Here is a 115,375-nt window from a genome sequence, read left to right as displayed (position 1 = left end):
ACAGGTTCTCTCCCTCTGCCTCTGGGATTGCTCTGCCTTGAATTGTTATCGAAACATGAGCATTCTGCTTGCTGATATTTTTCCTTCCCCCCACCCCGCAATATATTTTGGTTTATGCTAAGAGATAGAAGTCACATCCACATTGCACATTTAAAGCATTCAAAAGATGCTGGGAATTGTATTTCTGTGAGGGGACCTACCAAACAACTCTCAATACTCTGGCAATTTATTTGTGCCAAAGATAGCATACTGTGACATAGCCCACTTTAAAAATAATATTTAAAGGAGGGGTGGGGAACTTGTGGCTCTGCAGATGTTGCTAGACGAACATGGTTCCTAACTCCTGATTTACTGCTAGCAACGGCAGCAAATAAAACTTTCTCTTCCATCACCCTAGATGTTAAGTGACAGAGGGCAAAAGGTCTTGTTCATAGTATTGTCTCTCCCTGATAAGTTCCGTAGACCGAGCTGCAGGCAACTAACATCTCATGTTAAGCTAAAGAACTCAGGGTAAGGGAAGCTCTCTCATGTCCAGTTTATATCGATATAGTGGTGCCTCGCAAGACGAATGCCCTGCAAGATGAATTTTTCGCAAGACGAATGCGTCTTGCGATCTGATGGTGACTCGCAAGACGAATTCGTTTTGCGAAAAATTCGTCTTGTGAATCGCGGTTTCTCATAGGAATGCATTGAAATTTAATTAATGCGTTCCTATGGGCAAAAAAAGAAATTTCAATGCATTCCTATGGGAAACCGTGATTCGCAATACGAATTTTTCGCAAAACGAATTGACTCGCGGAACGAATTAAATTTGTCTTGCGAGGCACCACTGTAGTTGCCTACTGATCCATATATTTACTGATTTGGGGAAATTGGAGCATCTTAGAGTTGGATCAGTGCTTAAAATAACTGGTAAAAACCAGTAAGGACTGGTTGTGGCTGGAGTCAGTAATACATTCCTTCAGAGAGACATCGCTCCTGAGGATCTTGATATGTATTGCCTGATGCTGGGTCCTGTTGATGCTAGCAACTACATAAGAAGAGCATGCAGGATCAGGCCAAAGGTCAGTCAAGTCTAGCACTCTGTTCTCACAGTGGCTGACCAAATTTCAAGCAGTATTTGGTCATAACACTCTTCCCACCTGTGATTCTCAGCAATGAGTATTCATAGGCATACTGCTTCTGACCGTGGAGCCGGATTTGAGCATAGTCATTGTGATATGAGCAAGCAATTGGTAACTTTATCCTCCGTTAATGGGTCTGATGCACTTTTAAAATTGGAGGCAATCACTCCCATTTGTGGGAGAGAATTCCATAGTTTAACTAAGTTTGTGTGTGGAAAGGGCATTTTCTTTTGTCTGTCCTGAATCTTAACTACCAATCATCCATTTGGGGAGAGGGGTAGTAGAACATGTTGGTCATTTCACAGCTCACTTAGACCACATCAGTTTCCATGCTGAAATAGATGATCTGGTATACTGTACTTTGAGGTTCCTGCTCTCCTGCCCGCAATTGCCATAATAATTGAGAATATGCATGCGTGCTTGTATATGCTCCCATTTTCTTTTGTGGGGCGTCTTCTGCGTAAAGTATGCATGCAATTTTTCTTCATGTGACATCCTGGGTTGCCCCAGGTGATGCAGGTGGTGTATGCGTTGCCATGGGGACCAAAGCCTGTATCACTAGGTGTCATCATCGTTGTGGGTATTTTCCATCCACGTCCCAGTGGAGGCTCTTGTGTATGTGCTGCAATCGCATGGCTTTGCTGTGGGTGCTTTTAGTGGTGTCGCTGGTGAGGCCTAATCTAATTCAATCTGGGGATTTTGCAACTCCCCTGCAAATTAAGTCAAACAGAAAATGAAGGGGAAATATTGCTCTAGTGGCTTCTGATATACAGGTTATTTCTCTTCTCTATCTGACATATAAGTAGCATGTCAATGGTTTGAATTTCACTACAAGTAAGATAATTAGTTGTTAATTATGCCCCCCCCCAATAATAAAATTTTTCAAACTAGATTTGGCTTGATTTTTTAAAAAAATATTGTATCGTATTTTTTAAAGCATTCCTAATTATATTTCCAACCTTACTATTTTCATAAGCATTATTTCCTATGTTAAGTGACAGCTGAAGTTCCTACAGATTTGACTTCTGAGCTGTTGTTGTTGTTTAGTCGTTTAGTCGTGTCCGACTCTTCGTGACCCCATGGACCATAACACGCCAGGCGCTCCTGTCTTCCACTGCCTCCCGCAGTTTGGTCAAACTCATGAACTATATTCCTTTTAGTATAAAATCTATTCATAATACTTATTGCAGTGAACCCCAAGAAATCAGAAGAGCAGAGCGAGGTTTATCATGCTAGATATTGTACACAGCAAAGCACAGCAACAGGGAACAACGGTTCACTCTTTTATTCTTTATTTTTTAAATAAAAAGATATATGAACAAAAGCCAATGCTTTTTTACATATCACCCAGCCACGTAATGCTCTGCAGCTGGAAGCAGTTGTGGCAAATCAGAGACCTGTATTCAAAAAATAAGTACAGTAAGGAGTTTCAATGAAATTCTGCATAACAATGCATAAACAGTTTGTTGGGAGACCAGGAATGGAGGTAAGTTCTACCTGTTCAAGTAAGTGCAGTAAGTTAATATGATATAAAATTATACTTCTGCAGCAATTTAATTTTGTAAGTTTAATTATATAATTTTGCCAGCTTAGTATGTCTAATACTTCAGCCTTGATTAGTGAAGACATTGGGAAAATATCATTTGTGATTGTTCTTAGACTCAGCTTTAGATCAGGGTGATATTTTTCAGGATCTTCAGATCAACTTTTTTTTTTTTTACTGCAACCTCAAGATCTAGCAACCAGAGCCAGGTGCAAAAAGCTACACAATTAGAATTAAAGGGCAATGCTCCTCTGAGGAGGACATTCTGAGTGTGTGCACACTTACCCGTAGTGCAAAGAATAGTTTTCCTCAAAACGGAATAATGCTTGTTTTGTCCTCAGCATTCCACTTTCAGTCTAGATTGATTCTGGATCCTGTTATTTGGTTAATTGGTATGCATTTGAAACCTCTCCACTTGATTAGGTTATCTATCCCTCCCCCCCCCCCCCGCCTCCACATGCCCAGAGCTAATTAAGAAGGGGGTGGTGATTGTGATCCTCATGTCTTGTTTGCAGACTTCCCAGAGGCATATTGGTTGGCCACTGTGAGAACAGGATGTTAGACTAGGTGGGCCATTGGCCTGATCTAGCAGACTTTTTTAATGTTCCTGGTACAATGGATAATAAAACAACTGGGTGAGGGATTACTATTCTGATCACCTGATTGGTGGCTGGAGGCATGGAGGACAGCCATCATGTCCTAGCTGCACTTGTAGCATCTGCTTGATGCTCACATCTTGATTGCAGAGATTGGTCCATGAGGGTGAACTGCCAGCCTTCCTACTTGCAACCAGTCCAGCAAGTGGAACCTTCCTTCTCTGTAATAGTTGCCCAGTAGAACTCAGCAGGGAAGAGGATGGAGATGACGCATCCCCAAAAGTTTCCATGGCATATATAGTAGTCCAAAATACGCTACTCGCAAAGTCTGAAATATTGGACATTTTTAGGTCTAATAGTTGAAGTACACACTTCATAACAGGAAACCAGTATTCTGGCACACAGCCAATCAAAACACACCTACTTATGAACATTAGTTTACAGTATTAGGATAGTGTGTTAAGATTGTGGGTTGGACCCCCAGCCGGGGGTGATGTAAGCGAGGAGTCTATGTATGAAAGGTCAGCTGGAAAGGAAGTGTCAGAGAGCTGAGTTTTAGAACTCTGGAAAAGACTTAACAACATCTTGAGGTGAAGATATGATGGGGGCACAGCAGATTTTTGGGTGCTTGTTGGCGTGCTATACTGTGAGTTTCCACCAGTGCTTAATCTGTATATGTTCTTTCAAAACACTATCCTCTCGTGATTCCAGCAACAAATATTAAGAAGTACACTGACTCTGACAGCAGAGATGGAACATAGCCTTATCCCCCATAAATCTGTCTAATTCTCTTGGAAAGCCATCTAAGTTAGCGGCAACCACTGTCTTGTGCAACTGAATTCCATAGTTTAATTATGCACTGTGCAAATCACTGCTTTTACCCTGCAGATTTGTCTGTTGTTTTATGTTGGGTTTCTTCCTTGCACTTTTATTACTTTGTTTTTACTGTAAACTAGCCTGGGGGATCTTTGTTTGAAGGGGCTCTGCGGAAATCAATGAAGCAAACTTACAAACAAAATGAAAGGTTCCTAAGTGGTCCCTGAAACTAAGGACAAAACTAGAGATTACATCTTTGTAGTTAAGAGTCCAGGCACTAGAAAAATGCAAATAGCATGGGCGAGGGGGGTGGGGCATGATAACAACCAGGATCACAGCAGTTGTGGAGGGAGAATTAACCCTTTTCTTCCACACTGGGGTCCTGAGAAAAATCCCTCTTCCAAAGCTTGCATTTGCTTTTGGAGGGGGAAATCCCCTATTTGGTGCCAATGGGGGATTTCCTCTCCTTGTAAATTGCAACCATTATTAGATTTCCCAAGTTGCTGCAGTCCTGAGGAAAAAGAATGAAATTGCTCTTCTATGCCTGCTGTGAATCTGATAATTACCACCCACTCCCCAGCTGATGCTATTTGCTTGTTAAAAATTCTGCATGTTAAAAGCAAAGAGACATTATTAATGTCAAGTAGAGATTCACTCTTACCTCGTCAGAGCTGGGCTCAGGCAGTCCTACTTGGGCAAAGTATTGCTGTGAGTTTGGGGAGTGGGGAGGACGTAGGTTGTATGCAATATCCTTCTAACCTCTGGATCCAGCAAGCCTTAAAATATAAGCCAGACTAGCTTCCTGTGTTGAGGTGATGAGCCTTTAAGTGACAAATAAAAGGGTCTTCGTGTGAAATGGCAACTGGGTTCTTCCCCCCCCCCCAAGCTCATGGCTAGTTAGAAGGATGAAGCCAAAGTCTGGAGTTGAAAATGCAGTAATGTGACCTGGAAGTAAAGCAGCAAGCTGGAGTGAATGTCAGAGAAATGTTTGATTTGTGTTTGCTGTGGTTATGGGAGAAACGAGACCCTTTGGAAACACCAAGCCAGGGTAAGTGCTTGGAGCCCCTGGAATCTTACCGCTCAGAGGCTGGGGTGGCAGGTAACATTATTCCAAAAAAATGGCTCTGTGATTGAACTGGACAGAAGTGATAAGCTGTCTCTTTTAATGGCTATAGCCTGTGCTGCTCCTCGTGATCTCCTCCCTCAATGAAGCTTTTAAAATATGTGTTTTCGTCACAAAACAAAACAAAACGAAAATGACTTTTTTCGACTAAAAATGACTAATAATATCCTTTGTTAAAAAAGCAGAAATGTATTAGGCATCTTACATAACTATATACCCAGTGAAAAAGTGAATATTTTTATGTATGCATCAACAGCCGCAAGATTGTCAATTGCGAGCAAATGGAAAAGTACAAATATTCCAACAAAGGGAGAATGGATCGATAAACTATGCGAATATTTAGAACTAGCAAAATTGACAGATATAATTCATCACAAATCCAAATTCAAAATTAAAAAACAATGGGAGTGTCTAAATGAATATTTAGGAAAACAAGGCCTGGGAGCAAAAATCTGGTTGTGCTAACCTTGCTGGAAATGGAAAATGGGAGAATTTAAAGGTTTACGATGGGAAACAATTTAAGATGATGACAATATTAGAAAGACAGATAAGACCAATGTATGTTAAATTAACTACTGTACGGAGAAGCGGTGGAAGTCAGGAACGCTGTATAAGGTCCTTTTGCAATGTTCTCTATTTTCTTATTGTTTTCCTTTTTCATTATCTGCTTTTTTCCCTCTATCTGATTAAATAAATTCCTTTTATTTCTTTTCTTTTTTTCTTACTTTTATAATTCTCTTTTTCTTCTTTTTTTCTTGTTAAATTTCTTCTTTATGACATGTATTTACTTTTTTATATGAATATGTATGTTCAAATTGTGCATATGTATTTTTTATTTGAAACAATTAATAAAGATTTTTAAATATTTTTTAAAAAGTGTTTTCATTTTTAAGGTAAACTTTCACAGCCAGTCTCTTTGGATGCTTCCTGATGGGTTGCTTCTGACAAAACCCATTTATTGCTTTCCCATTGTAACCTTCAATCAGAATTTCAGCTGAATCTCTACACCAGGTGTGTGTGGGGGGGGACGACCTGTAGCCCTTCAGATGTTGCTGAGCTGCCATTCCCATCATTCCTGGCCATTGGCCATTCTTCCTAGGACCGATGGGAGTTGAAGTTGAGCAACTACAACTGGAGGGCCAAAGGTTCCCCACTCCTGCTCTACACTAGCTTGAGTAGTACTGTACTACTTCTTTGTGTAAATCCAGCTAAGTTCCTTCCAGGTACAAGCTGTGCAAATTCAACAGTATGGGCAGTATCCAATGTAGTTTGTCCATTAGTGCATGGGTTACTAAATAAAAGAATTCCTTCCAGTAGCACCTTGGAGACCAACTAAGCTTGCCATTGGTATGAGCTTTCGTGCGCATGCACACTTCTTCAGATACACTGAAACAGAAGTCACCAGACCCTTATATATTGTGAGAGGGTGGGGGGTTATTACTCAGAAGGGTGGTGGGAATGGGTGATTGGCTTGATAGGTGTGGTAAACCTGTTGACGACTGTTAACGACAGCAATTGGTCTTACAGGAAAAAGCAAGGGTTGAGATGGCTAAAAATAGCTTTATCATGTATAATGAGATAAGAACCCAATGTTTCTATTCAGACCAGGTATTTCCATGGTTTTAAGTTTGGTAATAAGTTTGCAATTCAGCAACTTCTCTTTCCCAGTCTATTTCTGAAATAATTACCAAACTTAAAACCATGGAGAGACCTGGCCTGAATAGGGACTTTGGATTCTTATCTCATTATACATGATAAAGCTATTTTTAGCCATCTCACCCCTTGCTTTTTCCTGTAAGACCAATTGCTGTTGGTTGTCAACAAATTTACTACACCTATCAGCCAATCACCCATTCCCACCACCTTTCTGAGTAATATCCCTCCCCTCCCTTTCACTATACAGTATATAAGGATCTGGTGGCTTCTGTTTCAGTGTATCTGAAGAAGTGTGCATGCACACAAAAGCTCATACCAATGGCAAACTTAGTTGGTCTCTAAGGTGCTACTGGAATGATTTATTTATTTTTTGACTATGGCAGACCAACACGGCTACTAGGGTTGCCAGTCTCAATAGAGGACAGGACTTCTGTGCCTTTAATTGCCCTGCTCTCTTTTGAGTCTGGAAACCTTAAAGAGAAACCAGCAGACCCTTTGTTTAATTTCCAAGCAAAGGGTCTGCTGGTTTCTCTTTAAGGTTTCCAAACTCAAAAGAGAGCAGGGCAATTAAAGGCACAGAAGTCCTGTCCTCTATTGAGTCTGGCAACCCTAGCTGGAAGTCCTTGCACTTAAGTTAGGTACAGTCATACCTTGGTTTTCAAACAGCTTAGTTCTCAAACGTTTTGGCTCCTGAACGCCGCAAACCCAGAAGTGACTGTTCCAGTTTGTGATCTATTTTTGGAAGCCGACCGTCCGATGGGGCTTCCATGGCTTCCGATTGGCTACAGGAGCTTCCTGCAGCCAATCAGAAGCCGCACTTTGGTTTCCGAACATTTTGGAAGTTGAACAGACTTCCGGAACGAATTTTGTTTGACTTCAAAGGTACAACTGTACATCATTGGATACCACCCCATGGGGTTTTGGGGGGGCAGAATGTGTGCACTAAATACCCAAGCCTTAAATTGTGAGGAGGAAGTACAGTATGTGGATCGCTCTCCTCTGGCACATTCATTACATATCTTTAGGATCCTGGTAAAAATGTTTCTCTTCAACTAGGCCTTTGGCTGATTACAAAATTGATGGCTTTTAAAATGTGTGTGTGGGGGGGTTACTTTTTTGCTGCCATGTTATATATTTTGTTTGTTGGTTTTGCCTTTTGAAGGTTGTAAACTCCCCTGTGATATTTGGGCGAGGGGTGGAATACAGATTTAATAATAGTGTGAGAATGGGAACGGCATAAGGATTTGTACTGTAAAAGTGACACTGATGCAGACAAAAGAGAAAGAAATTTAATACAATAGGAGGGCTGTTTTTACAGTATCACAAATTTCTCTTTCTGTTGCTACAGAAAGCTACCCTCTAGAATCTGGATACTGTGCATTGCATTTTTCAAAAAGGGATAAACTTGGCAGGTGAGAGTAAAAACAAAGGAATGGGTTGGAGTGCATGCGTACACGTGGTGCATTAACCATTTTCTTTTCAAAAGAGGATCCTGAATGGCAGTGGTGTGTAATTATAATTACAGTTTTAAAGGGGCAGTGGATAATGGCAGGCATTTTAAGGACGATAATTATTGTGTTAGGCTTCCTAGTGAGACAGCGTGTTTCAAGAGCAGCTTCTCAGTGCCAAGGCAAACCTGAATTAAGGTTTGACCCCCAATCAGACATTGCAGGGATGCACCATGTGTTAGTATTCTGGTGATGAGAGTTTCCATATAGCAATTGCCAGGGCTTTTTTCAGCCAGAACTCAGTTCCGGCACCTCTCAGGTAGGCGCCATTGCCATAGTAAGAGAACAAGGGAGGTGTTCGCGGTGAGTTCTGGCACTTCTTTTTTTATAGAAAAATAGCACTGGCAATTGTAGCCACTCTCTCACTGTTTTAAAGTTGTGCATCACCATGCTGGCACATAAGAGCAGAAATCTCAAAGTAATATCAAAAGTTGCATTTGGTATTATGATTTCAGGCCATGAGGATAATAACCACTCACTCAGCCAACGCTGACATTGCAGGTCCAGAATCACTACACAGAAACGATTGGTATACCATTACCAAGTGTCTTTGATTAGGAAGCAAAGTCTTTATTTTCTGAGGAAGGGGATGCATTTATTGGCCATGAAACTGTAGCAGCTATTCCATCCTCTTAATTTCAAATAAGCTGATGATACAGAGTCAAAAAACCCATATTCCAAACCAGTTTAGTAATCCACAGAAGGATGCAGCATAAAATCATTTTTGTTTTTATTATGCATTTGCTGTTTTTTTATATTGTGATTTTATGTTGTGAACCACTCTGAGATCTATGGGTATAAGGCAGTACAACAACAACAACAACAACAACAACAACAACAACAACAACAACAACAACAACAACAACAACAATGTATAGCTGGGTTATATAGCTTTCAGGCTTGCCGAGGTCTACATTTTGTTAAAGTGTAGTGAAAATGTGCTTTAGAATTAACTGAGATCACAACTCTTTCTGACCAAAATCCCCTCTTGGTTGCCCCCCCCCCCCCGACCTTTCTTTATTTCAGCTGCCTGATTTAGAAGAGGGAAGGAAGCTTTTTTGTTAATTGGGTGCCAGAAACCCTTGCTGATTGGCTGCAAATTGGTAATAAAAACAAGTAATAGCTATGGATCTATCTTCTGCCCACCCACTCCCCTTGAAGCATGGTACAGTATAGCAAAAATTCCCAGTTTGCAATGCAAGAGATTATTTTTTCAACTTCTAGCAGTGGTTTCTTCTCATCTCATTTTCTCTCGTTAGCTATTGACTTACGGCACTGTGTGGTTGTCAGTCAGCCATTAGCACAGGCCCAGTTCAATAATGTGAGATTAAATCACAACGTATACAGACTGATCCTAAACATATTTACTTAGAAGCAAGCCGCACTCAGTTCAAAAGGACATGAAGGGCAATCCTAGGCATGTTTACTTAGAAGTAAGTCTCGCTGGGCACAGTAGGGCTTGCTCCCAAGTAAGTGTTTATATAGAATTGCAGCAGAGATTCCTTGTAAGTATACTTAGGACTGCTGATAGAATCAGTTAAAAAACCAAACCAAAGATACCTGGGGTGGGCTTTACTTCTACGAGACCACTGAAATTAACGAGGATACCCAAATAAATATTTTAAGTGTCTGTGTTGAAGGATCATGAATTTAGTTTTCCAGCTAATCCCCACCTCCACCCTGCCATGCATTCTCAAGACTCTACAACAGGCACCCCCAAACTTTGGCCCTCCAGATGTTTTGGACTACACTGGTCCAGGACCACTGGTCCTGCTAGCTAGGGATCATGGGAGTTGTAGGCCAAAACATCTGGAGGGCCGCAGTTTGGGGGTGCCTGCTCTACAAGAAATTTTGCAGAATGATGCTTCCTTTCATGCAGGCCTTGCCTTTGCTTATAGACAGTCCATCCATGCTAGTTATAAGTCACCACTAAACAAAGATTCTCAAACAAAGACTGACCCCTAGATAGGGATGCTGTAGAAATGGGAGTGTAAATTGCCACAAACTGCATGCTCATAGGAAGTCTGGAATAGAAATCATGCAAGCAAATAGCAGTGGTATTGGCTATGGTGTTTTTCCTTGAAGTCTGCAAACGTTATGTAAGTAATGGTCATTTCCTGATGTTTCCCTTCCATTAGAATTAGTTACTTGATGAATTACATTAGTTCTGGCCACTGACATAGGTTTTAGAAGAAGCAAAATTGTAGCAGAATGGCAACACTGCTGATTGTGATGAACGCAGGGCGGTAATCACTGTCTCCTTATGTCCCAACCCTTAGAACACATTCCCATACCAACTCTGCCTCCATACCTGTGCAGGGCATACTGTAGGAGTGATTAATATCAGTAAGTATTATTAAGGACTTCTCTGCTATTGTGAATATTCAGTTTTGGGCTGGTTTGTTGTACTTTGGCCCTGTATACCTGAAGGATCGTCTCCACCCCCATCGTTCACTGAGATCCAGCTCCAAGGGCCTTCTGGCGGTTCCCTCATTGCGAAAAGTGAAGCTGCAGGGAACCAGGCAGAGGACCTTCTCTCTTTTTTAAAAATCATTTTTATTAGGTTTTGTGTATATTTTCCAAACAAAACTTCACATCACATCATCCTCATTTTGGCTGTTATAGCCTGAGACTTCCATCAATCCTGTCTAGTGATTTTCAAATTTGTTATCTGATCTTGAATTTTATTATTATAATTAATGCTTTTAAACTTTTTTTCCTAATTATTTCCTTCCTAAATCATTTTACAATGATTTATATAGTCCTCCTTACAAAACTTCTTGTAAACCTACAAGCAATGTTGTTGTTGTTTAGTCGTTTAGTCGTGTCTGACTCTTCGTGACCCCATGGACCATAGCACGCCAGGCACTCCTGTCTTGCACTGCCTCCTGCAGTTTGGTCAAACTCATGTTCGTAGCTTCGAGAACACTGTCCAACCATCTTTTCCTCTGTCGTCCCCTTCTCCTAGTGCCCTCAATCTTTCCCAACATCAGGGTCTTTTCCAAAGATTCCTCTCTTCTCATGAGGTGGCCAAAGTATTGGAGCCTCAGCTTCACGATCTGTCCTTCCAGGGAGCACTCAGGGCTGATTTCCTGCAGAATGGATAGGTTTGATCTTCTTGCAGTCCATGGGACTCTCAAGAGTCTCCTCCAGCACCATAATTCAAAAGCATCAATTCTTTGGCGATCAGCCTTCTTTATGGTCCAGCTCTCACTTCCATACATCACTACTGGGAAAACCATAGCTTTAACTATACGGACCTTTGTCGGCAAGGTGATGTCTCTGCTTTTTAAGATGCTGTCTAGGTTTGTCATCGCTTTTCTCCCAAGAAACAGGCGTCTTTTAATTTCGTGACTGCTGTCACCATCTGCAGTGATCAAGGAGCCCAAGAAAGTAAAATCTCTCACTGCCTCCATTTCTTCCCCTTCTATTTGCCAGGAGGTGATGGGACCAGTGGCCATGATCTTGGTTTTTTTGATGTTGAGCTTCAGACCATATTTTGCGCTCTCCTCTTTCACCCTCATTAAAAGGTTCTTTAATTCCTCCTCGCTTTCTGCCATCAAGGTTGTGTCATCTGCATATCTGAGGTTGTTGATATTTCTTCCGGCAATCTTAATTCCGGCTTGGGTTTCATCTAGTCCAGCCTTTCGCATGATGAATTCTGCATATAAGTTAAATAAGCAGGGAGTCAATATACAACCTTGTCGTACTCCTTTCCAAATTTTGAACCAATCAGTTGTTCCATATCCAGTTCTAACTGTAGCTTCTTGTCCCACATAGAGATTTCTCAGGAGACAGATGAGGTGATCAGGCACTCCCATTTCTTTAAGAACTTGCCATAGTTTGCTGTGGTCGACACAGTCAAAGGCTTTTGCATAGTCAATGAAGCAGAAGTAGACGTTTTTCTGGAACTCTCTAGCTTTCTCCATAATCCAGCGCATGTTTGCTATTTGGTCTCTGGTTCCTCTGCCCTTTCGAAATCCAGCTTGCACTTCTGGGAGTTCTCGGTCCACATACTGCCTAAGCCTGCCTTGTAGAATTTTAAGCATAACCTTGCTAGCGTGTGAAATGAGCGCAATTGTGCGGTAGTTGGAGCATTCTTTGGCACTGCCCTTCTTTGGAATTGGGATGTAGACTGATCTTCTCCAATCCTCTGGCCATTGCTGAGTTTTCCAAACTTGCTGGCATATTGGGTGTAGCACCTTAACAGCATCATCTTTTAAAATTTTAAATAGTTCAGCTGGAATATCATCACTTCCACTGGCCTTGTTATTAGCAATGCTTTCTAAGGCCCATTTGACTTCACTCTCCAAGATGTCTGGCTCAAGGTCAGCAACCACACTACCTGGGGTGTACGAGACCTCCATATCTTTCTGGTATAATTCCTCTGTGTATTCTTGCCACCTCTTCTTGATGTCTTCTGCTTCTGTTAGGTCCTTACCACTTTTGTCCTTGATTATGGTAATCTTTGTACGAAATGTTCCTTTCATATCTCCAATTTTCTTGAACAGATCTCTGGTTTTCCCCATTCTGTTGTTTTCCTCTATTTCTTTGCATTGCTCATTTAAGAAGACCCTCTTGTCTCTCCTTGCTGTTTTTTGGAAATCTGCATTCAGTTTCCTGTATCGTTCCCTATCTCCCTTGCATTTTGCTTGCCTCCTCTCCTCCGCTATTTGTAACGCCTCGTTGGACAGCCATTTTGCTTTCTTGCATTTCCTTTTCCTTGGGATGGTTTTCGTTGCTGCCTCCTGTATAATGTTACGAGCCTCCATCCATAGTTCTTCAGGCACTCTGTCCACCAAATCTAAATCCTTAAACCTGTTCCTCACTTCCACTGTGTATTCATAAGGGATTTGATTTAGATTGTATTTTACTGGCCCAGTGGTTTTTCCTACTTTCTTCAGTTTAAGCTGGAATTTTGCTATAAGAAGCTGATGATCTGAGTTACAGTCAGCTCCAGGTCTTGTTTTTGCTGACTGTACAGAGCTTCTCCATCTTTGGCTGCAGAGAATATAATCAATCTGATTTCGATGCTGCCCATTTGGTGATATCCATGTGTAGAGTCGTCTCTTGTGTTGTTGGAAGAGAGTGTTTGTGATGACCAGCTTGTTCTCTTGACAGAACTCTATTAGCCTTTGCCCTGCTTCATTTTGAACTCCAAGGCCAAACTTGCCAGTTGTTCCTTTTATCTCTTGATTCCCTACTTTAGCATTCCAATCCCCTGTAATGAGAAGAACATCCTTCTTTGGTGTCATTTCTAGAAGGTGTTGTAGGTCTTCATAGAATTGGCCAATTTCACTTTCTTCAGCACCGGTAGTTGGTGCATAAACTTGGATTACCGTGATGTTAAAAGGTCTGCCTTGGATTCGTATCGAGATCATTCTGTCATTTTTGAGATTGCATCCCATTACAGCTTTTGCCACTCTTTTGTTGACTATGAGGGCCACTCCATTTCTGCTAAAGGATTCTTGCCCACAGTAGTAGATATGATAGTCATCCGAACTGAATTCGCCCATTCCCTTCCATTTTAGTTCACTGATGCCCAGGATGTCGATATTTATTCTTGTCATCTCATTTTTGACCACATCCAGCTTACCTCCATTCATGGTTCTTACATTCCAGGTTCCTATGCAATATTTTTCTTTACAGCATCGGACTTTCCTTTCGCTTCCAGGCATATCCGCAACTGAGCGTCCTTTCGGCTTTGGCCCAGCCGCTTCATCAGCTCTGAATCTACTTGTACTTGTCCTCCGCTCTTCCTCAGTAGCATGTTGGACGCCTTCCGACCTGAGGGGCTCATCTTCCAGCGTCATAACTTTTATATGCCTGTTGTCTTTGTCCATGGAGTTTTCTTGGCAGGGATACTGGAGTGGCTTGCCAGTTCCTTCTCCAGGTGGATCACGTTTAGTCAAAACTCTCCACTATGACCTGTCCATCTTGGGTGGCCCTGCATGGCATAGCTCATAGCTTCTCTGAGTTATTCAAGCCCCTTCGCCACGACAAGGCATTGATCCATGAAGGGGACAAGCAATGTTACAAGCAATGTTACATCAATGCAATTGTCTTTCAGATACTGTAAATCATATATTTCTTCCAATCCTTAAGGAAGTCCTGGTCTTTCTGGTTGCGAATTCTCCCAGTCATCTTTGCCAGTTCTGCATGCTCCATCAGTTTTATTTGCCACTCCTCCTTCGTTCAGGCAGAAGACCTTCTCCGTAGTCGCACCTACCCTGTGGAACGCCCTCCTGTCAGATGTCTAGGAAATAAAGTGACTTGTAGGAGACATCTGAAGGCAGTCCTGTATAGGGGAGTTTTTAATGTTTGATGTTCTACTCCTACAGTGGAGGTAAAACATACCTGTATGGTTAGTATCTGTTGACAGCCTTATCCAAGCTTCTGAGGATGCAGCAAAAACCAAGAGGGCACCCTCCACCCATCTTAGCACCAGAGAAGGTCTGTAGGGAAGGTGGTGGTTTTGGGCTAGACACTGCCAGTACAGACCCCATGAGTGTATATGCAAAATTAAGATCTTTTTTTTTGTCCCAATGTGCCTTACTTTACACTTGCTTGCATTAGCTTGCTGTTGCAATTTTACATTTATTCACTCAGTCTTGGAGAAGTCCTTTTGGACGTCTTTACAATCCCTTGTATCATCAGCAAACTTGGCTACTTTGCTGCTCACCCGTTAATCTAAATCAGAGCTTGCCAAACTTTTCATGTTGGTGACACACTTTTTAGACATGCATCATTTCGCGACACAGTAATTCAGTTTTACTAGCAAATCAGATGTTAAATTAACCCCTTTCCAGCCATTGGAAAAGCACAAGGAGTGTTCACGTGACACACCTACAGTGTAGCCAACACACTGTGTCGCAATACACAGTTTTAAAAGCTCTGGTCTAGATCATTTATCAACAAGCTGAAAAGGACTCCATTTTCTACATCTCTCTGGTTGGAGAAATATCCATTTTTTCCTACTCTCTTCCTGTTTCTTAAACAGTTACTGATCCATAAGAGGAGAGTTCATTTTCTCCCATGACTGCTAAGCTTACTCAGGCGTCTATGGTACGGAGTTGATTACAGGACATCAACTTTTAAAAGCTTGAATCGGATCCCTTTCAAAACAAGAGACAATAATTGGGACCTGTTTATATTGGCAAACACAAAGCCATTATATCCACAAGAATTTTTAATGACACAAGAGTCAGGAAAACCACTTAGATGATGAAACCAATATTCTTAAATGGCTGAAGATGAAGTTGAAATTTTCTTTTTAAATTTTTAGTTAGTTTTTTATTGGACAGTATGCTGAAAAGTTTGAATAAAACTTTTTTAAAAGGAAGAAAATACCCAGCAGTGAGGGATAGGTTCTTGGCTATTAAACGAACTGCGGTTTTGGGGCAGGAAGTAATGCAAAATCGGAAAGCACATTTGAAGAATAAAAATTGGAATAGTGTAAACGCAGCAAACATGTTTGCAAACACTTTTAAGTACCAGAAACTTCTCCAAAAGTTAATCATTTCTGTATCCTGGAATGGCACAAAAGGGGAGGATAATGGGTATAAATTTTACACACTCAACATGGTTGGCTGTTAGTAACGCAAGGCCCTCAAAAAGGTGAGATTTAATATGGAATTGGGAGCCAAGGTGGTTAACTTTAGACTATCCTATTCTGTTTTTGATTGGGCATTGTTTAAATGACTTTTAAGAGCAAAAAGTTGAACTATTTATCTGAGACCCTTCTTTGTGTGCCTTCATGAGAGGTCCGGAAGATGGCAACACAAGAATGGACCTTTTCTGCAATGGCTCCGTTTGTGAGATGCTCACCTGGCGCCTTCATTACATATCTTTAGGCACCAGGGGGAAATGTTTCTCTTCAACCAGGTATTGATTTAACACCCCATGGCTTTTTAAATGTGTTGGGGGGTATTGGTTTTTATTATGTACAGTATATTGTTTTCTCCTTTTGTATTTTTCTGTTGTGAACTGCCCTGGGATCTTCAGATAAAGGGCAGTATACAAATTTAAATAAGTAAATAAAAATTGACATGTTGAGGGCAGTGAGTCAAAATATGAGAACTCAGGTTTTTTAGGCATGTGTATTTGGTGCAAGAACCAAATTTGGCATTGGATAATGACAGCTGGTAGTATCAGCAGCAATCTAGGCTATGGGCTGGATTCAGCTATTTGGTCCTGTTAGTGGAAGCCAGCAAGACTCCAGTAGGGCTTTTCCCACCCTTTCCTCCCATGTACCCCACAAATCTGCTCCGGGTGTGTGTGTGTGTGTCCAGAAACCGCAGAACAGTTTGTAGGGAGAGGAGAGGAGATGGTTCTATCATGCAACAAAAAATGCTTATGCTGACTGAACAACCTCCTTTAGTGCCATGCTGATTTCCACCCAGAGTGTTTATCTACAGATCAAGTACAAGTTTGATTCATTATAACTGTGGTCACAAAGTGTTTGCAGTGACTTAAAGAACTGTGTAACTTGGCACTCTACATATCTTCAAGACAGCTGGAAGCAGCAGCAACCAAAACCTTACAAAAACTGTTATTCAGAAACAGGCTGCTGTAGAAAAGTAGCAGCTGTGTTGAGATGTCCACCACTAGGCTCAATGGTTTGGGACTATGATGCAATGCTTTCTCCTAGACTCTCTTTCAAACAGACTAAATGGCACAGTTGTAATAAAGTTACATGGAAGCAACATGGGGTCAATACAGTTTTACTTGATTTGTTATATTAATATCCAGTAGCTCTTTCCTCCCAAGTATTGCATGGCAAGCGGAATGTGATGTCTATGAAACCTGCAACATTCAGTATGCGGTGTCTACGTTGCAATTCAATTCACATTTCCCCCCCATGCTGCAACTCAAACTTGTCACCAACATTCATGTGAACCTACACAAAAACCTGAACATTTTCACTCCAATGGAAATGGAATGGAAAATTCACCCATAAATAGAACTTGAAAGCTGGAGTCAAATTTCAAATCTGGATTTGGAATTCCAGAATTAGAATTTTGCATTTTAAATGGTCACATGCATATTTGAACAAACTCTTTGAAATTCATTTCAGCACTACTATTGCTTTAAAAATCCTTCATTCATCCCTGCCCTTGCCCAAGTTCTGTCCCTTGAAACAATAAAACTACTTTTTTTTTTTAAAAAAAAGGAAATATATTAATTGAACTCAGGAAACACTTCTTATGAATCAAAGGACTTGAGCAGTCCCATTTTCCCCTAAGGAATATTCCTTAACCAAACATACAAGCTTTGAATATGAACATAAACAGTCTTCATTTATTTATTGCTCATACCATGTGCTTCCTCTAAAGACCTCAAATCAACTTGCAGATGGTTCCCAGGTGGTCTCCCATCCAAGACAGCTTTCAGAGCCAGATTATAGCATTTAAATCTATCCAATGTTAGGGAAGGAAAGCAGCTTTACTTAAAAAAAAATCAACAGCCTTCTCAAGGTTTTCAGAGAGTGTAGTGAGAACTTACGATGACACAATCCCCCCTCCCCTTAAATTCAGTAACTGCAGAATTGAATTGTAATTCAGGAGGTACTTTCTGCATTGCCTGCTCCAATGTCTTCTTTAAAGGGCTTTTCTGGACAATAGCACCTTCAGGCAAATGTACTGGAAGTTATTGGGCTTATGCTGAAAAATAGGCAAGGCAAAGTTGAATGCACTTTTTGAGACTTTAAAAGAACTAGGCAACAAGGCCTGAGGTTGTAGAATGCATAAACTGGTCTTTAGAACGTTTTTTTTCCCCCAGAACCAGCTCAACCACATGAAGAAACAGGCTTTTTGTGCCTCCATTGCTCTTGGAATCTTCTGTATACAGAGATGATTCAGGCAAGATGTCTGCAATGAAGCATCTTGTGATTCCTTAAAAAAACTAACACACCAATATTGTGCATAAGATATTCTAGCCTAGAGTTCTCTTCTACAGACGCGTGAAGTGTTGTTCTCAGATGGCTGATAACTGCCAACTGAGGATAACATTTCATGCATCTAATGAAGTGGGATCTAAAAGCTTATGTCAAAATACCTGATTTGCACATAAGGAAATTTAGCACAAAGGCTGAACCTATATTATTATGATTAACCACCCTTCACCCTAAGATCCTAGGGCACGTCACAGGATAAAAAACCATTTTAAACAACTATAGTTTGGGGTGCCATTATCTGTGATGGCTGTATTATGCATACAAACCACCCATTTTATTATGGTCATCAGGTGATGTATGCAGAAACGCCCCTTTGGACAACAGGCAGACAAAGCATGTTGAAAGTCAACTTTTTATTTTGCTGTAAAGATATCTGCATTGCAAGTATAAAGGTTAGAAATTATGGTGAACATATTTGAAACTACCATCTCCCCCAGTACGGTCTACTGTTAAACAGCTGTGGTTCTGCTGCGTCTCATCTCCTAGCCTTGCTGCCCAAGATCTATTTAGGCGGTGGCACAGGTGCTCTACATCTCAAAACTCAATTCCTCCTCTAAATGGCTAGCAGATCATCAGCTATTTACTCAAAAAAAGTATTGGTGTGGTTAACTATTAAAATCAAAAACCACAGGCTAAAGCAAAAACAAACAAACAAAAAACACCACAAATACAAAACATATAGCTTTAAAATATATTTCATCACAATAAGAACCAATTAAAGATCAACCCACAGGTTAAAGGGCAATATTGAGTTCACCTCAGACCAAACTCAAAATTCTTGTATGTGAGGCAATTCATGTGTTATTTTCACCGTCATCATGCTTGGCTGCGGAAATTTCTGGAGCAAGAAGATATACCTGTCAGTAAGGCCGTACACACTTTAACTGCTTGTAGCACAAAAATGTAGTGTTTCTCAATCCAGAATCAGTCATGCTTGTATTCAACATGCTGCTTTCCATTTAGATTGATTCTAGATCCTGCTATCCTTAAGGTGGATGTGGCTACTTGAAACATGTTCTAAAGCCCCACCCTTTGATTAGGTTTTCCATGCCTTTTGCTCTTTCACATGACTCAGGCAAATGAAGTGGTTATTGTGGCTTTTGTACATGCCCACCTACAATGTAACTGGGGCAGGTGTGGGTATGCTGACAGGGCCCTCTACATCTGCTTTCAAATGGATACATTTGGGGGTAGGGCAGACTCAATCTGCAATGAGCTTTTATTTTTAGAATGAATCCGGTTTATCTAAAAGTGCTGGGAGGGGGATAGGGAGAAGATCTGGATTTTGTGTGTATACTACACAGGGAAAAATGTACTCAAGTCTCTATTGATTCTATAATAAAATGTGTGCATGCAGCCGAAAAATGTCATGTGTACGCAACCTAGAAAGTTGTCTAGGCTTGCAAGGTTATAAAAGACACAAAACACTAGCACAAAATGCCCGTGTAAGGAAGCCACAAAAACAGCCCACAATTCAATTCGGCATGGAACAAGTTTAACTCTGCTCATTTTTACAGGGGTTAAGCAAACTTTAATGTTAAGATTATGGATAGTGTGTAAATTGGCACTTTGATGTTCTCACACTTCGCAAAAAAAAATATTAGACCTAGAGATTCCACCCAATTATGGATCAATGAAGATGCTGCCTTGGATTTGAAAATAAGTTGTGGAAAAGCCAACTCCTTGAAAAATCCTGATACTATGACCTAATGTAAGGGAATTCATAGGGAAGTCAAAAAATCGAAACTGAAAAGAACTAAATTAAGGCCTTTTATTTTCACATTTCTGTCAGCTTGCAAATGAAATGAGGTTCTAAAACTTTGGCCTGTATCACTTCGTGCTTCATGTTGGGGATTGCATATTTTAAAAGAATTATTTCCCCATATATAACTTTCCCTGCATATACCATTGTATCAGAGATATCCTTTGATGTGCTACATACAGGAGTCTTGTGTGAAAAAAGCATTTAATAACAGCTATGACTCTCCCTACACCTACACTCTGAAATTCAACAGTCCAAAATTCTACCCTCTTTATTTTGCATGAGGATATAAACTTTCCCCACTTATACTGAGAGTATGGGAACAAATACAGCAGGCTCCACAAACTGAATGCCCGCCAGATGTCTAAAGAAAATTCCCATGAGCCTCAGCCAGCACAGGGGGCAGCAGGTTGGTGAAGGCTGCACTACAGCATGGCTCCTTCGTGTGAAGCTGGTACTGTGTAGTGCAGCATGTACTGACCTATATGGGAGAAGCTCAGGGCGTAAAGTGGTGGTTGAGCAAGCTATGTGGCAGCAATGCACTACCAACATTAACAGAAATAGCGGGCCTCAGAAGCCATGTTGCCCACCACTCTTTAAAATACTGCAAATTAAATATTTATCTTACTGGATTATCCTTAATTTGCAAAAAAAAGTTTAAAGTAATTTTATGCTGCAGCAAGATTATTTCAACTCAGCATATTCTTCTTTGCAAATACACAGGAAAACCAGATTTGTTAACACATTTACTGTATTTACATTCTTAGGTAAAACATCTTATGTGAACATCTGCACATATGAAGTAGCCCATAAACCTTGAATTGAGTATTATTTAGAACAGCCTACTTGTACTTTTAGGAAACTGCCTCAGACTAAGCCAGGGATAGGCTGACTGTGGTTATATATGGTCTACCTAGAGGGGGGAGAGAATATATTTATTAGGGTAGCAAACAAAACAATTAATTAAAAAGCCCCTCTAAAAACAATAATATATACTCATAGTTAATATTTGTAAGGTTGCTGGGCTCAACATATTTCAGCCAGGATTACTATATTGTTTTTAAATTCCTCCCAAATGTTAAAGGGGGGCAGATATATCTCACCAATGTGGGCATTCAGTAAATATGGAATTGCAACGAAGGCGGCCCTTTCATGTGTGAACACGTTTCACAGCCCTCGGGAGGAGTACCACTAACAGGGCCTCACCTGCAGATTCTAGGGCCCAAAATAGTTGAGGATGAGGGAGATACTCCTTTAGGAACTTGGACCCCAAGCGGTTTAGGGCTTTGTACACAAATGCTTTTTTTTTTTTTAAAAAAAAATATTTTTATTAATTTTCCAATTAAAACCAATTATATCACATTCAATATTTCAAATTATACACATATATATATCAATCAAACCGAATGTTATGCCAAATCATCTAAATAATTTATTTTTGGGTTCCCATGCTTCAAGAAATTGGGAATTCCTCGCAACTGTCCACTGCCGTCTTATTTCTAAAGTTCAAATCGTCCTCCAAGCTCATAATATTCCAAATCTTCCCCTTACAGTCACCTAGATGTTTTCCACTTTCATCCGATTGTTCCAGCTGCTGAGATAAATGTCAAACGAAGTTTCACAGATGTTCTTTCTCCTGTGTGAGTTAATCAGTCCAGCCTCCCCATAAATCTTCTTAGTGGAGCTCCCTGTTGCGACGGAGTAGCAGCGCCATCTTAAAAGGCTCAAATCACTTTCATTTTCTCTCATAGCCATGAAGATTTACGATTTATTTATCTTTATAGAATTTACAGCTTTTTCAGGCAGGAGACCCAAACATCCAACCATGAACTCTTGGTAAATTAATGGATCTCCTTGCCCTATAGCTGAACTTAGCTTCAGGTCGCTGCTCCAATTTAAAGTGCGTCACAGCTCATAAATCCTCCGAACGCGTCCAGAACTCCTTCCGTCTGACTAGGGGGGGGCTTTTCTCATCGGCAACTTCACATCTTTAAGAAATATGCTCAGTAACAACAGCTATAAAGTTCAACTCACACAGTCTTTTGCTTCTCTTTCACTCCAAACAAGCCAGGACATCGCGTCCGGGAAGATACGAGGCAACAATATGAAGAAAAAATAAAAACTTGCTTCCCTTATCGCTCCGTCCCCATCAATCCTTCTTCCAGATGCCGTACATTCTTTGACTCCTCTCGCTCAGCAGCATAAAATTCTCAGCAGTAAACAGCGCTTCTTCCCCTCCTTCTGAAGTATGTCCATAGATTTAAGCCTAATTATCTTCTTTAACCATGGAAATCCCCGCCATGCAGATTAGCGTCCGGGAGTCCTGGCCGTCGTAAGTGCTCAGCCCAAGCTCCCCCCACTCCAAAAACAGTCGGAGTGGGTCTGGGGGCATCGCGGGCCAGCGGCCCCTCTCCGTAACCCCCGGAGAGGGTAGGGGGTTGCCATTTACTCCCCTAGCAACCGCCAAATTCCTTACGAAGGTCAGAGAGATGGAAAACAGGTCCGCCATTCCTGCAGGCGGAAACCGGAACCTCTGTACACAAATGCTAACATTGAATTGAGCCTCGTAGCTCACTTGCAGCTAGTGCAGTGCTTTCAGGACCAGTTACACATGGTTCCACTGGGCTGTAAATGTAGCAGCATTGTATTTTGCTAGCAGCAGCTTCTGGACTGTTTTCAAGGGCAGCCCTATGTAGAGAAAATTGAAGTAGTCCAGATGGGCAGTCAACAGAGCATGGACAACTGAGTCGAAGCCATCCGAGTCCAGGAACGACCATGACTAGCAAACCAACCCAAGCTATCTTTCCCAGTCAGGCAGGCCTGGACAGTTTTGGTGGTAAAAACAGACTGGAAACCAGTTTGAGTCTAGATAATCTGCTTCTTCCAGGCACAACCGATTCCAGATGGCCACCTTACCCAGGAAGGGAATATTAGAAACTGGTAGTTTCCTCAAAAAACTGTATGTCAGGAAGATCTTTTCAGGAGGGGAAGGGGCATTCTTCCCATTCATTTAACCACCTCATACTATATTTTGCTTGTCAAATGAGTTGGGATCAAGAGGACTTTAGTCAGTCTCACTGCTGCAAGTGTTCCCTACACTTCTTCAGGCTATACAACAATGGAAATAGACCCCACAAGCTGCAACAAGATGATGTCTAGTAGTTAGAACCTCCAATGCAACTGCACCAATTGGGGCATCAAGTTCGGCACAGATTTGAGGAATTGTGATCTCATAGTGCTTCACATACCTCTCACAGCTGGCTGAGTGGTTGGTTGTTAATTATGAGATACTGATCTGAGCCAGCCAACTTACTGTTTGACAAAGTAAGAGCACACTTAAGAAGTACCTTGCAGCATGTTATTAAGGTCCACCTAGTCCAGGCTTCCTCAAACTCGGCCTCCAGATGTTTTGAGACTACAATTCTCATCATCTCTAACCACTGGTCTTACTAGCTAGGGATCATGGGAGTTATAGGCCAAAAACATCTGGAGGGCCGAGTTTGTGGAAGCCTGGACTAGTCCATCAAGAATCCCAGGAACGAGCAGGCACTAAGCAGTGTTATCTGATATTGGCTAGCGATCCACTGACAAGACCATATTCTACCTTGTTTCCATCTCTGGACTAAGCCACACTGGAAGTGGCTTGCACTCTTGGACAGCAGTTCTAAGCATACACACTGGCAAGTACCTGTACAGTAAAAGCCACTTAAATCAATGGTACTGCTTTGTAAGCATGCTATGATTGGTCTGTTTGTAAAGTAGTTTGCATCACATAAACAGTGCATTTTTCCTCCTTGAGGAATGGTTTAAGATTTTGGTGCAAACTATTCTACTTGCTGCACAGATCATAGAAGTGGCAAGGTTCCCCCCCCCCTCCCTCAGAGGTGATTAGGCTCACTAGTAATTTTGCTGCGAGAGATAGACAGGGCAAAGGTAAAAGGAAGCAGAAGCACGACATAATAGGCGAGAATGACTAACAACTTGTAACTATTGCTTCCTGACAACCTGGACTTTGGTAAGTAACATGTCACCCCTTATTGCCATTGCTTTCTTACAGGCGTTGGGTGTGATTGATTTAAAATATTAAGTCTTTTCTGCTTTGTAAGCTGCTTTAAGATCATTTTTTGAAAAAGAAAAGGCAAGGTATGTTGTACATTTCTGCCCTGGCTAAGGCTCTTTCCATTTCTTTTACTAAACAAAAAACCTCTACTACCTGTTGTGAAGGCAGCAATTACCAAGCAGGATGTGTAGCTATCCAAAAGACAGGCAGGATTTAGGGTAGGGTAGGGTAAAATGGTCAGATTAAAAGGACAAAGGGACAATAATATGACAGACATGAAGTTAATTCATATTAAGAGATTTGTTTCCAAACTTGGGAAAACTGGGTGTCTGAAATGTGTAAAGGAAGCTGATATGTCTCAGACACCCTCTCTTGTAGTGGTGATCAGAAACAAGGGCATGGCATGTGTTCCCTCTCTCAAGAGAAAGCAAAGCATGAAGCAGATTTATTTACATTCTTTTTTCCTAGCCTATGTGAGTTTACAGCTTTTCCTGAGACGTGAGGGGTTAATATTACTTACAGTAGTTATGATGCTCTCAAGCCATCCTTTCCCCCTGGCTTTTGCTGCTGAACTTTAAAGGGCAGTCTGAATAGCTACTAATCATCCCCCCCCTTTTCTTTTTCTCCCAAGGCTTTAATATAAAAAACGCTTTCTCTGTGTATTTACATAGCTTGGATAAAGAATGGGGCTATCAGTTTGCAAAGTTTTCTAAATTCAAAATCAAGAATTTCTACAAAAAAGACAATGTAGTACTAAGGTCAGCAGCTTCCATGTATGCTACCCATTTTCAGTACTTCCTCAGCTAATCCTTAACTGGGAACAAAACCAGTTACCTGCTGCAAGGAGTGCAGACCCCCCTCCAGTTGCCCAGAGAGGCACCTGAAATACCTGCCGTGCACCGACACTGACTGCTAATAGGAAAGCTTAGCCTTCTTAACTCTTTAAAACCAAGATGAAATATGTTGTAAAGCAAAACATAACCCCTCTGTCTTAAAAATGGGAGTTGTTCAAGAGCCTGACGCCTGGTATTAAAATTCTTGGTAATGGTGGATTCTTTTAATTGTCAGGTTTAAGTAGATGTAGTTGTTTCCATCCCCTCTAATTTTCACCATTCTAAAAGTCTCATTAGAAGTATAAATTATAGAATAAAGTACTGCCACCCATCCTGAACCCTCAGGATGGGGTGGGCTAAGCACAGAAATAATTAATAAAGGGCAACAGCAACATAAGGTATCTCGGCAAGGGAGACAGGGACTAGCACAGCCTGATAGTAGATGATTTTCCAGATTAAATTGGTTAAAGAAGGCAGGGAGAGGAACACAAAGAGAATTCCGAATGATTCAATTTACAACTGACTGGTGATAAATTGTGTTACATGGCGGCACACATAGCCTGCACCTCCTCTGCCAATCTGAGGAAGGAAAGCACAGAGATCTTCTCAGGCAGCTTTACACTGCAGGCAAACCACACTACGACAAAAGTGGCACTAACAAATGTGACTTTGCAATGCAAAAGGATCACTATAGGAAGCTTCGGCAAGTGGTTTTGACCAAAAACCCCCACCAAAAACTGATTACAATTGACTAAGCCATGTGTAGGGGGGGAGGGAGATGTAAACAACATTAAGGATACAATTGTGGCGGGTTGGACTAGATGACCCTCGGGGTCCCTTCCAGCTCTACATTCCTTCAGTCTCTGCACTTTAAAGCCTATCTGCTACCCTTCTCCTTTCAGCTTACTTTAGAAACACGAGTTGTCTCCTTCAGATAAATCCTTTACATGCAAAGTGGAGATCTCTCCTCCCTCTCTCAAATAGCAACTTAAAAACTGGAAGGTATGACGACATGGCTGCGATGTGAGCAGCCAGCTGCTCTCAGGACAAAATGAAATAAGGAAAAAATAGTGTGCGAGGATCAATTATACGAGAGAACCTCCTAAATGGAAAGGCGGAGGCTTGACGTGGTGGCGTGGGGGGGGGGGGAGAGATTCCTTTGCCGGCTTCGCAGTGTTAAGGAAGCGATTTGAAAAATAAAGGCGGGAGAGAAGGAGGGCACTGATTTTGACACCGAAGAGGACTCTAAAAAAATATTTTTAAAAATAGGGAGGGAGGGAGGGGGCGCAGTTCAACTGGGGCGGGGAAGCCTGTGCCTGCAAAACGGGGAGCCCCATGACAAGGATTTGGGGGTGTCGAGAGGATGAAAAGGCGCCGGGGGGGGAAGGGTCGTCTCCCCGTGTTACCATGTGAGAGATCTCAAACTCTCTTAGAAACCAAGGCTGAGGGGAGGGAAAGAGGCGGCAGCCGGCATGGCCAGGAAGCGAGCGCGGGCCCTTCTTCTTCCAAGGCCGAGGCGAGCGGGCGAGACCTCCCGTCTCCTCAGCTAAGAGGCGAGGCGAACGAGCTTCCCCGGCGGTACCAGGCCCTTCTCACCCACAGGCAGGCGGTCCGCCGCCGCCACCGGGTCGAGCCCGGCCCTCTTCCTCTCCCCTCACCGCCGCCCCTTCCCGCGAGTGTATCGGTTACAGCAGCTGGCACAGGTGCGGCGGGGTTGCCCTTCAGACCCGCTCCGCCGAGGGAAACCTCAGGCAGGGAGGGAGGGAGAAGAGCGGGAGCCGCCGCCGCCGCGGAACATGCAGCCATTTTGGGCTTCGCCAGACAAAGAACTGCGACGGCGGCTGCTCGCTTCTGAGGCGGCGGCGGCGGCTGTCAACAGTGCCGCCTCCGCCACGCTCGCAAACCCCTCTCCGCCAACCGCGCGCGCACCCGGCGCTCCTCCCTCCCTCTGCTCCCCCCAACCCTTTCGCTAGGCCGCCGCCGGGCCCGCCGCCGCCCGTCCCCTCACTAAGCACTCGCAGCCATTTGCCCGAGCTTTTATAGCGACCGGCCGTCCAATCCGGAGCCGGCGGAATCCCTCTCCGGCCGCTGATGAGATGCCTCGGCGGCCGGCCCGCCCCTCCCCTCTTTCCCCCCTCCCTCGCGCGCATGCCCAGTGCGGGAAGGCTGGGGCGGGAGGGGAGCTCGGTGTATGTGTAAAATGAGTGAGTGAGGGCGAGAGGGGAGGGGTGGCGAGCGCGAGGAGGGCGGGGGGAGGGAGGAGTGAGAGAGGAGGAGGGAGGAGGAGGGGGGCCGGCAGGCGGTCGGTCGGGCGGGAGCCTCTCACAGGAACCCTCCAAAAAAAAAGATGGCGGCGGGCTCGGATCTGCTGGATGAGGTTTTCCTGAACCCTGATGTGGACGAGAAGGTGGTGAGCGACCTGGTGGGCTCCCTGGAGTCTCAGCTGGCGGCCTCGGGCCACCACCACCAGCACCACAGGGCGCAGGAGCCCCTCAGGGCCGCTGGGGGGCTGCTGGGGAACCATGTTGTGAGCAGCAGCAGCAGTAGCAGCAGCCCGAGCCCGAGCCCTGGAGGAGTAGGAGGAGGTGGCGGCGGAGGAGGAGGCGGAGGAGGCGGCGGCGGCAGCAGTGCTCATGTCCACACCGAGAGCCCCGGCAGCGGCACCGGCACCACCACCGGCGGAGGCAGCGGCAGCAGCGCCGCCGCCGCCACCAGCGCCGCCAAGATGGGACTCAGTGGCCCCGAGATCACCAAGCCAGGTAACCTGGCGAGGCGACGGGGGTGGGTGGGAGGGGGCTGCCCCCTTTCCTCAGGGGGCAGAGGGGGCTCCCCTTCTCCCCTCCCCCTGCCGCCCCCTTCCCCCTCCTGCTTCTCTCCCCCCCCCTAAACCGGGACTGCTGGCTCCCCTTCTTGGTCTTTTCTCTTTCCTTTTCCTCTTTCCCATTCTCTCTCTTCTCCATCTCTCTCCCCCCCCCCAGTTGTTGTTATGTTAGGAATTGGAGTGTTCAAGGGGGTGGCTGGGTGGAGAGGGTCGGGGGCGAGGGAGGCCTTCCTAGAATGCCAACCTCTCACCCTCCAACCCCCCCTCCCCTCCCAGCAACATACTATTTTTGGCTGGGACTGGCCTCCCCTCCCCCCCTTCCTACTACATCTAGAGTGGAAATGGATTATTAAGGGGTTTTGTTGTGGTTGTATATGTGTGTATGTATGGCAGTTCTCCTCTTTAACACTGTCTCCACCCCCCTCCTTTTTAATTATGTCATCCCTTCCCCCCCACTTCAATCTCCTGGTAGCTGGGGTATTTGGGGTGCTCCTGATGGAACGGAAGCGGAGACACCTTGGTGTTTGACTTCTGCGCCTCCTCCCCTCCCCCCTACCCACTGCCTTGTCAAAGAAATAAGAAATTGTGTTGTTTACAGGGGAGATTCTCCCGCCCTCTCCCTCTGTATATATACTGTACAATGCTCTTCTGGAGCTGTCTGAATTCTTCCTTGCCCTCCCCACTCTCTGTAACCGAAGTGCAAGGGTTTTTGTGTTGGGGGGGGCATTGTTATTAATCATGACACCAGCTTCCCTTGAGAAGAGGAAGTGATGGGGGGACGTCAGGGTCAGGAACCCTTTTTAAATATACCTCTTTGCAAAGGCCGGTCTGTTTGGCTGCTTCTCCTTCCGTTGTCGTTGGGGGTTATACATCAACCTTTTGAGTCTCTTCTTTCTCCTTAAACAATATGCCAAGCTGTGTGGTTTGCTTCAAATCTGAGTACAAGCCCCTCTTGCCTGTGGGGTTGGGAGAGATGACAGCCCATCTGTGAATGTTTTCCCCTTAATAGCAAGACAGTGGACTGTGAGGGGTATCATAACATTTGGTCCTGTCTTTCATTGCATGGCTAGAGGAGCATTGTAAGGGAAAGAAAACAGTGCTTCTCTCCCCTTCCACCACCATGATTTACACTCCCCTCCCCCTCTATATATTTTTCCCTCGCTTTTGTGTGACTGAAATATTACAGGGATGCTGTTGCACGTAGGACTCCAGGTTAGTAAAGGGGGATCTTGGAGGAAGAACCCTCCGGTAGCCCTGATTTGTGTGACATTATCTATCTGATTACAGTCCTCCTACTTGTGTCTTCTAAATATGGGGCCTGTAAAGTCAGGGATGGTGTAACACATAATGCCAGACTTTGCTAGGGACAGTGGGTTTTCTGGGTGCAAAAGAAGCATCTTTGCTAGTATTTGTTTTTCTTTGTAGGAGCAGCAATCAAAGCAGCAGGGTTTAATGTGTGTATGTTTAAGAGGGAGGGTGAAATCCTCTAACACTGCCTTGCAACCTCTTGCCTTCTATCATCTCTCTGACAGCTGCTGTTCAGTCCCACTTTTCCACGTTGTTCCATTCAACAGGAAACATTTAGCCACTAGGTTTTCCTATAGCAGACAAGGGGATTGTACGGAGGGGGTTGAAGCTTCTGGGCTGCCCCCTATTTACTTTTCTCTTTTTTTCTCCCTGCAACTGCTAGAGCAGGCTTGCATAGAGTATTATCAAACACAGTGCTATAGTGAAAGGAGGAAAAGGAAACACATAATCAATCCCCTTAGGAGCTGATTTCTTATTGTGTGTGTCATATATATATATGGCTTTGGTTAATTATTAAGTGTACTGTTTGTGGGGGGATGGGAACAGTGAGATGATTTTTTTTATTTTCCACTCTGGAAATATTTTCACCTTTTTCATGTCATTCAATATAGACAGTTTAAGACAAAGGAGAAGAGTCCCACTGTTTTAGCAGAGTTTGGCAGATGTTTTCTACTTGGCTTCTCTAGTCAAAAGACTTCTTGGCTTCTCTCTTATTTTTGTGCGTTCTTGTCATTTAATCGCCTTTGTTTTATTTGCAGGAGCTGTTGGAGTGCAAGGGAGTGTTATCAATCATAACGCCAGGTCCCAGGGTTCTACTTTGGACGGGGCCACCACAACCAGCACCAGCACCACTGCACCTGTGCAAGGTGGATCTGAAGCTGCTGTCACCCCAGGAACCCTTAGCCAGGGTAAATCAGTGGTAATCAGCACCATGGCAACAGCTTTATCTACCCGGAATGGTAAAATTGGGACCACGACAGTGCAGACCTTGAATGGGAGTAACGTAGTGATGAATTCTCACGCTGCTTTCTCGGCCACGCCTGTAACGGCAAACCCTACCGTAATCCCTGCTGTCACCCCTCTTGTTAACAATGGACCTGGAAATGTGGGGAAAGTCAGTACCGTTAACGCCGTCTTGCCATCCGCTTCAAATACCGTCATCCAGACTTCTTTTCTTGGCACTGGGGTGTCCTCCGCCTCTTCGCCCTCCCCAACGGTGATCTCCTCACAGCAGCCCCCAAGTATTGGAGCTGGGGGACCAACTGTAGCATTGGTGAGGCCACCCATTCACACAGCAGGACCCTCCGTGGCTGCAGCCACCCAGAATGGGAGCAATACTGTGATCAATTCGACCATCAACGTGGGGAGTTTTCCTCCTGCGGCTGTCGCTGCAGCCACCGTGGGGTCTGGTGTTTCCCTCCAGACCACCCTCGTGAACAGCCAGCCAGGTTCTGGGGTACCGGCTGCACCCGCCACACAGGTCATCAAATCGGAGTCTCCTAAAACTATTGTGCAGACGGTAACTCAACAGCAGACTCTGGCTGCTGGTGGCCAGCCCAGTACTACAGGGGGTAATATGATTATCGGGCAAACTATGCAAGCTGGCCTGCCCAACGTGGCCCCTAATCCTGGTGGGGTACCTCCTGCGCCTCCAGGCACCCCCACAGGCCTGGCTAAGGGTGCTACCAATACAGTAGCGCAGAGCTTACCAAGGACTCCGACGGCAACTACAAGTGGAATCAGAGCAACTTTGACTCCCACTGTTTTAGCACCTCGTCTGCCTCAGCCTCCTCAGAATCCAACAAATATTCAGAACTTTCAGTTGCCACCAGGTAAGGAAAGGCTTGAAGGAGTTTCCCCTCTCTCTTTTTCTGCGCTATTGGTGCCTATTGCTTAAAATGAAGCAAATGTTCTGGATTTTACTGTAAATGCAGGGTTGGACAGCTTGTTCTGTGAAGGTCTCTTTGGACATTGAGTTTACATGTGTTCTGTTCTGCATATTTCAATTAGTTGTAATTGGCATTATGCAGGTAGCTGTTCAGGAACCAGTTGATGGACATTTTGCAGCATCTGTAAATTTGAAATTGTTCTGGGTAGATTGCTCTGCTCTGATTGTATCTAGTCTGTTAGCAGCTTTTCCTTCAGGCATTCCTCTGCAACCATGAGGGCTAGAAACACAACTTTGCTAAAAGAAGCAAAATCTGAGATTCTTTGGATTCCAGTAGAAGCCTTATGAGTTGCACAGCTTTAAATCATATTGATGTTTTCCCCAGAGTAGTACATTGCATCCACATGGAGTGTGGTGTTTCAACTGACCAGAGCATGCTGGTATTGAACCCTAGGAGAGAATGCAGTGCTAGGTAAATTTTTACTTGAGTGTTAAGTGAGCAAAGCAGTAAACCTGCAGTACAGCAAAGTGCTTTACTACTGTGCTAAGCAAAGGAGATATGTCCTAGCATCTTCCTACTTCTCCTCTGTTTCAGCCTGCCACTGTTGTCACAGAAGCAGCAAAAAGCAAGTACAATTTAGGAGCAGATCTTTCTTTTTTCTCTTGATTAAAATGAAACAAAAAATGCTGCACTTATGGCCCTTGATGGTTTTTAAAACTGGCATGTCTGGAATAGCATTCCAGCCTCATTCTGTCCTCACATCACCCTGTTGTGGGTAGTGCTGAGGCACATGTAGTAGCTAAGATCATGTTTTAGTACTAAGAGGCAACGTGGGATGGAGCTTCTCTAGTCCAAGACCTAATACAAGGCTGGATTAATTTGATTCTGCTTTTCCTTCCTTATGATCCCAAAGTAGTATATCCTAAGGCTTCAATACCTTCAGTTTGTGACTTTAATTGAGATGTTTTAAATAATTACCCGTAGTAAAAATGGTGTGTCTAGCTTTCTCTTCTTACTGAGTATTTCATGGGCAACATTCTCTTCCAGATGTTGCCAGCCTTTCACAGTGATGCACCTTCCCCCTGACATTCTTTTGTGGTGTAGAAATATGACAGCAGTAATCTGAACTGGCTGTTTCAGACCTTTACACCTGCCAATTCCACCTGAATTCTACATGCCTATGAGGATATGCAGCTCTAATTGACACTTATAGTTGAATATTAGTATTCCCCCCACCCAAGTATTTCTTATTGCAAGGTGGCATTGCTACTGCACAAAGCACATCTAATTATTATTTTTCTTATTGCTACCTAATGAAATCAATGTGGCGCATGTGTTCTGTGTGCTTCATTTCAGTGGATCTCTGAGTAGCAAAGCCAGTATGTTGGTTGAAACATACTTGGCGATCTGCTCAGATTGATATGTTTATTGCATAAGAGAGACCAGCGGCCCTATTATATTGCTGTACTGTACTTTTCTTCTACAGTAGCATTTTGTATGCAGCAGCTGATGCTCTTGCTCAGTTCACTGATGGCTGCCTGTTAGATCCTCTATAGAGGCTGGCTAGATATTCAGAAAACTTAGGGTATTTGCATTGGACAGAAAGATACTGCATAGTAAGCTTAATTATGTCCACGGTTCAAGGCAGTCTTGAACTGTGCAAGAAAGCTTTCCACACCATGTAATTGCTGTTCTTCATTGCATTCTTAATTTGAAAGGGGGTGGGGTAGTATTCACCCTGCCTCTCCAAAAGTTCTGTCTTCATTTTCTTTCACATTATAAATGGCTTGTATAGAACAAGGGTGCTCAGCTGCTAAAAGAAGCAAAGTTCCATTCTGATAACAGAATTGCCGGGGTACAGTTTAGAAGGTAGGGAACATAGGAAGCTGCCTTGTACAAAGTCAGACCATTGGTCCATCTAGCTGAGTACACTGACTGGCAGCAGCTCCAGGATTTCAGACAGGTGACGCTTGCAGCCCTACCTAGAGATTCAGGGGATCAATCCTGGGATATTCTGTGTGTGAATGAGACACTGTAGCATGGTGCTATGGCCTGTCCCTGTTCCAGGCCTCCCAGTCAATGTGTTCCAGACCAAATATATCCCTATATTTCTGGCCCAACACAAAACCAAATAAACCTGGGCCTTTGTATTGGAGATGAACAATGCATCATGAATGTATTGATTTTACTGCCACAAGATGTGGAGAGGGCCACTAGCTTTCATAAGGCATAGATATACACAGGTTTTAACCATGTGGTTCTGAATCCATATTCATTTTCATTTGTTTTACCTAGCCACTTTGATTAGTGCCTTTCAGAGGGGAAAAGCGAGATTTTTTTGGTACTGTGTAAATTTAAAAAAATGGTGACAAGAAACGGGGGGGGGGGGACTGCTATCTTCATGCCCAGCTCTGGGGGTGGGATCTAACTGACCACTGTTGGAAACAGATTGCTAGACTAAGTGGACCTTGGTGTGATCCACCTGTGCTACTATTATGTTCTCATGCATGCCAAAGGCACAAACCCATTTTTCCTAAAAAGAGAGTGACTCTTTGAACATCATTTCATTTGACGTCATTTTCCTAGTTAGTAGGAGTTACAAACATATTGCAACAAATGCCCTCAAAACACAACAGCTTTTTCTGCACCGAAATCTTCAAGGGCAGGCCTTTGAAGCTTTGCTGAGGACTTTGCTGCCACTCTTTTCAGTTGCCTATTGAAATGTGAAAAGCTGCCCCTGTGGGGCTAGTAGTGCTGCAGAAAGAAGATCTTATCTAAAAACAACTTGTGAATGACCACGTGTACCTTTTCGATACATTCGTTTTGCGATTTTTAAAAGGCTGTCCATTTGCAAAAAATACACGTGCTCCAGATCATGACAAGTGTGGCTTGCTCTCTAGAAGATTTGGACTTGAGGGATGGCATTCAATTTCATTGTACTATGTACAATGACAATAAAGTATCTATCTATCTATCTACAGCAAAATCCAAAATCCACGCCTGTCTTGTGGGAGGAAAATTATGACTTCAGTTCTATGCACCTTTACTTGGATGTAAGCACCAGTGTACTCATTGGGTTTACTGCTGTATAAACACCCACAGGATCAGGGTGCAAATCACTCAGATGCAATTCTTATACTGTACTCATAATTTTTATAGTGTAAAAAAAAATACTTTGTACGCATACCGTACAAAGACGCAGTCAGTTTTATTGCTTAAATTATTTACAATATTTAATCATCACTTTTTAATGAAAATGCCCAAAGTGACATATAACCAAAGATTAGTATACAATACACAAGCACTTAAAAAGATAGAACCATTAAAAAGTTGCAATAAAACACAATTGCTGCTAAAAGTCAGATGGAATTAAGACACCAAAATGTTTTTCAGCAACTGCCAGGAAGCATATTACGCCCCCCCCACTCTGCTAAGCAAGAAGACCCTGAAGTTTGGGGGCTTGCCCATAGCTCAGTGTCAGAGGGCATATGCTTTTCATGCCCAAGGTCCCAGGTTAAATTCTTTGTACTAACAGTTAAAAGATCTCAGGTGGAAGGGCTTTGAGTTTAGAACAAGGTTACCAGATGTCCCCATTTCCCGGGGACAGTCCCCATACAAAATCTATTGAAGTTGAAAAGTGTCCCCTGATTTATTGAAAAAAAATCTGCTAACCTTAGTTTAGAAACTAATGTCTGAATTGGGTAATGGTGTTTATTCTTCTTTTGTGCTTGTGCATGTGCAATCATGAAGGGGAATCCTGTTGTTCTTTAGGACCATAAGAGCTGATTTATTGAGAGAGAGGGGGGTATGTAATGCAAGTTGCATTATCAAGAGGCTATAGCAAGTTTGTTCTCAGGTAGAGGAATATTCAGTATTTTATATATTTATTTGTTGCATTTAAATCCCGCCTTTTCTCCAAGGAGCTCAAGGTGGTGTACTCTGTCCTTGTTTAATCGCCATAACAGCCCTGTGAGGTAGGTGAGGCTGAGAGGCAATAACTGGCCCAAGGCCAATCAGCAAGCAGTGTTAGAAACTCAGATATATCAGCTAGGCTCCAAATAACCCTTAAACCAAGGTTACGGTTTCCTAAGATGGCTCTAAAGTCGTATTTTTCAAATGATGGACTGACTGTGATTGATTAATTATCTGTTAAACATCTAGCTAGTTCAGATGACAACCTTGAGGTAGGTTAAGTGCTTTGATCCAGGGACAGTCCACGTATATATTGGCCTATTCCTGCCTCTTTTTTCTTAATAGTGATAGCTGCTGCTCAGGCTGCACAGAAAAAAGCATTTTGGTTTCTGAAATTCCAAAAAGGAAGGGAAAAAGTCGGTGCGTCCTATGGAGTGAATGTGTGAGCGAGAGCCGCGCGCAGCGGGAAACCAGCTCTCGGGCTGATTCCGTGACAGCGAGAGAGGAGAGACGGAAGGGAGCCCCTTCCGCCTCTCCTCCCAGCTTCCATCCTTCCTTCCATCCTTCCTCCCCCCCCCACCCCTTCCTTCCCTCCCTCCCTCATTCAACTTGAATAAAATATGGGGGGGGGCAGGTAAGCCTCACCTCACATACCGTATCAGCCTTTCTCAACCTGTGGGTCCCCAGATGTTGTTGAACCACAACTCCCATTGCCCCTAGCTAGCAAGGCCAGAGCTCTGGGATGATGGGAGTTGTAGTCCAACAACATCTGGGGACCCACAGGTTGAGAACTGCTGCAATTGATCTCAAGACAAAATGCATGCACACTATATGAATGACAATGCCCATCAGCATGGGGCGGGGGACACACAACTTCCTCAAATATTTAATGGGGGGGGGCAAAGGCACCTAGGCCTCTAGGAGTTGGCTGCTATGCCTAGGACAATTCAAGAAAGCATTTTTTTCTTGTTTTCCTCTAAAAACTAGGTGCGTCCTATGGTCAGGTGCGTCTTATGAAGCGAAAAATACGGTACAGTGGTACCTCGGTTTATGAACACAATTGGTTCCGGAAGTCTGTTCATAAACTGAAGCGAACTTTCCCATTGAAAGTAATGGAAAGTGGATTAATCCGTTCCAGACGGGTCCGCGGAGTACTCAACCTGAAGCGTACTTAACCCGAAGCGTGGGTGTAATTGATTCCGGAAGTCTGTTCATAAACTGAAGCGAACTTTCCCATTGAAAGTAATGGAAAGTGAATTAATCCGTTCCAGATGGGTCCGCGGTGTTCGTAAACCGAAAATTCGTAAACCGAAGTGTTCATAAACCGAGGTTCCACTATATTTGTGTGTGAAAACACTCCTGATCCAATGATCCCAAGGCATGCACCTCCAGATGGTGGAGATGTCAGGCACCATCCTGGCACATGGGCATTTTCACTTGGTTGCAAGTGGTTGATAGCCAGGTGCAGAACACGCCTGGCTAATTTGGAACACTGCAAGTGAGAATTTGAACCCAGGTCTCGCATGTCCTAGTCTGATGCTCTGCTACTATTATAACATACTGGCTCTGACACATCCTCTGACATTGCAGTTTAGTGTGCTGAAAACAGGATTCCTCAGCCAGGTGCTCCTTTGATGTTTTGGACTACAATTCCCATCAGCCCCAGCCAGCATGGTGAGTGGAGTTGTGGTCCAAATCCTTGGGAGGGGTACCAGGTTGAGGATGGCTAGCTTGAAATCATAAATGGCATTTTTGATATGTGCATATTACCAGGCAGAGAGGCCCCCTTTAATGAGAACATGAATTATTACTAAGTTCCATATTGTGAAGCACCTGCTCCCAAAGAAGGCACTGAAAATCTAGCTGGAGTGGGATTCAGAAAAGGGAAAAATGTAGCTGTTTTGCCTACTTGCCTACTACAACGTGCTTGCTAAGTGTAGCAGTGCTCATTGATGTGGGAGATGTGGGCCCAGAGCTACTTGGAGCTGAGCATTGCAGGGTAGGTAGCACACTTCTTTGTCCCAAATGGAACAGGTACTTAAACACCCTGAAGAAATGATAGACTAGGAAAACAACAGTGCTGAGAACTTTTTTCACTAGTTGTCCAGAAAAGCTGCACACTTAGGGTTCATTCATCCCCCCCCCAAAAAAAATGGAGTGAAATTTGAGGGGGAGTAAAAAGCTTGAGATTGGGCAGTGGGAACGTCAAGCTAAGGAATACTAGCTACTAAGCATCAATAAATCTAAAATGCAAATTGGAAGCTATTTCTGGAGGCTAGAAATTTTAAACTCCTGGAATACTATCCCTAGAATAGATCCAGGTAGACAGAGATAAATCATACATATATAGAATAGCTCGTTTGTTTTCAAATGGCACCTCCCCTTTTGCTTGGAAAGATTCCCTCCCCACCCCCCCAAAAAACACCTTAAAGTATTTTTATCTTTGCTACATCTTGAACTGTTGGATAGAATAGGCTTGTAGCTCAGATATTGTTTTCTTGGCGAGGTTGGGAGGTTTCATTTTGCTTTATATGGTACCTAACTGGTCATGAGATCAGAGCTGTCAGTTAGTGTGTGGTTTGTTTGAAGTCTCTCCTGGACCAGATAATTTAGCTGATTGGCTCATGTTATTTGCGTTTTGATTTATCAGAGCCTGGTGTGAAGTCTTGTTTCTTGTATATTGTGCGGTACACAATGTGGGTTCTGGGTTAATATTTGGAGTGGGAGGGATGGCTCTGTTTTGCAGATGAATTTTTATTTAATTTTGACTCTTGTAGGGGGTTGGACTTTCATTCTTTGCTGAGTTTTTGTGAAGTGCAAAACTGCAAGATACTTGGGGTGGCACATGATACTGTAAATCTCTGGAGCTTCTGCATAATGCCTCACTTATGCATGATATAGCCATAAATCTGCACAAAGCAGCGTTAAGGTTTTCTTTCTGAAAAAGCTGCCACTCACTTCTAGGGCTGTCTTTTGAGCGTCCTCTAGTCTCTTCTGAGAGTACAATAAATTTAGGGACTTAAGTTCATTATTAACATAACAACTAACATTGCACATATTCCACTGAAGAAAGTGTTTCTTGAACTTCTTGAAGTAGCAAGAAATTCTGAAGGATTGGACCCTGAAATATTTTAACATGGGTCAATGAAGTTAGCAGAATGTTTATTTGCTCATTTTTATCGGGAGCGCTCATCTTTTACAGTAGTTGCTCCATGCAATTATATTTTCGTACAAAAGTAGGCCCTAAAAATACCCCATTTTCTGTCCCCATTTATCACCATGCCCTTGCCTCCTCCAATACTTATCAGACCTAGGCCTCATTTAAAAGTGATGTCCAAAGTAATAATGCAATCAGGGCACCAGCTGCTATGTGTGCAGATTTGGCCTACAGGTGTGATTCCTGTCCGGATTGTGGATTCCTCTTGTGCTAGCACAGTGCATGTGTAGGCAAGGATGTGAAGATCAAACCCCACATTTCTTCCACGAAGCCTTTGACTCTTAGCCCATATTTAACCCCCAGTTGAAATAATACCTAAGTACATCTAATCGAATTTGTAGGTATTAATTTCTGTTTATTTCCTCTCTGTACTTCCCTTTTCTCTGTAGTCTTCATCACTGCCAACACTGTAAGCTATATAGTTTCAAATTTGCCGTTTCCTCCTATTTATTCTGTAAAACATTGTTTGTGACTGTATATTATTATTAGCAGTCATGCTCTTCCCCGCCCCCATAACGAATTAACAATCTTTAGCTCTTTTCTCCAAAAGAATTGGGGTTAGTTTTTAATATCAAATGTACAGAGAGATTAAGTGCCTGGTCTCTTGGGCTGCAAGAGGTTTCATGCTATGGTCTAGCAGTTGTTAATATTTTAATCAACTCAGTGAAGCGTTGGCTCCTAAAATTTTTAGAGTGGCTGCTAGGTATTTGTGAGGGACAGGGGATACCGGGAGCTCCCTCCCATCTTAAGTTCCAGCCCATCCCCAAGCGCTGGGGAAAGCAGGGAGAGTTCCGCCTCCAGCGGAGAATCAGGAAGTGGTGTCCGAGGCTCAGGCAAGGTAGCGGAGCCATTGACCAAGGTGGGACAGGAAGGGGGGAGCAAGGGGGGAAGGCCAGTCCCGCCGACCCCGGAATTGCGCAAGAAACGTCGGGGGAAGAGGCTGGGTCTCCCCAAGCTTCTTTGCTGGAGGAAAACGCGCCAACCTCCATTCGGAGGTACTGACACCTGACAGACAACATGTATATAGATCACTCTGAGCACTGTAAATAATCAGCACTTAATAAAAGCCTGAAAGGACTATGCTGTGAGGAGTCGTTACTCTAGAGTAGCCGCATAAGCATCTCTGACAGTATTGAAAATATGTTTTCGGCCCCGAACAAAGAATGATTGTGAATATAATGTCTTTGGGGAGTTAGAGAAGAAAAGATTGTTAAAAGATTTGTCAGGTTACACCAAGTAGAAACCCATTGTCTCATTTAGATGGCTTAAGTTGCATGGTGGAGTTCTAATGCACAAAAGGTATCGTGTTAAACAATGGTCCCAAACTGGAACATGCAAGACAAAGTTCAGACTTTTTGTGGGAGAGGATTCTATGTAAACTGGACACTTTCTATGGCTTCCTCAGCAGCAGCCCCCCCCCCACCCAGCCAGGTCTTCCAACTGTCCTTGCCTCAACTGAATCACCAAACTGCTTCCACAGATGTAAAGAGCAATTTGTGTGTGCTTGGTATGTCGAGGGAAGCTATGAATATGGGCAGGGTAGTTATACAGTATTTTGTTTCTAGCAAAATGTAAGCAGCATCTCACTTGGTAAACCTTTTTAGTGGTTTCTCTTACACTCATTGTTCCCCACTCCCCAAGTCTTGGCACTTCCCTGAGAAATTAGATGATTGCTCCAGTACTGCATGTTATTTCTTGGATGCTGTACTTAACATGTGCTTATGGTTGACGCTGCCCCGATTGCTGTTCATGCTATTCCTGGGTCACATGGAGGCTTCTGACCACATGGTTCTTTCTAATGGCATGTTAAGCAATACACAGGTGAGAATCTTTGCACACACTGGACTCTGCATGGGAGCAACCATTGAAGAGATGCTGATCATGGTGGTACCGTGCAGGAATGCATAAAGGGAGACTAAGGTACCCCTGCTGCATTTGTCTCTTGTTAGTAGGAAGTCTACGACATACTAGTGGTTGAATTAAATGAGAACATGCAGGCCGACAGCTGCCTGCCTCTAGCCCAGGCATCCCCAAACTTCGGCCCTCCAGATGTTTTGGACTACAATTCCCATCTTCCTCAACCACTGGTCCTGTTAGCGAGGGATCATGGGAGTTGTAGGCCAAAACATCTGGAGGGCCGCAGTTTAGGGATGCCTGCTCTAGCCTAAAGAGGGATCTGCAAGAAACACTTTGAGGTCGAATGTGAAAGGTGTGGATCAAACAAGAGTGTGTGTGTGTGTGGGGGGGATAGCAGCAATTTTCTTGACTCTATACCGAAGGGTTTAATTTTATACCATAGCTCATTGATTTCTGAAATGATGAGGCATGGTAATGTTTAAAGTGTAGCATGTTGGGTTTTGAAATTATTCCTATGATGCATGTTATTGGATCAGTTGTCTTGGATGGAATGAGTGATGAGTTGTCAAGTTGCATAGAACTCTTGCTTTTCTGATGCACAGGAATAAGTTGCTGTTCAGCTTCAAAAAAAGTGTGTCCCAGACAAGCAGTATAAAAGCTATTACCATAGAACCTCTTTGAATCCTATTCGCTTTTCTGTGGGTACATGCAGCAGTCATGCTTATAATTGCCATGTTTGGTTTGGTTGGTTAGCAAGCTGATACTCTAATCCCACATTTTCCTCAAAAGAGTTCAGAGTGGCATAGGTGATCTTCCCAAATCTGGCGAACCAGAGCAGCGCACGGAAACGGCCTGTACCTTTCCGCCGGAGCAGTCCCTATTTATCTACTTGCACTTTGATGTGCTTTCGAACTGCTAGGTGGGCAGGAGCTGGGACCGAGCAACGGGAGCTCACCCCGTTGCAGGGATTTGAACCGCCGACATTCTGATCAGCAAGCCCTAGACTCTGTGGTTTAACCCACAGCGCCAACTGGGTCCTTGCCAAACATTAGACTTTGCAAATCATTTGTATGATTGGATGTGTCAAGTTTTAGACATATTGCCCATATCATAAGCTGTATTTGTTTAAGTGGGGCATAAATGGGAGGGCAGGAGAGAACCCTACCTGAGTAAAAATAAAATAAAATAGTGAGGTGTGGAAGGATTCAGAATGGCTTTGATGTGGCATAGGTGATCTTCCCTTTTAATCTTCACAACAGCCCTGTGAGGTAGTTCAGGTGCAGAGAGTGACTGACCCTATGCCATTCAGAGTTTGGTGGTTGAGTAGGGATTTGAGATTTGGTACCTTCCCAGTCTGAGTCTGACGCTCTAACCACTGTGTGACACTGGCTCCCATCTGTGAGAAAGCAGCTTTCTTATGTATTGGTGTGTAGTAGTAAGGAAGCTTGTGAGCTTCTTTGAAACATCTGAGGCATAACTAGAGTGTCTAAGAAATTTTTCCCAAAAATACAGTTGCCCCATAGCACCTATAGAAGCTTGTAAGAAGAGAGGAGATAGATATGAATGAGGAAAGTGGGCTGAAATCACTTGTTGACATGTGATGTTAGGCCTGAGTTTTGCCACCTTCTATGCACACACTTGGCTTCACTATTTGGAGTTTGTATCCTCCACTTAAAAAAGCAAAGCAAAGCAAAGCAAATTGAGGTATTACATTGTTGTTTCTAGAGGCCTGGACATGCAAATACACAAATTTACAAGCCAATCATTACCTCAACAATATCGGGACTAGCATCCTTGTTGTGAGTTTCCCACCTGCTGGTTATATCCTGAGGCAAAACTCAGTTGTGAGTTTGAGACCATTATGCAAGGAATTTTCCCAGTTCTGATCCACACTAGGAGTGACCATCAATAGGGGCAGGGAAAAATCAAAAGGTGTGAAATCCGCTTAATGAAGATTCATCTTGTATCAGGTCCCCCGTCCCCCCAATTTCTACGGTAGGTTCTAAGTAACCCTTAGCTCTTCTGGAATCATAGCTGCCAAGTTATCCCTTTTTTTAAGGGATTTTCCCTTATGCTGAATAGGCTTCCTCGCGAGAAAAGGGAAAACTTGGCAGCTATGTCTGGAATTTATATACCAAGGGGGAACAACTTTTTTAGCATTCAGGCATCTCAGAATTGTGCCTTAAGATGATTGCAATTTGAGTATTTGCCAAACATTAAAGGTAAAGGGGCCCCTGACCATCAGGTCCAGTTGTGTCCAACTCTGGGGTTGCGGTGCTCATCTCGCTCAATAGGCCGAGAGAGCCAGCGTTTGTCTGCAGACAGCTTCCGGGTCATGTGGCCAGCATGACAAAGCTGCTTCTGGCGAACCAGAGCAGCGCACAGAAACGCCCTTTACCTTCCCACCGGAGCAGTCCCTATTTATCTAATTGCACTTTGATGTGCTTTTGAACTGCTAAGTGGGCAGGAGCTGGGACCGAGCAACGGGAGCTCACTCCGTTGCAGGGATTCGAACCGCCGACATTCTGATCAGCAAGCCCTAGACTCTGTGGTTTAACCCACAGCGCCACCTGGGTCCTTGCCAAACATTAGACTTTGCAAATCATTTGTATAATTGGATGTGTCAAGTTTTAGACATATTGCCCATATCATAAGCTGTATTTGTTTAAGTGGGGCATAAATGGGAGGGCAGGAGAGAACCCTACCTGAGTAAAAATAAAATAAAATAGTGAGGTGTGGAAGGATTCAGAATGGCTTTGACGTGGCAGCTGTTATGTGAATTGCCTTTAAAACACTGTTGTGGTAGAAATCACAAGGTGTGAGAAAGGCAGCTTGTTTGTCTTGCCTGTCTGATCCTTGGTACTTAACTCATGATACTAAATAGTGCAGGGACATGCAGGGACACTTTGGGTAAAGTGGCAACTGGGCATACTTCTTGGAGGCAGGAGATTCTGCAGCACCTTGATGAGCATGCCTTGAAGAGTGTACAGGAAACCACCCATGCAATACCCCTGACAGATGCTCCAGATCAGGCATCCCCAAACTGCGGCCCTCCAGATGTTTTGGCCTACAATTCACATGATCCCTAGCTAACAGGACCAGTGGTTGGGGAAGATGGGAATTGTAGTCCAAAACATCTGGAGGGCCGAAGTTTGGGGATGCCTGCTCCAGATCATCACCTGCCTGCAAGGAGCTATCCAGCTGGTGGGGTGGAAAGACCACCAGCATTCCTAAGAGAGTGGCCACCTTTGGATGATCAAATCTCTGCTTATAAGCATGAACATTATACTGTACACCTTTCACTCCCCACCTCGTTGTGTGAGTGGTTTTGCCTTTGAAGCAGGAAACTGTGATGATGAATGGTTTCTAAACAAGCCAGATTATATGAAGCCAAAAGGTTTAGAGTTGCTTTTAAGAAGCCGGCTTGTTTGGAAGCCATTAACTATTGCTCCTTTTTCAGATATGTTGGGAAGCTATGGTTGATGGCAGCTTTCTGACATATTTGCTTGCTCATACAAAGGGAAGAGTGAGGTGGGAGCAAAGGAGCTGGGTTTTTATTAAGATGAGCTTTGATGGTCTGAACGTGGCTGTTGCGTCAGGTGTGGAGGTGCCCAGGGGAAAAAGAGGTTGGTAGCTAAAAGTCAGTATAATCCCAGACATGCACCTGAAAATTCTGGTAATTTACCCTGACCTTTGCAGGATATTATTTACATTTATTGCTGTTCAGTGGTTTTGGTTCAGAAGGTGCCATCCTTTCTCAGAAAGAGATGCAGTACTGTATTAGCTGCATGAGTAAAAGGGCCACTAGGTGGTATTGTGAAGAGAATAGGAGAGGAGTTAACTTAATAGAAGTGGGTATTTAAGTGAAATAAACTGCATGTGGGAGCAGGATCTTTGTGACATTATCGTTAATTTCCCTAGGCCAGGGGTGCCCTCCAGATGTGGTGGACCATGGCTCCATCAGTGCTTGCCACCATGGCAGTGGTCAGGAGTAGTGTTAGAAACTCGGATATATAAGCTAATTGCCAAATGGCACCTTTAACCTAAGTTATGGTCACCACAAGAGAATGTCTAGGTGCCCTTTTTTTTACTGTGAAATTTTATATTATTAATTTCATTTCTAGACCGCTTTATATTTTAAAGGGGGGAAATCTCAAAGCAGTTTACAACACATTAAAACATCAAATAAAACAATCTAGAATAAAACAAATTCAAGCTTCAAGGAAAATATTTCAGATCTTTCTCTAAGTGATACTTTGCTTTCCCCATGTTTATTTACCTACTTAATTTTTTATAGCTGGCCCCATAACAGAAGTACTCAAGTCAGTGGTATAGTGGTTAGATTGTCGGACTTAAGACCTGGTAGATCAGGGTTCAAATCCCCGCTCAGTCATGAAGCTCATAGGGTGACCTTGGAGTCAGTTGCAACCTTTTAACCCACCTCACAGGGTTGTTGTAGGGATTAACTGGGGTGTGTGATTGAACCATGTACTCTTTGGAGAAAAAGGTGAGAAATAAATGCAATAAATAAGCTCTTCTGCTTACCTGCTTAAGAAAGCTGGAGGGGCAAGCCCGATGGAGATGTCAGTCGCCAACCTGGCATTCAGAGATCTCCATGTGGTTGCAACTGGACCTGTGCCAGTCGCAAAACACACCTGGCTACTTTCTAACACTGGTACCACGTTGTGTACCCCTGCTGTTTAGGTTAATTTGGCTGGGCAGTGAGGGCAAAATAGGCTTTACATTATTCGGCTTTTTATGTAAATAACTACATTGGGCTCTTACAAACATAATGGAAGTTATCTCTTCCAGGGGTCAGCAAACTTTTTCAGCAGGGGGCCGGTCCACTGGCCCTCAGACCTTGTGGGGGGCTGGACTATATTTTGAAAAAAATATATGAACGAATTCCTATGCCCCACAAATAACCCAGAGGTGCATTTTAAGTAAAAGGACACATCTACTCATGTAAAAACATGCTGATTCCCAGACCGTCCGTGGGCCGGATTTAGAAGGCGATTGGGCCGCATCCGGCCCCCGGGCCTTAGTTTGGGGACCCTTTTTTAGCCATGGTTAATATGCTTTTTATCATCTGTCTTTGATACAAGTTTTCTCCACTTACAAAGACTTTCCTGAAGATCTCGGATATTGGCCAGGGATATAGTTGATCAGATGGTCCTTGAGATATCACAGACCCAAGTTGTTAAGGGCCTTTTAAATTAATGCACAGAACCTTTAATCTGGCCTGGTGACATGGGCAGCCAGTGCAATATTTTAAGCATCAGGCGTTTGCTTTTTAACTACAGTTAACAGAGGTGGCAGTGACACTTAACCTTGCTTTAGTAGGGAGTATTTGCCCTAGGTAGAAAGTATGTTGTACCGAGGCCTACTCCCAGTCTCGTAACCAAAATTAAGAGATCAACTCTGTCATATAAAGGAAGTGCATTTTAGGTTTATTAAACATATGTCTTGGTCACCACGTATATTTTCAGAGTTACTGGAAGCTAAAACTAGCTGGTGTTTGTGGTATATTTCCTGTTGCCCACCATAGAGAATCATAGAATTGTAGAGTTGGAAGGGACTCCAAGGGTCATCTAGTCCAACCCCCTGCAATGCAAGGATTCTGCCCACAGCTTTCCCTGAGTGGGCTCGAACTGCCAACCTTCTGGCTAACAGCCACGCCAACCCATTACGCCACAAGAGGGCTGGATCAGATTTGCCTCCTTCTTGGTAAAACTATGCTGAAGTGCTTGACTTCCAAACCTGCAGGTTAAGTATGAAGTCTCTGTTTATATCAGATTCTGGTCTGGCTAGCTTTGTTCACAACAGCAGAATGGAAAATTTCAGTGTTAAGTGAAAGCTTTAACTTCTAAACAAATTGATGGCTCTAATCTGAGACTCCTGAGGGTTTTCAAAAAGGAAAGGACCCCCCCCCCCCGGCAAGCTTTGCTCATAGAGACTACAGCTTAAGATAGCACTTGAATATCTGCTTAAACCCCCTTTTAAGCAGCAGTACTGTGGGCATGTCACTTCTTAAAATATGTACGTATATGAATTCTTTTGTAAGGATATACTATAAGGATATACAGTGGTACTTTGGGTTACAAACACGTCAGGTTACAAACGCTTCAGGTTACAGACTCCGCTAACCCAGAAATAATACCTTGGGTTAAGAACTTTGCTTCAGCATGAGAACAGAAATCGTGCTCTGGCGGTGCGGTGGCAGCAGGAGCCCCCATTAGCTAAAGTGGCGTCTCAGGTTAAGAACAGTTTCAGGTTAAGAACGGACCTCCAGAACGAATTAAGTTCTTAACCAGAGGTACCACTGTACTAGATTTGTATATATGCTATATATTAAGGATATACTATATTTGTTCCCATAAGTTTTCAATCGAGCTGGAAATGCCACTGATATATAATTTTTCTGCTTTGAAATATTTGCGAGCAAAGTTGCACCTATGCTGTGGATATGCCTAATATGGATAAATAAAAGAGGGGTAAACAAATTATCGGGGACATGGGTGGCTGTGTGGGTTAAACCACAGAGCCTAGGGCTTGCCGATCAGACGTTCGGCGGTTCGAATCCCCGCGACGGGGTGAGCTCCCGTTGCTCGGTCCCAGCTCCTGCCAACCTAACAGTTTGAAAGCATGTCAAAGTGCAAGTAGATAAATAGGTACCGCTACAGCGGGAAGGTAAACGGCGTTTCCATATGCTGCTCTGGTTCGCCAGAAGCGGCTTTGTCATGCTGGCCACATGACCTGGAAGCTGTACGCCGGCTCCCTCGGCCAATAATGCGAGATGAGCACCGCCACCCCAGAGTTGGTCACAACTGGACCTAATGGTCAGGGGTCCCTTTACCTTTTAAACAAATTATCAGCCTTTTATATTACCAGTCCTTGGAGGTCCAAGCCAGGTGATGGTGGTGGGCAGGTGCAGGTGTGCTGCAAAGGGCGGATTGCCTGCAAAGAAGATTCACCTTGGACTTTACTCCCACACACCATTCCTGCATGCTGCACCTAAGAGCTAGAATCATAGCATTATAGAGTTGGAAGGGACCTTGAGGATCATCTAGTTAGTACATTCCCCCCGCAATGCAGGAGTTTGCAGCTGCGACCTTGCTGTTATCATCACCACACTCTAACCAAGATGAGCTTACCTTTCCTGAGTCATGAAGCAGGAAGAAGGAACACAGGATAAAAAAAATTCAGTGCCCCCCAATTCATCCAAGACTTTATTTATCCAAGAGTGGGAGAGGGGCACCCTTGTAGGCTCTTTATTAGTGATTGTACTTCCCTTCCTGCAGTGTGCATATACTGACAGTTTAAATAATCTGTATCTTTGATGACTTGGTTACACCTGTTTGATTACATTCATAGTCTAACTCAGACACATTCATGTACCCATTCACAGAGTTGTAGAGTTGGAAGGGAGGGACTAGCTAGGCACTCCTAGATGACCTCATGTGGGGGTCATCTAGTCCAATCTCCTGAAATTCAGGTATTTTTTTCATCCAACATGGGACTCGAACCAGCGACCCTGAGAGTCTCATGCTTTACCGACTGAGATATCCTGAGTTCTTGCTTGCAAGTTCAAAACTACTAGTCTGCTGCTGGTGTCATTCTGGAAAGTTGCCTGGTTGTGTGTGGGTTACAAATAGGGCTGTGGTGTACAAAATTTGCTATCTAACAAAACCTCAACTTGTATTTTGAGGAATAGTGGTGGTTGAAGTCAAGTTTCTGTCTCTTACGTGGTTGCACATAATACTTTGAAGTGTGAGTAGTATGTTGTTATTATTAAATTTATATTCCGCTTTTCCTCCAAGGAGCTTAAGGTGGTACACATCGTTCTCTTCCGCTCTCTGTCACAACAACCCTGGGAGGTAACTAAAGATTGCAAGGCAGTGAAAGTCACAGCCTTATCTCGCCAGGTAGTATGTGTATTGGTAAGCAGCTTTTGAGGGATTCAAACAAGGACTTTTCAGCCCATGAGCAGAGATCCCTTTTTAAGTGGAGATGCAAGTGCTCCACAGCTCTACCACTGAGTTATGGACTTTCCCCCAACTTCCCATCTAGTCACGCATGGACAGTATCAATACGAACTAGAGATGTGAATACTCAGGGGAGAAAAGAAGAAAAATGGGAAATACTGTATAAAGGAAAAAAAACCCTCCCTGTTATACCCATTTTTCTCTGTACCTTCACATCTTTAGTGAACTTGTTTATCTGATTATGGATTTGTATCTGGCCAAAACAGCACCATCCACACACAATAGTGAGGTATCTGCTTGCTGAACAGGAACACTTCATACTGCAATGTTTGGTTACAGCTCTCACATACAGTGGTGCCTCGCTAGACGAAATTAATTCGTTCCACGGGTCTTTTCTTATAGCGAAAAATTCGTCTAGCAAATCCCATAGGAATGCATTGAATTTTTTTGAATTTTTTTTTGCCCATAGGAACGCATTAATTGAATTTCAATGCATTCCTATGGGAAATCGCGATTCGCTAGACGAATTTTTCGTAAAACGCATTCGTCTAGCGAGGCAAGCTCCGCTCGAAAAATCCTTTCGTTAAGCGGAAATTTCGTTAAGCAGGGCATTCGTTAAGCGAGGCACCACTGTACCCTATTTTAAATACTAAGATTGAAAAACGACAACACGTCTTCTTGATTGTGAGGTCTATTATTATTATTATTATTATTATTATTATTATTATTATTATTATTCCACCATTCAGGTGTAATTGTAAACAGGGCAGTTTACAATATTAAAACTCAAATATGCAACACGATAACAAACAAAAACAATACCCCCCCCCCCCGCACAGTTTGAAAGACCATAGATTGTTTTATTTAGCCAAAGGCCTTGGAGAAGAGGAATGTTTTTGCCTGGCATATAAATATGTCTAAGTCCCTACAAGTAGAAATCCTCCGTTCTGACATTCATGGGCTTCCCTTCCACTCCCCCAGTTCATTCTGCCTTTTTCCTTTTGCGTCTTAGATTCTTTTCCACCATGTTGTTAGTGTCCCAGATCTATGCAGCTGCGAGAGGGCTTTTTTAGTTCCACCTGTGCTGCTGTGTCAAGGAAACAGTAGTGCAAAGAGATTGCGGTTCCTCCACCAATCTGAAAAGGCGATTGGAGAACGAGAGAGAAGCTGTGCAACCGTTACTGTAGTTTTCCCAGACTGTAGAATGAACAGCTCCGTTCCTTGACTTTAAGGGCTGAAAGGAAGCTTTACACAGCATAGGGACCATGGAGGTGAGGGAAAGGAAGGGTGGGGTGGGGTGGGGGGAGAAAGAAGCAGCTCTCTGGGACTCTGGCAGTGCAACCTCAGGCTTCTTCCAAGGAATTACTTGTGCCACTTTGTAGACAGGACAGTGGAAAGTTTTAGACATATGCTAAACTTACCTTAAAAACCCCCCTCTCTTCTCTGCATAGCTGTGGTTTGTCCTCAATGTATAGTCAATATATCTCTTGCCCCATTTTCACACAAGATATGAGAACACACTTGCTCTTCTCCAAGAAATGTGACTTTTGTAAAGCCATAGAGCGAGTGCCCTTGAAGCACTTAGCTATTGACCTGAACGCACCGTAAGGAATTTGTTTATCTCTCTAGATGTAAATGGTATGCAAAATATTAATAGAACACTGAATATTGAAATGGCAGTGCACTCCTAATATTCACCCACCAAAGTTTATTCTTCTTTAGACTCCATGGCTGCTCAGTTCTACTTGTGTTTCTGTCAAGTGTAATTGTTTTGAAAATAGCTTGCCCCACATTTTAAAGGCTGACAGCTATGAAAGCAGCTCATTGTCATACAATTCACCGGAAAGGTGTGCTCCAGACATTAATTCTTCATTACTACAACCATAGCCTAGATTGTGTTAATTTAACTTAAAACCAACAATGTTATTGTGGCAGCAAAATACAAAATAAATAAAAATAGACCACACAGTATAGTGGACAGAATGTATGACTTGGATACCAGAACTGGGAGACTTGGGTTCAAATCCCTGCTAAACCATGACGTTTGGTGGGTGATTTGGGGACAATCACTCTCTTTTGACCTCCTTCTCAGCACTGTTGTGAAGGTGATGGGATGATATTTGTGTAAGGTCAGAAAGAAAGAATACAAATATGAAATGTATATTGCAACTGACAAGGTCAATTTGGGAGCCATAAGCATAGCTGCCAAGTTATCCCTTTTTTACAGGGATTTTCCCTTATGCTGAATAGGCTTCCTCGCGAGAAAAGCGAAAACTTGGCAGCTATGGCCATAAGGCAACTGCTCTTTGGTACAACCAATGGTCTTAATCCAGCAGGCTTGTACCTGGCTGCACCTGCATGTGTTTGGCAAGGCCTTTCAATTTGTTTTCAGTACTCCAAAACCACCCACCCACCACCTTCCCCAAGTTTTTGGGAATTTCTTTTAAAACTTGAGGGGGCAGAAACAATTGCTTCTCATGCTGCTCAGAAAGGAAGGCTGCTGTTTAGAAACAATTTAAAAAAGCTTCCCATGCAACAACACACCTGCAACTCTTTCTGCAGATTTTTTTAAGTTGAGGCCAGCCTTGGACTCTTAAGGAAATTGAGGAGATTTCTTCCTAGTCCAAACAGGAATGATCCTCGTATGGATCCTGTAGCATGCACAAAAGGTTGCTGCTGGAGCTGGGGAGGGAGGACTGTTGTATTCAGCAGAAAGCATGTGCTGTAGGGTGGGTTCTGGTCCAGGCATCACTCTGTGGTGGGGGGTGGAATTGGATGTAGATATTTCTGTACATCTCTGGATTAGGGGTTGTTACCAAAGCACAGTTGTTGTCCAGCCACAGTTGTTGTCCAGCCACAGTTGTTGCCTGGTGCCATCAGCTGTTGCACTGTGAGCACACGCAGGGTAAAAGTGAAACAACTGTGGTCAGCTAATCCAGAATATTGTGCCGGCATGTGTTGCTGCAGGAGCAGCAGCCACTATTGCTAGACATGCACAGTTGTGTTATGCAGAGCTGTCATGCATAGGTCTGAACTGACTGAACAGAGGCATGTTTCAGCATCCTAGAAGCACTTCTGCCAGCATAGCCCTGATTTACAGTTGTGCAACTGTACACATTGCCAGATCTGCTTCCTTTGCTTTCAAGGGCAGGATGAAGTAAAGGCCTGAATTGTATCTTGGCAAGAGCAGATCTCCCAGTTGTTCAAATGAACGAGCAAGTTTGACCCAGAAGCTTTTATAGAGGTCAGTCATATTGGTGCAAAGAGATTTCCTTGGTTGGTGTGACTGGTCTCTGTAGGGCTAGGCTACAGAATCTTTGCTTGACAGCCCTCACGTCTTCAAGAGTTGCTGTGGTCTTGAGTCCTGACAGCACCTAATGTTTTGCAGCAGTCCTTCACAATATTTATACAAGTAAATTTAAAGGACCCCTGGACAGTTAAGTCCAGTCAAACACGACTATGGGGTTGCAGTGTTCATCTCGCTTTCAGGCCAAGGGAGCCGACATTTGTCCACAGACAGCTTTCTGGGTCATGTGGCCAGCATGACTAAACTGCTTCTGGTGCAACGGAACACCGTGATGGAAACCAGAGCACATGGAAACACCGTTTACCTTCCCATCGCAGGAGTACCTATTTATCTACTTGCGCTGGCATGCTTTTGCACTGCTAGGTTGGCAGGAGCTAGAACAGAGCGACAGGAACTCCCCTGTCATGGGGATTCGAACTGCTGATCTTCCGATTGGCAAGTCCAAGAGGGTCAGTGGTTTAGACCACAGAGCCACCCAGGTCCCTATCTTTGCTTTTACTTTTACCTATTTTATTTATTCCTTTATCTTTACCTATTTTTACAAATAGCAGACATTGTAGTAGGTAGGGTGTATTTTGCTGGCCACAGGATGTCACTGCAGCTACACCAACCTGATGCTCCTTGTGTGCTCTCTCACTGCAATGTAATTGGGATACTGGATCTGATTAAATCAGTGCTTTGTTTATATTTGCATTTGCCTGTATGGTCAGAACAGTGTTTTTCCTTTTCACGAATAGAGGAAAATATCTTTTATTTATGGACTTTATAGTAAAATAAACCTAAAGCTCTTTTACAAGAGGTCTGCTACTTTGTGGCATTTTCCTTGGCCTTAGTAAAAGTACTACCATCCTGTGGCTTTGTGATTATTTCTGCAGGGGAAGGAGTGTCTGTGTTTTTCTGTCTGAGTCAACTGAAGCTAGAAAGCTGCATGATGTAAATGTTATTTAAGCTAGTTGAGGTCTGATGTAGAAATGTAGCTACAGTAAAGTCTGCAATCCTGTACCCACTTAGTTACTCACTTGGATGTTACTGCTGAGTTGACATTTATCGGATTGCACTGTGAGAGACTTGCTTTAGTTTCACCTGTGATAAGTAGTGTCTGCACTAATTCAGATTAATTAAATCTTAAACTAAGCATCCATTTTTTTCCATGGAGGTTAGGCACTGGGTTCAACTCTGTGAAGAACCAAAGCGTTCAAGTAAAAGAGAGCTATAGGGATAGTTTGTTTTATGTAACAAGCTATAAACTGGTATTATGCATTGGCCATGCTGAAACAATGTGGAAAAAGCATACTGTGTTAGAGACTGAATTTGTGGATGTTCATAATTACAAACTGGGAACTTGGAATACTCACGTATCCAGCAAGGTTCATAGTTTGGTGACTGGAGCATGTGGTTAGAATGCAGAAGGTCCTGGGATCATTTGCATGCTTAAACGATCTTTGATAGCAAGACTGGGAAAGGAGTTACTACTGGATGGAGGAAGATGAACCAGTGTGCCAACTTGATATAAGAGAGTTTCTCTGCTCATATAAACACATTTAGTCTTGCACTCAGCAGACCTGCCAGGGATTCCATAACTTCTTGTTGGGCAACAACTTGTGTGAGGATGGAAGCTGCATTTATACAAAAGGAGGAAAGGAGGGCAGGCCTTCTGCATTGTTTACATATGCTTTTCACTTGGTGGTACTTTTTCTCTTGGGTCATGCTCATTGACATCAACTGAAGGTACGGTATTTAGGGGGCCTCCTTTACTCTTGTCTTCCAGTGAGCGAGCAGGGTCTCTGTACTGGAAATGGGTGCCTTTGGAAGAGACACTCTCATGTGACATTTCCACGGACTAACAGTTCACATAGAAAAATTCTGTTCCCACATACTCCTCTTTCAAGTGAGGCCAGGACAGGAGTTAAAACACACTAAAAGATTTTGTGAATATGGCTTGAGTGTTATTTTAGCTGTAGAAGCTGTTTTCACAGCTGTGGAAGCCTTAAGTAGTGCTAATAAAGGCAAGACTCTATGAGAGATGCATACCGTTGTCAGGAATTGACCCAGGCACCTGTAGTTTTTAATAAGATTTAATAAGAGTATTATGTTCTGTAGACCTCCCCCCACCACACTATCTGCACTCCCTCTAAGGTTACTGAATTTTTGGTCTACAATATAGAGAAGTGTCAACCTTAGTGAAGGCTCTAGTGCATGAGATTTGGAAACAGAAGAACGTTGCTGAAAAAATGAAAAGTCTATTCACTTTATAGAGAATACTTTTTCTGTTGTCATGTTACAATTATAATACAAGTCTGAAAGTCTAACTGAAAGTCAAAGAGGGTGTAACGAGGTTTTTTTAAAACCATTTTCCATTGTAAAGTTGGCCTTGAACAATTATTTTGATGGCAATGATTTACCCACTTTAATTTTGAGGAGCATGCAAGTGCTTCTGATCAGAACTGCTGCTTAGCAGTCACGCAGACTGGCGGCTTTGTTTTCTGCTAGTTTTTCATCCAGTAAAAGGTATTATTTTCATGACCTAGCATGGCTGTCCTATGCACAAGAAACAGGCTCCTTCTTTCAAAAGTGCACATTGGACTTTGGAATGTCATCCCTGCTCTCTGCTAGTTGTTGACCAGGAACTTAGATCTTTTTGTGGACTGTTTGACCCAATAAAAGCAATTGGCATTCACTTTTAATAGATGACTTAAGGGTCTTTGCTAAAGTTAGCATGGTTTTTTTTGTACCATTACATCCCCACTCCCCCAAACCATACAACAGAAAAATGCCACTGCAGACCTAAAAGGAGAAGGATGATATGAAACAGAAACCAAATGATTGTGCAGTGAAATGTAATGTGCAATATTTTTCCCCTCTTTAAAAGTCTGCTGTAAATATTATCATGAAAAAGAGCTTCATTTTCAGGTTAAAAACAAGAGGGGAGGAAGAGAGGGCCTTCATAGAAGCATATGGAGCCAAGTGGAAGCAGCTAAAAAGTTTAGAGGCTGAAGGAAACCTAAAGTGCATAGGTATTATTCACAAATTGAACACATCACTGGTATATTTAATTGCTTAAAAAAAAAAAACACCTGTATCGAGGAAGTAGAGACTTGATTTTGGCACACACTTGCTACCTAGACTTTAATTGTCCACAAAATGTAAGCTGAAATCTGCCCAAAGCTACCGTATGTGTTCTGCAGGTTCATTTTGAAATTTTTAACCGTGCCTAGGATTTCAGCCATGGCTACCATGCAGAGTAACTGTTGGGCACCAGGAAAATTCTGCACTAGGATATTCACACTAAATAGGCCATAAGCAGCTAACTCATTCCACAGCCTGTGACTATCCTGCAACCTGTCAAATTGTTGAACAGTCTTTTCCTGAGTAATTACATACATTTATTTGATGGACCACCATATACCTTATGTATCCAGTAGTTCACTGCTGTCTGCAGGACAGCTCCTCCTTGTGTTCACAAAGATACCAGAAGTCTGCTCCACAGTAACTCAAAGCAGGACTTTCAGTGTGGCTGCCTGTGTTCTGTGGAACAACATTCATGTCTAGATATGACAAATCGCCACCACCCAGGACAATAGAATACATTTTTGTTCAGGCAAGCTTTCCCAGCAGAATTTGCCATAGTTGTCTGATTTATATTGCTTTGTAGTTCATTTTCTGGGTATATTCCCCCCACTTTAAAACTGTTTTTAGCTGTTTCTATGTGGCAGGCAGTGTTAGAAACTCAGATATATAAAGTTAGGTGCCAAATGGCTCCTTAAACCAAGGCTGCAGTCACCAAAACGGAATGCCTACTTGCCATTTTTGACTAAGACGTTTTTAAGACATAATTTTCAAATAATGTACTGATCGGGATTGATTATCTGTTAAGCATCTGTCTAGTTCGGAGGACAACCTTGAGCTTGGTTAAGAGATCTGAGAACTTAAAGAAGAAAAGTCACTTGATCCAGGGACAGACAGTCCCCATATCTATTGGCATCTTCCAACCTCTTTTTCTTAATGGTGACTGCTCCTGCTCAGGCTGCACAGAAAAATAAGATAAAATGTGTGAGAAAAGAACCATCTATTCTTTCCTCCTTTTCTCAGAGAAATGGCAGGATAATTTTTTTGTAAATATATACATAAATAATAAAATATGTATATGCTCCCTCATCAAGACTGGTAGGTATATTGTTGTGGAGCTGAAGAATGCTGTGAATGCCAGCTGCCTTGAAAATACACATCTAATGGAGAAATAGAAAATGATTAGGCTTGGGATAAACTGCTAAAATGTACAAGGCTTAAAACTGGTGGCAGGGAGATTGCTGCTTTTATAAAAGTGTCCCCCCAAGCACATTTGGTGATACCAGTACTGTATAGGAAATCATGGTCTGCTTATATACTTATGTTTAGATCTCTACCCTCCCAACATTCTTCTAATCTTCATCTCCATGCTGTATTGCAACCCACAGAAATTCAGAATCATAACATATTCAGTATTCAATCTTAATATTACTGAGACATGGTCAGAATCTTTCTGTTATTTGGGACCAGTATATGAGCACCAAACCACCATGAAAGCTAATATTTTTATGGCCAGTCTGCTCAAACGAAAATCACATTCATAGGGAAGTGGGAAAGGAGAAGGAGTTACATTTTTATTGATAATGACAATCCTTGCTTTTTTGGGGGGGGGGCTTGAAACTTGGTATAAATAATTACGTTGCCCGGGATCCAAAGAATTGTAGAACTAGTTCTGTGCCCTCAATGGGGACTTGGGCTTGAATTTCTTGAATGGCAGCCTCCCCCTCTACCTCCCATGCCGCAGAACAGGCCACTTTTGGAATCGAGGGGACTTTCCAAAGCCCCATGTGACCTGGAATTGAGGACTGCTGATCCAAGAAAAAGTCAGCATTACTCGGCATATCAAGGCCTATAGGGAGCTCTCCTCTTGCCCAGCGCTTGGCTTCTCAGGCCAACGTTGTTACAACGGGGTAGTACAGGTCCCTTCCTCCAGATTGAAAGAAGTCTTCAGGTATTGAATATAAAAGTGCCATGTTGCCTGGATAATTAAGAGATTTTGTTCTCCTTGGTGTGACTCCTGCTTGCCTTCAGGTAAGAGGCCTCTCTGGATATGGCATTGTAGGATAGGGATTGTGGGCCAACAGGCTTGCCACCCTTACCTAAGGTAAGAGCCTGGGAGAGGGAAAGTTTGGTTTGGTGGTGGTCCTCCGAGCAAGAGACAGGGAGAAGTGTTATAGTGACTCTACAGTCTTCTGTTTGACAGTGTGGGATGTGCTTACTTTTGGCTTATTATCTGTGGCCCTAATCTCCCAGTTGTATATTGTGATATTGAGCAATGGTGCTAGGTTGGGTGGGTAGCAGAGAGTTACGAAGATATGGTGTGCCAGTTTCAATGGCGTTGTGCAGATTCTAGGTGTTTTCTGCTGCTAGTCGGATTCAGTCAAATGTTATGGTGAAACAGAGCTGAGTGCTGCCCATGTTCTGATGGCACCCTGCCCCAAATAAATAGCATTGAGGGTAAAATAGTGCCCTGCAGCGGGCCATAGCATAATTGTCAGGAGGCCAAAAAGCACTTTGCCAATGCCACTCTCTGGGCTCCGTCCTGTTGGTAGGAACAGCACTGAACCCTAGTCCTCATAGCATGGAACCAGTCTAGGAGGATGCCATACCATTCACAGCATCCGGTGGGGATATAAGAATTTGAATGGCTTATAGAGAGTTTTAATTTAAAAATAATAATGGAGAATACAAATTGAGCTAATTTTGTTTGTGCTTTTGCCTAAATATTTCTTTTTGGTCTCTCCCCACCCTCATAGCAGAAAATATGAGGGAGTTTTGTTTGCCACATAGATATCCAGCCTTTCTTTTGAGGAGCCCAGAGTAGTGCACATGGTTATACCAGTTTATCCCCACAGCAACCCTGAGGTTGGACTGAGAGAAAGTGATTGGCCTAAGGTCACCCAGATTGCCCCATGTCTGAAAAGGCATTTAAAATTGCTTCTCCCTGGTCCAGGGTGATAGGCATTTGTCTACTTAGGAGGACGACTGTCCCTGTAGGTGGCCAAATCTGAGGAATTTTTACAGTGCAATGAGGCATTTTCAGCTTACCAGAAGTGCAAATCATTGTTCCAACATTTGAGAGACTCTGAAGAAGAAGAAAAGAAAAAGGAAGAACAAAAGGAAGTTATGCCACAGAGAAGTCATCAGGCATTGCAGACTCAAACAAGAGGACTGACGAGCCATCCAATATTTGGGAAAGGGAGTGAGTTCTTCCCCTTCCACCCTTTACCACTTCCTCCTGTAATTCTGATCTGACTTGAGCTAAATATATGAACACTTCTGCATTGACTTAAACGGCTTTTTATTATTGTATTGTACTTATGTGCCACAATTGGTTTATGGTGATATGTATGGGCGTTTGAGCTAGTACAAATTGCTGATGGCTAGTCATTTTTTGGGTTCCAATTTGGGTTGCTTTCTTGGGTTCCATGATCACTGCAGATGGTGACAGCAGTCCCGAAATTAAAAGATGCCTGCTTCTTGGGAGAAAAGCAATGACAAACCTAGACAGCATCTTAAAAAGCAGAGAGATCACCTTGCCGACAAAAGCCCGTATAGTTAAAGCTATGGTTTTCCCAGTAGTGATGTATGGAAGTGAGAGTTGAACCATAAAGAAGGCTGATCGCCGAAGAATTGATGCTTTTGAATTATGGTGCTGGAGGAGACTCTTGAGGGTCCCATGGACTGCAAGAAGATCAAACCTATCCATTCTGAAGGAAATCAGCCCTGAGTGCTCACTGGAAGGACAGATCCTGAAGCTGAGTCTCCAATACTTTGGCCACCTCATGAGAAGAGAAGACTCCCTGGAAAAGACCCTGATGTTGGGAAAGATTGAGGGCACTAGGAGAAGGGGACAACAGAGAACGAGATGGTTGTTCAGTGTTCTCGAAGCTACGAACATGAGTTTGACCAAACTGCGGGAGGCAGTGGAAGACAGGAGTGCCTGGCGTGCTTTGGTCCATGCGGTCACAAAGAGTCGGACACAACTAAATGACTAAACAACAACAATAAGTCATTTTTGTGAACTTGTAAGTGGTTGTAGAAACAAGAATGAGTGGTGGGTGTAATAATCTATAGATGCAGTACATTGGTGCTGTTGCCTAGCTTGGCAGGCCCATCATGGCAAACGAAGATGCTGAGTGGACTGTTTTGGCATGTTTGATCACAGTGGGATTATCCTCAGATACTTCAGTGTACTGCTGATGGACTTACAGTGTCGAAAAAGCAAGTCTTCTTTTTCCAACTCTAGCTTTGAATCTGATTGGCTGTGGAAAACGCTGAGCCAGAAGGCTATAACTTGGACTCTTTATTCACGAATCAGATTCCATAATAACGCACTAGTCTGTACATTGGACACCTCATCTGGTTTTGTCATAACCATGCTGTCCCGATTGTTACAGAGACAAGTGACTTTGCCCTCAGAGTGCCTTGCAGGCTTCTGAGAGAGAGGTCCAACATTACTCTTGGCTGAGGTGGATGTTAGAAAAATCCTGTACCATTCATAACAACTGCTTGGTGGCTATTTGGGGATGGAATGGAGGCAAAAAAGTACAATTTCTTGTCATCTTTGTTATGAGTTTGATTCCGTCTGTGTTCCAGATGTCCTCTGGCTTGTTTCATTATCCACTGCTCTCCAGAAAACCAAGGAGCAATGCAGGCTCCACTGTGTTAGAGAGGGCACTCAGAAGCAAACATGTTCTTAGCACAATACATCTTTCCAATCTATTGATTCCAAAATTATATTTTGCTATCATTTTTGGTTTCAGGCTTTCTGTTCTCCCAGGCATTTTAAAACTAGCAGTGTTCAAAGTTTTTAGTTCTTTTAAGCTGCCGTGAATTCTTATTGATTGGTGTTTTAGTCCTGTACTGCAGTTTTTTTCATTTATTTATTTATTTATCTAATAAATCTGTATGATGCCCTGCATCCAAAGATCTCAGTGCGGTTCACAGAATATTTGTTCATTGTCATATTTATATTTTGGGAGCAGAGCTGTGGGAAATGCTGTTTGCCCATTAAAATACGGGATATGATTTTTTAGAAATTATACTAATAAATAATAACATTTTGGCAAGGTAATGAAGCTTCTGGCTTGAAACGCTATGCAAGATAAAGGGAGGCAGTCTTGTTTTGTGTTAGTAAATGTGCTTGTTGCGGGGGTGGGGACTGTCAGAGGGTCAGAAATAGTACCTGGCCTCCTTTTCCTCAGCATTCATTTTATGCAGTTTTTCTTCAATTCCAGGAAGTGGCAGGTGTGTGAGTGCCTTTCCAGGTGGCATGGCATATTCTGTCTTTCAGCTGTGCATCTAAAAATGTAACAAGGGAAGGTTGCAAGTGCCTGTTTACCAGTGTGTGTATCAAGAAGCTGAATAACCAGGGAACAATTTGTTTTAGAAAGTTGGGTTAACAAGTGGTAACGTTCATGGCCTCATCATTTATTATATGTATTGCACATATTTTTCACTTTAGAGCAGGGGTTGTCAACCTGGTCCCTACCAGGTTGGAAACACTAGTGGGCGTTTCAGGATTCTAGGTGGGCGGTAGGGGGGTTCTATGCCACAAACTGAATCCTCCTTCCATCGAGCACTGGTGGGCGGTAAGGAAACTTTACCATCAAGAAAGATGCATTAGTGGGGGGTAGGTATAAAAAGGTTGACTACCCCTGCTTTAGAGTGTTCAAAGCGCTTCACATATGAAGTATTGATACGTAAGTATTGACAAGTTGTTCAGCATCCAATCTGCTGGTTTTTCAGTGCTCGCTTTCCTCCCCATTAGCAGAGACCAGCTAGGCATAGTATGCAAAACTCTATGGCAACACTGTCTGAGGTTTGTAGGATCTCCAGTGTGGTCCATAGCAACAGTCGCCACACCACACACAAATTGCTGAACCATCTTCAGCCTGACAAAGAAGTGCCCCAAGCGAAGCAAAGGGGCTGGCTTACCTGCAACTGCTGTTGTGAGTAACAGCATCAGCCCCTCTCCGTTCCATTTAAATTAGCAGCTCAGGTGTCAGGGAGTGTATAGAAAGAGCAACTTCCCACCTTTTGCAGATGAGGGCAAATAGCATAGAACGGGCAATCATATCTGTGGCTAAGCGAGGATATTTGGGTGACATGTGTGACAGAAGCTGGCAGGATGGCGGAAGCTGGTTGTTGTGGCATGTGGGAAGATTGTGGAGGGCAAGCAATTGCCTTCTTGGTGGCAAGTTGAGGACTGCCCAGTCCCTTGGGAAGGAGCAGTGGTTGAAATTCCCCAGGCATGTTTTGCGATTGGCGCTGGTCCAATTGTGACCACGTGGAGATCTCTGAATGCCAGGTTGGCAACTGACATCTCCATCTGATTGGCCCCTTCAGCTTTCTTAAGCAGCTAAGCAGAATAGCTCATTTTTTGCATTTATATCCCACCTTTTCTTCCAGGAAGTATATGGTTCACCCCACTCCTCAGTTAAACCCTACAACGACCCTGTGAGGTAGGTTAACAAGTTGTGACTGACTCGAAGGTCACACAGTGAGTTTCATGACTGAATTGGGGATTTAAACCCTGATCTCCCAGGTCCTACTCTGACACTCTATCTGCTACACCACACTGGCTTCCTAGAGTATTTCTGCTATGAGGGAGCTATATATATTAAGTAGGCAAATAACTATGGGGAAAGCAAAATGTCACTTGGAGAAGGATCTGAAATATTTTCCTTGAAGCTTGAATTTGTTTTAGTTTGAATTGTTTGATTGGATATTTTACTGTGTTGTAAACACCTTTAAGGTTGTGTCTTTAAAATATAAAGAAATGAAATCAATCATAATAATATTTCACTGGGAAAAATGACACCTAGACATTCTGTTGTAGTGACTGTAACCTAGGTTTAAGGTGCCATTTGGCAATTAGCTTATATACCCGAGTTTCTCATGCTGGGAAGGAAGGAAATGGCAACCCGTGACGGTAATGAAGAAATTAAGGTAGGCAGGTAGGAGCCATATGTATGCTGCCTTGGGTTCCATGAGGCAAGAGAGATGGAATATAAATGTCAGAAAAATAAAAGAGGTGTTGAAGGGGTATTTTAAGAAGCTAACCAGTGGTCCTATACTGGCCCCATCTCACTTCAAAACTGATTATTCTTTGTTGGTGAAAACTTTTCCTCTCCAACTCAGTTGAATTCACTTCCCCAGACTGTGTACTGCATTGCACTGCTTCTGATAGCCACAAAAGCATATTTTTCCTCCTCCTGCTCTTCCCCTAATAGAAAGTATTAATCAGTATTGCAATTGTAGCCTGTTCCATTTCAGCATTTATCCTCTGGTTTGCCTATCATTCTTCTCAGAACTTCCTGAGAAATGGCTATTGTGGGGGCTGCTAGGTATCAAATGGGCTGAGCTAAAGCTGCTGGGTTTTTTTTTTTTTAAAAAAAATTCACTGCAGAACCAACTTGCTTTGAGTTTACGTTCCGTTCTTCTAAAATAAATCTTTGTTTTGTCACTTGGCTTGAATTGCTTGGCTCGTCAACGATGGTGATGTTGTATAACGGCGGATGATCTTACGTACAGAAGTTGTCGCAAGCCATAGAAATGGAAGTGGCTGTAGACTGCCAGATATTTTGGAAATGAATGTACATCCCCACACCCCTGAAAAATAAGCAGCTTACTTGGGAAAAATAAGGGGGAAATATGAAGGAAAACACCATGAATGTTGGGTAGAGAACTGGTAACCATCAGTTCTCAAGTATGTTTCTCAGTGTCTTAAGATAGTCTTACCTTGCTGTTGTTGGTTCTTAGCAAGTCGTAGTATCATAGGGTTGTAAAGTTGGAGAGGAACCCTGAGACTCGTCTAGTCTGCAATGCAGGAATCTCAACTAAAGCATCAATGACAGAGGGACACGCAACCTTTGCTTCAAAACCTCCAAGGAAGGAAAGTTCACAGCCTTCCGAGGGAGTCCGTTCCAATGTCAAACATGGAAATATATTTATCTCTTAAGAGGCCTTTCTGATGACGATCCTTGAGCCCAAAGCTTACCTTGTATGTGTAGATATAAGAACCAATTTTGTCGTCTTGGGAATGAACGGTGGGCTATACATTGTAAATAAAATGAAAATAAGTAGCAAGTGATGGCTGAGTAAAACACTTGTTTTTGCAACTTTGTTTCTTTTTCAGATGTTGCTGTTGTAACGTATTTTGGGGGATATTATGAATGGAGGTGTTTGAGATATTGTTGCAAGTGGCCTACAGCAAGTAAAATATGAAATTGTTGTGACAAAATGCAAACTTCTATAATTAATATGAAGGACCATTCCTGACCAATTTGGGTAATTCTTTTTTAACGGTGAGGCAATAAATTGGCATTAATTCAGACTAAAGAACTAGGCTTTTAAAGTCTCCACTGTGTCTGCTTCGTTCTAATGGAAAGAATCAATTTGATAACTAATTAAAAACGTTCTCTCTCTCTCTTATGCTTGCTTGCTTTAAAATGGAGCTGGAAAAGAAAGCTACTTTAGTGCTCACATCTTAAATTCAACAAATTTGTGACACGCATGGACAGTACCTGAGACTTGGTTAAATGTGTTGCATTTTAAGCAATTACTGAATAGAACAAGCACTAAGTATGTCTCCTGGGTGTTTCTTATTCAGAACAGAAAGGGATTTTTTTTATTTGTTAGGGGGTGGTATATCTGGAAATTATTTTTGAGAACAGTGTGAACAGAGAAAGCATTTGGGGATGGCAGCCTTAACATTTTGATCTTACGACTGCATACTCAGAAGTCAGTTCTATTTGATTCCAGTGGGACTTACTCCAAAGAAAGGTGCAGCCTAATATGGCTCAAACTGGATTCATAAATTTTATGACCCAGTCCTGAATATGTAAACTGAGACTTATGTCTCAGGTTCATGTGCACAGGACTCTGGCCCTAGAACTTCACCCACACATTACATTTTAGTCGTAGAACAGAAAAAGTATGGCAAAAGATGTAGAGAGTCAACCTGACATTTTTTCAAACATTTATATAATATAGGGTACTCACCAAGGAAGGCAGGATTGGATGATCTGGTGACAGACTTGTGGTTTGTTCTTCATAATATGTGAAATGGCTCTTGCTGTCACTGAACTTGATTCTGCTTAAAACCAAATAATTTGGATTAAAATAGTTCATCATTTGGACTGAAGCTTCTTTGTTTGGATGTGAAATATTACCTGGAGTAGCCTTGCAGTTGCTTTTTATCAATAAATTAAAGAATTATTATAAAATGACATAATAATTAATAATAATTAATTACTTAATAATAATAATATATTATACCCCGCCCATCTGGCCAGGCCTCCCCAGCCCCTCTGGGTGGCTTCCGACAGGATATTAAAAACACAATAAAACATCAAACATTAAAAACTTCCCTAAACAGGGCTGCCTTCAGATGTCTTCTAAAAGTCAGATAGTTGTTTGTTTCCTTGACATCTGGTGGGAGGGCGTTCCACAGGGTGGGCGCCACTACCGAAAAAGCCCTCTGTCTGGTTCCCTGTAACCTCACTTTCTCATAGTGAGGGAACCTCCAGAAGGCCCTTGGCGCTGGACCTCAGTGTCTGGGCTGAACGATGGGGGTGGAGACACTCCTTTCCTTTCCTTTCCTTTCCTTTCCTTTCCTTTCCTTTCCTTTCCTTTCCCTTTCCCTTTCCCTTTCCCTTTCCCTTTCCCTTTCCCTTTCCCTTTCCCTTTTCCTTTGTAAAGCACACTGCAATCCTTTTGTGATGGGGTGGTGGGCAGCAGGAACCAGCGAAGTGAAGAGCTTAACTTTGGGGATTCATGTAGCAAATTCAGGTTCAGTTTTCCTTCTGGCCTTGAAGTTCACTGGATGCCTCTGAGCAAGCCTTTCTCTGCCCCACTTACTGGTACCTATGAGCTTGTGGTGAAAGTGAAATGAACACCCCATGTCAGCTGCCCACGCAGTTTAGAAGAAGAGGGATACAGATTTGGTGAATAAAAGTCTGAAAACAACAGTGATGGTTATCCTAGTGAGTCACTCCTTGAGTGCATTAGATCTGTTTGGTAAGTTGCTGCAGGAATCTGCATGTGCTCAATGTTGGTAGCAATTATGGTAATAAATTCCTTGCTATGTTATGTGAGGGGGGATTTGTGCATGTGTATATGTGCATATATTGTGTGTGTAGTGCTCTCCCTCTCCCTCTCCCTCTCCCTCTCTCCTGTTCCTAATTTCTGGACATAAAATGCACCAGCATCATTTAGGCTGGTTATGTTTGACCTTATCCTAACCTTAAGTCAGCCAGCCTGTCCTAGCAGTGACCCTTTGCCTTGATCCTATTTTACTTGTAACTCTCCACTTGCTCTTTGTTTTGCTTGGAGCCCATCCTAAATTTGGAAACCTTATGCCTGCGATTGGCTTGACTGTTAACCCTTCTCCGCATTGTGGTTATGGAGATTACAGTGATCGAGATTGTTTCCAAGTACTTCGTGGGTAAAGTCACACACAAGTGTTAACAAGTGATATTTTGAGCACCAGAAGATGCCAACTTCTGTGTTGTGCAATGCTCTTCAAAAGACAGAATGGCAAGGCCGAAAATTTCATCATAGATATTGTATCTTATGCTGGAATTTAATGTCTCTTAGGGAGTGAAAGTTGCCTGAAAAACAGGCAAACAAAAAACAAAAAACTATAATGCATATAGCAACCTGCAGCTGCATAGAGAACAAGAGTTGTTAATAGGTGCATATGTTTTAAGTTTGGGACTTTGGCATCATCAGCCACAGCGAGCATTATAGAAAGATGCAGAACTGCAGTGATGGGAGCCTTCGGGGTTGGAAGATAGGCTTGGAGAGCTGCATGTTACTTTTTGACGAAGAGTGTCCAATGCAAGCAATTACCTTGAACATGTATGGGGAGCACGTTCACAAGAACATTTCACCCTGCAAAATTTGAAGTTTTGTGGCAACTTCTCCACTTCAGAAATCATAGAATTGTAGAGTTGGAAGGGACCCTGAGGGTCATCCAGCACTGGTCAGGAATGCTGGTGACTTTTAGGCAGTGTAACCTGAAAATGGGCATTTTCTCTGTCTCCCTTTTCTGTGGAATGCCCATATATGAAGAAGCAGCTGTCAGTTGCTTCAGATGTCTTGCGAAGAATTATCTTTTAAACAAGGCTTTACGTGTTTTACGCATTTGAATCCTGAGAATTTCTGTTTCCCCCCACTTCCATATGCTTTTATGTGTGTTTATATTGTTGTTTTATTGGTTTTAGGTTGTGGGTTTTTTGTTTCTCATGTTTTAATGATACACTGTTGAGGTTTTTTTTAGACTGTATACAGCTTTGAGTCTTCTGAAATATTAAGTGCTTATAAATGCTTACGGTGCTTATGGTGCTGGAGGAGACTCTTGAGAGTCCCATGGACTGCAAGAAGATCAAACCTATCCATTCTTAAGGAAATCAGCCCTGAGTGCTCCCTGGAAGGACAGATCGTGAAGCTGAGGCTCCAATACTTTGGCCACCTCATGAGAAGAGAAGAATCCTTGGAAAAGACCCTGATGTTGGGAAAGATTGAGGGCACTAGGAGAAGGGGACGACAGAGGACAAGATGGTTGGACAGTGTTCTCGAAGCTACGAACATGAGTTTGACCAAACTGCGGGAGGCAGTGCAAGACAGGAGTGCCTGGCGTGCTATGGTCCATGGGGTCACGAAGAGTCGGACACGACTAAACGACTAAACAACAATAAATGCTTACAAATAAATAGAATAGAAAAGCATCAGCAATGCTATTTGGCGAGGATTTCCACAGTCAAACCTCCTTCTGAAGTAGATTATCATCTTTGAAACTTAATGTTTTGTAACATATCCTTATATGGCAATAGCAGCCAATCCTTTACAAGAAGTTTCGAACACTTTAAATTTAACATCATGCTGAATTCATGTTCTATAATATTTTCTATAGGACTATTAGAAGTGGGTAGCGGGTGCTGTAATTCTTAAAGTTATTAATGTAATTTTATAACATCAAGGTGTGTATGCCTGCTTATGTATATCCTCCTCTTAAATCAGTCCAGGAAGAGCTTTGGTCTGACATACAATATGATATTTTTGCCATATATGACTACCTCTCCATCAGTGTTTCAATGCAGCTGAGCCATGTGGCAGCTTTGAAACATTTTTTATAGTGAGAAGAATTGCTCGCTATGTTGAAATTAAAGACAAATTTTAAATCCATTAGTTAAATGACCAGTAAATTTGGACTGCACTCTTAAGCATTTAAGTAATTGAAATAAGTATTGCAGCATCACTATCTTTATTACAGTGCAGTCCTAAGCATGTTTGCTCAGAAGTAAGTTCCACTGAGTTAATTTACTACCTAGTATGCTTGCTGAGAATCATGACCTAAACAATTTAGTATAATCTGGATTAAAGTAGTGGTTAGTGCATCCCAGTACTCCGTTGCAGGCATCTGATGCCCTTTGCCCATGGCCTGGACTATGCATATTCTAGTTGTGAAATGTTTTTTCAACCAGTAGTTTTCAGTCTCTGTTTTGGGGAATCCAGGGGTTCTTCAGTGAAAAGATAATTTGCAAGCTTCCTTGTTTGCTGCTTTTGATCTTGGCAGGAATGCTAAAGGTGCATTTCAGTTCACGCAGGGCAATGGTGAGCTCCAGGAGTCCCAGGCAGTGGCTGAATTTGCATGCACTGGAATATGCCCCATAATTCTTTGCAAGGTAGAGAAGTTTCATTGCTGGCACTGAAGGTATCCTGAGCAGAAAAGGTGACACGGAAAGCTAGTAAGCTTGAAAAATACATCACTCTAGGAGAGATGCTGAACCCTGAAGACACTGCATTGATTTTATATGTCCTAGACATGTATTTTAGTATATGTTACTATATTTTCTAACTGGAGGCATTTGTGTTTTCCTCTAGCCCTGCCAATTTCACTTTGGGAGAATTGCTAATTCCTCTCTGAAGTCTTAGCATTGGTGACAGTTTTTAAAGTGCCACTTGATATGCATTTTCCAGAGCAGCAGGTGTTTGTTTTCCATTTTTGAGTATGCTGAAGATCTGTGCTGATTCAGTGTTTCGTTTTAGGCTTAATGAAGGCAAGAATATGACAGAGAAATGGGCAAAAAGTGTTTGTTTGCTGACTGTGTCATATTTATATGTTGGAATAAAACATCAAATTCTGGGGATGGCAGGGGGCACTAAAGTTTTTATAGTTAATGCTTGTGATTCGTTGTACTCGATGAGCAGAATCCAGGAAAAGTCCGGCATTTCTAAATCCCACAGATGTCAATGGGATTCATTTAAGCATTTTCCCATGGAGACCAATGTGACTTAAAAGTGGTTAACTTTGCCTGGTTCAAACACTTTGTGACTTATAATTACTAATTAAAAGAGGGCAATTTTGATTTTTGCTGAGAAAGGTGCAGTGTATGCATATTGTATCATGATTGAGAAAAACAAAATGATATTTGTTATCAATTAAATCTGGCTGTGGTTCAGTTTTCTTTCCTTCCTTTTTCTAAATATTCTGGTAACCATATTCCAGAAAATCCAGTATATTAAGGCTGCAATCTTATGCACACTTACATGGGAGCAAACTCTTATTGACCACAGTAGGATTTTATTGTCAATTACCAGTCTTGAAGAATTCAGAATTATTTCAGAATTGAGTTAGGGGGAAGGTCATTCATTGGCCAAAGAGCTTCCTTTATAACTACTTTTGCATGTTGAAAATTACTCCCATTGATGCTTTCTTTTTGTCATTCTTTTTTAAAATCAAGCCCTCATGGTTGCAGAGATATCCCCAAAGATATACTATGCATTGTTGGCATATTCTAAATGCTTAGGGCTTGAAGAGAAAGTAATATGAATCCTCCATCCAATGTTTTTCAAATATTTGTTTCTATAATGTTTCCCTGAGTTTCAAGTAGGCCATCTGTAACATTTGTACGTTACACTTACTCAATAGATTTTATAGTAAAACATCCCATTATTAGTGAATTTGCTTCATTTGCAGTCATTCAGCACGTTGAGCTTGGTATGTTAATTGCATGTCATGGGGTGAGGGGGGAACGTGATGCTCCTGCGGAGTATGTTGCTTACCCCTGAATTAGTGGGAAATGCTTAAGGCTGCTGTTCAAACATTTCAACTTTATCAGAATATCTGCAAGGAACATAGCTAATGTTTCTGTATAGTCTGTGAAACTGATGGCTTTTTTTGTTGTTGTTGTTGCTGACAAGTGAAGGCTAATACAATTTTGAACCCTCCCTTTACCAATGCATGGCTACCAGTTTCAGAATATTGACTCAGCTGGAATGATTAATGCCACTTTTCTTCCTAATTGTCACCAATGATCAGCCTCTGATAAATGGATGAGCTAAGGCAGGTGTTGAATTTTGACGAGTATTTTTGATGAGTTGAATGGGCTAGACGTCATTAGTTACTTTCAGGGCTGGGATATATGTCCAGGTAGGAATGGAGAAGATTTATGGTTAAATGATGTGGGTACTGCCAGAATCTCGAAGCAGATGGGTAGGATTTAAGAGAAAGACGTACAGTGGTACCTCAGTTTTGAACATCTCCATTGACTAACGTTTCGGTTTCCGAACGCCGTAAACTCGGAAGTAAACGCTTCGGTTTTCAAACATGCCTCAGAAGTCAAACATGACACGCTGCTTCCATATTGAGTTTTCTGTATTGAGGCTTCTGTATTGAGTTTTTGGTTTTCAAACATTTCGGAACTCAGATGGTCTTCTGAGACAGATTATGTTCGAAAACCGAGGTACCACTGTATTTAGTTATTCAAACACAAAATAAGAAGCATGTTCCAAGAAAACCTGAATTATGTGATATGTATACATTATGCAAATTAAGAGCAATTGGGACTCATCCACATTAGAGTTTATTGTGGATTTGAAACTGCTTATTTATTTATTTTCCCCTGTGTCAACACAAGGTCCTCATTCAAATGTCAACCCATACTTTACCTCTTCTAAATTCAGATTTTCCCAATCTGTGGATAATCCAGTAAGGGAAGAAAACACAATATAAAATTTCATTTTGCCCCCTTGAAAGAAAAGCGAGGAGCAGCACTAAACGGCCAAAGAAAGAAGCAAGGCCTCTGAATGGCACTGGGGGGATGATATGGATAGTAATAATAATAACACTCAACACATTCTGATTAAGACCTTATTAAGGAATGTGGGAGCAAAGTTTTCCTAGAAAGTTTGCCTTGTAAATGAGTCCACCAAACATACTAGCCTGCAAAGTTTTTTCACTAGCCTCTTGTTGTTCCTGCAGCAGGCCACCCGCTTTCTACGCTGTGGAACAGGCAGGGGGAATCTTGCACATCACTTGGTTTTTATGCTGAGCACAGAGGTGGGATGAAGCATCCCAGCCCACTCACTTGCCTGCATGATGAAAACCCTTGTTGCCTGTGGCTACCAGGGGGCTGCTTAAATACGTTTATTTATAACCTGCCCTTCACTTGAAAGTCCCAGGGCTGAAATACACACACACAGCCTAAACCAAAATTAAACAATAAGATTGAAACAGCCCAGAACAAAATGCAGAAAAGCTGGGAACATCCCTTTCTGGGTCATCACCCTGTGATATTCTGTAGTGCCATAATTAAAATTTCCCAGACTACCTGAGTGATCTTACAGGTCTATACAGCGTTAAGCAGCACTTTGGGCAGCGTAGTCCCATGGGCATCTGGCTAGCCACTGTGGAAAGTAACAAGCAGGGCTAGATAGGTCTTTGGTTTCACCTAGCAGGGCTCTTAACGTTCTTCTACATCAAGAATATGGAGGTATTCCGAAGGCTTCTTCGAAAAGCTGAGTTTTAAAGGAGGGGCTTGAAAGAGGTAAAGGAGATGGCCTGCACAAAGGCATTCTGGGAGGCAGTTTTAGATCTAAATGCAGCAAGGGCAAAAGGTCAGAGTTATTTGAGGGAGAAAGAGACTTTTGAGTGGCTGAAGGTCGTGGAGAGAAGAGGCAGGTGGGTTTAAAAGTAAGGATGAGATGCCTGTTTAGGTTTTTTGAGTGGACCGAAGAGTAGTGCAGGGGTTTAAAGAGGGGCATAATATGGGCAGAGCCACAAGAAAGATAAATAATAATACTAAGTTAGGCAACTTATCCTGAGCTGGGTTGCACCTAGAAAGGAATGACTTTTAACATTTGGGCAACTTCCTGTAGTCAGAAATAAAGGAGCGGTTCTCTACTTTTTTAGTTGGGTGGTATGCTTTCTGTGACTTTTGATGGATATTGCTATCGGCTGTGTTGATTATTGTACAGACTCTCTGGGCCCCATGGAAGATAGCATAAAACTACCCTGTATCTTTGTCCTCCATCTAACCCTGAACTGGCGGTTTGGGCTGATGGAAGCTCTCCAGAGGCTTCCACCTTCCTTTAGTGCCTGAGATCCTTTGGTTGGGCATGTGGAAGGATGAGCCCTGATCCTTTAAGTGCAAGAGAGCATTTAAGCAAGAGGGAGAAGCAGGGAGAACTCCTCTCTTTAATACGTTGGGTTAAAAATGCTTTTTAAAAGTGAAATTGGAGAGCCTCGTGATATATTCTTTGTCAGATATCTTGTTTCTCCCTTCGATGTAGATAACCCTTGTCAACAGCACAAGCCATCCTTCTTTGCAGCCATGCTGAGCGTGTTTGTGCATGCATGCTTAGACACTGGTTTATTACTCTGCACTTGATTATTTGTGGCTGAATGTGTGAACTGGCTCCACACAAATTTTGCATTGTTTTCTGAGGCAATGTGCAAATTCTGTCTGTTAAATAGGGCTAGTTCAGGCATGCATGCTCATCACTTGCTCCAATTATTATGTGTGAACGGAGCATGACGTATTTCTTTAGATGAGTTTCAGTGAATGAATGCTTCACTAATTGTGTTGGATTTGTTACATCCTAGTTCTGCCCATAAGAACTGAGAACAGGTGTGAATTTTGTTTTCAGTCCCTTTCCCTACTGTAGCTGTTACAGCAGGTTAAGAGGGTAGATATGTGTGGTTAAGCAGGGAACGGCAGCTTTATTTGCCTTGTCCTTTTTATTTTTCTTTTGGGATGTAATTCAGCACTTCGCCGTCTGTTACAGATGCACTGGAGGCCAGTTATGGTTTTTATAACCACTTTTGTGACTAAATCTGTTATGGGAAATTAATTTAGAAGTTAGACAATTTGTGTTCCCTTTTCTGACGAAAACCTCTGTTTAATTGGTTGGTGGCATTGAATTTAATAGTAGGTTTTTCCTTCTGCTGTTGTATTCACAAGTGAGCTAATGGCTTTTCTAGACAAGTAACTACATCAGTATGAAAGCTCGCACAATGTCCTAAACAGAATGCTAGACTTGGACTGGGGAGACCTGCATTCAGATGTTCTGAAACACTCTAAGGAACTTCTGAGATATTCATTGTATCTCAACCTAAACTATCTCTTGTTAAAATGAGACCACACCCACACCCACGTGTACTCCTTGGTGGAAGAGTGGTATACAAATGTGTTATGTTTAAAAAAAACCTGTCAGAAGTGAGCTAGCAGTAAATCACACTGTGCAAGTTGGAGTAAACTCTTTATTAGCAAAAACACGATCAGCACAGACTTGGTGGAGGGTCAGGCCTAATTAGCACCACAACTCATCTCCAGTAGGCCTTTCCCCCAAGTAGTTGCTGAGACTGAAGGTCCCAGCCTCCCCACAGCTGCCTAAGTCCCCAAGCAATCAGAGACTGTGCCTGCGTGGCAATATTTGCTCTTCCTGCTTCATCCCTCTTCTGATTCTGGAAGACCAGCAAGGAGGGGAGTTTGTCACAGCAGGAGGGGGAGACACCCATGACTCTTCACTAGCCTGACTCACCTCTGCCTCTTAACCTCCCTCCTGTCCAACCACCCTCCTGCTTCTGCTTCTGCTTCTGGACTGCTGTCTGCCACAGACTCTCCCAGCACACCTGTTACCCCTTCAGCTTCCAACTCCCCTTCTCCCTAGTCTTCTCTCACCCTGTGACAAATCATTGTTGTCCCACCACCATTCCCTGGGCTCTGAGCCATCTTCTCTTGGTGGTTCCCTAGCAGGTTCCTCCCACCATTCTTCTGTGTCCAACCAATCCATGACAACACCTCTGGCAACTATTTTTTTCTCCCAGTTTTGAGTGTTTCTAAACATATATAAGGATTGTGTGTGGCCATGTCTCTAGGGTCCCTTGTGTCCCTTTCTGCGTCTTTGGGGTGAGGTGGGGGTGCAAATGCATAGCAAATGGCCTACAACCTTTCCAGTTTTGGTTCTGCTCTTGCAGCATGTGCCTTTGTAACATCAAGTAAGGTCAATAGACTTCTCTTGCCAGCCCTGCTCTCTTCCCTCATTATATGTACCTCATGATGGAGTTGTTGCTAGGAAAACAGCCACGTTGTGAAGAAAAAAAGCAGTTTTTTTTAAAAAAAATAAAAACCCTGATTGGCTGGCTAGCCCCTTGGCCAATCACAAGTGGATAAGGGGGCAGCCCACCAGGGCCTAACGCTGCTTTTTGCCACATGGCAAAAGTTTTCTTTGAGCAGTTCTGGTTTGTTTCCACTGGGAGAGGGTGATCGCTGAGGCTTCCATTTTGACAAGTAGAGCCCCAGCTCAGGTAAGTGCAGTGGTGGGGTGGCAATGGGTAGGGCTGGACGAGCCATAGCTGCTTGTTGCTGCTGCCAGTGCTGGGCCCAGTGGCAGCGTTGGCCTGGCTCTGCAAGGCGTACGGTGAAATCCACCTCAGTGCCTAGACGAGCATGGTCATCTGGTGTTGCTGACTTGCATCTAGTAAGTAACTAAGTGCCTACTCAGAAGAAAGCCACACTGGGTTCAGTGGGCCTTACTCCCAGGTAAGGGTGTGTGGGGCTCTCTAGGCAGTCATGGCTCCTCTGGATGACAAGATCTTTTTGCACCAGGTCAGTGAAGATCACCTGCTTTTTAAAATTCTCCCATGTATACAAAACTCTCAGTGCGTCTTTTGGACTGTATCTATAGATTTTCCCCTCTGTGTCAAATAGTTGTTTAATCAACTAGTCGTGTCCGACTCTTCATGACCCCATGGACCAGAGCACGCCAGGCACTCCTGTCTTCCACTGCCTCCCGCAGTTTGTTCAAACTCATGTTGGTAGCTTCAAGAACACTGTCCAACCATCTCATCCTCTGTCGTCCCCTTCTCCTAGTGCCCTCCATCTTTCCCAACATCTTTTCCAGGGAGTCTCTTCTTCTCATGAGGTGGCCAAAGTATTGGAGCCTCAGCTTCAGGATCTGCCCTTCCAGTGAGCACTCAGGGCTGATTTCCTTCAGAATTGATATGTTTGAACTTTTTGCAGTCCATGGGACTCTCAAGAGTCTCTTCCGGCACCACAGTTCAAGAGTATAAAATATCTTGTTTACTTTTTATAATACATGGAGGATGGATCTGCCTTGGGAGGTTCTTGACTCTCCTTCCTTGGAGGTTTCTATGCAGAGGTTGGATGGCCGTCTGTCATGGATGCTTTAGCTGAGTTTCCTACATTGCAGGGGGTTGCACTACAAAGATGACCATTCCAGCTCTATGTTGTTTTTGCTTCAACAATAATTCATTATGTTCCTATCATTTTATGCAATGGAGGTATGGGCATTGCCAGGATTTTTGTTAGGGTGGCAAAATCTCAGATTTGAGTTGATTGTATTAATTTTTTCTTATGGGGGGGCAGCTGCCCCACAGCCCCCCTGGCTACATCCATGGGGGGGCACAGGAAGGAAACAAGGTCAGAAGGGGTCCACGGTCAGAAAAAGGTTGGGAAACACTTGAGTTGGCAGTGAATCTCCAAGGTTCTTCTACATCATGGGCAGGCAACCTAAGGCCCGTGGGACGGATGCGGCCCAATCGCCCTCTTAATCTGGTCCACGGACGGTCCGGGAATCAGCGTGTTTTTACATGAGCAGAATGTGTCCTTTTTATTTAAAATGCATCTCTGCCTGGTGTTTTTACATGAGTAGAATGTGTCCTTTTATTTAAAATTAGTTGTGGGGCATAGGAATTTGTTGAGTTTTATTTTCAAAATATAGTCCGCCCCCCCCCAAAAGGTTTGAGGGACAGTGGATCAGCCCCCTGCTGAAAATGTTTGCTGACCCCTGTTCTACATGAAGGGGCTGGGGATGGGATTTGGGCCCTTCTGCATGCAAGGCATGTACTGTGTCATTGGACCATGTTCCCCATTGTGCAGTCTGGCAATGGAAATATTCTTTGGTTAATTTGAGCTTAACTATCCTGGGAAAACAACACCAGAATCTCATTGAAACACTTTTCACTGAACCGACGTCCCAAGTTGCATCTTCATTGCTCCCGCATGTGGAATGACTTCCTGTTTCCCAAGCCAATCCTGACGGGCACTTTCTTCCCTCCCTTTCAGGCATGGTTCTTGTGCGTAGCGAGAATGGCCAGCTACTGATGATCCCTCAACAAGCTTTGGCGCAAATGCAGGCCCATGCGCAGTCCCAGCCTCAAACCACCATGACTCCTCGCCCTGCCACCCCTACCAGTGCTTCTCCGGTCCAGATCTCGACTGTGCAGGTCAGTTCACTGAGAAACGTAAGTAAAATAAAATCTTAACTTTCCTTACATTTGAGGGTATCCAAACTGGCTGCCTCCAGGTGTTTTCCCTTGACATGCCCTGCGTTGTATTCCGCGTGCCTGCAAAGTATGTCTGCGCTGACTCTAGGTGACAAGATTCTCAGTCCACTGAGAGACCCGCATTTACCCACCAGCCTTCCAGTGAAGCTTTTCTTCCCGGGGGAAAAAAGCAGCTCCTAGTTATATCCTTTGCATGTGCTTCCTATCCTAGACCTTCACCTGCTGGGTTAAAAGCGCTCCAGGTTTCCATGGCCCACAATCTCGAATTTCATAGCTGAAGCGAATGATCCAAATGTGGCAAATTTGCAAGGATTTGCTTAACATGCATACATAATATTGTTTGCATAGCTTGGTATTGCATTCGGCTTTTCATACTGTGAGCCAGTCGTAAAGGAAAGGGGAAAGAGTGTGTATCTGGAGACATGCATTTCCTGCCTGATAGTTGTGCCATGAAAACTCCCAGCGCCTTACTAGTGGAATTCATTTCCAGAACTCTGTTCACGGCAAACACTTCCAATACATAGATCCCTAAAGCCTAGCAATGTTGCTTTCCTTCTTTAATTTGTTTGCAAAATAAATCTGAGGCCTACTGCAGACTTTGTGCTTGGATCTCAACCCACTTTTCAGTAGTTAGATGGAGATCAGTTCGTTAATTTCATCCTCTGAATCACTCCTTAAAAAAAGAAGAAGAAGTGGAAGTTAATGGGCTGAACATGAAATGGGCATGAATATAATTGGCTACTGTGGTCAGAAGCAAGCATGAGACTTCAGGACTCCGACTGAGGCCGATGCTGGATGCTTCATGGGTGGTGCATGCAACTGTGTTATCAATGTCCTTTCTTTCGCTTGGTTTTTAAACAAAAAGAAAAGGCCCTAGGAAGTTGCATTTGGAAGTGGATGGATGGTAAAGAGGTGCTTGACCCTCTCCCCTCCACTGTGCTTTTTGCTCAGAATTGCCTCCTAAGTGCTTTTCTCTCACCTTCCCAAGACTGGTTAAAAAAAGGCAGCTTGTGTGTGTGTGTGGATTTGAGTAGAAAAATGCCCCTGGCGGAAAAAAATTAAGCATTTTGTAACCAGACATAGATTTTACTGTCCCCCCCCAGCCGTTTTAAATGTTGCTAACTTGTTAAAAAAACAAGTTTTTTTTAAAAAAGAAACAAAACCTTGTTTTGCTGTTGTGCATCTTCACTGATCAGAGTTTTATCTTTTTTCTGTGCTGTATTCAGTCCTTCTGTAAGATTTTATTTTTATTGTTTTGTAACCAGCCTCTGGGAATGCTAGTTGCAATATAAATTACAAAAACGAGCAGCCCTACCTGCAATCTCCCACAGCTTCCTTTCAGTAAAAGAAAACAAAAAACCCATTGGTGATTCTTAGCTTGGCCCTGAGCTTCAGGGTTTTGTGCTGAGTGCCATATGGAGTATTCTGAGGCAAACTGAACCCCCTGGCCTGCGTTTAGTGTTGCATGTTTTCTGTTCACCTCTGGTTTTCTAAAATCCAGATTATAAGCTAGCAAACTCACATTCCTCAATTAACCTCATAATTGTAGAGGTGTGCTCACCTTAATTTCCAGTTTTACAACCCACTCCAATTGACGTATTTAAAAGTCTGGGTGTTTGGCATTATTTTAGGATATTGAATATGTGGCCATAGTTTAGGGGTGGATGGATAGGGACTTGAAGTTGAAGCAAGGATGGGGAGGTGGAGCTACTTTAAGGATCTGAAAGTCTTGATTTGGATAATTAATCACCTCATGTTTTCTGATTCTACCTCAACTGTTTAGTTAATCTCTATTAGAACAATGCTGATTTAGTCTTAGGGCCATAACATTTTTATGCAAATTCAGACAATGAATTATAACCATGTGTTTTTTTTTTAAACAATCAAATCAAATTAATACATTGCAGCTTCAAATATTAGGATTAATGGAGGATTTTTCTAACAGAAAACCAGCCTTTATCTCAAAGTTTTTGATTAGAGGCTTGGAGACCTGACATACTGATTTGGAATTTTAATAATAAAATAGCCTAATTAATAATGCCAGTTATCAAGTTCAGACTTCTCTGCAGTTACATCCTGTACTCTGTTAATTTTCACAATAATTTTGGTGAAGATCTAACTTGCCATATCAGTTTTGGGATCAAGATAGTAAAAGAAGCCCTGTGACTTTTCTGTGATTCCAGCCCTATAGCCCACAGAATCACGTAGAACATTGTCCAAAACTGGTTTGAAGTCCATCTCTCTCTCTCTCTCTCTCTCTCTCTCTCTCTCTCTCTCTCTCTCTCTCTCTCTCTCTGTGTGTGTGTGTGTGTGTGTGTGTGTGTGTACACACATTCGTGTTCGTGTGCTATGCAGAAATCACAATGTGGGGAAAACCATGAAGCCAGCCAGTGCCTCTACATAGCTCCATCTTTATTCAGACATTGCGATATATGAGATGATTAGCTGGTGATATATCACAATGTTGAAAACCAGATATTGTCCAGCCCAGCCCTAGTAGGTTATAAACCTGTTGGTTTTTTTTTTTATAAAAAAAACCTAAACCATGAAAAATCTAGACTAGATCCAAAGTTGTGAAGATGTGCAGTTGAAACAACTCAAAGCTATAACTAATCAGGACTAAGTACTGGGTGTGGATTTGCTTCAAAGGATGCAGAACTGAAGAAAGTGCTGGAACTTAAAATTTCAGCCCAACTTACCTTAGGTTGGATTCTAGGTTAAACTGGGCATGTTACCTATTTACTGTATATGTGGCTACTTCTCTGTGAACGTACCTGGGATTCTTTTTTGCAGGCTCCTGGAACGCCTATCATTGCACGGCAGGTGGCTCCAACCACTATAATCAAGCAAGTGTCTCAGGCACAGACAACTGTACAGCCCACGACAACGCTACAGCGGCCCCCTGTAGTTCAGGTAAGGTTGCCAACATACGTTGGCTGAGAACCAGGGTGCTGTTCGGGTGCCGTTCATTTTTATGAGAATAGATGGTGGAGATGTAAAACTCACACTGGGGCATTCTCCCAAGTAGGTGAGTGGACTCCATCAAACACAGTGGGGCTTACGTGTAGCTTGTTAAGGAAGAGTAAGTACAATAATAAGTGCAAAAAGAAATTACTGAATAGCCCAGCCCTTAAAGGTAAAGGTAAAGGGACCCCTGACCGTTAGGTCCAGTCATGACCGACTCTGGGGTTGCAGCGCTCATCTCGCTCTATTGGCCAAGGGAGCCCGCTGCGTACAGCTTCCAGGTCATGTGGCCGGCATGACAAAGCCGCTTCTGGCGAACCAGAGCAGCACATGGAAATGCCATGTACCTTCCCGCCTTACCTATTTATCTACTTGCACTTTGACGTGCTTCCGAACTGCTAGGTTGGCAGGAGCTGGGACCGAGCAACAGGAACTCACCCCGTCGCAGGGATTTGAACCGCCGACCTTCTGATCGGCAAGCCCTAGGCTCTGTGGTTTAACACACAGTGCCACCTGCGTCCCAGCCCAGCCCTTACTGAGGTTTAAAAAGCTGGTGCATTCAAATGGTAGCGTGTCCTAATTCAGAAGGGGTATGGACTTTCTGCAGGAGCTGCCCAAGTATAGCATTGTTGAAGATTCTTTACACCTCTGAAATTATGTTACGGGTGGTCCAGATTAGTACTTGTGAATAGTTATTCCAGCTACTTCAGACTTTTGGAAGTCAACGGACAGTGGAACCAGCAAAGAGTTTCTCTTTCAGTGACTACGCTTCTAAACATTTTCCCCTGAACAACAGCTTTTAACTGTGCAAATTTTTTTAGTGTGTTTCGATTTGCACCTACCTGTTCTTCCTTGACATATGTTGCTTGTGTGCTGCTCTCCTGTGTGACTGATGTGGGATGCAAACCAAAGTTTCCCCCCAAGTTTTTATCCTCATGCCTGTTCTGTTTGCATGCACAGTGCCCTTATAATAATTGGGAGTGATTACTAAGAAGCAGAAGCAAAATAGATTTATTTGGCTGCACCACAAGGTCTGTAGCCCCTTTCATAGGTCCTGGGTTCTGCTGCCTTCTACCTTTTGCACCAAAAACACATGCTTTGTTTAATCAACTTCCAGTCTTGAATTCTGAATGCATAGGGCTTTGTGCCACCTGGTGGTTGTTTGATTTAACTGCGCCAGACAGGTGGCCATAGCAAATGTCTCTCTTTTTTGGAGCCTGTTTTAACATCACTGTAAGGAGGATATTGCGTCTGATAAAAATGCATCCTCCCTTCGTTTGCAGCTCGGTATAATTGTCTAATATCTGTGTATCTTTGCAGCCTCAGATTGTTCTGGGTAATCCTGCACAAACGACAGCATTAGGAACAGCAACTGCTGTGCAGACTGGAACGTCTCAAAGGGCGGTGCAAGCAGCCGCAATAGCCTCAGCTGCGGCCACAGTAAGCTCCTGATGACTGTTTGTTGCAAGTCAAAAGCCAAATCTAGCCAGCTTCCAAGAGAGGAACCTATTAACTTACCACCAAGTGTTCAGTGTAGGGCATACTGACTACTTCGCTGGCACAGTATTGACACTCCTGTTTGTACCTTATGGGTATGAAACTGCTAAGTGAGGCAAATGTGCTGAGATTGTGTAAATGTTTGTGGGAATTATGGTAAACATTACTGTGCCACACACATGCTATGAAACAAAATAAGTACAAGTTCTGCACCAAAGTAACCTAAATTCTGTGTCAGGGACAGCTGGATTAAATGACATAAGCAATTTGCTTATTTTGCACAATTTATTCTGCTCCTTGTGCTGATGGGAGAGGCAAAGAAATGGGCAGGACACTGAAATCTAATAACATTACAGCAATAGTGGAACACTTGCATAGCTTCTCGTTCTAGCTTCTAAGATTCAACAGGCATTGCCCCACAATCCATGAAACATATTTGTAGTAACAAGGGCCATAAACTTTCTTGAAGACAAAAACAAGGAAGCCAGGATCCTTGAGAATCTGGCATGTTTCCATTATCACATCATGTGTTTTTTATGCATGGGCACAGAATATCCACACCCCTGGCCAAATAAAATTTGAATGACAGTGTTGCCAATCGTTAGGGTTGAAAGGGATTTTATAGTGTTCAGATTGAATTCGAATACATTTTTTTTAAAAAAAGCCCTCTCCCTTCTCACTTTCTTTTCTATCTTTCCCTCCAATAGGAAACCATGGAAAATGTGAAGAAATGCAAGAATTTTCTCTCCACGCTAATAAAACTGGCCTCTTCTGGAAAGCAGTCTACCGAGACTGCAGCTAATGTGAAAGAACTAGTTCAGCACCTGCTGGTAAGACAGACGCCGGTTTAGTTCAGATCCTCATCTGAAACATAGCATAGGTGACTGAGAATGAGTCTCTCCCCTCTCCTTTGCCTTTGCATATAAGAGGAAGAGAACGAAATCTTCCAATTTAAAATAAACCGCAGTTCACATGTTGTCTAAAACACAAGGAGCAGTGGTTTGCTCTAACTAAAATCAGTTAATAAGTCAGGATCTGAAACCATAGTTTAATCATTTGTTTTTAACAACTTCGGTTGGAACGAACCACTGTTCCTTGAGTTGAGGTGCGGCACAGAACTGCAATTTGTTCTAAAGCAAAACTTCCAGTTTCCTCCTTGCATGTATGAAGGAGAAGATGGGGATGGAGGCCTTGGGAGTCTGAGTCTTGCCATATTTCATCTCCAGTCTGCTGGATTGTCTGAACCAGGCCACAGAAATACGGTTATGGAACATTGTTTGAAAATAAGAGATTAAAATGTTGACTTTCAATACTGTTACACAAAACAAAGATTTGAGAAGCAGTAGACATAGCAATATATTTTTAATGTGTTTACTCCTTTGCTTAAGGAGAAAAGGGTTATTCCTTTTCCCTTGCAATGTAAGAATCTTTTTGCCCAATGTAGGGCTCAAAACCATGACCCTGAGATTAAGAGTCTCACACTCTACTGAAACTTGGATGCTGCCGTATTCCAAACTCTTGTCATCCTTGACTATTTGCCATGCTGGCAGGGTCTGATGGGAGTTGGGAGTTCAGCAACACCTGAGGACCACAGGTTAGCTACCCCTGTTGTAATACCGAAGAGCAAATTTTGAAGTAATATACAAGGTGTTATGGATGCGACTCAGAACATCTATTTTTAGATATAAGATCAATGAGCAGGGGGAGCTACAGAGAAGCAACCAGCTTCTCCACAGCAACCTGCCATAATTTTCCAGTGCGATCTTTTTTTTTTTAAGGTGAATTAAGGAACATTAACAAGATTGACTGCTTAAACTGAAAATATGGGAATTTTCCTCCCCACCCCAACTTTTTTTAAAAATTACAACAATTACATGTGTATGGAATAACAAAACTTAGGCAAGATATACCCTGACAAGACAGAGTTCATTCATGTGACATGAAAACCACAGAAGGCTTCAGTCATATGGACGTTCTCATTGCTCTCCAGTATTGAAAAACACAGACGAACCCTTTAGTCACAAATCTGAAAAAGAAGAGGAATCAAAAACAATCCAATCAAAATAAAAGCTCTACCATTTGATGTAAACATACACTTTTTTGCGACTTTTTGAAATGATTAGCATTCTGCTTACGAGCATAGAAAATAAGAGCAGATCAAGTGGATTTAAAAATGCATTTAAACTGAACTTGCTAGCAGATGTGTTATTTGTATTTTTATGTTGGATGAATATGTAGGATTCTTCTTGCAAAATGCCTTAAATACATTTACCCAGTTAAGTACAGTGGTACCTTGGTTGTCGAACTTAATCCGTTCTGGGAGTCTGTTCAACTCCCAGAATGGTTCAGAAACCAAGGTGCAGCTTCTGATTGGCTGCAGGAGCTTCCTGCACTCAATTGGAAGCTGCGTCGGACGTTCAGCTTCCAAAAAAACATTGGCAAACTGGAACACTCACTTCTAGGTTTGCAGTGTTTGGGAGCCAAAATGTCTGAGTACCAAGGCATTTGGTAACTAAGGTACAACTGTATCTTGTTAAGAAGATATGTCCTTCTTATACATTCAATGGTTGATGGCTTAATATCTGGAATTCATTATCTGGAAAATCTGAATCTGAATTTTATTCTTCAGGATGGAAAAATTGAAGCAGAAGATTTCACCAGCAGACTGTACCGGGAACTTAATTCTTCACCTCAACCTTACCTTGTGCCTTTCTTGAAGGTAACAACCTCTCTTCATTCTAGTTGCATCACTTGGCAGAGAAACCTCTTGGCCTTTTCAATAAAGAAGCGGGAAACACAGTTAGAAATTGGTACCAAATTAAAGTAATGAAGACTGACTACAAGAACAAAAATTCTCTTTCTTCGTAGGAGGAATCACAGGGGAATTTTCCTCATGTAAAAACTATAGAGTGCAGCTGTGGGCAATATTCTGTATGCAGAATATTGAATTACTGTGTTCACACAATCACTGCTGGAATTCTGGTAGACCTGGTGAGATGATGGAACCTGAGTGGTACAAGGCATAATGTGTGATGCTGGGTATACACATGCATTCTTGCTCTCAACATCCCTTCCTCCTAAAAAAGGTGTATATGGAGGAACTATAGGAATTTAACATGTGTGAATCCCAAGTCATGTTGTATTGTGTGTGCAAACGTGTATGCAAACGTGCGTTTTCAAGCTTCATATTATATCACTTGTTCTGATTTCCAACTAGCAATTATTGTGAAATGCCCTGGGTATGTTGTGAACCGGCCTGGGATCTGCGGATGAAGGGCGGTATATGAATGTTAATAATGATGATGATGATGATGATAATAATAATAATAATAATAATAATAATAATAATAATAAGAAGAAGAAGAAGAAGAAGAAGAATTCTATGAGCCAGTTCCATTGGTTAAATATTAGCTAGCACCATACTGTTAGCAACCTAGTCAGATGGGCAGGGTACAAATAATAAAATAATAATAATAATAATAATTTATTTATTTATTTATACCCCGCCCTCCCCAGTCAAAACCAGGCTCAGGGCGGCTAACACCAATAAAATTACAATGAGACGTAAAAGAAAAGAAAACAATTAATTAAAATACAGATTAAAATACAATATTAAAATTTTAAATGCAGCCTCATTTTAAGTAGTCCATAAATCCAAACCATGAGGGAGGAAAACACAGGGGTCAGACTGAATCCAACCCAAAGGCCAGGCGGAACAGCTCTGTCTTGCAGGCCCTGGGGAAAGATGACAAATCCCGCAGGGCCCTGGTCTCCTGTGAAAGAGTGTTCCACCAAGTTGGGGCCAATACTGAAAAGGCCCTGGCCCTAGTTGAGGCCAATCTAGCCACCTTATTGCTCAGGATCTCCAGAATATTGTTGTTTGTGGACCTTAAGGTCCTCCGCGGGGCATACCAGGAGAGGTGGTCCCGTAGGTCCGAGGGTCCCAAGCCACATAGGGCTTTAAAGGTCAAAACCAGCACCTTAAACCTGATCCTGTACTCCACCGGGAGCCAGTGCAGCTGGTAAAGCACTGGATGAATGTGATCCCACGGCCGGGACCCTGTAAGGAGCCTCGCCGCGGCATTCTGCACCCGCTGGAGTTTCTGGGTCAGCTTTAAGGGCAGCCCCGCGTAGAGCGAGTTACAATAATCAAGCCTGGAGGTGACCGCCGCATGGATCACTGTGACCAGATCAGGGCGAGAGAGGTAAGGGACCAACTGCTTGATATGGCAGAGATGGAAAAATGCCACCTTAGCTGTGGCTGCAACCTGCGCCTCCATGGAAAGGGATGCGTCGAAGGTTACACCCAAACTCTTGACAGAAGGCGCTGGCACTAATTGAGCCCCTGCAAGAGATGGGAGTTGGCCCCCCAACCCCATGTCATCCCGACCCAGCCAGAGGACCTCTGTCTTCAAAGGATTTAGCTTCAACTGGCTCCCACGTAGCCATCCAGCCACAGCTTCCAAGCACTATTATTATTATTATTATTATTATTATTATTATTATTATTATGCTGTATACTCTGTTTGGTCCCTGCTGATAATGTGGTAAAATCCACAGTATTTCCAGTCCATCTTAGGGGATCTGCACAGAAATGTCAGATCTTGCACTCATGAGGCACTCCTTGTCTCAGAAGTCAGTGCTTTGAGCATTCCCGTCAAGCCTGTGCAGTCAAGAATTGCGGACTAGATTTTATTTCCTCTTCAAGGATGGGCTTTCCCCTGCTTTGAGGCAGATTCCCAAGCACTATTTTCATTCCAGGGTATTAAGGGTTTTATTAACTCTAACTTAGCTTTAGCACTTCTCACGCTGCACAGGCATCTTTACCACAACTCTGCAAGATGGGTCAGTATTATTACGCCCACTTGCCCCTGCAAATGGGGGAGCGTCACTGTGGTCAGTTCAGTAATTGAAATGAATTGGAAGACAAAGCCGGCGCAGTTTGGGGTTATTGATTTGCCCCTCTCACGAAAAATTGTAGCCAGGTTGTTCGCTCGGCTGGAGTATAGAGTTTACTGTTCCACAGAGAAAGTTTGTCTCCTTTGGACAAGTAAGTATTGCAAGTACAACCTTAGATTCCTTGTTTGATAGGGATTTTTATCTCTGGATAGCAAGGCTTGAGATAACTTCTGATTCTTGACTGTGTCCCTTGTCTAACAGTATGCTACATGGGAGTGTCACTCATGACAAACTATTGCACATTTCCGATGCCTCTAGGGATAACTGAAATTTGATGCTATTTTTTTTTGGTGTGTGTGTGTATAAGCATTAGCACTTGCCGCAGAGCAGTGTGACGTCACTTCCTCTTTTGTTCCCGTAGCGGAGCTTACCTGCCTTGAGACAGCTGACTCCAGATTCGGCGGCTTTCATTCAGCAAAGCCAGCAGCAGCAGCAGCAGCAGCCCACGACGCAGCCTACAACGGCCCTGACAGCAGTGATGCTGAGCGGCTCAGTTCAGCGTACAGCGGGGAAGACCCCTGCCACCGTAACAAGTACCTTGCAGCAGCCGGTCATCAGCCTAACACAGCCGACGCAAGTTGGGGTTGGCAAACAAGGGCAGCCCACGCAGGTGGTGTGTAAACCAAAATGAATCAATCCTACACTTTACCTCCCAGAAAACTGAACCCTTTCCTTCCTAACTCCAGTCAGTAATGGGCATAAACTGAACATAGAACCAGATACCTTGTCAATATTTCATGCATGTTTATCAGTTGTTACAAATGTGTGCTGCACTGTAGTCAATGATCCCCTTTCCCCTCATCTCAGGAAAAGCATATTCAGGAGGCGGGCATGTAAAGCATGTGTGGTTAACCCTCTCCCCACTTATTTTTCTGCTCCAAATTGTTCCAGCTGCAAGGGAAAGTAGCTTTGGTGTGGAGGGAGGAGAGGAGAGAGAAATTCAGAATGGAAAAGCTGTAGATGTAGAAAGAGTTAATGATTTCCACCCCACCCCCCCAAGCTGTTTCTCTGCTTCACATGCCCTTAACTCATACCTCCTTTTTCTTGATAAAGAAAAAGCTCTATCAAGGACATATTGAAAACTTTTGTGCATTGGCCTCAGCTGCACGACACAACTTCTATCCTTACTCTAGCGATCACTGTGTGTTGTTACCATGGCAGCCTCTCTGAAAACGAAGAGTTTATTGGCAGTAGGTACAGGAGAAATTAAAGGGAGATACTGCTTTGCATAGGCCAAAAGCAACTTCTTGGATTCATTTCTGAAAGATAGCCAGTAGCACCAGGTAGTTTTTAAAAATTCATGGAGAAAAGTTCTTCGAGCTATGACAGTTAAAACTTGCGTGTTCAGAATCAGCATACAAATGATTTGCCAGAGGCTAGGGGCAAGCAGTGGGTTCCTAGGAGCATTAGACTGGCTACTGATAAGAGACCAAACTGTGCACTAAATGAATGGCAAGGCAGTTGTTGCGTATGTGCATTGATAACCTCTTCGAAAGAGGTTCTGTTGTCATTTTAAAATAAGACAGTATTCTTTTGTTTGATTTTGCTAGTGTCTAAAGATTCAAACCTGAATTGGATTTGACTCACCGCACTTGCCTGTCAGCATTCCTGCTCTTAGTTACTTGAAAAACTAAGCGAGGGGTCAGCAAACTTTTTCAGCAGGGGGCTGGTCCACTGTCTCTCAGACCTTGTGGGGGGCTGGACTATATTTTGGGGCAAAAAAAGAAAAAGAAAAACCAAATTCCTATGCCCCACAAATAACCCAGAGATGCATTTTAAATAAAAGGACACATTCTACTCATGTAAAAACACGCTGATTCCTGGACCATCTGCGGGCCGGATTTAGAAGGTGATTGGACCGGATCCAGCCCCTGGGCCTTAGTTTGCCTACCCATGATCTAAGCTGTTTCTCTTCCTGTACTTGCGGCTGTGAGGATGGGCTACTCTTAAACCCACTGCTCCTGTACTGCAGGGGAATAGGGCTTTATGGCAAGGTAGACTCATGATTCACAACATGTATCTAAATTATGCATTAAATGGGGAGAGGCTTCTGACAACCCTGTACCCCAAAGTCTGGCAGAGCAACATCACCCACTAAAATGGAATGGTGTTCATTCTTGAAAAACGTTGGACAGGGCTGTAGTGGTTGTATAAAACAAGGGGCCACTCCAGGGCTGCATAAAGCAAATCTTTTATCATGCATCTCTAGACCCTATTCGGTTGATGCGGAAAATAACCTTTTCACATATGGCCTGCTTTAATTTGAGGCATAGTTAAAGGGAGTGCTATTTTTCTAGAAAAAAGAGGTGCCGGAACTCACCATTAATGCCTTCTGTGTTCTCTTATACTGTAATGGCAATGGCGCCCACCTAAGAGGTGCTGGAGCTGAGTTCCAGCGAGTTCCTGCTGAAAAAAGCCCTGGTTAAAGTTCCAAAAGTTGTCAGTTGAATTGGCATTCTTAGTCAACTGCAACTACAGTGGTGCCTCGCAAGACAAAAGTAATTCGTTCCGCGAGTCGCTTCGCCTAGCAAGATTTTCGTCTTGCAAAGCGCGGTTTGCCGCGGCAAAAAAACCAAAAAAACCCGCCGAAGAACTTTGTCTTGCAAAGCGCGGCCATAGAAAACTTCGTCTTGCAAAGCGCCAAAAACATAGCAAAATGCGTTAGTCTTGCGAGTTTTTCGTTGCGCAAGACATTCGTCTTGCGAGGTACCACTGTACTCTCAAACTTTTTATTCATTTCTTACGTTTCTCTGCCACCTTTTCCTCCAAGGAACTCAAGGTCAGTGTTCGAAACTCCTATTGTTGTAGGCTCATTTTGCAACCAGGAATTTAATTAGCAAGAGCAGTTTCTGAATTCTAGGTGCTGTACTGCGTCTAAGATTTCAGATTAAAGTTGCAGAGTGGAAGAAAAGGACCCTTTTCTGCCTCCCCGCTTCCAGCTACTCTCTGAAGACTGGAGAAGAGACCCTCTTAAGAATATTAGGAGGGGTGGGCAGGGGAAGGATGAGGCCATGTGAAAAAGGAACATAATATTTTAGCTGCAATTCATTCATTTTCAGCTTTGTATTCATGTTATAAGAAAAGTGCACCTAGGCTTTTCTTGTTCTCAGCCGGTTTATTGAAACGAATGTCTCTTCAAATGTTTTCAGGTTATCCAGCAGTCTCAAAAGCCAGGCACGTTGATCAGGCCACCACAGGTGACATTGACACAGACCCCTATGGTAGCCTTGCGGCCGCCGCACAACCGTATTATGCTTACTGCTCCTCAACAAATTCAGCTAAACCCACTTCAGACAGGTAAGAGAGAAGCATTCTTGTTATTTATTATAATGGGATTTTTATTTATTTATTTAAAAAACCAGCCATCTGGTGCAGTGCCATAACATTGCACTTGGAAAATAATGTTTTCAGTCATGGGGCCTCTTAATGGTACATGATTGTTTTGGAGAAGTTTTTTTTTATCAGATTCTTGAAAGTCAGAAAACCTGCACAGGAAATATACGTTCTTTCTGAGCTAGCATCTCAGGTAGCAGATTTATCAGGTCATGGGGCAGGACTGTGCATACTCTATGCTTAACTCCCTCTCCTCTTAATTCTGCTTCGGGTAAAGACTTTGCACTGTTCTGCTGGTTTTGTGTGGATTCTGAATTACAGAGCATTTTCCTTGATTTCCTTTCCTTGCAGTCCCTGTGGTAAAACAGACAGTATTACCTGGAACCAAAGCTCTTTCTACACTTTCAACTCAAGCAGCTGCTGCTCAAAAAAACAAACTCAAAGAACCTGGGGGAGGTTCTTTTAGGTAAGTAATCCTGTGCATTTGTGCAAAGAGATTTCGGGGGTGGGGGAGGAATCCTGGAAATGACACCTGTCCCTGTGACAGATACTTTGTAGTGTGTGTGTGTGTGTGTGTGTGTGTTTTAGTTATGCCTTTTGTTGCTTTCTCAGTAGCTGCAGATTTGCAGCACCCAGGGAATAAATACTGATGTTTTAAATATATTCTTATCTGGATTTGCAAATATAGTTGGCTCATTCTGTCTTCCATGCTGAATTGCATTTCTGTATTTATTATACTGCCCCGGGTCTCTCAAATCTTTCTGGAAGATTTGCAGGCGGACCCCTATGCAACTTCTGAATGTACTCTATATGCCTCCCCATGTTTGATAGGTTAAAGCACGGAGATTCTCGTGTGTAGACGCCTTCTGGAAGCCTACTATGATGGACTAGGCTCTGTCAAAGGGATTCAAAGAATGCTGGATCAGGACCTCTTGGTTTCTCCTTTCTTACATCTCCTCCCAGTGTGGTGTAGTGGTTAGGAGCAGTAGACTCGTAACCTGGGGAACCAGGTTTGCCTCTCGGCTCCTCCACATGCAGCTGCTGGGTGACCTTGGGCTAGTCACACTTCTCTGAAGTCTCTCAGCCCCACTCACCTCACAGAGTGTTTGTTGTGGGGGAGGAAGGGAAAGGAGAACGTTAGCCGCTTTGAGACTCCTTCGGGTAGTGATAAAGCGGGATATCAAATCCAAACTCTTCTCCCACTTCTGTGAGGCAGCAACGAAGGGGGAAATCCCGGGAAGAACCCATTCTCTGGTGGGGGAGCAACGTATCCTGCCAACATACCTTTTTTTAAAAAAAAAAAAAAAAGGAGAGATGGCATGGTCTGAAAGCCCTTCCTGATTTTAGGGGCAACAAAGAGAGAAGAAAACCCCAAGCGAGAGGGGAACCAAGGAAGCATCTTCTTTTCTACTTCTCCATCTCAATACACCACTAATTTTCCCTCCCCACAGATATTAGGGGTGATGGAAGTGGTCTTCAGTTTCTACCCCCATCCACCTTTCTCTCTTTCTCCAGGTGGCTTAAGTATGAGAGGGAATAAAGGATCCCCTATCTTAAGTCTGCCATGAAAAGGTAGACTTACATGCATTGGATATAAAATGCACAACTGGAACCAGGGAGCAGCATATCTTGCTTATTCTTCTTTTCTGTGGGAAGAAAAGGGCAGTAGTACCAGCATACAGGAAGCTAGGCTTGACCTGGATTTCCTTTATATTTTATTTTGTTGCTGGGAAACAGCGCCCCCTGGTGGACCTGGGGAAGTCAACGAGCTGAGCCACCCCATCTCTTCCTCCTTGATTCCTGACCCCCCAGTCTCTCATACCGTTCTCTCTTCCAACTGCCTTTCATTCCCTCTGCCCTACAGTTTGAGAACGGCTAATCTAGCCTGTCTCTCGAGAGTGGATGCTGGGCTCTGTTACCTTCTGTCGGTGTCCCCATAACATGCATGTTACCAGATCGCAAAACAATAGAGATTATGAACCGAGTGCAAAAAGCAATAGATGCTCTTCAGTGAATTTTTTTTTTTTTTTACAATCCCAGTTATTCATGTAACCCATGACTCACTCCTTTTACTCTAGCGGGATATGTTAGAGGAAAAGTGATGCTATTCTTGTTGGCCTATAGGAAGAAGAACAATCCAAAATCTCTGCATTTAGGGTGATACCTTTATTAGGCCAAACTGTTATAAAATAGCATGCAAGCTTTCAAGTTTTCTGGCACTCTTCATTGGGCTAGATGGTAAAGAAGCGAGAGGGGAAATAGTTAGCTGCTGATAAAGCTGATACTATACCTTGTCTCAAAGTGGAGTGTGGCAGAAGGTAGGAAACTATCACTCAAGGCTCTGTGCAGGTTTCACATTTTTTCCTACATAGATGCAAACTCACAGCTTTACCACCAGCCAAATCTCTCTCTCCACCCCTCTGATTTTCTCTCCCACCCACCTTCTAGCATAACCTTTGCTAACTTGCTGCCCTCCATAATTTTAGTCCATAACTCCCATCAGTACTGAAGGGAGTCATAGTCCAAATTGATGATGGCAGATCTAGGCTGATTATTCCTGCGGCGCTTGGACATTTCATGACATTTTACTTGGCCTATTGAAGGTGTAGCTCTCGTATGGATTTTAGAATGATAGGTTAGGTTACCCCTAGCTGAAAACCTAAAGTGCGTATTTTCTCATCATATTTATAATCATGTTACTATCCAGCTTGTGGATAGTAGACACTGCCAAACACACAAATAGGCATTGCATACAGGACCCCCATGTTGTTGTTGTTGTTGTTGTTGTTGTTGTTGTTGATGGTGATGGTGATGTTGTTGATTGTCTTTCATTCTCCCCCAGCCCCCCCCCCAATTTATTAATGGAAAAACCTGCCGATGTGTTAATGCCTTATTTGCATAAATTTGAACCACGCCTTTTGATTATTCATATTCATTAAGGTTTCTTCCTTTGACAACTGTCTTTATCGATGTCAAAAAATGTCCACATTTCATCTTTCAATTAAGTTCTGTATCAGAAATAATGGCAGTGGTTGGTAGTTTTGTTGGATTCAGTTTACTTTTCTTTGAGTTTTGATACTCTCAATATTTTACTATGGGTTGGATCCAGAGATAGCCAAGAAGATCTCCTTTCATGCAGTGGGGCTTTCTCGAGTCTTCTGTCCAATTGCCATTCCCACTTGTCGAGGGAGTGCTGGAAGCCGCAATGGGGAGAGTGTTGAGTCCTGTTTGTTGGTTTTCCACAGGGATCTAGTTGGTCACTGTGAGAACAGGATGCTGGACTAGATAGACCATTGGCCCGATCCAGCAAGCTTGTCTTACATTCTTAAGACCAGGCTTCCTCAAACTCGGCCCTCCAGATGTTTTGGGCCTACAACTCCCACGATCCCTAGCTAGCAGGTCAGGGATGATGGGAATTAAGACCCTCTGGAATGTCATAAAATTCGGAGAGAACCAGAGTTGCCTTGCACCAAGTGGCAGCGTCTCCAAAATATCCAGATCTGAGCCAATACAATCACATTTAAATTTCGTATTGTTTTGCAAAATGCCCTTCACTTTGTTTTTGCTGCCCCCACCCTCCCAGTATCTATTCAGCTGCTCATTGAATACAATTTTGCAATTTTGGAAATATTTGGAAATTTCCAGATGAAAAAAAACAATACTTACCATATTTTGAATCTACTGTTCCCTCTTTCTGAAGGGATGACGATGATATCAATGATGTTGCATCGATGGCAGGAGTTAATCTATCAGAAGAGAGCGCACGTATATTGGCCACGAATTCTGAGTTGGTGGGCACGTTAACAAGGTCGTGTAAAGACGAAACCTTTCTTCTCCCAGCACTTTTGCAAAGAAGGATACTCGAAATAGGTGAGTTGCGGTAAACTTTGGGAGCATAATGGCCCGATTGGTGATACTGGTGACTCCTTCCTTTTATGGTTCCATGTGATGATGTTACTGTTCCAGCAGTGGCGGCCCATAATTGAGCACAGCTTAGATGTGACACACAAATTCATTCTATTAGGCAAAAGTGGATAGAGAATGAGGAGTGGATGGGACAAAGGCAACAGTTGTCTATGTGCTATCTTTAAAGGCCACTGAGAGTCATCCGCATTAGGTACAGTGATTCGGAGACTCTTTTTACATAGTAGCTTAAAAAATATTCCCATGTTTCACACACCAGAAAAGTAGCTTCTGTGTTTCAAACACCCTATTTTTTAAAGAACATGGACAACCTGGTTTCAAGCTATCAGGAACCCAAATTGGCTACAGCTTCCCTGTGGAGGATATCAGTATAGGATAACGTGTATTTTACTGCTGTAACATGTGACTTGCCCTGTAAAGAACAATTGCACCTAGCAGGCAGCAAAGCAGAATGAATTTGTGCACGCAGGTACAGACATGGACACACCCACCCACACCCACACCATTTCCATTGGATGTTATGTCGTAGCTATTATCAGGCTTCTATAGCAGGCTCCCAAGTGTTCCTTCCGTCTTTCCCTTTCTAGCAAAAGTTATTGCTTGTTGTAAACAACTTTTCAAACTTGGAAGAATAGATTGTAATGCGGTGATTAGAGTTGTTGACTTGCGCCTAGGATATCTAGGATTAAATTGCTGCATAGCTTTTTTTTAAAAATCTGTAAGCTGCATCGAGTCGTGTCAGGGAAAAAGGTGGGGTATAGATATAATACTAATAAATAATATTTGGGTAGGTCAGTCGCTAGATAGTTGCCATCTTTAAAATGAGGGTCATAGTGTCCTTACTCACACACTTCTTTTCCAAAAAGCAGCACAATGAGACTCATGAAGCCCATTGCAAATAAAAGGAAATGAAACGAAACTAATTAATATCACTGTTAAGTAGCACACATACTTCAATAGGTGCACAATCCACTTGGTAAGGAAACCCAAAAACATTAGCTGTGTTGGTGTATAGTACTGTAGTAAATTGCTGAGCTTTGTTTGAGAAAAGCAGCTGCATGGGGCTCTTCAGCTGTAAATCACATTATGTGAATTGTTTTGGGGGGCTTTTTTGTGCATGCATAGCCATCGCTTTGGGGGCTGCAGTATCAAGTGGTCTTAAGCAGGTAGTAAAGGGCCATCATGGGTCAGACACTACAGGTAGAACTTTTGAATCACCTTAAACTCAGTGCTTTCCAGTGGAGTCATTTCACACATTCAGTGGCAAGTCAACCAACAAGAACCAAGTAATGTGATTCTTTACATGAACTCGGCTCTGAATCGGCAATGGCTGCTTAGGTTTGTTACTGAATGCCTTTGCTTTTGTTGGAAACACAGGTAAGAAGCATGGAATAACGGAAATCCACCCTGACGTAGTTAGCTACGTATCGCACGCAACGCAACAAAGGTTACAAAACCTGGTTGAGAAGGTATCGGAGACTGCCCAGCAAAAGAATATGTCTTACAAGGTAAATAGTCTTACCAACAGTGAAAAGGTTTGGCAACTTGTATTATTTTGAGCTCTGGTTTAATGAATTCAGACACAATCCCAGGGATTCTGTTTCTAGCCAGTGATTTACATTTTTTGTAGCCTTCCTAGCAGCAGAGAACCTCATGGTGGCGAACAAAAGCATCCAGGCCTGAAGAAATCAAGTGTGTCTTGTAGACACGGTCTTTGCTGTGACAATGGAGGCATTGCCCTCCCCTCTATTCCCTGCCCCCGCTCCTTAATACTACGTGATGCTGAACGGTGGAACTCATTGCTGCTGGAATTACTCCATGGAAAGGACCGACTTGACTTAGGGCAAATACGAATATAAAAAGCTGTTAGCAGAGAAGGTCAAAATTGGACTTACTTATGGTTAGAGTATCCCTAAACTTAATTTGGCTCAACACTGGACAGGACAGGAGATTAGGCAGTGGTTGTCTTGATATTCTGTGCCATTACATGCTTTCTCAAAATCCACCTCCAGCTATTATCAGATACAAAATAGAGGAAACGATGAACCATTAGCCTGATCTACTGGCTGTCCTATTTTTTACGCCTTAGACCAAGCTCTGGAAATGAAATTGTGTAAAATATTAAAAGAAGGATAAGTATCGGATATTCTTGAGTTGACTTGACAGGTTTCCATGACCTAAAGAACTGGGCTTTTAGGGGAAAAGAATCTTTTTGAAAAAGGAAGCAGAAAATATCACTTGAATGTTATAGACCCTGATGAGATCATAGAAAAGTTTGTGGAATTAAAACAACAAAACAACAACACATTTTTAGCCAGCTGTATGAGTTTAAAGATTAACTTGCTGTTTGAAGACGACTAAGTGAACATATTGAGCTTTATGTGTGTGTGTGTGTGTGTGTGTGTGTGTGTGTGTGTGTGTCTGTCTCTTTTAGCTGTGCAGTACAATTGAACAGCTTTGTGATCCCCCCCCATTTTCCCCCCTAATGAAAACCATTTCACCACATTTTTTAGGATGATGAAAGATACGAACAAGCAAGTGATGTTCGGGCGCAGCTCAAATTCTTTGAACAACTTGATCAAATAGAAAAACAGAGGAAAGATGAACAAGAAAGGGAAATTCTAATGCGCGCAGCAAAGGCAAGTGCTTTGTTGTTGTTTTTCACCCCTAATAGATTGACAAGTGTCGCATTTGACATTGAAAGAGCTGCGGTTCTTTTGTTCTCCTGGCCGGGAAATGAGACGGGAGGCTCTTATAACCCTAAATGCCCTGATCTTTTGCATGCTGTCTTTAGTTCAGAACCACAAAAGGACTATATGTCAAGCTTTATCCAGACAGGTGCCCCCCCACCTTTTTCGGGGAGGGCGTGTCGGTGTCCTTCATCATCCAGAAGCCACTCCCAGCAATTTTGGAAATCGCCCCCAGCAGCACTCTTGTAGAGCATGAGGCTCTTAATCTCTGGGTCATGGATTTGAGCCCCATGTTACAAAAAAGATTCCTCCTGCGTTGCAGGGGGTTGGACTGGATGATCTTCCTGGTCCCTTCCAACTCTACGATTCTATGATTCTGTGAAAACAGCTGGGGGATTCTGGTGTGGATGGGAATACTTCCTCAGGTCTAAGCGAGCTCTTTGGATCCCAGCCTATAACTGTAGCCCAGAAACTGAAGTGGAAAACGCTTTGTACTCCTTTGAACGGGGAGATTGAATTGAATAACATTTTGCACTCTCAATGATGGCTCAAAGAGAAGCAAAATGCCCTATGCAAATGCATTTTGTAAAACCAGGCACAAAAGGGGTAGCGTGGAACCTCCTGCTTTCTCCTTATGGAGGCGCAAATCCAGTGAGAGCTTTGCTGCTTGGTTTGAATCCGGACTGAGCTATGAAACTCCCTGGGTGACTTTAGGTCAGTCACCGTGGGTCATACCCAACACAGCGCTAGTAGAGTTCCACTTGCACCGTGCAACTTCCCCATCCTCTCCTCTCCCTGTGCTGCCCCCCAGATTGTCCTGCAGCCCCCAGAAGCAGATTTTGTGGGTGTGCAGGGCCTGCAGAGGAGGAGAAAGTTCTGTGGCACAATTGGAAATTGTAAGCACGTGTCTCAGCCCACAGGGTTGTTATGAGGATAATCAATAATAATAATTATTTTAAAATATTTTCCCCAGTCTCTCTGGGCAGCTCCCAACAGAATACTAAAAATACAATAAAACATCAAACATTAAAAACTTCCCTAAACAGGGATGCCTTCAGATGTCTTCTGAAAGTCAGATAGTTGTTTATTTCCTTGACATCTGATGGAGGGCGTTCTACAGGGCAGGTGCCACCACCGAGAAGGCCCTCTGCCTGGTACCCTGTAACCTCACTTCTCACAGTGAGGGAAACGCCAGAAGGCCATCGGAGCTGGACCTCAGTGTCCGGGCTGAACGATGGGGGTGGAGATGCTCCTTCGGCAGATAACCCCCTGTATGCCATTCTCAGATCCTTCACGGAAGAGCCAAGATACATGTGTGAAAAATAAGTAACTGCTAGACTTCATTGCTGTGTATAACGGAGAGGCCAGCAGCCTGTCTCATACCCAAAGCGTGAGACCCAGTGATTTCCACAATTTGCTAGGAGATCAGAATATCTATATTAGGTTCCTTGGATCTGAAGTTATCCGGACACCAGAAATCACCAAGGAATTATCAAGAGGAAGGGAAAAACCCTCCATTCAGTCTCCTTTCTTTTGTAACTAGAACTATGCCAGAGCTTGGGGTGGGTGTCTGGGTATTTGGCTGGATCCGGTCTGTTTCTTCCTCACTTTCCCAGCCACCAGTGTGGTAGCTCATCATCTTAAATTTGAAAATCTGAGCATGTGCTAGTGTTGGACTAGGACCTAGGAGACCAGGGTTCAAATCCCCACTTGGCCATAAAGCTCCGTGGGTAAAATTGGGCCAGTCAGTGCCTCTGAACCTCACCTTTCTCACCTACCTCACAGGGTCATTGTGGAGATTAAATGGGGAGGGGCGGGGAAACCATGCATACCACCTTGAGCTCCTTGGAGGATTAAGTGCAAGATAAATGCAATAACTAATAACTCAATAATCTGTGTTTGGAATATAGTTAAAATACGAAACATATGGTATAGCCAAGAACACATTTTTAAAATGTCTCTGATTTATTCTCTCTTTTTTCCCCCTTACTTTGTCTTCCCTCTCCTTCTCCCTGCTGCCACTTTGAAATTCTTCATCAACACAGTCTCGATCTAGACAAGAAGACCCGGAGCAGCTTAGGTTGAAACAGAAAGCCAAGGAGGTATGGTTTTTTTTATTCCAAACCGCCCATCGTATTTATCATCTCGGTGCTGCACTTGTTATATTTTCACCTGCGTAGTAATGACTGCATTCCAAAACGAGCATGGGAGAGAGTAAAAACACAAAGGAAAACGGTGGCTTTTTCTGTTTTGCCAAACACAGATGCAGCAACAGGAACTAGCACAAATGAGACAGAGGGATGCCAACTTGACTGCCTTGGCTGCAATAGGACCCAGAAAGAAGAGGAAAGTGGATTCCCCAGGCTCCGGATCAGGGACAGAGGTACAAGACTACAACTCTGTTTGTACATCATTGCATCCTAGACTTCTGATAGCTCTGGTACAGTTTCAAACTAAACTGAAATTGGAAGCGCATTTCACTCTTGCCCAGAACAGATTTTCTTGTTGCGGGTGTAAGCCACCCCAGGTTTAACAAAGTGTGCACCACACCTATGTAAGTTGCAAGTCTCGTTGCTGGTACACTTTCCTGCCCCACTGCTGCACACTTTGTAATTACCCTTGGGTGCCTTTTGCTATATACCTTAAATTTCTTTAAGCCTATCTGCCATGTTCTTTCTTACAACTGTGTAAGTTCTGACAGGCGTAATATTTTAAGAGGCTTTACTGTTAAGTTTATCTGAATGTCTTTGGACTGATAATTTCAAGATGTGTTGGAACAGATTCTTCATCTGTCTTTTCTTAGTGGTGCAGAATGTGCAAAAAAAATCTTTCTTGATGTGAAACAGGATATAAAGTTTGCATTTTGTGTGTGAGATGTAACCTCTGGAATGCTTCATAATGGTTGTAGTTCTCTTAAACAAAGGGTTGGGGCCTCAATATATCTGATCTGCAATTCCAGATGCCTCACAGAAAACCTATATTAATATAAAAGCAGATATATCTGCCAATTTGTTTTCTTTATTGCTGTAGCAGCAGTGGAAGAAAATGAGATTTGAAGTTCATCTTCTTCTGCATAGCTCTTGACAAAAATGATTTTCATGTTGCAGGCTTTCCTGCGAATAGCAATTTGGATAACACTCATTGAAACAAGTTTCCATTTTCTCTTCTAACAGAGGCTTTAATTACAGGCAGAAATTGAGTAGATACACTCTTTAAGTTCTGGAGTGTGTATTAGTGGAACCTGTTGAATTCCTGTCTCGGGCAGAGCAGCAGTTGCACAATAGTACCCCAAAGGCCAACAACATTTATTTTGGCACTGGGGTAGAAAATCCCATAAGCAGCTCTTTCCCTTCCCTGAAGTAAAATATACAACAGCAATGAATTAACTAAATTGTTGCCCAAAATCAGCTGCTTGAGGTAGTAGTCTCACTTTTCTTGACAGTAGGACTGGTTGAAGGCACAAAATGATAGTGCAGAAGCTGATAATCCTATCTAGAAATATCTCTGCAAAATTCCCCTTTCCTAGAAGCTGCAAGTTTCTCTTGCGTGTGTTTATATTGTTACTAGTAAATATTTTATAAATCTTACATAGTTTTTATAAATCTAAAAAACATTTACATAGGTTTTATAAATCCATTTGAATCCAAACACCCATATCTAAAAGGGCATTGTAATGAATTCTATGGGACTGTGTCTGTGAAGTCTTGGGGAGAAGGGAGTTGAGTTAAATCGAGCTCAAAGCTTACTTAATTTTAAAAACTTAAGTTGCGTTCTCAGCAATAGTAGCACCTAGAAAGATGGGGGAAAATAGGGAATGCAACAAAATTATCATCGCTCAAACTTGGAGCAGTGCTCCCAAATAGCATCCATTGTGTCTTAAGTCCATTAGGTATGCTGAGCAAATTTAGAAGTAAGCTGTGTTCAGTTGGGTTTACTCCCTAGTTAAGTCTTTTTAGGATCAGAGCCTAAAACAACTTACTTCCAAACCTTACCAGTAAACTTGCTTCCAAACCTATCAGTCAGAATTATTATTATTATTATTAGTAGTAGTAGTAGAATTATTATTATTATTATTATTAGTAGTAGTAGTAGTAGTACTAAAATTTATATACCACCCTTTATCCAAAGATCCCAGGGCGGTGCGCAACATTAAGAACATAATTTATGCAGCATAATAAACATAATACACAGCATAATAATAAAACAATCATGATAACTGCCCCCCACCCCCCAGTATACATTTAACAGACTATAGATTATTTAATTGCCAAAGGCCTGGGTAAACAAGAATGTTTAGTTTTTATTGGGCAATAGCACCTGCTCCCTGATTTGAGGTGCAGAAGTGATCTTCTTTTCTAGTTCATTCAGGATCAGGGTTTCTGCCTACCGTTAAAGAGAAGGACTTCATCATGCCCATTGCGTCATTTGGGAAGTCTGTGTCCAGTAGGCCACGTTCCAGTGGTGGGTGGTGCCAGGGGCAAAAATGGGTGGAGCAATGGGTGTGAAGCTTTCTTTCTTCTGTACAGTATAAATGGGAGATTAATGTTCACACATCTCTTTGTTCAGGTAAGCAAGAGTCATTGCACAGTGGCAGCCAGGCAAAAGCAGCCGAGAACCCAGAGCAGGATTGTCTGGGGGGAGGGAGCATGGCTTAGCAAGAGTCTCAAAGGCCAATCAGAGATTTCTGGAGGGTTCCTTTGGACCCTGGACCAGAGGTTCCCCAATACCTGAGTATGGCATTGGTCCCCCAACTACATTGTATCATGAAGCCCTACCACAATTGTTCCTCTCTAGTGGCAGGTCACTGCTAAGTGGACCTACACTGCTGTGTTTGAAAGCAGTTTCATTTAGTTCCTACATATTTATCCAAGGTAGATTTAAAATACCATGCGGGCTATTAGGATCACACACACATAAACCTTCAGGCATACAGTGGAACCTCGTGTTACGAACCGTCCTCCTTGCGAATGCTTCGGGTTACGAGCTGTGCTAACCCGGAAGTAGATGTTCCCAGTTTGCCTTGGGATGCGAGCGGAAGTCACGCGCTGGCAGCACAGCAACAGTGGGAGGCGCTATTAGCAAAAGTGCGCTTCATGTTACAGGTGGTTTCAGGTTAAAAACGGACCTCCGGAACGAATTACGTTCGTAACTGTAGGTACCACAGTACACATGAACATTTAACTTCATATGTCCTTCAGTATATGGAATCTGCTTTTCATTATTTAGAAATTCTTGTTTGCACATCAGCAAACTGTGATCAATTTAGTTATCTTAGATTAATCTATTACGGGATAGCCAAATGTCCTAAATCGAAGCTTTTGTTTGCTTAATTAAGAACCAGCTGCTTTGGATTTAATTGACTCGCAGCTGTGCAGCTGCTGCTGCTGCTGCAGTTGACATTTTAAAACTGAGCTCCCCTTGTCTCTCTCTTAGTGCACGCACACATGGTGGGGGTGTTTTTCTTGCAGTTAAAGCAGTATTACCAAATCAAACTAGCATGCTGATATCCAAGGAATGTCGGACCTCCGGTGTATAAGACGACTGGGCGTATAAGACGACCCCCGACTTTTCCAGTTAAAATATAGAGTTTGGGATATACTCGCCGTATAAGAAATATGACCCGGCGTATAATTATTATTTATTATTATTTATTATTTATACCCCACCCATCTGGCTGGGTTTCCCCCGCCAGTCTGGGCGGCTTCCAACAGATACCAAAATACATTAAAATATCACAGATTAAAAACTTCCCTAAACAGGGCTGCCTTTAGGTGTTTTCTAAAATGTCAGGTAGTTGACCTCCGATGGGAGGGCATTCCACAGGGCAGGCGCCACTACCGAGAAGGCCCTCTGCCTGGTTCCCTGTAGCTTTGCTTCTCGCAGTGAGGGAACCGCCAGAAGGCCCTCGGCGCTGGATCTCAGTGTCCGGGCTGAACGATGGGGGTGGAGACGCTCCTTCAGGTATACAGGTATATAAGACGACCCCCGGCTTTTGAGAAGATTTTCCTGGGTTAAAAAGTAGTCTTATACAAAAGTAGTCTTATACACAGGAATATACAGTAAGTCACCTGTGGGCAAAGCAAAAGGGGAAAAAAGCCAAGAAAATGTGATTGCACAATTAGCTTGTGGATATGATGTTCAATATCCGAGATGATGTCAAAAGCCCAGGTTTTACCTGGACAAATTAATTTGTTGCTCTAACTGTGCAAATTCAGCTGTTTGAGCATTTCTGTGAAGCATCAAAATATATTGTGACAAGATTGCCTGATTAGCTTAAAGGCTCCCATAATATACCTCAGACACACACACCCCAATTCTTGGCCATGACCCAGTTTGACCCCACAAGTGACTAAGAGGTTCTTACGCTATTCCTTCTCTCTGCCTCTCTTCACCACACACTCCCTAGAATTATGGAGCCTTCAAACAGGATGCTCCTTCTGCATAGTTTTAACTCACACGTGAGGAGGCAGCCTTTGAATTGGTATTTGGGCAGATATATGCAATGTTTCTCAAGCCTTTTGAGCTTAGTTTCTACTTTCAAGCACGTTGCTTTCTGGAAGGGGGCGGTCCTGTCTAAAGCAAGGGGCTTAGAGTGAGGAATTTGGCAGGGATAGATTTGAGGTATGTGAGCCTTTGGTCACACTGTTAGAAGAGGCTGCACATTGAAGAAGGAGGGGGCAGATGGATCGTGATCCTGGGGGCTGGAGTGGTGAATGAATGGGACCCTGTTGGGGGCACTACAGTGTATCAGGAAAGGAAAGGCTGAGAATCAAGAAGGTAGAAGAGTGGGAGGACAGTACCACTGTGCACTTAAAAAATAATAATCCTAATATTTTTGTCAAATATGACCCTGTTAAGGCAAATAGTACTAAACTGCATCTGCTCAGTTTGTGCAAACTGCAGCTTCAACTTGTACACCAATTAGCAATCATTCCAGGTGGTATATCTCCCTTGGTTCTTTTTTTTTAATATAGAAAAATCAGAGCAGAGGCGAATTCTTTGGTCTATATATGCCACCTGCTGGTCTCAGCTCATTACTGCCTCTCCACATGCATTCCAAGACAATGAGGAGATGCTGCAAAACCTCCTGTCTCTTCCGATGCGATAACTCACTCCTATTCTTTGTTTTTGTTAAGTTGACTTACCTTTTAGTACTCATCATTTTACGAAACAAAAGCTATGTGTATTTCTGCTGCTTCTGTAGTCTTAATCTGCGGATGAAGGGCGGTATGCAAATTCAATAAATAACAGCAACTACAACAACAACACAATATGAGAAGTGATGTAATCTGCAATGACGTTCCTTGAGTTTAGCATATGACTTCCAAAACTGTGTGAAATATAGCCCCTGCTGTTCTCTCCCCCTTTAAAAAATACAGAGCTTGTGCTAAATAGCATACTGTTAAACAAATTCACCCTCAGTCATCCATAGTTATGTTTATTGTGGGCCAGAGCAGTTGCTCCTGCCTGACATTTATTTGCAAAAGTGTCATGCTCTCAGCAGGAAGGACTGTGCTCATAAAAGGCTGTAAACATGGGGTGCCAAATGTTTGAGTAGTTTGTCATATCATAAGCTGGTCACTGAAGCTGGCTCTAAACTACCTAGGCTGGTTGAAAGTGTCTGGTTGGCTTTCCAGGATGTATAGAAGCTGAGATGTGGGTGAAGACCAGGGACTGAGAGGGAATTTTTCGCACCTTCCCCAAACAACTGCTTGTGCCTCAAGCTCACCCTGCGCTTTGTGGCTTTTACAGGCACATCTGCGTCGGCTTCGAACAGGCTGATATCTTATAGCGCAGGTTCAATGTCTTGCCACATCAATACGTTCAGTTTATAATACCAGTGATAGCGATAACCAGAGCTCCCCAGTCTCTGACCCTTAACTGACTTGGGCACTCAGCTTTTTACTGCCACTGTAAGATTTGCAAATCTTGGGTCCGCCACTCGCCTTTGGCGTTTGCTTAGGCCAGCCTTCGCCAACCTGGTACTTTTGAGATATTTTGGACTACAACTCTCATCAGCCCCATCTTGAATATAGGCCTGACCTCTTTGGAAGCAGAAAGCCAAGACTCTTGCAGCAAGGCAGATATCTTCTGTTCTCTTCAAAGATCTCCTTCCTTGGAGGTTTCTAAGCAGAGGTTGAATTGGCCATCTCTCATGGATGCTTTAGCTGAGGTTCCTGCATTGTAGGGGGTTGGACTAGATCAGGCACAGGCAAACTCGGCCCTCCAGATGTTTTGGGACTACAACTCTCATCATCCCTAGCTAACAGGACCAGTGGGCAGGGATGATGGGAGTTGTAGTCCCAAAACATCAGGAGGGCCAAGATTGCCTATGCCTGGACTAGATGACCGTTGGGTCTCTTCCAACTCTACGATTCTATAATTCTAAGTGCTATAGATGCACTCATAGGTAGGCTGGGTGATAACAATTTCCGGGTCTTCAGGGAATGGAATCCTGCAACTACTGGATGATCCCCCCCCCCACCCCCGACAGTGAGAATGCTTCATGTTGTTATGTGGCCTCATACTACAAAAATGAATGTTCAGTGCTTGTTAAAAAGACACCCCAGAGGATCGAAAATCATAGAATGTGCCTTAGTTTTCCTCCAACTCCTATGTGGATTCCATAGTTCCCATGATGCTTTGGGTGTCTGGGGACAGATGTCCCCTGGATAATACTGCCCCCATGAGTGTGTCTTTATAATGGCTTATGAAACAGATGTTGGCCCGTTGATGCTAAGGCAGAGTAGCATCATTCTCAGAATGTTTCAGTTATATGCCAGCAGGTATTTAATCTGTGCTGTTCATGTCTTTAGCGTTCTGCAAAATTGCATTAGCTTTTTACCTGCTGCCTCTGTTCCCCACTTTATTTCTGTTTTAATGGTTTTAATTATTTTGCATCACTCTTTTTATTGTTACAAGCCACCTTGCATATCTCTCTTGATACACAAAGTTCAGGGTAGAAATTACTCCAGTAAAACAAACAAACAAATTGACCACTACGCGAGGTGGGATAAAAGTCCAGAGGTCTTCTAAAATGTTGATGGATGCTTACACACCCTGGAGCCAGTCTGGTGCAATAGTATATAAAGTGTTGTTTGTTTTAGGTAGGGCCAAGCTGAAAGCTGTCCATTTAGAGAGCCTTGAGCCAAGTCATTTGTATTACCATAAAAGTCATGCAGAGAGTCCTGTGGTCTAATCACTTTACTGGGTTGTTGTCAGGATAAGAAATGAATGCTACTTTACTGAAAGGGGGCTGTAGAAATGGCAAGGAACCTAGAATGTATTTGCATAAGAGGCAGCAAACAGGAACTGCAGGTGGGAAGAACTAGCTATAATAAACAACAAACAACAACAACAACAACAACAACAACAACAACAACTTTATAAGCCACTCATCTGACTGAGTTGCTCCAGCCACTCTGGGTGGCTTCCAACAAGTTAAACACAGTAAACACAGTAAAACATCAAATGTTAAAAACTCCCCTGTCCAGTCCTTCCTTCAGGTGTCTTCTAAAAGTCAAGGATTGTTTATTTCCTTGACATCTGACGGGAGGGCGTTCCACAGGGCAGGCACAACTACCCGTGTGCCTGTATGTTTCCGAGCACAATTCAAAGTGTGGTGCTGACCTTTAAAGCCATAAACGACCTCAGCCCAGTATACCTGAAGGAGCGTCTCCACCCCCATCGTTCAGCTCTGACTTTTTAGAAAGCATCTGAAGGCAGTCCTGTTTAGGGAAGTTTTTAATGTTTGATCTTTTGTCACTTTTGAATATATTCTGTTGGGAGCCGTTCTAGAGTAGGTGGGAAAACCCGCCAGAAGAGTGGGGTATTATTATTATTATTATTATTATTATTATTATTATTATTATACCACCAAGAGGTCCCTCTGCCTGGTTCCTTGTAACTTCACTTCTCTCAGTGAGGGAACTGCCAGAAGGCCCTCGGAGCTTGGACCTCAGGGTCCGGGCTGAACGATGGGGGTGGAGATGCTCCTTTGAGTATATAGGGCTGAGGCCATTTAAGCTTCCCATCCCTGACTTAGAGGGGACTTTCTAAGAGATGCATGTTGCTTATTCCGCTATACCGCTAGCTCGGAGAACTAACCCATTGCCCTGTTCGCACACACTGTATTCCGCACAGCTTCCACCGCCGCAAAGGCTTCTCCGAGGGGCTTGGAAAATGAACTAACTTCTCCTCTTTCTGTTTTCAGGGATCCAGCACGAGTGTGGCAGTGCCAGGCAGCTCTGGAGTCGGAACAGCCAGGCAGTTTACACGGCAAAGGATAACGCGGGTGAACCTCAGGGACCTCATATTATGTTTAGAAAATGAGCGAGAGACAAGCCATTCACTATTGCTATACAAAGCATTCCTTAAGTAAAAAAAGTGGAGAACATCAAGGTATTTTGGGCGGAGAAGACACCTGGGGACACTTTTTTATATATATTTGCAGATTACGCCTTTTTGTAACGAGCATATGGGATACAGTTTAAGAAAAACACACACCCCATCAACAAACAACCACCACCACCACCACTCTGAGACAACCACCTCTTTACAAGGAACCGTTTTCTAGTCCCATTTATTACAAACTCTTTGGTGTAAGAGAGAGATCTCCCTTTCTTTGACAGTAAGGAGACTTGCAAAGGCCTGAGGAGTCGATAAGAGGACAATTTAAAGTTTAACTCATCTCTTTGATTGAGTGGCCTTCTTGCCAAACAAGCCATATTATAGAGACTGATGGAACCGTTTAGCAAATAACCAGCTACTCTGTGTCAGATCCTGTAGCAATTTCAACATTAATTGTGCATTTTAGTTCAGTTTTACTTAACGAGATCGATTATATAGGTATATGTCTACAGCAGATGACCTCATTTTATTTTAGCTTTTAAAAGGAGTCAGTTAGCAAAGCGAACTGATTTTAATAAATATTTATCTTTTCCTGCCCAAAATTGTTCAGATCCTAGATTACACTTAATTTTAAGCGTAACCTCAATTCTTTTAATCTTGTTATTATCGCTTATTAGAGGCAACCCCCACTCTGAAGGCCCACAAAGGAGGGTTACTTCTGAATGTTTTATCAGCATCTGTAAAAATAGAAAAAGAAAAAAAGAAATGCATTTTATTTGCTATAGTTTGTAAAGCTGTAAAGTTTAAAACAAAAAAAGGAAAAAGGAAAAAAAGAAAAAACCTTTTCAGCATAAATATATTTTACTTGCACTGTGTTTTTTAGCGAAAGTGAAAGCTTAGATTAAATAAAAATCAAAGTTGAGAGGAATCATCAAAAAAGACAGTTTCTCAGTGTGAAATCAAGTGTTGAAAAATGGTTGGTGTATTTTGTCAGTAAATGTACATAATTTTTGGCACATAACATTAAAAAAAATGGCTATGTAAACTATAATTATTTTGCTAAAAGACTGTATGCAAGCTATGGGCTTACTTTAAAGACGTCCAGAGCAAAATTCCCCTCTTTGTACCTATTTTTTTATTACAAATATACTAATTGGTTCTTTATATTTTCAGAGGTTATTGTATTAAATTGTCTATTGATAGTACTTTTATGACTGTAAATATGTCGGCTTTCTTTGTGTGAACTCTCATGTTAGATTTTAAGGGCAGGGGCCACCGTGAACACTTCTTGTGCAAATCCTATTGAAACGAAGGGAGCTCTGCGACATGAAATGGCATTGGGTTTCAACGGAGCCTTGTGCGAGAAGCGTTTCCGGTGGATTGCACCTTAACTCTTTTTGTGTGTAAACTGAATGCTGATCAGTATTTTTATCAAACACCCTACAAACTGTTACACCTTTTTATTTCGTCTTTTAGGGAATAAAAATCCTGTCTTTCCATTTTATTTTCATGTAAATTTTGCACAGTTCCTTGTTCATATGTAAATATTTTACTTTCAGAAATGAAGTTTTTAATTGCTATTGTTTTATATAGGATTGAAAGAAAATTAACTCCTTTATTAAAAACAAATTTATCTGTACCTGTGTATGTATTTTTGCTCTATAAAAATACTTCTGTTTCTGGATTTATTTAATTTCTCCCCCCCCCTCCCCGACCCTACACTGCTACCCCCCTCCCTTATAAAAAAAATAACATTCGAAGAAATAACCTCTCTTGGTTTTAAGCAGTGTTGGGAAGTTAACAATTCACCACGGTGATCAGTGCCTGAAATAAAATTACAAACTGTATGCCAAGGAAACTCCGCTTCTGCACTTGGAATAAATTATACAAGTTATCTAAACCTGCAAATATGTACTTTGCCTAAACAGTTCAGCGTCTTAAGATTCAGCTACTGTGGAATAGTGGTTAGAATACTGGATTTGGGAGACGGAAAACTGGGTTCAAGTCCCTACATCAGCCTTCCTCAACTCCAGCCTGTAATCTGTAGACTGCATTTCCAGTTGAAGTTTCTGAATTGTAGAGCACATTTACAAAAGTCCAATCCGGATGTCTTCAGAGCATGCAGTATTTGCTGTGCTGCCTGGGCTTTGGGGATTTCTGGTTCCGGGCAGCAGGCTGAGCATGGCTGCCCCTCCTAAGAGACCTTGCGCCAGCCACGTTTTTCCAGCAGAATAGTTGGGAAAATATTTATGCCAACCTGAGCTCAGGGTGCAATGGAGGGAGATAAATCCAATAGGTAAGTTTGGCTGCTTGTTTATTTTACAAAGGTTGAGCAGGAAAGAGCATGCAAGGAGGGTGGGGAGCGCGGAGATTGGATAGAAACACGTAGGCTTCACGCAAAAAAAGAAAGGCAGGGAAACAAATATAATTCTGAGATTAAAAAAGCTGAATCCTATGTCAGCTATGTAAATGAAGTACATTTGCAATGTATGCCAATTTTCCATAATTAATTTTGCTGGATGTTGGAAGGATATAGTGCGATGGAAGGTACCACCACCTGGGAAATGTGGCTTCTGATATTTTCCCAGGTACTACCTACAGGTTGGCAAGCTTACATTTATAGTTTTAGGAACTAGATAACTAAAAAAGCTTTCCAGGACATTTTCAAGGATGTGGACCTTTGGCCTAATATTATAGCCTGGATAGCTCAGCTGGTTAGAGCATGGTACTGATAATGTCAAGGTTGCAGGTTTGATCCCCACATCTGAATATTCCTGCATTGCAGAGAGTTGGACTTAGATGATCCTCAGCGTCCCTTCAACTCTACAGTTCTGTGATTCTATTTATTTCTGTGCTTCAATAAGGGTTGGGGAATACACCCAAGTTCAGGGCAGAGGTACCTGAGGGATGGGGATGAATAGCAAACCATGGAGGATGCTGACATTTATGATGGCGTCTGAGCTCCGTAAGACTTTCTTCTGAGTAAACCAGTTGCTTGAAAGGAACTAGTTCTAATTCAAGTTCTAGTTCAAGTTAATCCTGCCCAAAAATGAATTCGTTCCGGTTCATGTTCGTCCTTTTACAAAATGGACTAGTTCAGTTCAAGTTGTCCAATGAACATTTTTAGTTCATAAAAAGTTCATTCCTGGCAAAGCAGTTTCGGCATTCATAATTCTACAAGCTGCTGTGCAGAAGTGTAAGGTCCAAAGGCTTCCCCTTTTAATTTGTACCAGATGTACAGTTGTTAAAGGTACAAGACATCATTTTCCCCACAAGATCATATCCCTTCAGCAAGAAAGTTATAGGAAATGCTTCACATTCCTTCTGAATTTTTAGTAGTAGTGATTAAGTGCCCTTGGCGACAACAGCATCTCTGTATCTGTCTCATAAGGCTTAGAACATTGCCTTCACTTTTTGCTTTCTAACTTTATACAAGTCTGATTCGTGATTATTATTTTTAAATGAAAGCTAAGATTGGGCTTCCTCCTTAGGTGGTGGAAGAAATTAATGCAAAGACCAGGCATCCCCAAACTGCGGCCCTCCAGATGTTTTGGCCTACAACTCCCATGATTCCTAGCTAAGAGGACCAGTGGTCAGGGATGATGGGAATTGTAGTCCAAAACATCTGGAGGGCCGAAGTCTGGGGATATCTGGCAAAGCTGGACTAGAAATCATTCAAAGTTCTACCCCAAAATGAACTTAGTTGCCAGATCGACCAAAGGCAATTATTTTCATTTTTTTGAAATTAGTTTTCCAATATTATTCCAATAATAACCCCATTATAACAATGCCATTTCATATCTAATCAATACAATTATTAATACAAATTTATCAAATACCAGATTATACATTTTAGTTAGAGTGACCCCCCCCCCGTGTGCTAGGTTTGATGCCTTTTTCAGCTTTCCAAAATCTTATTAATTTCAGTTACACTCCAGTTAAAATTATAATCCTTTATAGAGCAGCTGCAATCCTGATGATTTCTATTTGTGTTGTTACATCAAGTAATTTATAAAACCTCAAGTGAGGAATCTGTTATCATTCTTTCCTGTGTGTGGCAATTACTTTGTCCATGATGTTTCTTCCTGTCCATGTATGATGTAAAATAAAAAAATTCCTTCAGTAGCACCTTAAAGACCAACTAAGTTTATATTTTGGTATGAGCTTTCGTGTGCATGCACACTTCTTCAGATACACTAGAAACAGAAGTGTCAGACCATATATATATATATATATATATATATATATATATATATATATATATACACAGTGCGGGGGGTGCGGGGGTGGGGATTGGGGGGAAGTGGGAGGGAGGGAGGGGGCAAAGCAAAAATGATATTTCAATGGGTTATAATTTTTGTTCATTGGTTTTAACGATTTGTACTATTTTCTGAGTTGATTATATTTGATTTGTTTTTTGTGTGTTGTTAATAAAGATTATTTAAAATATATATATATATATACAGAGGGTGGTGGGGGTGGGTGGGAATGGGTGATGGGCTGATGGGAGAGGTAAACCTGGCTGCTGATGGCTGCAATTAGTCCTGGGCTGAGATGGCTGTAAATGGCTGCTGATGGCTGCAATTAGTCCTGGGCAGAGGTGCTAAAGAAAGCTTGATCATGCATAATGAGATAAGAATCCGATGTCTCTATTCATCCCAGGTACTTCCATGGTTTTAAGCTTGGTAATGATTTCCAATTCAGCAACTTCTCTTTCCAGTCTGTTCCTGAAATTTCTCTGTAATAAAACAGCTGCTTTGAGATCTTGTATAGAATGTCCTGGGAGATTGAAGTGTTCCCCTACTGGTTTTTCAGTCTTATGGTTCCTGATGTCAGATTTATGTCCATTTATCCTTTGGCGTAGGGTTTGGCCTGTTTGTCCAATATAGAGAGCTGAGGGGCACCGTTGGCATTTGATGGCATACACAATGTTAGAAGATGAGCAATTAAATAGTCCTGAGATGGTATGTTGGATGTTGTTGGGGCCAGTAATGATGTTGTCCGGGTGTATGTGGCAGCAAAGTTGGCATCTGGGTTTATTGCAGGCTCTGGTCCATGTTAAGTCTGGTGGTTGTATTATTGTGGGTGAGGAGTTGTTTAAGATTGGGTGGCTGTCTGTAGGCAATGAAAGGTCTTCCTCCCAGAGCTTCTTTAGCACCTCTGCCCAGGACTAATTGCAGCCATCAGCAGCCATTTACAGCCATCTCCGCCCAGGACTAATTGCAGCCATCAGCAGCCATTAACAGCCATCTACAGGTTTACCTCTCCCATCAGCCCATCACCCATTCCCACCCACCCCCACCACCCTCTGTATATATATATAGGGTCTGACACTTCTGTTTCTAGTGTATCTGAAGAAGTGTGCATGCACACGAAAGCTCATACCAAAATATAAACTTAGTTGGTCTTTAAGGTGCTACTGAAGGATTTTTTTTATTTTGCTTCGACTCAGACCAACACGGCTACCTACCTGTAACTAGAACCATGTATGATGTGTCTGTCTTTCCTCTGATTGTTGCTGTTACCCATCATGACTTGGGTGTCCCATTGTTTCCCAAGAGTCTCTCCATCGTTCTATCCCATGGTTATTTTGCACAGAGAACTCTGGCAGTAAATAAGCTGTTCTCACTACAGTCATACCTCAGTTTAAGTATGGTTCGGTTTGAGTACTTTCAGTTTAAGTACTCCGCGGACCTGTCTGGAACGCATTAATCCACTTTCCATTACTTTCAATGGGAAAGTTCGCTTCAGGTTAAGTATGCTTCAGGTTAAGTACAGACTTCCGGAACCAAATGTGTACTTAAACCTAGGTACCACTGTATTCCCCCCACCCCCGAGCTTAGGAAAAGCAGTCCCTTGGACTGCAGATTCCACGCCACTTTCTTGGCAGCCCACAGAATCCTTTCAGCCTTACAGCTGAAGATTTATGACCAATTAGCCTTCAAGTTAGATTAAATTCCAAGGCCCTTTCAGTTCCCTTTGTAGATAGTACAGAGTAGGTTGGCTGTTTGTTTCCAGCACAATCCTTTCACACCGTAGAGCAAGCATCCCCAAACTGCGGCCCTCCAGATGTTTTGGCTTACAACTCCCATGATCCTTAGGTAACAGGACCAGTGGTCAGGGATGATGGGAATTGTAGTCCAAAACATCTGGAGGGCCGAAGTTTGGGGGTGCCTGCCGTAGAGCTTCCCCCCTTCCTCCCTTTTTCACACCTACAGTTCCATTTTTGTTGTTAAATTCCATTCCATATTAGTAATCCAATTTCTTCTAACCTCACTTGTACATATTATTTTTAACTTGCATTCCGGGGAGGGTTGCCAAATCATAAATGTAGAGAAAAAACTTTGAATAGACAAACCGTGGGCTCCTCTCCCTCCACTGTCTCTGGCACCAAAATAAATTTTATTTCAATTCAAACCTTTAAGTCCATTGCAGCTGTGTTGTTTGGCAGTTTGTGATATTATCTCTTCTTGCACGTGCCTGTACTGTAATCTCCAATTAACACGATAACCTCTGCTTCTAGGAACAGAGTTGGGTTTGCGGCAGGTGGAGTGCTTGGCAGCCAGTGCCCTTGCCTGCTCTCGCATTCCATGGGGAAGCAAGTGCCAGACCTCAGGGCAATCTGCGGGTGAAGCCTGCTCTTCTCTCACCCAGAGAGGAATGAGTTTTCCCCATCATTCTTTGTTTATCTCCTCCTGTCTCTCCCTGCAATGTCGAAGGAGACTTACCATTCCTGGCTCACCAGAAACGGAAGAGCAAAGGCAATTAATTTCAGGTGTAGTTCAGAGATTTTTGAAACCAGTTCAGTGTGCATTGTTCAGCTGAACTAGTTCATTCCAAGCAATATGGTAAACGTGTAGCATTGCGCTGTAAAGTTATCTGACAATACGTTTTTCAGTTTGGTCCAATGCATGCTTACTCAGGAGTAAATCCTCCCGAGATCAATGGGATTTATGCCCAAGTCAAAGCACGCTGAATTTGCAGCATTTGATGTGCTGTTCTGCAAGGCCTGAGAACATTTTATATTTGAGGTAGAGACTTTAAATCTCCACACTTGTGTTGGAATGCCAGCACCTGTGTTTTGTTCCACTTTGGAAAGTCCAGCTGCTGACTAAGTTTTGTATGTGTTTGTTGAGACAGAACAATGTACATGGGTTTATCACTAGCAAAAGTCCATTTTCCTCATGGACAAGGAGAATAATTGAAATAGACCATCTTCTTAGGAATTTTATAATTATATGTGATCAGCAGACCTTTGGATACGCAAAGGAAGTTGTATTCATTTTCTTAAATTTATAATCCCACTTTTCTTTTGTTATGGACACCAATGTAGTGTGCATGTATTTTCTCAGGAAGCTACCCCCACAGACTAGATCAGGCATCCCCAAACTGCGGCCCTCCAGATGTTTTGGCCTACAACTCCCACGATCCCTAGCTAACAGGACAGGACCAGTGGTCAGGCATGATGGGACTTGTAGTCCAAAACATCTGGAGGGCCGAAGTTTGGGGATGCCTGGACTAGATCAATAGCTGCTTAGCTTTAGTTAGTTGGTGGCTTCGCATGTCTTCAGACCATACCCTGACACACACGTGACAACAGGTTATGCCAGGCATAGGCAAACTCCGGCCCTCCAGATGTTTGGGACTACAGTTCCCATCCCTAGCTAACAGGACCAGTGGTCAGGGACGATGGGAATTGTAGTCCCAAACATCTGGAGGGCCGGAGTTTGCCTATGCCTGTGTTATGCAGAACAAGGGATGGGCTATACAGCTTGAAAGTAGAACAACTCTGTTACATGCAACAGGTAAATCCCCAGCATCTCCAGGTACTGTAGTTGCATCTTGAAACCCTGGAGAGTCACTGCCAGTCCGTGACAATACTGAGCTAGAAGTGCTTTTCTGATTCAGCAGAAGGCAGTTTCCTGTGCTTTTCCTTCCTTGCACAAGGAGACTGGAATGGATATAGGTGAGTGGTGCATGTTATTAAAGGAAAGGGAAAATATATAATTATGCATTTAAAAAAGCACAAATCCAGTGGTCTGTATATGCCATGTATATTCTTTTTAATGTACCTAAAATTGCTAGGCACTGTGCGAAATAGAATGAGGTAAAACAACATCTGCAGCTATGCTTATAATACGAAGTGAAGACATGGTAGGGAGGAAATTAAGGGAGAAAGAGTCACTTGAATGTAAAAAACAAATGAGAGTTGGATGTCACCTGGAAATTTATTCCTATGATAGGGAGCTTCAACAGTAAAGAGATGCAGGCAGGGGGCGGAGAGAGCAATCATGGGTTTCAAAAGACAGCAAATTGACTATAAACCTGCTTATTTTGCTAATTCTAGTAATCTCCCATGTGGCAAGAAGCCTCCAGTTGACTGTAGCAGCTTAAGGTTCCAACAGCTGCTGCAATCACTGTTGGGACAGCCCCACCTCCTCCCTCAGTGGCGATTTCCTGTACTAACACATTTACCTGTTCTTCTTCTTCTGTGAGTTGTAAAGTCACAAAAGAATGGGAGAAAAGAAAGGGAGTGAGTTCAGTCAAAACAATAAGCCACAAAATTTAGTAACTACTGTATTTTAGAGTTCAGTATTCCACAACACCTCAGACTTTCTAGCTCCCATGGCAGTGATGATAGCTGGATTTCTACTTTTGGGTGGGTGGATAAGGCTTCCTTGCTGCTGTTTTTCTTTTCTTCTTTGTCTAGCAAGGCTGCTGTGCCTGTTCAGTTTTCACCGATTTGAAATGTTTGTTGCCATGCCCTTTGAGGCTAAGAACTTCCAAGGTTAAATACAATTATGGAAAAAAAGCATTTAAAGCAATACAGTGGTACCTTGGTTTAAGAGCAGCTTAGTTTATGAACAACTTGGATTAAGAACGCTGCAAAGCCGGAAGTAGGTGTTTTGGTTTGTGAACTTTGCCTTGGAAGCAGAACATGTTCCACTTCCTGTTGAGTGTGTTCCATTTGTAAATTGAGTCCCCTGCTGCTATGGGAAAGCACGCCTTGGTTTAAGAAGAACGGTCTTCCAGAACGGATTAAGTTTGTAAACCAAGGTACCACTGTACTGGAACAACAGAACATCAATAAAACAGCATGTTTTGCACACAGCTGAACAATGCCAAAGACTGCATCTCAGGCAAATAAAAAGGCCTGTATCCAGCCATCCACTTCCAACATACATTTAGTGCGAGGCGAGCAGGGGCGGAGGAAGGGAGTTGCGGTGGGGGCAGGCCGCCCTGGGTGTCACCACTGAGGGGGTGACAAAATGCCGGGCGGCACTCACCAGTGTGGTGTAGTGGTTAAGAGTGGTGGACTCATAATCTGGTGAACCAGGTTCGCGTCTCCACTCCTTCACATGCAGCTGCTGGGTGACTTGGGCTAGTCACACTTCTCTGAAGTCTCTCAGCCCCACTTGCCTCACAGAGTGTTTGTTGTGGGGAAGGGAAATGAGATTGTTAGCCACTTTGAGACTCCTTAGGGTATCAAATCCAAACTCCTCCTCCTCCTCCTCCTCCTCCTCCTCCTCCTCCTCCTCCTCCTCCTCCTCCTCCTCCTCCTCCTCCTCCTCCTCCTCCTCCTCTCCTTCTCCTTCTTCACCGTGGGGCCTGCAGTGGGCCCGAGCCATGTGTCTCTCCTGGGAGTGACGCAGTGGCTTGGGCGCCCACAGGCTCCGCGCTGTCCAAACGGTCCGACTGCTGCCTCCCCCTCAGTTGTAGAGTGGCTGAGTGGGAGGAGGCAGGCAGACGCCTTGGAGGCCCCGCGGAGCATCCTGCCCTGCAGGCGAGCTTCTCTGGGGAGGGCACTCCCAAGATGGGATGCCAAAACCCAGAAGACCCTTTTCTTCATTTCCACCCATTCAACCTCTTGACTGGGGGGCAGGGCACCTCAAATGACCATTTCAACAATAAGGTTTGTTAAGATGGGGTCAGAATGTCCTTTTGAGTATGGAGATACGTCAGCTGTACGGTAGTTCTCCCTGTCTCTGCATCTCAGCAGCTGCAGCTGTTAGGCTCTGATACTGGTGCGCAAGGTGTTGTCTCTGCAGAGACATCACCTTGCCGACAAAGGTCCGTATAGTTAAAGCTATGGTTTTCCCAGTAGTGATGTATGGAAGTGAGAGCTGGACCATAAAGAAGGCTGATCGCCGAAGAATTGATGCTTTTGAATTATGGTGCTGGAGGAGACTCTTGAGAGTCCCACGGACTGCAAGAAGATCAAACCTATCCATCCTGAAGGAAATCGGCCCCGAGTGCTCACTGGAAGGACAGATCGTGAAGCTGAGGCTCCAGTACTTTGGCCACCTCATGAGAAGAGAAGACTCCCTGGAAAACACCCTGATGCTGGGAAAGATTGAGGGCACTAGGAGAAGGGGACGACAGAGGATGAGATGGTTGGACAGTGTTCTCGAAGCTACGAACATGAGTTTGACCAAGCTGCGGGAGGCAGTGGAAGACAGGAGTGCCTGGCGTGCTCTGGTCCATGGGGTCACGAAGAGTCAGACACGACTAAACGACTAAACAACAACTGGTGTGCAAACAACTCAGGAGGTGCATGGACATTTGCTCTCGGGTTTCTGCAGCAGTGTTCCTAGTACAGAAAAGTTTTCCTGCATCTTTTACTTCTTTGCAGCAACAGTAGCATTCCAGCTCTCTCTTAGTGAAATTCCCATTACAGGAATAAACACCATTTGGTTCTGTTTCTCAGAGTCTTTATT

The 115,375-nt window shown here is 43.0% G+C and overlaps 1 protein-coding gene across 4 annotated transcripts; it reads left to right on the top strand.

The window, feature by feature from the left end:
• Positions 1-27,266: 27,266 nt before the first annotated feature.
• On the top strand, positions 27,267-105,481 carry TAF4 (TATA-box binding protein associated factor 4). Of its 4 annotated transcripts, none has more exons than XM_060277332.1 (16): positions 27,267-27,735; positions 29,864-30,937; positions 74,720-74,880; positions 77,734-77,853; positions 79,225-79,344; positions 80,109-80,231; positions 82,031-82,120; positions 84,722-84,973; positions 87,510-87,657; positions 88,045-88,159; positions 91,394-91,563; positions 92,995-93,125; positions 94,131-94,256; positions 96,353-96,409; positions 96,571-96,690; positions 104,521-105,481. In XM_060277332.1, exons 1-16 carry the CDS (start codon positions 27,324-27,326, stop codon positions 104,686-104,688), a joined length of 3,387 nt encoding a protein of 1,128 aa, XP_060133315.1. In that variant the 5' UTR covers positions 27,267-27,323; the 3' UTR covers positions 104,689-105,481. The 4 variants fall into 4 exon arrangements, with proteins under 4 accessions (XP_060133315.1, XP_060133314.1, XP_034977841.2 ...); XM_060277331.1 differs by having other exon boundaries at positions 74,720-74,898; positions 84,722-84,970; XM_035121950.2 differs by having other exon boundaries at positions 74,720-74,898.
• Positions 105,482-115,375: the final 9,894 nt, after the last annotated feature.

This window comes from Zootoca vivipara, chromosome 7, assembly GCF_963506605.1.
Source record: "Zootoca vivipara chromosome 7, rZooViv1.1, whole genome shotgun sequence".
Lineage (NCBI taxonomy): Eukaryota > Metazoa > Chordata > Lepidosauria > Squamata > Lacertidae > Zootoca > Zootoca vivipara.
The sequence above is the reverse complement of the archived record's forward strand: the minus strand, read 5'-3'. Positions and strand labels throughout refer to the sequence as shown.

What these genes read in the sequence shown, in the direction of transcription:
- TAF4 (XM_035121950.2), top strand. Translation starts at nt 27,324, where the DNA reads ATGGCGGCGGGCTCGGATCTGCTGGATGAGGTTTTCCTGAACCCTGAT. An exon ending in AGGTCAGTTCACTGAGAAAC is followed by an intron (nt 74,899 to 77,733) that starts GTAAGTAAAATA and finishes TCTTTTTTGCAG; the next exon opens with GCTCCTGGAACGCCTATCAT. An exon ending in AGCGGCCCCCTGTAGTTCAG is followed by an intron (nt 77,854 to 79,224) that starts GTAAGGTTGCCA and finishes GTATCTTTGCAG; the next exon opens with CCTCAGATTGTTCTGGGTAA.